At 41.4% G+C, this 107873-nt stretch overlaps 2 protein-coding genes across 2 annotated transcripts in view; both read right to left on the minus strand.

The window, feature by feature from the left end:
• GTF2A1 (general transcription factor IIA subunit 1) overlaps positions 1-11599 on the minus strand; it is a 23935-nt gene extending 12336 nt beyond the window's left edge. The window contains exons 1-4 of the mRNA XM_066188607.1: positions 11421-11599; positions 4070-4171; positions 2245-2449; positions 343-407 (exon numbers count right to left, since the gene is read on the minus strand). Coding sequence (XP_066044704.1) covers positions 343-407; positions 2245-2449; positions 4070-4171; positions 11421-11450 — 402 coding nt within the window. The 5' untranslated portion in view covers positions 11451-11599. The remainder of the gene's footprint in view (positions 1-342; positions 408-2244; positions 2450-4069; positions 4172-11420) is intronic.
• Positions 11600-26934: 15335 nt separating this feature from the next.
• Positions 26935-100730, minus strand: STON2 (stonin 2). The gene is made up of 7 exons (XM_066188606.1): positions 100662-100730; positions 83445-83642; positions 82776-83015; positions 75700-75897; positions 38927-40762; positions 32647-32849; positions 26935-31382 (listed from the first exon to the last, which is right to left on the minus strand). The coding sequence occupies exons 2-7, from the start codon at positions 83530-83532 to the stop codon at positions 31299-31301; spliced, it is 2649 nt and encodes an 882-aa protein (XP_066044703.1). The 5' UTR covers positions 83533-83642; positions 100662-100730; the 3' UTR covers positions 26935-31298.
• Positions 100731-107873: the final 7143 nt, after the last annotated feature.

Here is a 107873-nt window from a genome sequence, read left to right on the forward strand (position 1 = left end):
CTGTTTAACCACAAATGTAATACTGACAGTGTTCCATCTCACAACATGCTGCCTGAACATACCTAACTTTTTACTGCTGTTTACAGTGTTTGCACACAAGTTCCTGCAGCTACTGAAATGCAGGCATTTCAACTGTACATTGTATTACATATAAAAATTATCTTGTTTTCCTTAATAGTAAGAAGACTGAAGCAAAATCACTAAATATCACACTCTAATGCAACTTCATGTGATTTCTTAGTTTTAAGCATGTGCTGACTAATAGAAATTTGTATTTACCATTTAATCAAAACAATTTACATAATGACAGTGTAAGCCTGTATGAACTTCTCCTTCTCTTACCATGCCTGATGCATTCATATGTGGTATCAGCTTGGAATCTGGCACAATAACCTGCTGCTGAGGTGCTAAAAACAAAAAAATAGCATTTAATGAAAAATACACAATCTGCCCAAATAACATCCAAGCCAGAGTAACTTAAAAAGACTATCACCCAAATGTCAGCTGAGCTTCATCACAAAAACAGTATGTCCAAGTCTACAGAACAAACAAGTTGCCACTGCTATTATCAGTAACAGTAAACTTGAAACTGACACAGCAGTTTGAATTAATCAATCATTGACAAACTATTCTCTATCCAATCCTTAAAACAAATGACACTTAAGAATATTAGGAATAAGAGTTTCTGGAAAAGAGGGGTAGGAAGCCTCACAACCTGTACAGAGATCTGAGGGCATCTCCAACTTTCAGGGAAACAAGGATGGCAAAAGATTAAGGAAATCTCATGAATTTGTGCCAGGACCACGGAAAGGACAGCAGAAATCCCCATGTCAATCATCCTCCCTGGGACTGCACCAGGTCATGTGAGGAACTACTATACCATCTCCAACACGGAACAAGGAAGTCAAGTAATCCATAAAACTGTATCTCTGTGATGGAAGTGCTCTGATATCCTAATTTCATTTAGTCTCCATGCTGTCATTTAATCGTAAGCCACAACACTGGGCAACAATAAATCAGCTTTAAGCGTGTTACCATGGGAAGGATCTTGCCTACCATGGGAGCACAGGGAACAGCCTCCATGTTCCAGCGCAGGGAAGGCGGAGCCGCGGCTGCTCCACCAAGGGGCCGCCAGAGGGCGCGGTGAGCAGCCGCCCCCGCGGAGGCCCCGAGCCTCTGCAGACGCCGTGTTTATTTGAGAGGCTTTCATCTCGAAATTAATTTTATCCCAACACACAAAACTCATTTATGTCTAGCCAAAATAAAAAGTACTATAAGAAGAAAACAAGCAACCAACGCCCATCTTTCCCTGCCTGTCAAAAAAGTAGCCCAAACAAGCCACATTAAAAAAAAAAAAAAAAAACAACCAAAAAGACACCATGGAAAACTAGTCACATTAGTTCTATACTGTGTTGAATATATGGTGTGGTGGTTGGGTTTTGACTGGGTTTGGGGGGAGACAGTGAAGGGTATCAACTTGTATCTATCTTTTGTGCCTATGACAACATAGATTCTCTGATCCATGAAATCTGACAAGTAGACTGAAGTCTGTGACTACCACAGATAAATATTTTAAGTCACAAATTTAATACACTGAAAACTCAAGCCTTTAATAGGTGGAAGATATGTTTACTCAGCATATATGGAGTAAAATCCAGTAGTAGTTATCTTGGTTTTCAAATTAAATTATAACTGATGGAAAAAAATCCATTAAATTATTAATGAATACATAAGACAGTTATCACAAGAAACAATACTGTTATGCCTAGCTAAAATATACTTTGTACATCCACATCTACACAGTGAGCAATCTTTTAAGACTAAAAAAATACCTACATAGACTATTATACAAGTATTTTTTGTGCCCTAGCATTGAGTTATGCTAACCAATAATGGCTTTTTGAAATAATTTGCTCCTAATGACATTACTATCTTGTGACTAAACTGTCAACTGCCTATGTATATTGGCTGGTTTGAACTTAGAGCTGCTAATGGAATTTTGGAAGTTGTGTATTCTGAAAGCATGTTATAGAACCAAGAGAAGAATTCAGCTTTTTCAAAATCTCCTAAAGAACATGACTTAAATACCAAAACACTTTTCATCAGGACAACTTTCTTGACCCACTGAACAGAGGCCAAGTAGAAAGGCAGAAAATTAAGCATCCTGCCCTTCATTTAGAATATGCTAAGGAGCTGGACTAACTTCAGAGTGTTTTGCCGGAGTGTTTAGAGATCAAGTCTGACCTTGCTGAGATGCTGGAATAAGGACCTGCTGTGGCTGAGACTGCTGCTGCACAGTCTGCTGGGGCTGAGGTGTGTGATGGTGGTGGTGATGATGCTGCTGTTGCTGCTGCTGCTGTTGTTGTTGTTGCACCTGCAATAAAAGCTGCTGCTCTTCTGAATGGAAGCCATCTACAGCCTTAGACTGCATCAGCTTGTTCTCCCACAGCTAGTTTGGAAAAGGAAAGAAAAATATCTGTAACTTTTACTCTACAGGATTTGTAACAATATAATGACAATACTCCAAAACTGAGTTTCACTGTCTATTTTGTGCAAAAAGCCCAAAAAGCCTTCAGGCAGCTATAGACAAAAGGTAACTCCACAGAGTTAAGAAAAGGAATTAAGTACCCCTTGTCAGACCAAGATTAAACTTTAACATTCTTTCTTTCTTTCTTCCAAGCATGGAAAATTCACAACCACCTTAATAGAAGAATGAACTGAGATAAACTGGTAACTTTAAATAAGACTTCAAGTTTTCCATTTCCCTATATTCTTTCTTTCTTATCTCTTTAATCATAAAAATAATTCATTATTACAGCTTTCCTCAAGCCATTTCTTCTTGGAACTCCTCAAAGTTCCTTTAAGACTACTGCATCCTACAACAGAAGCTAACAGTATACCCAAGATAATGCCACTCTACAATCATTTACACAGTTTTCTACCACAATATCAAATTCAGCTCCTCCAGCCCCACGGTTCTTTACAACAGCTGACATGTCTCCAAAGGACAGACACAGATGCAAAAAAGCAGCTCTCGTACAAAGAGCAACACAAGTATTCTGTAATGCATTGAAGTCTACAAGACTACAGGCACCCAAGACTCATGACTTCAAAATCTGCTTAGGGCTCCCTTCCTCTTCAATACTTCCATTTTTCTTCTTGTCCCTTTCCTCATTAATTTTTTCTGACATCATTTGGAGAACACATCTCTGACACAAATACCAAAGCATTTTTTAATAGCACTCGCTGTCTTTCCACCAAGACAGGTCATGGGAAAGGTCTTCACCTGTTTTTGTCTAGTCAAATTCAAAATTTGTTTCCCACTCCATCCATTTTTTAATACTTCAAAAATATTGTAAATGTCGGACACCATGCCCACAGAAGAAGATGAGACAAAAAGTCACGTGCTTTCCCAGTTTTCTTTCTTTTTGCTGTGTTGTTTTGCCTTTGTTCCCCCCTGCTTTTTCCCTTCCCCTTTGAAGGGCTTTTTTTACTCCTGAAGAATTTGAAGAAAGCCATAGGAGACCCACTAGAGTTCTGGTTACTTTGGACCCTTGGTTCAAACCCACTCCGTGTAAAACAATTCTGAATCCCAGCTTCAGGCAAGTGTGATGCATACAGTGTGATTTATTACATACCAACCCCCCAAATGACAATACTTTTGCAAAGGACAAACCATACATGCAAAAATCTGACAGTGTATCCAACAACACAACTCTTCTTCAGAAAGACAAAACCATCAAGCAGTGCAGGCATTTTTTTTTTCCTGCAGAGAAACACTAAGAACTGTCTGTCTGTAAATTAAACATATTTTTCCCCTTTTTAGAGATGCAGTGTTTTGGGGATCAAAGTAACACTGCATTCAGAAGGCTGCAATCAGATTAGGGAAAATAACAGGGTGAGCAGATCTCTCTATGCAACAGTGCAATTCAAATGATATGGGGTTACAGATATGAAGACTACCATGCTTAATTAACTAAAAATTAGTATTTCTACTGTGAACAACTTTAGCCAGATTTGGAAACTAACTGCTGTACTGGTCTATTAAAAAACTTTAAGTTCAACTTACTGTTTTGAGTTCCATGAGAACTTGTTCATCCACTCCTTCATCCAGAAAAACTTCTCTGACATCATTAATGACATCTTCAATTACAGACCTGTACAATTTAGGCTTTAAAAAAAACCAGTAACTAGTCAGCACTGTTTTGAAAAAAAAAAAAAAAATAAAAATAAAAAATCTGTCACTTTAACATTAAAGTAAGATTTTCCCCCAGAAAAAAACTGCATTTCAGAATATACCATGTTTCCAAGTGATTGAAATATCCAGGAAGGAAGAACAGCTGAAACAAGGTGAAAAGGGAAGGGACGGCTCACGATATCCTGTGACATAACTACAGCACAAGAGCTACCAAGCCATGAAGAGTACAATTTAAAACAGAGAAAAGGAGATTGGTTTCCATTCAGTAAATTTGTTTTCTGCTTGCAAATGTAGATCCTAAACACGTAAAAATGCTTGAATGTGTGCAAAGTGCATTAAAGAATGTACAAAGTTCTAGAGTATATATTAAAGACAGGAAAAGAAACTTCTTAGTGCTTACTAGTTCAACAGGCACCAAGTAGGGCTCAGAATGATCTTGAGCTGAAAAATGTTGAAAGCTCAAAAAACTGGAAGGAATCACGTGAATGTCTGTTCTTCCTTATATATTTGTTTTCAGAAATGCCTTAAGACAGGATATTAAGCTAGACAGACTTCTGCTTTCAATCACCACTTATGCTTTTACATTTCAAATTTTTCACAGGGAAATACTAAGAATATGTTATTATTACACTGCTTTCACACCTAAACTAGCAAAGAAAGTGAATTGTCAGTTCACTTTAGGTTCCCCAAAGAGGTTCTGGAGGCTCCATTCCTGCAGACACTCAAAACCCATTTGGACATCAAACTGGGCTCTAGTTTGCCCTGCTTGTGCAAGGAGGTTGCAAGAAGACCTCTCGAGGTCCCTTCCAACATCAACCATTTTGTGAATTTTAAAATCAAGGTACAATTTAAAATAGAGAATGTAAACACTTAACATTATCAATTAAAGCACAAAATTTATTTTGTGAGAACCACATGAGAACTGTACTATGCACAGGCTGTACCATTTAAACAGTACAGCTAGGACCTCTCTTTCTATGTGTGAACCTCAATGGGATTTTGGCTAGGCTTAAATATCTGTGCTATCTAATTGCAAGGCAGCACTACAAGCTGTAAATTACGGTTGATCAGTCCTGCAGCCTGTGAACCACATATACTTCCCTGCCCAAGGCTGCTCCTTGGGCTGCAAGTACATCAATTTTCAACTATCAGAAAGTACCACAACTCTCTCTAAACTGCCATTCTCCTCCTCAGCCCCACTGCCTAACTGCCTTACACAATAACTCCCGAACGATGCCACACACATCGGATATGTTGTATATATGCAAAACAACCATCCTGTACCGGTGCAGTGGGTTTGGCACTCCAGGAAGGCTGTGGCTCCAACACACACACAGGAAATCCGCACCAAACACAAGCAGATAGTCCAGAGACGTGAGAGTGACACAAATTTACTTATTGATTGAAGCACTTACTTCATGCACAGACATTTTCTTAATGCATTCCAAAAGTGTTGAATTTGTTGCAGACATGCTAAAAATTGTATTTCACATGTTATGGATTTTTTATGCCTAAATTATGGAATAATGTAGGGAGACTAGCAGCCCATGATTTACTAATCCAGGGAAAATCTGAGTGGTCAATAAGCAAAAAAAAAAAAAAAAAAAAAACCAACCAAAAAAACCCCAAAACAAAACACAACAGCAACAAAAACCCAAAAAACAAACAAATAACAACAAAAAACACCAAAATAACCCCAACACAAAAATAAAACAAAACAAAACAAAAAACCCACCCCAAAAAACCAACAAAAAATCAAACCTGAATATCTTTTCTTTTAGATGGCTGGGGGAGGGGGGGAAGGAATATAAAACTTAAGAAAATGCAAGATTACAAGGGAATAAAAGAACGTATTTGAAACCTGGAAATAAGGGGTCTGATGGCTCTTTAGTTCAACCCCTGCCCCAGCTGTTCCCCCCCAAAAAGAAAAAAGCGCAAAAAATAACCAAATAAACAAAAAAAACCCGGACAAAACCCAACATACCACTGTTATTGACCACATTTTAGCTTTAAAACATGCTGCTGCAAATCACTTAGCTGAAGTGTTACCATTCATCCTTTTGTTACTTGTCTTTAAAAAAAAAAACAAAACCAAAAAGAAAAAAACCCAAAACACCAAAACCGCTAAAAATCCAAGTAACAGAGTAAGTTTGCCATGCTTGACCATTACATTTACAGCACCTATGTCCACAACTTTTCCAAAAGAAATAAAACGTACCACAGTGCATGCTCTCTTATCCAGGTTTGAAATACTTCATTAACTGAGCTTATAAACATTGAAACAGACTTTCAAAGCCAGACCTCTCTTGAGTGCTAGTATTTTAAATCTGTGTAGTAACTCAGAAATACCAAGCATCGATAACAGGATTATTTTTCCACTTAATTCATAACAGATGCAAAAAGACATTCTACTCAATAACATTAAGTCCTATTATTTCTATAATTAAACAAATTGCATGAAGCTTAAACAATTCAACTAGCACGGAAATACTACTTAACCTATTCCATAGACTGTTTCTTATTACATTAAAAGCATCTGTTCCTTAATGCCAAAACCACATTCTGCAAATAAACATGCTTAACCTCAAGCATGTAAGTTACTTTATTTAAGTCAGGAGAACTACCTGTATGCCTGAAATTACAATCAAAGTTCCTGCAGGATGGAGGGTGAATTTTCTCCTTTAATTCTCCTCTCCCTGCATTACCAATTAGGTCTACTTTTCTAATAAAACAGATTTTACACAAACAGCCTCTAATAATTTCCACCAGAAGCTACTTCCTCCTATCTCCACAGTCAAGTATTTTTGTTTATTCACAAAGCTAAATCTATAAAGCCCTATAAGAAAGACACCAACATTCAGGAACAACAAACTGACTCCACAGCCCAACAGTCTGCTTGGGAATTTCATTTTTTTTCCCCTAGGTAGATATGAGAAAAAACAAATTCACACAGACACTGGTTTCTAGTGTCCGGCATTATCTTAGCAAGACCTCAGAAAGGCAGGTTAAGAGCATGAATGTTCACTCCACCACTGCTGACAAAGGATCCTTCTGCATCACTTCCAACAGCCCAATCAAGCAGGTAATTCCCCCAGAACAGGACAGTCCTGCAGGGGTGGTGTAAGCTGAGTGCTGGGTGGGTTAACCAGCCCACCAGCAGTCTGTACATGTATGTATCCCCCCTGCATGAGCCTCACAGTGCACTGGATATCAAAATGGGTCAGAATTTTTAGACACTGTTCTAATCACGCAATAATATACATGACACACTCATGGCTCTGTGGTTAGGAGAAAAAGAGAGAACAGAACATTTGCATGCTTATAATGGAACAGTGCCTGTCTGATTTTACCTATCCACATTTATATAATACACAGCAATATCCTGTCCAGTTGAAATTCTCTTTTGTACACTCCTACTGAGCATCCAGCCCAGGTGGAACATCTCCCACACCGGGAGCAGCAATGCCTTTAAGAGACATTCACAGTGAAATTCTGAAGAGTATCACAAAATGCTCTTTTCCAACCCCAAGAGGCATATCCAGTAAAATTACAAAACAGTCTTTTAAGTTCCAGACTTTAAAAAAAAGCACACTGTACTGTTTTCAACACAGACAAAGTGTTAGTTTTATGCATTACTTATATGATGCTGAAGCTGTTTATATAAACCATCTAAGACTCTGGAGGTGAATGACAAAACAATTTGCATACACTGCTTACTCAAAAAATAAACACGGTAATACAATTACTGAATAAATCAAAAGATGGGACAGTAGGTGTGCTTTCCATTAAGTTTCTGCATTCAATCAGAGAAAGCAATGAGAACAAATGGAAACTTTAAAGATTGCTATTAAAAATAATTGTGCTTTCATCTGGTTCATATTAAAGTGTCTCCCTCATAAAGAGTACACTGCTGTAAATGTCAAGCTCTTTTAAGAGCAAAATACTCAAATCACTCTTCAATAAACACTATTCCGAGCACTTACTACAGATTAAAGACAACAATTAAAATTCCTGATTTATTAGATACAACCACAAACACATAGGAGAGATTTGGAATCTACTATTTCCCCCTCCAGGAACATAAGGGAATGATTATATTTTACTTTCTCTGTGCATCTTGAAAAGAAAACTCTTGAGTATGGTGTGACAAAGCTACACAGACGCTCCAAATCCAGGAGCAACCAGCAAGCTATTTTAAGAAATGCCACATGCCTTTGGGGGCTTACACTTCCTACATTTCTTCCGCTTCAAGGGTACAAAAACTGCAATCCTCTGTAATTATTATCATAACACTTGGGATTTCAGCAACTTGGGTTTCCAATAACCACTACGTTATGGAGAGACAGACCACAGCATGCTTTGTACATTTGACAACGGTTTGCTCCTGGTTGTTTCTGCAGCTCTCCCTGAAACATTGCTAACCTTCCTCCCAGGCATGCAGTCAGAGCCGTAAGCTGGCGACGTGGAGCCAGCAGAGCACACTGTAAAGGTAACTACTTCTAGTCAAAATTACAAAGATGTGCATTAAAAAATTAACATATATAATCTACATTGTAAGCATTACAATTTGAGCTTTTTTATGTTGTTGTGGACTTTCACAAGTCAGTTATCCTCAACACCTGTAAAATCTTATATATATATATATATATATATATATATAGCTGTTAACATTTAATGTTTGTCCTTTATTACAGAGAACAGATTTCTAGCAATTCAGATTTGATCAGATGCTGATGTGATGCCACTGACACATTAGGCTCCAGGTCCAGCTTCCTAAAGTCACGTGGTTACAGCATTGCAAAATGTTCCTACTCACCCTTGGCAACCCTTGGGTAAGCAACATATTTCTTGCTACTGAATGAGACCAAATTTGACAAAATTGTAAGATTTTATTACTTAGTTGAAAATTAACCTAAAGCATACCTATCTGAAGCAGGCACATTTTAAACTCGACTTTTACTATTCCAAACCTTTCAAAAGAACTTCCAGTACAGAGGTACAGTGAAAAAAACCCCAAGTCTTAGTAAATTGTTGAGTCAAAAATATTTACAAGTCCCATGGAGATTATTCAACATATGTTTTTTTTGCTATTCAGTACTACCTCGGTCAGGAAAGGGAAGCAAAACCTCCAATTTACTACGCAGAAATAAAACCTTTTCTTACAATAAAAACACAAATCAAGAAGTTTATAAACAGGACAACTAAGATTCAAAAGCCATCCAATATGCAACCTGCTGAGTAACTGCCCTCTGTGTAACAGCTGACTACTTCCCTAAAATTTTCTGGTATAAAAGCTGACAAAACACCAAATCAAAGATGTTTCCTTGCAACTGCACAAATCTAACTCACAAGTAGGTCTCTAACATTTCAGGTTAGGAAAAGAAAACTAAGACACTTTGCATTTTCTTTTGTATATTCTGTAGCATACCTAATACTGTAAAGAAAACTAGGCAGTGAAAATTCCAAAACCACTGCTCTTCCTGGACTGCGATAAAATATTTGCACACTTTAGGCACCAGAAACACACATAAATCATTGAGCAGCATCTGCAGGCTCATGACCCATGCATAAAACTGGAATATTAACTTCACTTTTGGGGAGAGAGCTGCAGTCAGACCTTGGCAAAGAGCCATAAAATAAATACCACAACTCTCCTTGATACACTGGGTAAGAACCGTTTAAATACTCCTTTCTTCATGCAGCAGAAAAGCTACTTTGAAGACTTTACAGGAGCACAGGAACGTGGGCGAGCTGTACGCCAAGGACAAAAAACCCCAAACCCTAAACAAACAAAAATCCCCACTGCAAAACCCCAAACCAAACAAGCAAAACAAATTTTAAAAAACTAAAAAAAACCCCAAAAAACCTAAAAAACGAAAAAAGAAAGGAAACGGTAAAACAGATTCAAAAGCAGGAGCAGATGAAAACCGTCTTTGTGCAACGCGTAGAAGCCAAGGAAAGCGCATTTACACGGGCTAGGAGACATCCTCGCCCCCGCAAAGCAGCCCCGCTCCGCAGCCCAGCGGCGACGGGGACGGCGGCGCGAAGGGAAGACAAACCGGTGGGCAAGGCCAGCCGGGATCCGAGGGACAAGCCGCTCGTCTCCCAGCCTCCGCCGCGGACGCATGCACCTCCCAGCCCGCGCTCCGCGGCTCGCTCCCTATTTAAAGGCTGATGTGGTGTTTAAATGGAGAGGCGGTGACGTGGGGCTGGAAAGCACCTTCCCATCCTAGCAGAGTCTATATTAGAGAGCGGCAATAGCGCTATATAAACAGGGCAGCCACAGGGAGGAGGAACACAAGGAGCAGGGAGGCAGAAAGGCAGGGGGAAGCCATGATGGATCTGAGAGCCACAAACAAGGGGGCCGAGCCCGCCGCCGGGACGCCGGGTTTGTCTCCTCCAGCGCTTCGGGGCGGGGGTCGCGGCCGGGGGCGCGTCGGGGAGCGGAGCGGCGGCCGGGGGGGCTCGGTGGCAGCGCAGGTCTGTGTGACTGCTTGTTGCAAACCTCTGTGAGTACAAGTGCAGCAGCGAGCCACCCGCCAAGGTGCAGAAAGCACGAGAAGGGAACGGGGGAGAGGTTTGGGGTTTTTTTTTCTTTTTTTTTTTTCTTTTTTTCATTTTCTCTTTTTAAAATAAATACTGCCTCGCTCGCCAGAGTTGAGGGCTTTCGCTCAGCTTAGCCGGTCCGGCCGGACTGGGAGAAGTGCTTTTCAACCATCGTCTCCTTCTTACAAAGCAACATAAAATGGCTCCAGCGGAGCCCAGGCGGGCTTCCCCGACACCGCAAAACCGAAACCTGGCTCGGGCGCCCCTTCCCCTCCTCTCGGGGCGGGCGTTAGCGCCCGCGCTCTTCCAGCTCTCGCCCCTTCCCCGGGCGCCTCCCGCCGGCGGCGGCGGCGCCCCCCGCCCGACGGCCCTTCCTTCCCTTCCCCGCCGGACCCCCGGCCTCCCCGCGGGGCCGCCCCCGGGCCGCCGCCCCGCGCCCCCACCGCTCCGCTCCCGCCGCCTCTCTCGCCCCGCCGCCGGGCGCCACAAGTTGGCTGCCGCCGCGGGGGCGAGGCTGCCCCGCGCCCCCCGCCGCCCCTGCCCGCCGAGGGGCCGGGACCGCCCGAGGCGGGCGGCGGGAGGGAAGGGAGTGCGGGGGAGGGGGCGGCGGGCCCCGCCGGCCACCTCCGCCCGCGCTGCCCCCGGGGCCCCCCTCGCCCCCCGACCCGGTCCTTACCACGGGGTTTGTGTTAGTCGAGCTCGCCATGTCCCGAGCCCCCCGGGACGCCCCCAACCGCGGGGGGGGGAGTCGCCCCTAAAACAATAAACCTGCCCGGCTGCGTCCCCCCAGCGCCCGCGCGTTCCGCCCCGGCTGACGGGCGGCCCCGCGGCCTGTGCCGGGCTCGCTCGCGGCCCCGGGGCTGCAGCCGCCGCGCTGCCGCCTCGCCCCTTTATATAGCGCGAGTCGAGCGCTGCGCGAGCGGCCGGCGAGCGGGGGACGCGGGCGGGGGGGTGCGAGGCACCGCGAGAGCTTCCGCGAGAGCGCGCCGGGCCCGGAGGCGTCACGTGGGGCGCCCCGCCCCCGCCGCCATGACATCTATCGAGGCGGAAGTGGCCGCGCGAGCCGGCGCGGCCGGGCCCTATCGAGGCGGAAGTGTCTCTGCCTCTCTCCGGGGCGCCGTCCCAGCTCGGCGTGTGGCGTCGCGAGGCTCGCGCGGCAGGACGTGGCGGCGGCCGGGTGTTCCGTGGTTGCGCGCGGGACGGAAAAACGGAATCGTTTGGTTTGGAAAAGACCTGTGAGACCATACAGTCCAGCCAATGACCGACACACCACCATGTCAGCTGGACATGAGCACTGAGTGTCACGTCCAGTTTTTCCTTGCACCCCTCCACGGATGTTGACACCACCACCTCTTTGGGCAGCCCATTCCAACGTCTCATCACCTTTTTATGTGGAGAAATCCACCCTGATGGCCAGCCTCAACCTCCCCTGTCCTCCCGTCCTATCGCTCATTGCCGGGCAGAAGGGGCCGACCCCCACCTGGATACGCACCTTCTTTCAAGTGGTTGTAGAGAGTAAAAGCCTGAGCCTCCTTTTCTCTGGTCTAAACAACCCTCCCTCAGCTGCTTCTCATCAGACTTGTTCTTCAGACTCTTCCCCAGCTTCACTCCCCTTCTCTGGACCAGATTTTGAGGCTCCGGCACCTTAATGTTGGCCCAGAACTGAACACAGGATTCAAGGTGCAGCCTCACCAGTGTCAAGTAGAGGGAGAAGATCACTGCCCTGGTCCTGCTGGCCACGCTATTGCTGATACAGGCCAAGATGCCATCAGTCTTCTTGGCCACCTGGGCACACTCACTCATGTTCAGCTGCTGTCGACCAGGGCTGGGCTGTGGGTGCCACACCAGGGCAGAACACTGGGATAAGGGCTGGCAGCCCTCACAGAGGAGGTTGCTCAGGCCCTGCTGTCCATGCCACTGGTCACAACTGGTGCCAGGCTCTGCAGAAATCAACACACCTCACCTCAGTCCCTAGAAGGTGCTCCAAGGCAATTAAAAACCGCAAGTAGTCACTACAAGGCAGAAATGACTCTTCCATGCCCACAGGAAAGGGGTTCTGAGCCCTGCTTGGCATTGTAAGCGCTGGTGCCTTCCCTCACAAGCAGTTGATTTAAAGGCTGCCCAGGCCTGAGTGCCACTGTTGTAGGTCATGTGCCACCACCTGAGCTGATAGCTGAGGCTAAAGCTGCCAGAAAGAGGGAGGCAGCACAACCTAAGAATTTACAGATGTCCTTCCTCAGGGTCACATCAAGGCCCACAGGCGCTTACTGATCTGCAGGGTTGCTGCTTTTAACAGTTCTTCACCGAGTCAGTGGCAGCAGGGTCTCCCATCTGTGCAAAAGGTTGTCAGAGCTCTGCCAGCTGGCTTAACTTCCATTTTTCCCTCTCTGTTGTCTTTTCTTCCATTCCCTCTTTATCAGCTTTCTCTATGGTAACCTATGAGAGGCATGTAATATGGGAAAATCTTCTCAACTCTGAATATTGTTCCATCAGTGTTAACCACTCCCACCTTAAGTTGTCCTTAGCACAACTTCTGAATCTCATCCCTTAGATCTCCACCAGTAACTCACCTGTGTGAAGTCTACTAAAGCATTAATGGAAAATAACATTGAATTCTGACTTGGCATACACAAGGCCTAGTAGGTTACATCTCTTCAACAACTGTGATGGTGTAAACTACATTTGTTATATAACCTTCAGTCTGAAATCCTCTCTGTTAAGTAGCCCTAGTAACAAGTTCAGGAACTCCTGTGTGGTATCGTTTGATGGGGAGGAGTTTGTTAGTGGGTATAGTGTGTATAGGATGCCTTCCCCTCTGGTTCCTCAAAATCTTTCATTTCTACAGTAACACACGCTACCTTCCCTGCTGGAGTGCAGACTTTGTTTAGGGACGTGACTGGTTGGTTCAGAGTGGGTCCACTAATTAAGTCAGTATTCACTGTGCACATTGCTGGAGCCCTGGCCAAAAAAATATAATAGTTTACAAAGTTGTACCATTCTCACCTGTCAAACCTCACCTTTTTGCTGGAGTTTTCCACCTGCATAGCACAGCCAACAGGACTGAAGAGGATCTGCCGACTCAGAAGCCATAATTCATGGGCTGATGAATGTATTACTGGGATTGATTGAGATGCTGGTGTTACTTGACATCTGATGCCTCTGATAGGAAGGTAGTAGTCTCCTGCAAAAAGTTTGTACTTCACTGTGAAACAAAACTGCTGAAATGATTGACATGTTACCAGGAAGGAATCTGGTTGCCATTCATACCCCTTTTTTTTTCAAAACAAGGCATTGCATGGCTACAGTTTGCTACCCTGGAATCCCCTCCCAGTTTTTCAGAATGGCTTACTGAACAGTTATAAAATTTAACGTGTAGGCATGTTAGCAGTACTACCCCAATCTGGTGTCATGCTCCCTTTCCATATTTCATCAGACTGCCTTCCCAGAAGGCAAGACCCATGTGCACAGCCCTCTCACAGTTTCTCTGGCACTAATATCTAGTTGTCACACAGCACTGTGAACCCCTGAGTACCTCTGAAGAATATTGCTGTGAACAAAATCAAGCCCTCATGAGAAATGCCCCATTGAGTCAGACTAATGATCCATTTAATTCATGGCAATTCAGCTGCTGCTTGGGGAGTCAGGCGAGTTGGCCATTTCCTGAAGTCTGTTCACCCTGGCTGCCTGCTGTATGGATGTTAGGGGTTTCTACTTCATTTAGCATTTTGTTAGACTGGAATAGTATACATGCTTCTGTATAGTGCAGAAGCAACACTGATAGTCTGGGGACCATCAGAAGGCACAATTACATAACAGCATTACTTTTATAGTTATCTGTATTTATCTGCTAACATTCTCCTTTGTTTGCTGGGCAAGCATGAATCTTCCTGAGTTTGTGTGTTACCTTGTCTTTCATCTTTCTCCCTGAGGTTTCCACCCCTGACAACTCAGGGTGGCTTCACCAGGTTTAGCAATAACATCAGCTGTACTGATGGGTGGGTGCTTCTATTTTAGCTATTGGGCTGTCTAGACTTGAGCCCCATAGTGAAGATGGACATTATATCATTATATCAAAGATGATGACATTTGGGTAAACTTTCTCCTTCCATGCAAAAATTGTGCCAAATATGGGATAAGTGTAGGGAAAAACCAATTTGTGCACAAGATCAAAAGCTGATCCTTGGTGTGTTAGAGAAGGAAATAATATAGAAAAGTTCCCACTTAGTCCTAGACACAAGCATATTTCTTTCTTCACCAAATGTTTGAGACAAAGACAAACCATCTTTTACAGCAAACATTTTGCACTCAGAGACACACAGTCTACATTCAGTACACTGGATGATTCCTGGCCTGTTCAGAAGCATCCCTTGCTTGTCCTCAGGAGGGCAAATTACTGACCACTGCAACAGGAGCTAAATTATTGCAAAGGGTCTAGGATATGGGGATATCTGTAGTTCATCTTCTTTGTAGTCCATCATGAAACTACTTCTTTTAGAACAGAGATTTCTGAACTTGCAAGTAGGAAGCTGCAGGGAGTGAGGAAGGAAGAAATCCATTTTCTTCAGTATGATTTTTGGGTTGACCACCCTTCCATTTTAAAATTCTTGGCAAGTACTAATGGGTTGTTCTACACAGCATGTCTTCAAGAAGACATTTGCAAAGGGATAACTGATGCATAAGTATTTGCTAATAGGGGAGGGATGGGGCACACTTGAATTTAGAAAGTCAGAGATGCAAAGTATCTGTGCTTGCTACAGAAAAACACCAGCTAGCAACTGAGCTGGAAGAAAGAACCACAAAATCTTGATGCTAAGTTCAAACACATTCAATGTAAGTTGTAATATCAATTTCTATTTTTCTCTGTTGTTTTTTTTTGGTTTGTTTGTTTGGGTTTTTTTTGGTTCATCTGAAAAAAAAAATCCGTAACTATTCTTCTGCCTTGAAGAGAGGTCATGAGTATGTCTGATCTCCTACACCTGGAGAAATCACTACCAGAGCAGTATCAGCATGCATTTTTTTCTTTGAAATAATTTCTGATCGTACAGTGAAGAATAGACTACTTGGAATGAGGTGTTGCTGACAACAGTGGTTTTTAATTTCCTAGTTCTTGAAACAAAACAAAACTTGTTTTGTTTATGACTTGTGATTATGTCTACTAGTTCCCCTTCCCTCTGAGGGGGGTGGTCAAGCTAGGAAAACAAAAATTGGTGTTAACTATATTACAGGATGATGGAATGATGCTCACCGTCAGCACACCTTCCAGAGTCGTCATCATTGTCTTGTCCACGTTACCAATCTGCTCTTGTACTGGTGAAGTCTCCTGCTTCAGGCATGAAGACAACATACAATTTTCACCCAGTGTATTTATTACACTCTTACCCTAAAAGCAAGCTAAGCTGTTGAACATTTCTCAGAAGGCTTTGGCAACACACTAGTATTTTTAGTCAAAAAGTAAACCTTCTCACCCAACCTCTATAATGGTGTGTTTCCAGAAGAATGAGATACGCATTTAAACTTCAAATTGCAAGAGCCTGTGCTATAGGATAAAACAGGAACATACACAGAACTAAGGCAGTCTAAAAAATGTTCTTAAGGGAAAATGCTTCTTGAAGTTTTGTTCACACATTGTGAGATTAGAGCTTATTTTCTCCTCCAGGTCTCTCTCAGTGCTTCCATTCACTGTACCAAAGAAAGAAGATAACATTAAATGAAATTTGAGAAATTTTGTTTGTTTGTGGGGTTTGTTCTTTTTGTTTCTTTGGGGTTTTTAAGTGTCCATACAGAGCTAAAACCAAAAATAAGTGGCCCAAGCTACAATCCAAAACGTTGGGCACAGGCAGAAGTTAAAAGCAGACACATCATAATGAAACTTTTTTGGTTGCAACAAGCCCTCAAGAGTCAGAAAGGAGGCTGACACATAACAAAACTTATGTGATGTGACTTTCAGATAGGGTTCAGGTATTGAATAAAAACTCCCTAATTAAATGGTATAAAATATATATGTATTATTTGACATTCTCCTAACAGCCTGCTCACCATGATTTAATAGCTGGAAGCCAAAACCAATAAACATCTCCCTCTTTCCTTCAGCAACAGGTTTTCCAAATAGGTATTTTTAGCAAGGCAGAAATGGAATGAAATAGCTCATATCGCCCTTATTGCAAGGCACCTCCATTCTAGTTGGATTACTCTCATATTTAGAATTTGAAGCACAGCTATATGCTTTACCAAAGCACAGTAACACCAGTTTTCAGGGTCTAGTATATGTACAATTCAACAGCCCTCCTCACAGCCCACAGAGAGCTAAACCTTCTCATCCTACAGCAGTGTATTTTGCATCTCATGATCTTGTAGAGGGCACAAAATGTTTCAGTGAAGTCTCATCTTTGAAGTGCTAGAGCAGGGAAGGCTTTCAAGGAAGCTGAAAAAAAGTCCCTAAAATTCTGAAGGTTAGTGCTTCTCTGAAAAGGTGTGAGGTAAAGGAGTGCCTCTGAGTCCTCTGAGTTACACATTAAGCTTTTATTTCATCATTAGATTTGTAGAGTCTCAGGCGTGCTCTGCTTTTACCAAGTACTTACTGAATCAAAGTAGGAAATACGAATAATTTTTTCTTTAATATAGGCTGTTTACTCTCAGAATACGTATAGTTTTTTGATAACAATTTATATATACCTCTTTCTCATTAGGGCTTGTCTAAACTGGAAAATAAAATTATGTGTTTAGTTATCCAGTCAGAGCCACATAGCTACCAACATTAGCAAACAATCTTCCCTGCCCCAAGCAAAATACCCAAGTTGCAGCTTCACAGAAGACTACATGAGCAGGTGACCAGCTGCTGTTCATTACTGTAGCTCCGTCTGTCTCCATCTGTTTTCAACACATCTCTCACCTCTTGAAAGACTGAAGAACAGCACCACAAAAGCCAGGGGACCAGAGATTTTTTTTTTTTCCAAAGCTGCCACTAACAACTACTCAACCCTCTCCTGCCAATGCCAAGATATCTTTTCTAGCAGACTCATATCTCCCTATCTGACTTACTGTCTTGGGTTATGAAAGCAAAAAAAATGTTTATTCTATTCCATCTGTTGAAACCCGGTTGGGGAGATTTTTTTTTTTCTTTATCTGTTTTAACTCCAGGAGGGAGGGGGCAGCTGCCTTTCTGATAACAAGCCAGCTGTTAAAACCGGGTGGGGCATTGTTTCTTATCTCTGTTCACCCTCCCATTCCCTCCGTGGGGATATCTTCTGTTAATGGGCCATTAAAGCTCAGCAATGACATGACCCATTACATCATCCCATTGTGAGATGCTCTACCCAGGGAGGAGGAGCCAAATGATTTCCATCTAGATAAAAAGGAGCCACAAGTGTCATCTGGTGTTCCCACGGGACTCCCAAAGGAAGACTGGACCTGTCTCTGGACCCTTTCTCTAAAGGACCATATCTGCTTCCAACAGGACCACATCTGTCACTCCAGGAGGGCTTACTTTTGGACTGTTTCCAACACCCTGACCAACAGGGTGTCAGGTTGTATTTCTGACTCTGTCAGAGTTTTCTAGGATTTTTTGTTTGTTTGTTCATTTGCTTATTCTTTTGTACTACAACATTTGTATTTTTAATATCCCTAGAAAAGAACTGCTATACCTATTCCCAAAATCTTTGCTTGACAGCCTTTTAATTGCAAATTTATAATAATTTGGAAAGTGGTGGGGGGGCCTTACATTCTCCATTCCAAGGGAGACTCCAATCTTCCCTGGCAGATACCTGTCTATCTAAATCAAGTCACTTATACACAAACTCCATGTCAGATTTTGCAAAACTATTCCTTTACTAGGACCACTGGTGCCTCCTCTGCTTAGGAAATTGACTTTCCTCGAGAATCATTACACATCTGTGCACCGTGGTCTTTGTAACAGCTGTTTCTAGTAAATGATCAGCTACAGCTGGAGGAGACAAGTACGTCTTTTCCAGGCTCTTGCCATATGCTACATTTATTTTACACCTTAGCAGAGGCTTTTGCCATCGTGGATTTTGGGGACCAGAGACTGTGGGGTTTTTTTCATGTTTCTGGTTGACAAAACTACACTTAGTTTGCAAAGGCAAAGCTTAATTGAGACACTGACTCAGTTTTTCTCACGACCCCCAAGTATTCAGTGATAATGAGGATTTCAGGCTTTTGTACTTCCTTCCCATACCACTGTGTGCTCGTTCTGTCTCTGTGCCACCACTCTCTGCTTTTGCCAGTTCCTTGCTGTGCCTGGTTTTGGTGGTTTGTTGTGTGGTTTTTTTTTTTTTTTTTTTTTTTTTTTTTTTTGGTTTGGTTTGGTTTGGTTTGGTTTGGTTTGGTTTGGTTTGGGTTTTTTTCCCCTTTCCTTTTTTTTTTCTTTTTTTCTTTTTTTTTTTCTTTTTTTTTTTTCCTCCTATGTTGGCTAATTTTTAACCTGGATCAGTTTCCTGATCTGGTTCATAGGGCAGCCCTACAAAAGACTTGTTAATGCAACTGAAAGAGCTGACAGGAGTAGAAATAAGTGACCAGAGGAGGAAATGCTTCAAAACAACATTGTTGCCAAATGCTTTGTCATGTAGAAAAGTCTCCAGGCTTCCTTTTATTGAAGAAGAATTGGCCATTACTAAAATGCACACCCCGCTTGCTGTAATCAAACTCTCATGCTTGTAGCAGGAAGATTACTGGTCTTAGAGCATAGACCACCCCTTCATTTTTCACATGTGTTCATGTTTGACATAATGCTGAAGTCTCCACAAACTGGATGATTCATAATTTGATTACAGAGTACCAATGCTTAAATAGCTAAAAAAAGTCCCTAAAATTCTGAAAGTTAGAGCTTCTCTGAAAGGGTGTGAGGTAAAGGAGTGCCTCTGAGTTACATATTCTGCATTAGTACCTTTTTGAAGTGCTTTTAAAGTAGTAATATTATTCACTCAGACTGTAACGGTTATGAATCACAGCTACTCAGCTGTAATGATGTTTCAGCAACAGCCAAAATATTGCTGACTCTGATCCGTGAAACCAAACAACAGAGAAGTCGGATTAAAAAAAAAAAAAAAGCCAGACTTAAAACACCAATTAGTCTCCTCATACGCAATGTCCTCCTTTACTGATCCAAAGCAGAGCTGTACATAACATGCTGATAAATGTTTTTACTGATTATTGTCATATATTCCAGCCAGCTGCTATGATGTGCAAAGGTCCACAGCAGAACTGAATTAACTTTAGCAAAGTTAATCCTGATATATATAAACATCAGAGGATGAAATATCCGTAGAGAAAAATTTGCAGAGTGACCTATATATTGTGCTGTTGGAAGCCTTACATACCTCAGGCTCCATGAGGTGACCAGAGATAGAGTACTTCACCTGGGGTACGCCAGAATACAAATACGCAGTGTGGAACTATGGCATGGTGCTGGTCTGTGTGAGTGATAACTCTGATTCCTTCGGGAGTGTGTGTGTGTTTGTGTAGCCTCAGCTTCCCTGGCACAGCTGGCAGAGTGGGAGACAGCACACAGGCTGCTGTCATCAAGCAGAGATGTGCTGTGATGTATTTCACTCTGGTTTTTCCCTCAGGCACATGTTCACGTCTGCTAAAAATGCTTTTGTGCAAGGCAGGTTTGTTCCACTTCAGATGCTCAGTGCCTCCCACTTAATACTTCTGGTCCTTTGTGCCCAGATGAGTGGCTTTGCAATCCACACCAGCTTCTGGGTTGCTGAGAATTTCATAGATTCAAGGGCAAGGAGTCTACAGCTTTCATGGAAAAACCAGAGGTGTGCCATACATTTTGCAGTCTGTTCAGAGGTGATCCTATGTCCCCTTTGGGACCCAGCATGAGAGGCATCAGACAGACAAGCAGAATGTTTTTTTTTTCCCCTTGATGAGTTCTAGGGTTGTTTTTCACAGGATTGGGTGGAATTTGCAGAAAACAACTCCAGTTCAGTTTTGGCTGAATTCAGTCTTCCCAGTGAGGAACAGTGAACATAAACTCAGCTGGAACCAACCCATGGCTTATGAGTAGTTAATGTGGAGTTCTCATTTTGAGGCAAATTATCTAACTGCAAAGCTGCACAAGTGTGAGACCTACTGGGCAGCTGGAGTCGCTGGCTTTAAGAGAAAGGAAAACAGCGGGAATGAGCCAGCCCTGTTCATCCTGTAGCAGAGCTATAGGACCCTAGGCATTTACTGTCATTCCTAACCTGTTTCCAGACCCATTGGACCCATTCCAGAGCTCCTCTCTGCTCCAGTCTTCATGGTAATTGATATATAACCTGGGAGTCTTTGACATAGCAAGATTTTGACAGCTGCAAGCATGTTAAAAAATGGGAAGCTGCACTTATAGACTGGAATTCACATTTTCCCTCAGCTGCTTCCTACTCCCTGCCTTGCTGCTTTGGACAAAAGGGAGTTTTTCCATCTTAAGCATCATCTTCCACTACTCATCTTCCTACATTTGCAATATGGTCTACTGACATCAGCCATGTCATTTCTCCCACTGAGACTCTGGGCAGATTAGTGGTCAGTGTGGCTGTGTCTCTGTTGAAAGAAATTATTTCTAGTGAGGTATCCCATCACATCTGCAATACATGCACTATTTTATGGTATGAGCTGAACACCTGCTGAGCAGAAAACAGAACTTCCAGTTTGTAGTTTTCAGACAGCTGCATTTTTGCTGGAGAGACTGACCCATGCTCTGACTCATCTGTTCAGGTGCAGACAGTGTTAAAATTACAGGGTGAGGATGCCATGTTGCCTTTATTGGATGTGGTCTGTCGGCACAAGGGATGATTTTTCCTGAGAAGTTCTCGCTGTCACTGCAGCCAGCCCCTGGTAGTCTGTACTTTGAGCTCATCTGGGCTCACCTCTCATGAATGTTTTCACTGGCCAGCTGTCAAGGAGGTGCTGATGGGTATCATCAAATGTGAAGCGAATGGGAGTACTTTCAAAGCCAAAGTGATAAAGTCCCTATCCACATCATCTGAACAGTTACGTAAATATATGCGGGGTCAAAGCAAGTCCCTTACCCTGCTGCCAAAGCCAGATGAAGTTGGGGATGAAGCTGGAGGATCAAAACAAGTGGTGTAGAACTAGAAAGATGCTTTGTTTTAGACCTGACAAAGCAAGATGACCAGCAGTAGTGTTTCAACTGTGCAGCTTATTCTCTTTCCATTACTGTAGACTTCTGCTGGAGATATTCATGTCCCTCCTGCCCACTTTCTTGCTATGGCTTTCAAGATAAAATTTACATCTCTTTCTCAATGGTGTGTCAGGCTATAAAGTGCTATAGTGATATCAGTGTAAATTGCAAAAGAATGAAGGGCACAGAACAGGCACACTCAAGATCAGTCACCTTGCAAATGCTGTAAGTCTGCTAAGGGCTTTGAAGGGAGATGTTCTCGGTTGGGGAAGCAATAGAGGAACATTAGATCTGCTTCAGCTGGGGCTCTACCATTCCAAGGCAGCCATTTAATGCCATCTTGGTTTTCCTGTCATCTTAGAGGTACAGTCCTTTATTTAACTCTTCAGATAGCTTGATTTCTTCATGTTTGGAAAGGACTCTGTAATATTTAAATGGAATGATATAGGAAAGAACAAACTGATATCCTAAAATATATAGGACATGGGTTTTTGCATGACTTGAAAATATCATGTCCCCTGGAGTATATCTTAGTAGTCCTAGGTGGAGCTCCTACATGTGGCTGACTTGAATCCAAACATTCAGACTCAATTACAAAACGTAACCAGCCTGAATTGCCACTGATTTTATCAAAAATGTTCAGTTGTTCCCACATGAATGTGAAAACGAATCTCTCTCTTACATAGATTAATAATAATAATAATAATAATAATAATAATAATAATAATAATAATAATAATAATAATTGTTGTTGTTGTTGTTGTTGTGTAGGAGAATCCAGACATAACGGGGCTTTTTTTTTTACTAAACTTAAGGAGGAGACATATCAGGAAGGCAACTATAAGAAACTCTGATCATGGCTGCACTGTGAATGTTTCTTTTCCAAGCTGAAAGTAAAAGAGGTAGCCACAAGAGGGAGGCAGAACTCCTATGGCAGTATAGAAACCCCAGCAGAAAACAAATCCGAGAAATACTTTCAAATTTTCCTTCTTTGAGATAAAACTGTCCAGTAGTCCTTGCATTGAGAACGATTGTTGGCTGTAACTCCTATGAACCTAGACTCAATGCATTGTAAATACTAAATGGTCAATGTAAGCTGAAAATCAGTAACTAATACATAATTTTCTTAAACCTAAAATTTAGGTAAGAAATTACTTCAGGAGAGATTGAAACTGATTGTCATGTCCTTTTTTAGATGGGAAAGAAAACTATTCCCATTATTTAAAGGCATACAGTTGTATTTGTGCCAGGCTCTAATACAGAAAGATCTTTTTTTTTTCTGGAAGAATACTTTTTGTAACTATTTGCTTCTTAGAAAATACATTGTAAGGATGTATTTAAACAGTTCCATTTCCATAGCAGCTCAGCAAACACATAAGGAACTAAGCTCAAATGGTACGATTATTTATCCTATTAAGTACCTTCACTGGGCAACAGGCCTTCTAGGTTCAGTGAGCTCAAAAGAGAAGGCAATTTGGATGGAGGGGAAGGGTAGATCTGATGTCTAATTCCTGCTCCAAGGACTATTTCCATAACATATTCAACAGAATTTCATAAACTGCAGTCAAGGATTGACAAACCCGGTTAGTACTGTAAACCCTCAAAGCCTTCAATCCTTCTTTTCAGTCTTTAATTAACCTCCACCTCTGTGCTGATCATCTAGGTAGCCTCAAACGAGGAGAAAGGGATCCCAAACCCCTTCAGTTCCCAGCAGTGCAGTGTTCTGACAAGTGCACAGCTTTACAGTACCCAATGCTCATTGTGAGCACAACAGCAGGTTGGAATCCTCAAGAGAGGCAGAGTAGGGGAATACCTGGCTTGAAAACCCAAGCTAGCCTTGGCTGTATAGAAATGAGGTAGTTTGGGTCACATACAAGAACAGTTGGTGTTTGCAGACATCTTTCATGCAAATTTATGAGAACTTCTGGGAATTTTGTACTTCCAGAATGAGGCAGCAGCTGCATGGGGGTTGATCAGACAGGATTAGTGGGCTTGGCTGCCCAGACTTGGACTGAGCCACAGTGGCTTACCTCGGGGTGTTGGGGAGTGGCTGTCTCTTTTAAGATTGTCCAAAAAATAAAAAGGTCAAACATTTTCTCAAATTGTTCTTTCCATCAATGCATATTTGTATATATCCTTGCATGCCTATACAACACACACAAATGTTTATTATAGACAATAGTTAAACATGATCCTATTAGAGCATTTTTTTTATTGGAGGTATTTGAAGTACTTTATGGATGTAAATTTAAATGTAATATGTGCATGACTGTGCAGACAGGTAAGGACTACTTAGGTGAACAGGCTAGTCAATGCCACTGAAAAATTGTCTGTTGTCCTTTTCTCAGCTAAACATGGAATCAGCTGAGGTAGTCAACTCTTACACCCAATTTTGAGATCCAACTGGTTTACAATGCGCCAATTTCTGCATGGAGTTCAATCCTGAAAACCAGTGAGACTTGTGATTCATTGAGGCTGCTTGGTGCAGCAGGTCGGTGGTCCAGGCAAGAACCTAGCAGTGACCACTAGAGAGCAACAGTCCCTTCACTTCTGAGAATCCAAGGAGTGTAAGCACACAGCTAAGTGCCTTGCTGTTCCAATCTGTGGTTCATTTCTCCAGGTAGGACCCATACCACGCACCCCAATTTACCAAGCCAAATGTCAGTCATCTCACAGTTTCATCATGCTGTGTCTGCTGGCCCTGAACAATTTGAGAGCTGATTTTGACAATGTGGTTCAGATCCAAATCTAATTGTATTTGTTCAAAAGCCTTCCAGTCTTTCATAATATTCATATTAATTTTTACAGTATTTGTTCCTTTGTTCCCAAGATCAGTATTTGTAGACTGGGACTCCCCAAATCACTTTTTTTTTTTGCATAGTTCCTGACTTGCCACAGGGCTTCATGAGGTATTAGCACACATTTTTCTCTGCTGAGATTGTAACTTCAGCATATCCCATTTTGCCACCAGCCCTCCCCTGGGTGTTCCCCTTGCATCATCACTTGCTGACAGCCACGGCAAAGGGTACCTGTAACAGTTTGGGCAAAAATAATGAAACCAACCTGCTGACTGCTGCAGTGAGAAACAAGGATTGGATAAAAGGGAGATGGGCACAGGGGATGCCATAGCAGCTGAATTCTTAATCTGAGTTGAAAACTGTCTGCAGTTTTGCTTTTCTTTTGGTTGACGTGAAGTCAGAACTCTGCTACTCTGCCTGCATCTGTGCACTGACACAAGGTTTTCCCACTTCATTCCCTTTCAATCTGAGTACTCTGTATTAGTAAAATTGCTGACCATGCCCTGACAAATTTGTTTGCTTCCACAGAGGAGCTGAGCTCTCCTTTTCAGTCCTACATCAGGAAAACCTTTACAAAAGAGGCTCCCAATTTAAGAAGTTACTTTCAGCTGTATGCAGCCTGTATTCAGCCTTTTCCTTCAGAAGCTCTTTAGGCTGAGCTGACTAAAGTTTATCTACAGCCCCTGGAGTAGTAACAACTGGGAGGCTGCAAAAGGCCCTCAACCAGGGAAGGACTAGTCTGCGCAGACCTCCTGAGCCCCAGCATGCGTCTGCCACTTGTTGAAGTACCCCAGTGCTACTGAAGGCAGTACTACAGTCACCCCTGTCCATTAGGCTTTGCTGTCCCATTATTCAGAGTTAAGAAAGACACCTTTCACAGCTAGTGTATAAAATACTATTCCAATTACTTTTTTATATACAGCAGTTGCTGTTAGGATTCTGATACTGTGAGTAAAAGGGCAGGAGTTTTTTCTGGGACTGGTGCACTTCATGTTTCAGACACATCTGCTGTGACCCACACCTGCACCTAAGCTGAAAAAGTGGGCTGCTCCTCCATCTTTTGCTTCATTTCCAGCTGACCTTCAGCACTCTTTGTCTTAAAACTTTACAACATATCTTGACTAGTCAGGGTGAGCAATCATGGCAACTAAGAGTACTGAAAGAAAACGTTTTTTTTCCTCTCCAAATTGTGCTATCTCATTCTAGTGATGTCTTTTGCTTGCGTACACGTTGCACTGCCACTCTGACTTCCCCATCTCTTATAGGGTGTTATTTTGGCTTATCTCTAAGGAATAGACTACTGCCAAGGAACTTTGAGCTCCTTGGTTTAGATTTTTTTTTCTCTTTCTTTTTAAAAACATTATGCATATTAGCAAGCTATCAGGGTTAATAAAATCCTACCTTCCCAATTTTATACGTTAATTTCCAAAAGTGACTGAGTATATGAATTGTAGCAAAAAACCTGTTAGTACTAGCAGCCCCTGAATCTTAACTTTTGTTTTTTTTTCCTGGCTGACTGATTTACTCTTAAATAACAAATATGAGGCATCATACCTTGTGTAGTTTCATTTTCTGATACTGGAAAATGGTTGACTTACTGTCAGTTTTACTGAGCTCAGAGCAATACTCTGAACAGCCCTCATGATGAGTATCTGATTTTATTTGGCCAAAAGAAGTGCTCAGCTCTTCAGTCTGATACAAGGAATGCTTTTGAGAAAAACAACAGACTGAAGTGAGTCTAACTGACTCTGAGAAAAGTGGAAATATGGATGAAATTATACATGGCTTACTGAACTCTGAAAGAACACAGAGAATCATAGCAGAGGACTCTACATACTTTAGACCTTATACTTGCTTTGCAAACAAATATTTCGATCACAGGAAGATACCACCTTTTCATGTACTCCTGGTTTTCGTGGTCAAAGAAGAGACCACTGAGCAGGGGCTTCAATCCTCAATTACTTTTTTTCAGGATGGATTTGTTCAAATGCTGGGCCATCTTCCTTATTATGTTAGTACTACTCCAAACTGTTATATGGCTCAAGCTATAGGCCTGCTCCATTTCCTTTGCAATCTATTGTTCAATCTGTATGATGAAATGAAGTAATCTCTTTTCTGTATGTAGTCCCATTACTTGTAATTGATGTTGTCCTTTATTCCATTCAAAATATTCCCTTTCCTCCTCTGAATTCAAGACCTCTGTTTTATCAGAACATACAGCACATACAACTTCAGTTTCACAGTGAAAATGTGGATATGCTGTTTCATCTTAACATTTATTTAAATTTCCACGTAGTTTCAACAAAACATGACATCCCGTTTCAACTGATGTAAAGAAAAATAATAAACCACTTCTATGAAGTTAGCCAGTGTATAGACTTATTTTACAAAATAAGAAGGTAGGAGCATGTTACAAAATAATAATTAAACCAAACAATGTCAACAGTGCAAAGAATGAATTGCAAGTAGGAAACAAAGAGAGAGGGAGGGAGGGTAGGACGGATGGGAGGATGGATGGCTGAAAGTGTGAGGGGTGACTGGCTGACTGAAAAGAACAGGAACATTAGGAACAGCTGTGCACGTTATCACACGAAATTTTTTATCTTGGACAATGCATGATTTAACTCTAGTGGCAGAAGAAGGTAACTACTTCATAAGTGATCTCTGTGTGCTGCAAATTCTTGTGCTGGTCAGTTCTAAGATTAATACAGCTATGCACACAAACTGCTAAGAGTCACTGAAAGAAATTTTTCACCATCTGGAACACAGGTGACCTACCAAGGACTTGATTAGTGCACTGAAGGGCCTAGGAAATTTCTGAGAATTTTATGCAAGCAAAAGAGCAAGCACCTCCAGGCTGAACTTTATACACCTTTTCCACTTGCTTTCATGCTCTTTTGCATGCAATTGCTGTCTGTCCCGGGAGGTGACTGTTCAAGAGGGAGTTTTAGCAGCTACTAAATAATGTAGACAGGCACTGGACATCCTATCAAGTAACTGTCAGCCAGCAACTCAGTAGAGAAGGAAAATAATTTCTGCAGTGTTTGTAATGATACTGCTATATGTGACTTCTTCATAGGATGACTAAATTTAAATCTAAATAAAAGAAAGAATGAAAATAACATCAGTCAGTTTTAGTATTTCTCAGCTGAACTCACCCATTTTCCTTTTCTAGCAGAGTGTCCATAGTTAATAAATGTAAGAGACATTAACTAAAATAAGCTCAGCTGCCTGGAGATATTGTTCATCTTTACCCCTTGTGATTAAAGACACTTTATGTTTCTGGGCAAAATTCCATACAGTATCTCAAGTCTTACCACAGTACAAATATTAAAACCATACTGAGAAATAGAAAGGGGACTGAAAGTGAGAATCGCTTCAGGGAGTAAACGTCTGCTTACCTTGAAGGCACATTTCCTGCATGGAGTCTTTGAGTACTACAAAGCTTTCAAATATACCAAAGGACAGTGATTGCATCTTCCTCGAAAGAAGGAGTAATCTGAAACTAGTCAGAGAGATTTCTCTGCATGATTAAAAAAAATCATCCCCGCTACAGGCACTGCTTGTATCTAAATATTTTCTGCTACTTTCAAACTCACAAACTTCTCAGATCTTTTCCCTTCACTCCAATCCACGGTCTGTTTAAATTACTACTATACTCACATGGGTGAAGAGTATATGTACATAAAGTACGTATTTAACAGTGCGTAACACTGAAAAATTGGAACTATTTAAACAATAAAAATCAGTGGAGACCTCAGTAAGGACAGTTAGGATCCCAGTGTTCAAATTCTCAATGCTCCTAATGGTGCTGGACTGAAAAAAGAATTGAGACACCTGGTGACACCAACAATAGAGTTTCTAAAGATGTTGGTTATTAGCACTCTTTTGAAAAATCAAACCACTTACTCCAGTCCTTAGGAAAGAGGATCTTTTGAAACTCTGACTGAGGTTTTCATCCTAAACTCTTGAAATTTCAGTGGCAGGTACATCTAAAACCACTCTCCAGAGATGAGAATGGATTAAAATAGCTTTCATATAAACCAAAACACTTTTCCAGTTTTGCCTGCATAAATTCATGATGACTAGAAGAAATACTTCTGTGTACAACTACACTAGAAAGATGAGAGTTAGGTTTTATCATTCATTATGAATTATAAAAAAAGAAATCAGTGATGAAGTGGTGAGGAAATTAAGTAAGTCCATAAAGTTCCAATATGTTTATCTTTCAGCTACCGGAACACAGACTGTTCCGTGGCACAAGTATGATAGAGGCTGAAGAGTTTAACAATCCATCAGCAAAGGAAAATCGTATTCCTTTTATTTTCTCCCCTCTTAAGGTGTACAGCATAACTTTGCTAACTTGTATTACATATTTGTGTTTCCATGAGCTGAGCATAAATAGGCAAAAAACATCAGACACTGAGCCTGCAGGTCAGAATAGAAAATCTCCGTTTCTTTCACAAAACATTCTCATATTTCCTTAGTAACATCTCAGCACTGCTTCAGCTTGGTTTTGATTTCCTGATGGTGGGATTTCAGAAACTGTACATTAGGAGCTGCAGTGAAAAGCAAGAAGACCACCCAGAAATTCTTCGACTGCTTTTGAACAGGAGTGAATTTTGTAGAGGAGTTGCCATGCAATTCATCACAGCCAACCTGTGCCAGAACTGAGAATCAGTCACAAATTCAGCCCCGTGTTCTCAGATATTTCACAACCTATACAAGTTATCATTAATAATATCAGAAATTTTAATCCATTGATTTAAAAATTCTTTATAAAAGTTAATAGTATTCTTCCATTTACAGAGAGATGTTGCAAATGCTTAGTATTAACTGGTGTGCTCCAAGGAGCATCCTGGGCCCAGAAAGGCTACCTGCAATGGAGTATTACAAGCTTGTTAGTGAATCCTAGAAGGACTGAGACTTTACATATTTGAAACTGGTGTACCTGTGTACGTATGTGTCACTAGGGTTATGCAAGCTTGAAATGTAGGTGCATATAAAAAAGGCATTTTTAAGTTCCCTACAATTTATTTTAAATTCTACCACTACCAGTTAAAGACTCAATGAAATTAATTTCATTATTTATTTGGGATTTTAACATTGTAGTAATTTTTATAGGAGTCACAGTGAAAGTGGTAAATCAAGAATGTATTTTTTTATATTAAATGTAAAATGAAATAAATTTATAAAAAAACTTTCATTTTAAATCATTGTTTTTAAATTACATTGCCAAAGTTTTCCAAATGTGTATTTTATAGTCAGTAGTAACCTTTCAAAAGATAAATGATTTAATAAATTACTTTACATTTAACATTACGAGACAAAATATTACACAAGCTACAGAAACAACTAAAAATGGGTACTTTTAACACTGTTTTCTCTGAAAATATGTGTAAATGACAGATTTATGTCTTCTGCATTTTTATTTAGAAAAAGGTTTTAAGACTTCCTATTACTTCCAGTTAAGTGGGGATAAAAAACATCTTCGTGATAGAAGCTTGTTAATTTTTGGAAGGAGATTTTGGGGCCCAGTTAATGGGAGTATTATAAAGATACAAGTTACTGATAAGGTAGGTTCAAGATAGAACATGAAAATAATATTTTGCTGGACAGACTTCCAAGGATTTTCAGGAAAACAAACAACATTTTCTGTTAAAGTAATTGTGTTCTGACATTTTCAATAACCACCCATTTTACCCATCCAAGAAAACGTACAAAAACCCCCGAAACCCAAAACTAAACCCCCATGTTCTTCCCTTAAATACCTTTCTAGGCAGGAATGATCTAATCTCAGCAAAGTCCCTCTGGTATCTCCACTATTGTAACACACATTCCCTACTGCTAGCAGCCACGACCATGTTCAGTCAAGATACCAGAACGGCTCAGACTACAAAGTAAAAATTTTAAGAAATTGCAGAGGCTTTCTTGTGCAAACCCCATGAAAATGTGCACAGTGACATGCTGTCATTTGAGGGATGAGACAGGAAGGGCTGAACAGAGGAACAGCTCTGTGATCAGCTGTCCTGTCTCTAGTTCATCTACTTAAACACACAGACCATTCTCTTTGTTTAAGATGCAGAGTGTGTTGATTCTCCAGAGTGATGCTCAGGGTTTTCACTCTGTGGACCATTTCAGAAAAGAGATTTTATATAATTTTTCACTTGATCCTCCCTGAATTTTATTTGGCAGTTCAGAAGGAAGCAATTCAGTCAATGGCCAAAACAAAAGGCATTGAAACAAAATGTTTAATGTGGGAGGGCAAGAGTGTGAGATAAAGGCTGTTTTCTGGTGTGGCTGCGATGGTTGCCCGACCATATTTGAGTGCAGAACCTAAATGGTGAAAAGGCAGAAAAGGCAGGCTTGACTGTACAACTGTACTTTATACCATTCTAGCAAAAGCACATGGATCGCCTCCAAACAAACTACTGACCACATTCTTCTCAAAGTATGGATCATCACAAAGAAAAAAAAACTATACTCTTCAAAGCATTATTTTAAAAGTAGCAGTCCCGAATTTTTTTTTTAAAAATACCCAACCCTTGCAAGTCCTTTCTTCCAGGTCTGTTAATTTGACCACCCCTCCTGGGGCTTGCAGACTGCTCTTCCTTTACTGTGTAGCACATTCATTGACATTTGCAGTATTTTCTCCCTTCAGATCTTCATTCAAGCTTTTTTTCTGCTCTATTTCGACCTGGTAGAAGAAAAAGAGGAAGAAAATTTGTAATGAGGAAGGAAAACAAAAAATTCACACATCTTCCTCAGTGGTGGTTCTTGTGCTCAGGTGAAGAAACTCTTGGTGAACTGAAAAGGTTGTGAGGAAAAATAGACTGAAGATCAGGGGAAATCGGATTTTATTTTGTAAGGATTTTCAGTCTAATCTAAGCAGTTCTACAATTTAGCAGTGTCATGAAATGATTTCCAGAAGAGATAATGTCATGCAGAGAACTCACATGATTTTATATTCATTACTATTCCCAGTTGTACTCTGAATACAAACCCAGAACCAAATCTGCAGATGATAGGTGGCCTCCTACATGACAGCACAAAACCAGCCTTAATTATAAATTCTGCAAAGACTGATTTATAAAGCAAAGAGGTTTTTTAAATGATCTCGAGTTTGAAGGGACCTATAAGGATTGTCAAATCCAACTCCCTACTTCTTGAAGCGGTGTCTAACACTACCCCAAATATCAGCACACTCCCTGCTGTCCTCAGGCTCAGAGGTGCTTTGGCCTACAGATACAAATTTGTATTGGAACAGGGCCAAGGGGATCTATCTTTGGGTTCTAGATTTCCACATCTCTGAAAACTCAGGAATAATCCAATGTTTTAATTCTTAAAAAGGATACTTAGGAAGATCAAATACCATCTCCAGGGAATTTAAGAAACTACTACGAATATAATTACAATTACCAGTAAAAATATTTGCAATGAGTCTTTTCAGAACCTCTTACCACTGCTCTCAAAAAAGGCAAGGTAGCATGCCAATTTCTCTGCAGCTAAAACGCAAATTTACTGAGATATTTTGACAGATATATACATAGTGCACTTTCCTATCTGCTCCTCTCCTTAGGGCACGCAGAAGGAAGAAATATTTAAGTGGAGAAACAACGTGATTCTTTTGTCTGCAGTAGGACTCCCACGGTAGCACACCTACTATGAAGAGCAGCAAAACTCCCTGTTCAAGCTCTTCATATCAGCTAATCCCCAGGAGCTGGCTTTGTGCATGCTCTTCCATAGGCAACTGCCAGCAAATTTATTCCATCTTTGCTGAGGGATAATCCACTGCTTATTTGCCATGAATCAATAGCTGCATATGGGTAGCTACTGCACACAGCCTGGCATGTGCCAAATTCCCACCTCTTTTGTCCACGGTACTTTATTTGTCTGCCCACACTTTTCAAGACAATGAAGCATGCAAAGTGACCATGGTGATCAGCTCTGCTCTGTTTCACCTTGTAACTGTAGTGTGCTGAATAGTTGACCCACTTCCTCACATCGGTCTTGTCCTCGACAGAGATGGACCGAACAGTGGCTTTGGACGCAGAAGTGGTGGGCATGTCAAATTCCACTTCTACATAGCGGACAAAACTGGAAGGCACTTCCCGATCAGAGCCAAGCTCTAGGTGACAGAAAAAGCAGTGAGGATGGCCAGAAGCTGGAAAAAAGAGAGTGAACAATCATGAGAGTTGTGTCAGATGAATCAAAACACAATGCCTAGGAGAAAGCAGCATCACAAAGCTGCAGGAAACTGAGAACCTCCCTAGGTTAACTAGTTCATAGCAAGAGTCTTACCTGCTTCAATGCAGTTCAAGTTACCAAAGGAATGAAACAAAATACAAAGAGGATTGCTAATCATTCTAGTTTGCTTTTACTGGGTGAAAATATAAGAAGTAAATCAAGCACAGTAGGGTAAAGGTATTTGTCATCTTTTGATTCCCTCAGAGTTTGTCACATTCTAAGTACATTGTGGCACATCCTTCTGAAATGTTATGAAATTATAGTAAGGAAAGGAGAAATTTGGAAATATTTGATGTTTATTTGAAATTGTTATCCATCTTTTTAGCAGAAGAAAACGTACTGGACAAGGTTAAATAACTTTCCAGTGTTAAAAAAGCAAATTCGTGTAAAGCTTCAGAATAACCATTTATTCCTCACTTGAACCCATGACAAGGTGGCTAGTCATTAAGGATGGCAAGGAGAGGAGGTGAAGTTTAGCTCTGTCATATGTAAATGACCCTTGTTATTTTTTTCTTTGTTTTTCTGGATAGCAGTGATGTTTAAAAATTAAAGTAGGGACTTCCAGTCAAACTACGTTGGCTTTTTCTCTGACTGCTGCCAACTCCTTAAACTCTTGAGCAAGTAACTTAATGTCTCTGCCTCAGTTTCTCTATTTGCAAAATGAGGATGAAAGCCTTCACAGCTACACAGGGCTTTCTGATTGGAAGGATCCTATTATCAATGTATGTGTAAATGAATGTATAAGTAAATGAATGGAATCATTGCCTGCCTTTATTATAGGCTTTAGGATTCCTGAATACTCATTCAGTGGGAAAGTTCTTCTCCATACAGGTCAGCAAGGTCTACAGCACAGAGACAAGGAAGGAGGAATGCAGGCAGAGTAAAGAGAACTGGGTGGGGAAAGCCCAGAAGCTCCCACTGGGAAAAGCAGGGATACACCTGCTTAGCCCAAAGTCAGCCTTGTTAAACTGAAGCCTGAAAAGCAAGATGTGGGATTTTGAAACATGACTTGTCCCAATAGGACAAAATTAGGCAGTCTTTAGAGGGCTTAGGAATTGCTACATCCCACTTGACCTCTGAAACAGAGCTGGGAAAAAATTCTACTCGGTGTAAGTCTGGGTAAGAATTTCACCTAGAGTCAGACTCATATTTCAAAACAGTCTAGCCAAAGTTCCCTCACTGCTGGAGCTAATGTGTGTGCAGCTAATCCAGTGAGAGGCTGTGCAGTTCAGCAGAGACCAGGGATATGCAGTACCACAGCTGGAGCCAAGATATGAATGAATGGGTGCAGTATCAAGCAGAAACAGAAGCTCAAATTTTGCAAGCATTAAAATACGTCTGCTTTTCATCAGGATTAATTATCCCAAGCAGAGTACTGACTCATTTGCACTGGTTCTAGAGCAAGCCAGGATCTCTGCTCGACAGCCCTTCCTGGCTTTCCATACATGAACAAGCTTTTTCTGGATCAAAAACTCTGGTGCACAGCAGACCTTCCTGGTGGGGGCCCACCACAGGGAGCAGCAGCCCCAGGAGCTCTCAGGGAGATCACTGTGCCCTCCAGCACTGCAGTGCTTCTGCTTCTGGCCACTTCTTGAGCTTGGCTGTGGTGGGCACAGCTGTGGTGGCAGTGCAACTCAGCATCTGCCATGGGGCCCCTGGGTGACACAGCACTGCTCTCTGGTACTGCATTATGAAGATGCCTAAAACTGGCTCCAAAACTCTGTGATCAGCACTCAGTATTGGCAACCAACCCCCAGTCTCAGACTCCCCATCCATTCATATCACTTTCCTCACACTGTATCACTTTTAGTAGACTCCTCATTGTAATCCTTACTCATCTGCTTTGATATGCTTTTCCTCTCTAGTTTGCTGTGGGTTGCTCCCTCCTTCAGACTGGAGCACACCAGCAGCCCAGGAAGAGTGGCTCAGTGCTCTGGTGCAGGCCACATCCACAGCTGCAGAACGTTCAGCTTGTGTTGTGACACTCTTGTGCTGCCATGTGCTCAGCTGCTTTTGGGGCAGGTATGTGTGAAGGTATCACTAGGAAGTGTTTAACTGGGCTTGAGCACACTGCATGCCAGGTGCTTTGGAGAGCTGAGCTTTTAAACTCTTCATAATTTCAACTGGACACTTGGTAACAACCCTCCCCCCCATCCCCCCCAAAAAATTATGTAAATTATTAATTTAAACCAGCTCAGTGTGGTAGATAACAAGGTGAACAGATTAAGAAAGCAACTCCTCCACTGAAGCTATTGCAAAATTACCAAGCCCAGCAGTATTCATTACTGTCCTGGGCATGAAGCTCATGAGACACCACCTCTAGATTGTTCAACAGGCTCATTCAGAGCTCTTTCTCTAATGGACAGGTACCCTTCTTAGTAAAATCAGCAGGAATCAACACACTGCTTTTGTTTTGCACCTCTTGTTTCCTTGAGCTATTACCAGTTTGTTCTGATAATCAAGGATCTGATAATTCATATGCATGCAAGTGTAACTGTGACTGGGGAGAATCTGTTCCAAATGACTCAGGACACTCCAAATGTCCCAACATGTTTGGATTTAAAGATATAATTTACTTCAGAAAGCATTCCAGGCAGCATGCCTGGGATCTACAGCCAAACTAGAGAAAAGTTCCAATCCAGATCCAAGGCTCTGCATAGATGTTACATCCCTGCTTCACAGAAAGAGCATTTTCCCACGATCAATGTCTATTTGGATGCTTCCCTAGTATTCTACTGGTGGATTAAAAAAAGAAAAGAACATGTGAAGCCCAGCCAGCAGCAACTGGAATAGTAAACAGCCTGCAAATAGGCGTTCTTCATCAACTCTTTTGTTCATACAAATTTTAAATATGATACAGGCAATGAAGTTTACTAAGCTGTAAAACTGGACAAATATTTGCTATTTGGATTCCAGTTGTGTGCTCAGTAGAATCTAGTCCATATTTTTTCCTTAGGTGAAGTCATAGTCAGAGTATGCACTGTCCCTCATCTGTCATATGTTTTTCAATGTTCAGTCATAAGCAGATAATTTGGCCACAAAATAATACGGACAGTGCTGATAACACTGTCTCCTAGACTTAGAGTGCAGAGGGCCCCATCCCATTAGAAAGCACAGAAAGAAAAAAGAAAAAAATTAGGTAAGAGTGCAAAGCTGCTGAAATAATTTTTAACAATCTGAGTTCTTAGGATGCTACAACCTGCATACAAGCAGTGAGCTTCAGTAGGGACACACTCTCCTGTGGATGGCAGGGCTGGGGGTCATGCCCCTCACCTCTACACAGAGACTGCACCAGTCCACATTCAGGGAATGGAGTGAAGCACAGGAGGTCCAGCTGGCTATCTGCAGACCTCTGGAGTTCTGGGATTGTGTTTGCAAGGGACTATGTGTCAGAGCACACACTGTGGATGAACAAAAAGTCCCAAATTGTCTACCCACATGTGTACTCCTGTGAGCACGTCTGGCAGACAGGCACATGTGCTGGAGCACCCATGAAATGCATGTGTCCCAGGTGGTGTGGACGTGTTGTGTGGCCTCTCGTGGAGTTGGAGCTGCAGGCTGTGGTCACCTGCAGCACTTCCCTCAGCTCCAATGTGATGCCATTACTTTTCTCCTGCTCTGGAGTTCCAGGCATCACAGGAGTTCATTAGCAGGCCAGATAATTACAGAAGACCAAGAGTGGTCTTAAGGTGAGTTACCGGTATCACAGTAAGAGAGCATAAAGTGTGAGTCAGTGGAGTAGTTTTATGTTTAGTGCTTGAGAACTGCATCATTTATAATGACTTTGCAAATACATGAAGTTGGGTAATTATAAGACTTGTGGATACGGCTGGATACAGCCAAACATGCACAAGGCTGGCAGTTAGATCCCACATGAGTATCACTTGGACAAAAGCGTATGTTGTCCATCAGGCAAATCTAAGGAGGAGTGGGAATGAATGCTTCTGAGTACCACTTATATACCTCTTTGTTTGCCATATACTTTGAGAAAGGAAAACCATGGGATGAAGTTCCACCAATAAACAGAAATAGTCCCTGAAGGGCAAGGTCAGATTTAAACTACATTTGGCCTGCCCTGTCATCACTTTGGGATTCCCTCCCTCTCACATACCTCATGTGTCTTGGCCAAGACAGTGCTTCCAAGGCTCTTCCTTTCCCTGAAATTACATCTGATCTGACCGGAGGGGTGAGGACACTCTTCCTCTCAGGATGTAAACAAATACCAACTGCCCTGCGTTTTGCATGATGACACTGATGGATAGATGCTCTGTGGCAGGGGTCCAACAGCAGCAACAAATCTGTAATGTATTTCCTTCCCCCTGTCACAGTGTATACACAATAAAGAGTCACAATGGGAAAGAAGGAAACAAGAGGCACAGATCAATATCTCCCTCAGAGTAGCAACAGGTAAGGCAGCATCACCTTGCAGGAGGCAGTAGAGAGAAGCTTTGCCTCTTCTCCTGGTTTGCTACTGGCATGTTTTGTGATTGTGTAAAAGTCTGAGGGCTTTCGTTTCCTCAGCTGTGATGCCTATATGGTACACTGAGATCTTTGGAGAGAAGATGCCACAGAAGGCCCAATTTCACAGCATCTCATTCCCAGAGCTTGTGCAGATGGCATATTGAGATTTTCTTCACAAGCATGTTATTGCTCATAAACAGCCTGGGGTTAATTTTTCATTGCTACATTTCTCTTAAGTTCCCAAGCTCTGTCTTCTTACAGCTCAGTCTACGGGAAACCTGGAGCCTTCCCTTCTGGTCAGTGATATCCCTCTGAATTTGTAACTGGTGGTGTAAACTTGTGTCCTTGGGCTGAAACGTGAACCAAAAGATTAGGACACTTGGATGACTGTTTTGCTGACACTGTAACTCAAACTCAGGAAAAACATATAGACAGTGCCAAATCTGGTAGCACAATGAACTTTCCTTCAGGGAACACTGAATATAGAAACCCTCCCAGTCAGCCAGATGCATTACTACAGCTTTAATACCGAAAAGTCCATCTCATTTGCAAAAAGCTATTCCAGATCAGAGAGGTCAAGAAGTAGAATTCACGACAAATAAAAATAAACTTGAGTTGTCAGCTTTATTGTGCACCATGGGTGACAGGCAGCAAATAAAATGCCTGGCAGAAATGGCCAAAGGGAGCAGTAGCTTGCCTACATTATTTTAATGTTTAATTACGACCATGTTACTAGAAATACAAAGACCTGGGATAGAAATACCAAGTGGGTTTCACGTAAGTATTCTCTCTTCAGGTTTAAGCTGTAATTCCCTGTCTGCACTGATTACAGAAACATAGCCACAAAATGGCGTTTGGAAATTTCTGTTGGTTTTTTTTTTTTTTAATGGTTGAGCAATGTCTTCTGTTCTCTTACAATCACCATTTCAGATAATTCAGGGGCATTAACTGTGGCATAAGCATTGCAATATAGGGCACTGGACCAGTACACTTGGCAATGCATGGAAAAGATATCACATTTGCTGGAGGTACAGCAATTTATCTGATCCTGTCATTCAGTCCCATAGCACAGAATCTTGCTTTTGCAAGTTATGTGAAAAAGTGGTGCTTACAATAACAGTCCTGAGCACACAGATGTTTGATGCCTAGGTTTCATAATCAGACAATCACAGAACCATTTATTGGAAAATATCTTTAAAATCATCAAGTCCAACCACTAACCTAGCATGAATCTAGTCTACTACTAAACCATTTCCCTAAGTACTACCTCTTTTAAATACCTCCAAGCTAAAACAGAACACATATTTTTGCATCCAGAAAACCTAAAACTGGTTTTATCATTAGCTATATTTGTAGTATACGTAAAACTATTACTATGAAGGGTCAGACAAATACTTCATGCAACCAACTTATGCTCTTTGGTATACTACAGAGGATGATATATCTATCACCATTTAAACTCAGTATTTCCTATCTTTCAAAATATATTACTCATTTTAGTCTATTCCTGCAGAGATGGTATGTGCCACTCACCTGAGTTTTTGTCAGGCAGTCGGTTTATCCTCCATACGATGGAATTAAAGGCATGCTCATATTTGGCAGTTCCCAAAGTTACTCTCATTACTGGCTCAGAACCAGACAGACTGGTTGATCCAAAAGTGGCTCCCTTGTTCACCTTGGCTTTCAAAGATTTCTCCCCCAGGACACTCTCCCTGCGGAAGTTCTTCACCCACTCACGCGGCACGGGGTAGCGGATCATCACGTTCTCACACGGGACCTGAGTTAAAGGGTCATGATTGGAGGAGAACCCCGTGGACATCATCAGCCAGCTCTGCACCTCCACCTCAGCACCATTGATACTGGCAGCTGTCCTCAGAGTAAAAGGCAAAGTTTTCTCAGCAAAGACAGTCCTGAATCTCATCAGTTCAAACCGACATGCATCCAAGGGGTTGAACAGGATAATACGGGAGTTATTAAACATATCCTCATCCACACATGAATGGAACCGGCAGCTGTATAATTTAATCCACTTAGTGGTAGTAGTGGGCATAATATCCTGCCTTGCAACTATTTCATTCCCTTTGATCAGGATATCATTAAGGCCCAGCCTGCACTCTGCCAGGCCAGAAAGGAAGCTGAGAACATAGATATGAGTCAGCACACTGTGCTGGAGAATCACACTATCTCCCTTGGCCAAGATGCCATGAAACTCATCCCTGACATCCACAGTGATTTCTTCTTCTTGATAATTCAGTCCCACTGTGCTCAGATCTGTTGATGAAGCTGGCAAGTTCATCAGTGTGTCTTGCACAGCAGTGATGAAGCTAAGGAAGTCTTCATAATCTGTAGTCCCAAGCTTGATAATTTGCTCTCTCTCTGCAGTGTGTGCAATGGCTGGCTTAGGCTGATATTTCTTCTTCTCCTTGTACGTTGTGCGATCCAACCGCACGCTGTGTATCCTTCCATTCTCATCATAGTTCTGCAGTTTGCGCTCTGAAATCTCATGATTGATTTCAAGTTTGAGTTCCCGAAAAGGCTTCTCTAGTCCCTTCTCATAAAAAAGCTGTATATATCCACTGTCCGTCAGCTTGACATATATTGGTCCCCAGTGCCTGGATGACATAATGTTCTTCTTCTCAGGGATCCTCAGCATCATTGGCCATCCATCCTTAGGCTGAGCTGGTGCCAGGTTAGATACATCTGCATCCAGATCATATGGCATCATGGGGTCATCATCAGGCAAGGTAGGACTGCTCACACAATCTGGGTCTCCAATCTGGAGCTGTTTGAGCTGCTCTACAGCATCTGTATGGGTTACAGTTTTGTTTGCCTCATGGAAACTGATGGTATCAGGCTCTTGATGGAGAAAAATGAGAGAGTCTCTTTGGCTTTTGCCTGGAGCACTGGAGACAGAAGAGCTTTTGGAACGCCTCTCTCGCTCCTCAAAGAATGAGCTGAATGGATTGATGGGTGAAGGTTGGACATCTCGAAGAGATTCATCCAGAAAGGGATTAGTAGCACTCCATGGTGGTGTTTCAACAGAAGGCAACTTGGTTAAAGAGGAGAGATCTAGTTTTTGAATTTTGGAGAGGTCTCCCAATGTGCTTTTAGGACGTTCTCTTTTCTTTAAGGATGTAGTGAAATTAAAGTTAACATCTGGAGCTTGTGTTTCTGCAAGCGGGGTATCTGTTTTCAAGGGAGAAAGGCTCTGTGGTGAAAAACTGACTTCATTGTCATCAAAAGTCACCCAGCTGGGAAAGCGAACTGTGGTTGGGGTAGATGAATGGCCATTCATGGAGGTGTTGTTCAGCTGCCAGTTGACAGCCTCCATATCTATCTCTTCATCTTCCTGGAGAGACGAGGAATTGTCTTTAAAAAAAGAGGGGAGGGGAGGAAATTTCAGCTAATTATTCTGAAGTTACCTAGTTCTCTCCTCAAAAAAACCCCAGTCTGCACACTCAAGGAAGGCCTATTCATATGTTGGGCAAGAATAAGATTGTCAAAAGACTTGGCTAAAATGCTGAGGAGTCAGACAGGAATTAATTAAGAGATACGCAGTTGAATATAGAGAAGGAATCCAGAAAGAAATATTAAAGGAATGACAGTAATGATTGTACTGATCTCATCCCAACATAATGTCTTAAAGAAGAAACCACATATCACGGTGATTTTTTAAAACTTCCCCCTCTAAACTTTCAGGATGCATTTCTTCTCTACAGTTATCTTTTGTTATTTGCCTAGAATGTTCCCTCACTCTTGTTATCATTTTCTTCCCTCTTCCAACCCCATACCTTTTGCTCTAGAGGATAATCCAGTAGGAAGAGCAATGAGCATTGAGGAAGAGCTCCAATCTGTCCCCACGTACTTGTCTGTGTATTTGCCGTTACCACAAAAGCACGTGGGTTATGGTTACAGCACTGTAAAAGGTGCCTAGGTGTGATTTTTCCCCAGGATGTGTTCAGTAAAGAGACTCTTTGTTGTACCCATTGTGCAAGAGTTTGACAGTCTTTGGATGTCTCTGAAACATCTCTTGGAGAAGCTGTGATCTAGAGATACATATTAGGATAAGGAAAAACGTGGTTTGCACTTGTGTTGTGGAAGCTGTCCTCATCCTCTCTCATGACAGGGCACCTTTGACTGCTATTTTCCTAGTCTCAGGCTCTGCCAAGACACTTTGTAGAAAACTGTGCGCTATTTCAGTCCCAGCTCTTCCCAGGATTGCTGCAGTGGTAATAAGGTATTTTCCAAAATGAGCACTAATGCTCAGTGTTGAGAAATTTAATGTCTTCCCATTTTCTTCCTTACTGAGTGCTGCACTCTGAATGAATCAGAGTGCTCCTAAAAATGAGCAGCCAGCATGAAATTATACTCTTTAGCTGCACCATGTTTGCTCTACATGATACAGTGCTGCTGGCATTTGTGCTTTTTGCTTCTCCCAGACAGCCCACATTTTACACAAGTCACTGTTCTTCAGTACAAGCGATAAGTAAATGTAAAATGAAGCACTGTGGTACAACTGTGCACCTGTGATTTGAACATAATTTACAACAACAACAACAACAAACCATTTTAAGTCATTATTTAAATTGCCATCAGTTCCCAAAGAAGATGAGCTTGATTTTCATTCTGCCTCAACCATAACAGAAAATTTGAATTTTAATTTCAGCTACCATTTAAAAAATGAAATAGGGAATATTCATGCTAGCCAGAGTGCTGCCACGAGCTCATTATACTGTCTTGGCTAACTTGATATTCTGGCCCTCTCATTCTCATTGGCATACTCAGCAATATGTAAGTTTGCCCAACCTTCTGATCTAAGGACAAAATACATCAACCAAGTTTTAAGGGTTATTACAGTTGAGAATTATATATGAAGGTAAATGATACCAATTTATTTTTCAAGCCACAGTAATAAAAAACAATAGCAAGAACAGATAGCTTTTACAGACTACCCATACATTGCAAAGTGTATATGAACAGAAGTGCCTTTGTCTCAGTTTCTCAGATTTTCTTCTCTACCCTGTCATCTCACTCCCAGCTTTGCAAAGTGCCTGTCTGTAGCTCCTGCTACTGGTCACGCCACACGGTGCAATGGTGGATTCTTCATCTGCTAAGTATTGCCACAAGGCTACAAACATATTTGGGGGTGGGGGAACAGCAACCCAACTGACTATTATCCACAATCACACCCTGAGTGAAAAAGTAATAAAGAATGCAGGAAGAATAATCTGACATTGTTCTAAAACTCAGTCCACACCAATATGCTGTCTATGCTGTCTCATGTCTTTCCAGGACTTTGGTCATCCAGCATGTATCACCTAGAAGCAAAGGTTTTATGATATTTCCAGGAAAACACTGCCTGTTTCTTTTAGGACTTCTAAAATTCCAGCGTTTATAAGATCTGGGTTGCTTAAGAGCAGACCATCTCTTCTCTGCCTGCAATTACAACTTCCTTTTGATGAGGAAAGAAAGCTTTGGTTCTCTTTAATGTATCATCTTTTTATTTTTCTTTTTGGCTAAACCACAACTACTTTGGCCAAAACCATCAGGCAGTATCATGTTACTTGTGCCTGGGGGAAAGGCAGCCATCCAACTGCTAAAGGACATTGATACTGCAAAGTGTTTGTCATCAAAACTGTGCCATGGAAGTAGGAAGATGATCTGAGGGTATTAAGAACCTTTCAAAAAAGAAAGGGAGAGAACAACTTTCAGAAAGGGACCTGAGCAAATACCTGAATTTTCAAATTTCTGAATACTCATCCATTTTGCCTATTGAGAGAAATTAGCCCAGGGCTTCATGGCATGACTGCTCCTGTTACATGAATATATTAATTTACATATAATTCAGATAGCTCTTTGAACTTTAGTCTGTAATAAAGGCATACCCTTAACATGTCACACCTTCCAAAGGGGTCCTGACTTCCCTGATGTAGTCTACACCAGTCCCTCAGACAAAGCAAGCACTGCTAAGATTTCTGTTGGCATTGCTGGATCTCTTCTAGGACTCTACATACAGTTCACCAGACACTGGTATACAGACTTGGTCTTTAAAGATCAGCAAGGTCATGAGGATGCCAGCAACAAAACCTGTGGTGTCTGTACAAGCAATCATAGAAAAGCAGAAAATGCAGATAGACAGAATCTGGAAGAAATCAAGGACCAGACTGCTGTGCAGTTATGTCTCTGTGACAAAGGTCATACTACCACACAGTTTCCATGACATTCATATCTGGTCATTTTCTTGCTTTTCTGTATCCATGTCAATACTACTGTGACTGTGCACATTTTTTTGGGGCAGTCTGTCATGTTTCTGATCTTACCAAGAGAGATGGTGTAATGTAAAATGCATTTAAAGTGAGTGGGTCATCACTTAGAAGTGATATAACCGGACTCCTATTTCCAGCCTTGACAACAACCTCATATGTGGCTCTGGGAAAACATCACCATCACATCACATCACATCACAGCTTCTGGTTCTCTTCCCACTCTTTTCTAATTTCTGACTATAACAGTGTTACATGTGGAACACTGCTCCTCTGTACCTCAGTATCCAGCACATTTCTAGGATTCACAAAGAACACAGTGTAAGTGGGTAAATTCCACAGAAGTGGATATAAACCTACAAACTGATTCAATTAATAGTTCTGTTGCATCTATGCACTTGAAAAGACTTTCAAGTTTAGTACAAGATATGAAGCCAGGCCTGTTTTTGTCAGCTTTCCTTTTATCACAGCTCTGTTAATGGTAGAAGGTCAAACCTATTACTGCTGCAGACAGCAGTATAAACATACAGTAGAAAAGTGCAGGGAAACCAGTTACAAGAGTATATAGCTCAAAGCAAAGAAGACTTCTTGTCAACAGGAGGGTACTACCTGCTTATTCTGCATGGAAGAAATCCCTGTGAGGACAGCAGTTATTTCATCTAGATGCTTCCTAGGTACCTTTGCTATCAATTAGTGTGTAGCAACATGAAGAAATGCCCCCACAACCTGGTAAAACAGATTTTGGAGACAGAAGAAGAGGCATCCACCTTGCCTCAAGAAGATTACAGAGGGCAGTCGGAAAATCCCAAACCTCTTGGCCACCAACACTCAACAGGTTGCAAGATAGATTAGAAAGCATTCCTCAGACTTTTGAGAGTCTCTGCAAATTCCGGCATGTAGAAGAAGTGACTGCTCACACAGGCCATGCCCTCTACTCTTGCTACTGAAAGCATCACTTGCAAAAATTTAACAGCAATTTAGTTCTCCAACATGCTGAACTGTTAGCACAAAAGTTAGGTTTTATGGCACAGCTAAGAGACATTTCAAAATCACCACAGACTAAACAAGCAGCAGGAGAAGGTGCAAGATGAAAGACATCACAGATCTGATCTCTGTGGTTTCCTCTTATTCATTCTCCTCCCACTTGCCTGACTTCTCAGGTCATGTTGAATGGATTCATCCTTAGGTAACTTTTCAATTCATAACACTCTGCCAAATCACAGCATCTCTTTGAACACATTTGTCTAAATTTAGGCCACGTAAATCTGACCTGCATAAACCTAGTGTAGTTGCATCCCAAATCCATACTACAGTAGTACTGCATAGACTGTTCCCAGCAGTGGCTTAGTGACTACTTAAATACAATGACTATTGCTTGGTTAACTATTGCAAATTCTTAAGTCCTAAAAGAAGTTAAATTGTCAAAAGAAGTTAAATCATCTGAAGCTACAAAGAAGTTATATAACGGAGCTTCCAGATCTATTTAAAACACAATGAATTTCATCTAGGTTCAATTAATTCATCCCCATGAGTCTCTATAAGAACTGCTATATTTCATTTTAAATCTAAGCCATCATGCAGATACTAAACTGAAGATGAAATACAAGAAAATGATTACTCAGCCTTCACAGCTGGGTTGCAGCAGCCCTCATACTGCAAGAAAAGTGATGAAAAGGACAGTCCTCTATGTACTATCTTAAAAGACCCTAGAAGTTTTTGCTGACTTTTTCCATTTATGTTTTGACTTTTTCTAACAATTATCTCTCTTACACAGAAGTCTGTGCTTATGGGAAGGAAGGACTACTGTAGTTCAGGCATTTGTGCTTACAGTGCTTCATTGCCTGGAATTATTTGCCTTGTCTCTCTTCCACTCACACCACCTTGATGCTTGGAGAAGGAAAAGGGCACCTTCCCAACAAATGAGACTGAACTAACCATTCCGACACTGGCTTCACACTACTAGAAGACTGGTAGTTGCAGCTGTAAGTCTCATTGCACTATGCTATGGAAGCTATCAATCATTTTCCTCTTCTCCATTTATCGTTATTCAACTGGGCAACTAATTAATTCAGTCAGAGCCCTTTTACTCTTCCTTGAATAAAGAAAATGTTCAAGATAACAAAATTAGTTTGCAATGTAGAACTTTCTTGTGTGATTTAATTTAAAAATACTCAATGTTTTCATTGTGTTATGTTTATTGAGTAGTTAAAACTCTGGTTCATAAAAAAAAATCCACACCCCCAGCATGTCAGATACGGTATGGAATAACTGAAGAAGTATTTCAGCAATTCATAGTCTGTGTACAGTGAACTCTCCTTTCTCTTGTACAGATCTTGGCTACAGCCACAGTTTTCTAAAAGTTTCTTATGTGCTCTGCAGTCTGTACTATGCAGTGCCCTAAGAAATCAGAACATATCTGGCTAGTCTTAAGACAAAACCAAGCATCTGTAACACACGGTGCACAAAACTGATAAATTAGATTTGTGCAGAAGATATCCATATTCATAAAATGTTCTTTCCAGATCTACTGCTTAGTTTTCAGTCTGTAAACACTTAGAAGTTAGTGTACTAATACTCCAAAAGAATTACAGCCAAGAACAAGCACACAGCCTATCCAAAAATCACCAGAACATTGGAACAAAGAGAGATAGATAGCTTTGAAGTATAAGTGCCTGTGTCTCTTCATATCAATTTATCATTTGAACAGTAGACTCCAAATTAGATAGAGTTCATGCAGGTAATGCACAAGGTTGCCGGTGTCTTGAATAAACTGTTACCATCTTTACATCAGGCAGGAATTAGGTATTAGAGGCAGTTACTTTTAAAAGTTATAAAATTCTCCTAGTCATAGCTGGAAAACATTTCATACTTCAAGTAAAAGCATTGTTTATCACTTAAACAAACCTTGTTTTGTTGGGTTTTTTTTAGTAAAGATGGCTACTCTAAAAAAAAATTGAAGTAAATACTTTTTGTTCTCTTTACAAAGAGAACAAAAAGTACTCACTTTATACTAAAGAGAGAACTAAAGTACTCACTCCTTACAAAAGAGTGGAGTTCTTCTCTTGTGCAACACAATGGTAGTGACTGGGTCCCAGAACTATTACAGAAAAAGAGGCAGTTTGATTTAGCCTATTTGAGAGGCACAAATCATGGGAAAGCTCCTGAAGATCAGTTCATGTGTTTCTATTAGCCGGCCAGAAGGTGGTACATTAACACTGATATAACTGGAAAAAGTGTTTAAGATTTTTACAAGATTTAGACAAGACTATGCCTGTTCAAAGAATTCACATGCTACATGTGACATAACACTGTTTGTTTATAATTAGAGCCAAGTTGTGAACAGATCTCACGTAAGTGGTGGAGAAAAGATTAAAACCTCCTTCTTCCACCTGAGAACTTGTTTCTATTAAACAAGTAGGTATATTCATAAAGTAAATGTCTTAGCAAGCAAGCATACCTACATGATTCATTACAAAGCACCTTCGTTTCTACCCCTGAAGACATGGCACAGATATGACTGACATATTTTTACCACTATGTCATCTAACCGTGTTCTCAGCAAGGTGTGCTCAGCCCAGAGGTTACCAAGACAGTGACTACACCCTAGACTTAGTCATTGTTACTGCCACGGGAATACTTACACTCCCAGTTTGGGTAGGCACGACAAAGCCCATGTGTGAAGGAACAGAGCAGAGCTGGGAAACACCAAGCTGAACCTGTTTCAGCAGAGAGATCAATAAGAGAATGAGAGATTCTCTGCAGAAGAATGAATCACACTACTTCATCTTTCATCCAAAAGGAGAACAAGGAGCAAATGAGAAGAACAAGAAGAGATGCACAACATTTTTCAAAAGCGGTTCCTTTAAAGGTACTTTGGTAAAGATACATTGAGACAGTTTTCCTCAATGTACTTTGGACTTTGCTCCTCCCCACAGATGTCTGCCTCCCTCTCTGATTTTAATCCACAGTACATACAACATATCCTTCAATAGTGGAACTGCTACTGAGATGAGACTATTGATCTCATGAAGAAATGAGAGTGAATAAGAAAAGAGAAATGTGTCTGCAAGCCCAGGATGCTTCATGAAGTTGGTATTTGGCAAGCAGAATAAATCTGTAGCCAGCCCTGTAAATGGAAAGACAATCCCTATTCATCTTGGAAGAACTGATGACCATCCATTGAACAAGCTCTATTTTGCAAAAGGCAATCACATAAATCTCTTATACACAGACAATATGTTACTCCATTATGCCATAACTTTTCAAGCAATATATGATGGACAAGTAACAAAATACAGAGGTTTGCAGACCTTGTTCGTTTTGTCTAGAGTACTTGAGGTAATACCACATGGAACAAGTGGATACTTGCAGTTCCAGACTGCAGGTAGAAATGTAGGCAGCACTGGATCCACTCAAAATCTGGGATCCTACTGACCAGCATAACCTTTCACAGCAAAGCAACACACTATGGTCTCATGCATTGAGTTATGGATTCAAATGGCTGCTGCAGTACTGCAAAGGCGTAGGGTCTGGCCCTGCTTAATAAATGTGAGAAATGTTCCCATAGCCGTAGGAAAATCCAAGGCAGGAGACCATCATGTGTGTTAAGGGGCTGAAACACTCGGGGTTTACTATTGCCAGTCCCTCAGTTCAGAAACTGTACTGATAGTGACCACAAACAGTAACATCAGCTGATGACAATTTGGTAGTCAGGGCAAAATAACTGGTTCTCTGATTCCTAGGTGGGCAGTTCATGCATGGCTGAAGTGTCACCCCAGCTATCTGCTCAGTCTTGAGCTGATTCTTTAGCAAGAAAAGACAAGTCAGTACACAGGGATGTTGAATAAGCCCATACCAGTGTTCAATCCATTGCTTACAAAAAAAACCACTGTGCATCATTTAGAAAGAGACAGGATAGTTCACATCTTCAAAATGCACTACTGCAAACACTTCTGGCTCCTCACAACATTTAAAAATAGTAGCACTAACTTCCTCATTCCTGTGCCCAAGGCATTTCCCAGGATCAAGTTTTATATCGTATCAAGTCAGCAGCTCACATCCTGTCTGCCAGATATGTCTGCATATCTCAGCTCATGCGGTCAAGAGGTAATCTCATATTTATACACTCACTACCTTTACCCTGAGCAATACCAAAATGATTTACAAGTTACGACACTGCTGATATTTAAAACAAACCCAAAGACCCATTTAGAAATTTCTAGTGTAAGATTCTGTGGAAACTTCAATTTCAGATATGTATTTTAATAATTTAGTTACCTGGTGAACTGTGAAAACAAGTATGTTTCATAGACAACACAGCTGATACATAGCTATAAATTATGGAAGATAGCAGCGCTCAACTTTTGCCTAATGCTAATACTTTTCACCCCTGTAGCTTATTATGCAAACATTTTCTGTTTAAAACGCAGAGAAGACCATGTAACTGCATGAGAGTAGCCAGTTTGGCCTGTTCTTCTTGACTCAAAGCATATGTGAGCTCCAGGCTACGGGGAAGTTTTATGAGCTAACAGGTGAGGTGCTCAATACAAAGGTGAGAAGAGCTGTAACAAAGCCATGTGTATCTGAATTTGGTTTTTTTTAATTTTTGGAGGGATTTTTGACACAAAACACAAAGCACTGAAGGTAACTGGCTGAAAATAGTGTGCGAAAACAGAAAGGACAGCCTGATCTACATGCAATGCCTGACCCACACAGATATCACTGAAGATACACCTGCCAGCTCAATACCCACACCCTCAATAAAAATATTAATTAAAGGTGCCTGAGAAGCAGGATGATGCAAAGGATATGACACAGGAATGGGCTGCAAAAGTCTTAGGTGCTAATCTGAACCATGTGACCGTCTAAATGACCTTCAGCTAGCAATTTATGGCCTCTGCTCCACAAGTTTTCTCTCTGTAGCAAAGCAAAAACACTGTTGTAATGGGAAGTGCTAATGGTTGTTGTCATGTGTGTTTGATAAATAGGCTATCATAAGTGATGTGAAAGCTTGTGGGTTTTCTAGGAACCATACAGGATAAAGGGAATAAGCAAGGAAGCTCCTGCAGGGAATAAATCAATTATAGAGAGTAAAAGCTGTGGCCCTTGGCTGAGCAAGACTTATGTGTCAAGGTAGTTCTTTGTGCACTGGCCATTGCAAGCAAGTGTATCTGGATGAAAATGAAGAGATAGGTGGAGAAACTGGAGTAAACAGCTAAGGTTCAATGCCTACATACCAGACTGGCTGTGAACTGCAAGGAGAAATGCAGGGCTTTTGCTTCTTCTTGTTTGTTCCTCCCATAGGCTGAGAAACAGGATACTGTCCACACTATTTAGAGGCAAGAAGATTTCACCAAAAAATACTGGAGGCAAGTGAAAAAGGCTTACCAAGACCTTGGAAAGCAAATCCATCCAGGAACAGATCATGAAATGAGCTTCTTACAGTCAGATAGGCACCACTTTATTTGGTTATTGTTCTGTTACTGTCTTCAAAATTCATGTTGGGCTGTTGCTAAGGTGGTTGCAGGGTTGAGTCAGGATGCTGCATTGCCGGTTTTCACCTCCTGAGGTCTTTAAAGATGTGTTTTGGATGTATGTTGAGCACAACAATTTAGAGAGACAGAATATAATAGGAAGAAATACTCTCACTACTGGTAACCTAACTCCAGCCTCCTTTACAGTGATCTCAGTTTTTGCCCATCCAGAAAAAAGTGATGCTACAGGGGTTGTCTTGGAGAGTGTAATGAAAAGCACAGCTGCACCATCAGAGTTCATGCCTGCCCTGCCAGTCTGATGAGCACAACCGTACCATCAACAGCTTCAGACAACTTTGGAAAATAACAGAGTTATAACAGACTCAGCTCACCCATTGCATACGTATAACTAAAGGACTCCCAAAGAGGGTGAAGACAGAAAACTTGTCAGCTTGCTCATCCAAATAAGTTTTAATTAATTGTCCTGCTATACAGCCCTCTGTCCAAGTCTGAGAGTCGTGTTATCATCCTGTATTGTTATCAGCATGTCATCTCCAACCTCAAGGCAGCTGTTGACCAGCCTGGGAGGCTGCTATGACAGACTGGCTCGTTTTACGATATATTGCTGTGATTGATGAGGCCATTCTCCCTTTTCCACACTCATCTGCTCCAGGCCTGAAACTCCCTTAGCACAACCAGTCCAGGCTCCCACCATAAAACCCCAGCTGTTGCGCAGCTATTCACAATTGCAGGAAATCAACAGAACCAAATATTGGGCTGTTGCCTATCTTATGTCATTTGGAGTTTTGTTTTTCCTTTTTGTATGTATGTGTGTAGCTGCCACAGTACACAGGATTATTCAGGGTCACTCCACAGAAGCAGCCAAACAGAAATGATCCAACAAGCAATTTCTTCCTCCCTCCACTGGACCATGTTGGTATGATTACAGTGAATGGAAAGGCATGGGACTCTGCTAAGTGTAAAAGTTTGGGCAAAAGTGACCCACAGGAGAAGAATGGAAACATGTAATTCATCATGTTATCACAGCACTGTGGTGAAAAGTGAAGAAGAAACCTATACTTCAGTCCTCTGTGCTGCTTTTAACTTCCCACTGTTCCATCTTTAACAGGCATTTTCAATCCAAGCTATGATGCTGGCTGGAGGCAAAACACAGAGTATACAAGGTCCAAATTTCTGTACGGTAGTCCTGAATAACTTCTCAGACAACTGATCTATGATTTGTAAGTTTTAGCAACCCTAATCACCACCTAGTCTTAGCTGCGTGTCCTGTTTCATCCCCAAATGGTGCTCACCATTCCTTTGTTGGGAATGCAGAGAGAGGAGGAACAGGGAATCCTGAAAATTTCTGTCCTGAGGCACAAGAAGCAGGAATCAGGCAGGGTACTAGGGCTGGAGAGGGTGGAGCTCTGATAGTGTCAGGACAATTCCTGTACAAAATACACCACAGAAAGCTAAGTGTAAATAGACTTCTGCATTCTGGAAATGTGGAAGGGAGAGCCACAGATTTGGCTAACAGATCTCTTCAGGGTACAGGACAAGATTAGGGAGGGAAAAAAACGGTATGGAGAGTGTGATAGGAAGCCTTATTGCCTCTATCACCAAACTGCATAGTTGGTTTGGTGGCGGCGCCAGAGAGACAAGAGCTGAGCACAGAATGTGACCAATGTGAAGGAAAACAACAGGGCCCCCACAGCTGCTGTGCCCTGTAAACAAAGCTCAGCTTTCTGAAGGGCCATGTGAGATTTTGCAGGAGTCCTGAAAGAACTGAGGCCTGCCCAAAAGAAACAACAGAGATTAGAGAAATGAGGAACATGGGATAATAAAATGAGGACTTTACTGAGCTTAAACAAAAGGTATTCAGATTATAAAATATATATTTCAAAGTATTCCTACAAAAAGATCAAATGAACATTCAAGAAATAAATGGGCAACACTTAATGCCTAATCAAAATACCTGAAAGCAGTATCTTACATAGTGGCACTGACTGGTGGAGGAAATTTGACAGGAGTTACCTAAGAAGAACAACATTGCTATGGTCAAGAATGACTGCTCAGTTCATGGGTGAGCATTCTATTCTAACATTTCAAGAACTGATCATGTCCTAGGAAAGGAGATTTCTTTTCTTCATGAGATAGTGCTGAAAAATTCCTTCCGTATGTTATGAAAATGGGGATGGGAGAATTTTTTTTTTTTGTCCATTGGTCTGTTTGGATAAAGGACTTATGTAAAATGTCAGAAATAGCTGTCAGATGAGAAAGTACCAGCACTGCACTTCCACTAGGTTAACAAGCCTAGAAGAAATATGTAAACTCATTTAGGAATGTAATGTATGCTGATCTTGTGCACTGCATCTCTTCAGTTTGCAGATTTGTACCACTCATCTAGGTCACATCAAGGTCAAATGACAGAAACAAAAAGGCCACTCATGTGGACAAGGATGGGCACCCTATGTAAAGGTCTGAATTTAACTTCTCGCATGGAATGGCATTTCTTGTAGGCTTTGTTCAGAAACACACATATAGGCACTTGAAGTCATGAAGGAGAATTCTGCCTTCCCACTGGCTTCAGGAAAGCATGTTTCTGCTTGAGACAAGAAAAGAGAATGTACTGGGAGTGTGTTTATTTGAACCAGAATTTTAATGCTCTAGAAATGCTGACAGAGTTTGCAAGATTAAATCCTGTATTTACTAACTCAGCAGTATCCTCCCCCATAAATTTCTCCATCATTACCACACCACAACATAAGGAGGAAACTCTAGAAAACAAGGTATCTATTGACACTTGGCAAATCTGTACTTGAGTTCTCTGAGCTGGATCTAAACAAAACTGTTTCTTGGGTTAAAATCTGATGATTTTGGATATGAAAACTGGTTCACCCATAAAGCAAATTGAAACCCAGATCTCTCATTGCATGATCTGAACAGTTGTCAATTGGCAGCAGCTTGACTGTGCAGGGATAAAAACCATGCCACAGTCCTGTGGGCAAGCCAGTCTCCTTGTGAAAAGGTTCAGGATGCATCAGGAAGCAATTACCAAATCCCAGCAAAAGCTAGTTAAGACCCCTTTCCTTCTTCACCAACTATCCCTTAGGAGAAGCCAAAATTATTTTTCTCCTCTCTCCCCTACAGTTAAAACATAAATTAGGGGATTTTCCCCCCCTTTAAACTTTTAGCCCTGTTCAGTCTCTTTGTGCCGAGCCTTTTGTCTTCGGGAAGAGGCTGTTTCGCTGGAAGCCGATGGAAAGACAACTGTCCGGCAGACAATGGAGCTGTCTGCAGAGCAGGCGCTTCGGAGCGGAGAGCGGGATGGCCGAGCCAGAGGCATTCCCGGCCTGTTGCCATAGCAGCGGGGTGAGCGGGCTGCCCTCCCCGCCGGCCTGCCCCTCCCCGGCCGCCGGCCCCGCGGGGAGCCCGGGGCTGGGTGGCCCTGAGGAGGCGGGCAGGGCAGCGCCGGGGCTGAGCGGCCCTGAGGAGGAGGGCAGGGCAGCGCCGGGGCTGAGCGGGGAGCCCGGGGCTGGGTGTCCGTGCGGGGCCCCGGGGAGGGCAGGGCAGGGCAGCGCCGGGGCCGAGCGGGGAGCCCGGGGCTGGGTGTCCGTGCGGGGCCCCGGGGAGGGCAGCGCAGGGCAGCGCCGGGGCTGAGCGGGGAGCCCGGGGCTGGGTGTCCGTGCGGGGCCCCGGGGAGGGCAGGGCAGGGCAGCGCCGGGGCCGAGCGGCGCTCACCGCGGGCCGGCCTTCGCGACAGGCTCCTCCGCGGGACCGGCTTGTACGGACAAGCCTGGGCGCTAATTACAGAATTTGAACCAGATCAAAAGTAACATGCACCGAACACGTTAAAAAGCACTGAGTGCCTGGAACTGGCATCCTTCAGGGTCCACCAGAAATAGTTGGGAAAACACGGGAGGTCCCCAGCTACAGTCATTTCACAAGAAGCTCTGGCTAAGCAAGGATGTTGAGGGGATGGTTTGCAATTTTAACATAAGGCAAGAACTAATTCTACGTATTTTATCTCTTTCTCCAGCACAGCAGACTACAGCGAGAACCATTAGAAAGTCATTCAATGGAAGTGGCAACGCTTTCCCAACACGAAGAATAAATATAGATAGCACTGGTAGCACTATCCTCTGAAAACACAGGGTAGAGTTTAAGAGAAGGGCAGCTACTGGAATACTATATGCTTTCCCCAGCTTTTGGCTCTCAGCATTGAGTCTCTGTATGTACATGCAGCTTTAGAGTACGCAGATTTTTATAATCCGCTCCTGAGTCTCACTGTCCAAACTGGTAAGTTCTGGTTGCTTTTGTGATAGGCAAGACCTTTTTCTCAATAATCTTTGATGGAAGAAAAAAAAAGAAAAACTACCTATTGTTATCTTCTTATTTCCCTTCTTACCTTATTTCGTTTCTTATTCACTGTAATGCTTGGGTACAGAAATTGAGGAAACAACGTCAAGCAGACAAAGCAATTCCCTTTTCAGCCAAGACCAGCTATACTTTTGATTTGGCTGGAAGAACAAGGATCCTGCCTGCAGCAGCTGTCCACTCCAGCAATTTGTAAACTCTAAGTTTTATGTAAGTACACCAAAGTCTGAGTGTTTCTTCGCTGTCTTTTTGACCTGCAAAGCAGGCTGAAAATCTCTTGAGAACAGGAGGTCTCATGAGAGTATACGAACTTCAGGTCAGGACAGAGCCTCCTGGATCAGCATTCCTGACAACATTTCAGTGATTCTCTGTTGGTCCCAGCTGGAACCTGTACATGCTGAGGCAGCTGCAAAACAGACAATAAGCTCAACTGAACAGCTTCCAGCTTTGGTAGAGCTCTGGAGTTCAGCTTAAAGATGGGAAGAAAGTTCAGGTTGGTTCTTTTCATTTACATTACTTCATTCATTTCCTAACAAGAGACCACCTGGAAAGGGGATATTGCCCTGTCTGCCCATAGATGGCCAGATGCCAAGCAGATTGCACTACTGAGTGATTATATTCCACAGATGTCTGCACTTGCACGATGCAGCAGATAAAAGATATGTAAAGCAGAACTCCTATATCCTGCGAGCAGCAATTTTGCTGAAGTGGCAAAAGGGAGCCTTTCTTGCTACACTGAGCCAGTAGGAGACACTTTTAGATGGAAATAATTTTGTACACCTCATTTAATGTGGACAGTAAAGGTGTTTCACCATAAATGGTATGTTCAGTAGTTTGTACTTAGGGATAATGTGCATGGATTTCCCACAGGTAAGGAGGGTCAGAGGGAACTAGGCAACATTATGGGATGAATGGCACCTTTGGAAGCAGTGATTCTGGAGAAGATTGGATGATTGTCACCTCTGATGAGATCTTGAGACTAAAAGAATTAATATAATAGGATTTAGGAAGAAACAAACATGAAGGGGATGGGAAATAATTTCACTTGTCTATGTAGTATGGTTTGATTCCTAGTGGAACCTGATCTTTTGTCTAGAATTCAGGAACAGAGAAAAACTGAGAACTGTTCAGAAAAGATTTACAACAATATAAAGGGATAAAAACTCTACCACACATCAAGAGACAAAAGCTCAGCCTATTTAATTGGCTCTATGGGAGATTCAGGAACAATCAAGCTGTAAGCACCTACACAGAAAATTATAAAAGAAAAATTGCTGTGATCTACTAAGTGGTATGTGGTAGTTGATAGGCAACATGGAGAAACTGAGATTAAAAACCATGCAGAGGCAATTAACCACTGAACGGATTTACAAAAAACCGTGCTCAGTGAAGTCACAGGAGTGCTTTAGGCAGGTGAGATTATTCTAGTTCTCACAGGAACTAAGTCAGGGATGTGCTATGGTTTGTGATATGCAGAAGCTCCAGCTACATGATCACTTTAAAGCTTTTTGACCTTTTAATCTGCATGGGAAAAAAATATAGCAATGGTAATTTAAGCACCTCCATCACGCTCCCCTGTTGCGTGATGAATTTCAAAACAGCTGAATGAATTTTAGTGCTGCTCCCTCATAAAAAAATATTAATAAAACTAAATTAGATGTGGAGAGTTGATGTCAAACTGAGCATCTTGGAACTAGCTGTAAGAAATGAAAAATTCAAGTTACAAAGAAAGCCAGACTGATATTCAGGAGACCAAATAAAAACAAATCTGTGGGATGACCTCACACAACCTACTCTCGAAGAACCTGGACATACATAATACTGCAGTACTAAATGATGTTGAAAACAACAGGAAATAAAATGTTTTGCATGAGATTATCCTTTCTTATAGAGCACAACTTAGCTGAAATTTGCTTTTTTGCACTTCAAAACACAGCTCTTGATGTACACTGTTGTGTAAATCCAGCTGCGTATTCCTGCATACGTGAGGGCAATGCATTGCTTGTGCTTTCAACAAATACCGAGGCACTGAAATCCCCTAACAATGCAGCCTTGACGAATCTGAATTGCTCACTCACCCACTGAAATTCTATACAGAACAGCTCAGAGCTGTTAATCTCACAGCAAAATCTGCTTCCAAACCTTCCCTTTCCTGAGCATCTCAGTGGGCACAGACAGACTTCCATTATAATTTCAGCAATATTTAAAGAAAATTAATATAGCTCTTTTCGTATGTTTCATTTTATATTCTACTACAAAGAAACAGCCGACTTTTCCTCCGTCTGATCAGAAGAGAAATAACGTCCCACGAAAGTTCATGAACCAACCCAGCCTCCTCCCCCACATCCTGCTCGGCTCTACAACACGGTGCGCTGGTGCCTTCGTACCAGAGCACTGGGAGCTATGAATAAGGCACAGGAGGAAATCAAACGCCGATTTAGCTGCATACATAAACCGTACAATTATCTTTTTAATCACTTGTTCTCAGGGGATAAAACGTCAACTCTGTGCCTCATTCTACCACTAGCGCTCACAGCACCAAACTCCGCCTGTAAATAAAACTTTCCCAAGTCAATAACATCGTGTTGGAGGTTCCCTTTGACTCCATGGGCTGGAGATGTTCCCCCCAGTCTCCTCTCTCTGGAGTATCGCCATCCCTCCGCCTGCCCAGGCGCGCACCGGCCCCACTGCTGCAGTACCTTGCTTCTAAAAGAAGTTCATGCGCTGCTGCTCCTCCTCCTCTTCCCGCCGAAGCACAAAAACTAACCCGAGGCGGCCGAGATGAGGGGGTGGGTGCTCTCCCGGCTGCACTCGGCCGGGGGTCAGGTCCCTCCCGCGGGGCTGGCTGGCCGCGGCCGTGCCCGCGCTGCCGCGGCTGCGGGCCGGGGGAGGAAGGCGCCCGGCCCGCCCGAGCTCAGCGCGGCTCCCGCGCCGGCCCGCCCGCTAGGCAGGGCGGGGAGGTGGGGAATGTGCAGGTTGGGGGCAGGTCGGGCACACCCACTAACGCAGGAGGTGAGAGACGGACAGACAGGCAGGGAGCAGCCGGCGAAAAGGGGGGCGGAACTTCATGTTAAACTCCGCCGAACAAAACCGCCGAAGTTTTGGGTTTTCTTCCTCCAGTAAAAAGATGCTTTCCCCCCCCCCCCCCCCCCCCCCGAAACTAAACCAAACTGCCAAGCATTTCAACTGATCACCTTGCAGAAATGCAGCAGGCTGCTCCCCGTGTCAGCAGCGGGACTACTGTGTCCCGTTAACTCCTCCGTCACCAAGCGGCTTTAGGACTGGGATTTCCTTTTGTCCTCTCAGGTGAACTGTTTTGGATTTACTCCAGGCTGGGTAAATATAGAGATAACTTCTAAATGCAAAGCACGTACCACATTTTAAAGAACTCAGTCAGCCAGTCATTTCTAATCTCCTTGGAAACATTTTCCTATGTTTTTCAATCATGGACACGAGTCTCTCTCAAAATTGGAGGGTGGTTTTTGATCATTGGAAGGATGTGAGATTCCAGCGCAGTCTTACAGATGGAAAATGAAGGGAATAAACCACCTGTTTTTAAACACCTAGCAGGACAAATTTATGACATCAATGACAAGATATGCCCATTTGTGATAGCAGGAATTAGACTTAATGATCCCGGAAGTTCTTGCCATAAAAGGAAGGAGAAGGAGACCCAACCTACATACCAAACAGCCAGGTCCACCAACACAGAGTGCTCCACCTGCCAAATACTCTTCTAGGTAGTCCCAAATGTCCTGGTTAACCTGTATTTTTTTTTTCTTTCCTTGCCCTTACCTCTGCCCCAAGCAGTTCAGGTGTAAGACTGAAAACCACAGGAACAAACTATCAGTGCCCCTGAGAAACAGCTAACATCCTTTTACTCCTCTGTGACATTCCTTGGGTTATTCAGGTTTTTCTGATTTCCCCTTATTGATTACCATGTAGAAAAAAAAATACATGGGATATTTTGACACACTGAGGAAAACAGGTTGTTTGAAGGCAACATTATCTGGATAATTGGGAAGTAATGCCAAAAAGTACCTGGCGTACAGACAAATTACTGATTTGCCATTCACCCATTAAATTATATCAGTATAGAATTAATTTTAAATACATGAAATTAACCACAGAAGGTAAATGGCTTTATGATTTGAACAGTGGAGTGTGGAGGCATGCAGAACCAAAAACAGAAGGCCAAGCTATGACTTCTGGGTATTGGTACAATGGTGATTGTGAATTAAATGATTGTTGGGGAAGATGAATCAGGGAGACCTTATAAATATGATTAGCAAAAGATTCTGAAAATATGAAACCTATAATAGAAATGGAAGCTTACTTTGAGTTGTAGGATACCGAGTCTTAGTTACTATATAACCTGAAAACAATAGCCTAGCTAGCTGAAGAAGAATCCCTTTTGATGGAATGATACCCTTCTGCTAGCTAAGGAACCAAAGGTCAATGTAGCAAAACAGAAAAGTCTAAAGAGTAGTTTTTAGAGTTTAAAATATAACATAGTATGGTAATGTAATAGTTCTTATAGGCTATATGTAGATTCTATAGGATTTTGTGTCTTGTATTGGTTGGTCACTGTAAATTAGAATATTCATCACAAAAAGAGATATAATGCATTGTAACAAGGACCTCGCGCTCTATTCCCTGCTCTCTTACCTCTTCCCCCTGCTCTCTGACCCCCGCCACCTTGCTCCCTTGCTCCATTCTCTCTTATCTTTTACCCCCTTGTTCTTTCTCCCTCTCTCTCCGGGACTTTCCTTCAGCCGAGGCTGGTGGCTGAAGGCAAGGCCCTTTTTACCCACGACCCACACAATAAAACCACGTATTCTAGAATATCACAGGTCAGCAGAATTCCTTCTCCCTGCCGTCCGTGGATGATCCTACACATGATGAAAGGGAGCGAGGGTAGGTGATGGGATGAATGTGATCAGGGACTGCAGGGACAACTGTGTGAGTCTTTCCTGTGGGAAAGGTGCTGAACAGCATGCAACAAAGCTGGTGCCTGCCAGCCTGCAGAAGAGACATGACTGCCTTACTAGAGGGGTACGTGTGTGTTGATAGGCAAGGAGTCAGAATCAGTGGTTAGATGCCTTTCCTCAGAAAAAAACCCCCAAACAATTAATAAATTAGGAATGGCCACATGCTGTCTTTACTTGTGCCAACTTATCTGTCGAGGCCTTTGCCAGTGTGAGTCTATACTACTCAACTGAAATTAAACAATAATGGAAGAACCAGAACATTTGTTTTGCAATCCGCCCAGGTCTGCCAACCGTGAAGCTGTCCCTTATGCAACACCGTCATGCCTCACTTCCCTCCCACACCTTGTTGTAACAACTTCATGTGGCAGACAAGGCATTCTCTGTCAGTGTAAGAGAAAGCTTCTTTCACAGAGGCTAAAGATTCCCAGGCTTATAGCAAATCGAGGCTAAAGCAGAACGAGATGGAGAAATTAGCCCAAGGACAATCTGCTTGAACAAAAACTTTTAAAGGTGTGGGCTTAAACAAACATGCTGGCTGGAAAAGATGAAAACTCAGACCTGCTCTTGTGACTTTCCAGATGAACAGTGTTCCTTTCCTCATTTTATTCTTTCCTCAGCCAAGGGAAAACACTGTGTAGATAGTTTTGTTTGCTGTTCTGTCTGTTGCCTCGATCTTTCTGTGTGGAACAGTAAGATGAGTAGGGAGATGAAGTCATCTTTCCTTAGACTCCCTCTTTTGTTTCTTGTTCCCAATTAGGGTCCATAATTAATCTGGCCATCACAACAGAGCACTGCATGGGGTGCTGGGATGTCATAGCCATACTGAAACAAGCTTCTTTCTCAGGAAACAGGTTTTTTCCACATAAGGTGGTAGTCCCTTGACCTTTTGTCTAATACAAAAAAACTTCTAAAATGTGCACATTCTTTAACTCAAATTAGGAACAGAATCAGATTTGTGGGGAAAGAAATATAATCTGCTTTCCAAAAAATACACGCACTATAGAGCTGTTATTATCTCTAAGCAGAATGTGTCAAAAACTGTCAACAGCTTTGTGAAAAACGTAAAGGATAAATTCACTCCAAAATGCCTGTTAAGCTGGTAATTCAGCCTCTGCTTGGCTGCAGGAAACCTAAGTTCAACTCTGTTTTTCTTTACACAAGAGCTCAACTTGAACTTCACATCTCTCATCCTAGAGAAGGATCCTACCCACCCTGCTATTGCCAGTTTGGGTCCAGTCTGTCAAAACCCCACCTTGGACCTTGATGAAAACTCAGTCAAAATCCAGTGTGGCCACAGTACCTTTCCAACAACCCCTACAGAAAAACTAAATCCAGCTGATAAATATTGTGTGTCTAGTTCAGCACTTCTAAGATTGTCCTTTGGATGTTTGACACCTCTCTGGCAGATAGTGTTGCAGATAACTAACCAATAGAGGTTTTACTGCTAGGACCTGTTGGGAAGCCTAATGGATCTCATTGCAGAGCAAATCTCTGAGGGGTCTCTAAATTCTCCCAGCTACCCCTGAGAAGGTGCAATTTTCATCACACCTCACATTCATATTTCTTTTATTCCTATTCATCCCTACAAAATACGAAAGCTGTATGAAAGTCTGTTTCAGCTCTGCTTCCTGAGGCATTTGAGCATAGGTAACAGAGAAGGACTTGCTCTTGAGCAGTACCTTGTCACTGCTGGCCTGTATTCAACCTGCAGCAGTTGAGGAAGAGGGAAGGAACAAAGCCCAGGCTGAACACAATCCTTGGTCAGCAGCATTTGGCTTGTGTTTATCATTTATCTTGCAACCACTGAATTCTGAACAGTTGCTATCCCAGGATCCTTTTCTTGGGAGGAAAAGATGGCAAAATTAAAGCTCAGTAGTCCAGAATGGGTTTCTGTAGTATCATCCTAGCAGGACAAGATGGTTTAGGCCACGATATAATCAAAGAAAAAAACACCACATAGAGAATGAAAGGCATCAATACACATTAGGAGAAAAGATTAACTGAAAGCCAGATATTCCTCAGCTATATAACACATGGCATAATCCAGGCACTAGTCAGAGCTAATAGAACTTCTCATGACTGAAAATATGAATAGCCAAACCCACTGATAGCTGGGAAATCTACGAAATATAGTCTCTGAGGAGTTTCTGCTTGTTACATAAATCCACATGCCTGAAGCAGCATTTTGCCAATAAGCACTTAAGGTCTGTGAGAAGAAAAATGTGTGGAGAAGTTCACAGGTCACAGACCACTGTCCAGCTGGTCCAGTTCTCATGCTGAGAACTCTGAGATGCCTCCTTCAACCCTAAGGGTGTCCTAATCATGCCGGCCGTTTAAATCCATTCGAAACGGATCCTTTCAGATGCACCTCCTATCACAAGTGACCAAGCCCTTCTTGGCCTCCGAGCTGTAGGCAGGAGCTCTGTGCCCCAAGACAAGGTTGATTCAGAAGTGCCTGAGAATGCTACTTTCCTCACATCCTGGTTGGATTCCAACTGACAGAAAACATTTCTCCTGCTGCTGCAAAGCAATCTTTGCTGTGGTTGAGGAGTCCAGGATCTGTGTGCATAGAGAGGGATGGAGCGGGTAAGGAAGCCAGGGGAGAACACAGGACGCTATTAAGACCCGTATGATTGAAGAGCCACTTGGTTAGGTTGGTCTGATGTTCACCCATCCCTTCCAACAAAAAAAAACACAACTGAGATTTTTGTTTGAAGTCTTGCAAGAATTTACAAATGAGAGTATACATACATGCACACCCCCACATATATCTAGAAATACAGATAATTATATACATAGACACACAAAAAGAGAGAGTACCCTGGCTCACCTGCTGCATGCTTCCGCTGCCTTGTGACTTTCGGGCACATAACAGAGAAAGGGTTCAACCAGTGAATCACTTGAGGAATGCTCAGAGTGACTTACCTCAAGACCAGTAGTTACAGCAAGGGACAACTGTGACTCTACCTTGGCCGAAGGGATGTGCTGCAGAGCTACTAATTGTGTTCAGAACGTGAGAAGCCAAACAAAGGCTTTTCACATCTGAGGCATCACGGTTGATTTGTCCAGGTCATGGTCTGAATGGCTGATGGAGACAAATTCTCCAGCCCAGCAACATGCAGTTTAATGAAGACTTGTTCAGTCAGCCTTATTAGCAAGGAATTTTGCAGTGTCTAAGGAGGAGGGGATGATATGCTTTCAATAGGACACAAAGGGTGCTAATTTCTAATCTCTGCTCCATTCTTTAAAATTCATAGCCAAATTATAAAGTATGAGAAGCTGAGGGGAAAAAAACCCATGCAGCTGATAAAGGCAGCCTTTGTATTCAAATTTCTGTGAGAGAAAACACAGAGCAGAAAATTATGTTGGAGGATCTTCACTGTTCCCACCATCTTACCTCATCACAGGAATTAAAAATTACTTTATCCTTACAGCGCTCAACAGTCCTGCCATTCATCACAGAAGATAGAGATAGCACAAAACATGCCATGGCCATAGTTCATTGCCTTAGGGAGTCTAGCAGCTATTCTTTAACAGAAGTTGTATTTTCATTTTTACCACTGGTTCACTGTTTTGTACAAGTGTTGACTTGAAAATTACTTTAAAGTAAACTGTACTGGCAGATGCAGCATACAACTTGGAGACTATTACTGTATATTCACCATAGTGTTTTCCTCTTTTTAAACATCTTCCCTTTTTGTTGCACATAGTCAACATAGTCAGTGGAAACTGACTTTATTAAACACATTGCAAAGCCAGCTCCACTTATATGAAAAAATACAAAATGTTGCATTTGCCAAACAGAACTGTGAGTGAAGGCTTTTGAAACAAAAAAAATACAGAAATATATAGGGAGAGTTCTTATATAGAGAGAACTTATATATAAGTTCTTAAACTTTTCAGGAAAGATAGTGAGGAATATTTACCTCCTGATGATTACTAGGCAATTAGATTTAAAATAGCACAAGAACATATTTTACACTTTCATTTCAGGTAGGTGTCAGGCTCAGAGTGACTCTAGCAATTTGGCTGTATTATATGTCTCTTTAGATTATTGCATGGGGACTCCAGGTGGTTATGAAGTTAAGCATAGAGACCACTTGCCTCCAAAAGTTGTTCATCAACTTGAGTTGTATTTTCCCAGTTTATGCTAATTTGAGTGAAGACTTCTATACTCAAAACACTACTCACAGTGTTTGAGCATAGAAAATAAAGTTTTGGGGTTTTTTTTCAGGGGTGGGAGAATGATTTAATGAAGTTAGAAAAATGAAAATACCCACAAAATTTTCATCCATAGATTTGAGTTTTAAAGATAATACACTTTTTTAATGCAATGGTAGAAATCCAGGTATAAGAATCAAACTCATACAGCACCCTACAAAATCGAAAATGTCTAGGGAAATATTGCAGCTTCAGAATCCTGTAAGATGCAGAAATTATTGCCACTGATGAAATTTAAATGACACTGCAGGGCACTCCAGTAAAGCATTAGCTACTGCTAGAATTGGTATGTATTTTCTCAAAGATTACCACTACTTCACAACAGTGCTACTTCAATTATCCAGTCAACAAAGAGAAATTTAAGTTCTGAAGCAGATTATGAAGAAATTCTTCTGCATGCAGAAGTGCCTTCTGCCAAGTAAAGGGGAATGACAGTACCTTTACTCATTTTTCCTTCCCTGCCAGAAGGGAATGCAGGATGCAGCAGGTCACCCACTACAAACAAGGTGATGCCACTGATATCAAACCTTTTAAGCATTTGAGTAATTTTAAATTGGAAAGGAATAGAAGTAGAGCAGCACCCAGAAGAGAAAAAATGGGCAGGAAGAGAGAAAACCCTATGGTGAAAAAAGGGAAAAGGGACTGTGTGGGTTAAAGACCATTTCTTAGACCACTGGCAGTTGGGAGGCTCAGGAGCCGCCTTCAAACTTTTCTGTAAAGCAGGAGATGGGCTGGAGCATGAGGATTAAAGCTGTTCACTAAGAAATAATTCAAATGTGGAAAAGTATAGCCTAGTCATCCATCCTTCTATTTTTCCCCCTTACTTCTTCCCTGGAGAAAGATATCAAGAGGCACATAAGGTGGGTTTCCAGGTCTAGCAGGAGAAGCCTCCTGGGTCCTGATCCCTTGCTATTTGACTTGAGAATGATCCAGGAATTATCAGGTTAATCTCAAGTGCCTTTGCTCATTGAAGAGTGACTCTTCTCCCTACCATCTGTTGAGGGATGGGTTGATTTCTACTGACCTGGTTTTTCCTTTCATCCAGAAGACAAGGAGATACTGGCTCTGGCAAAACCCTTCTTCTTTCACACCTGTTTGTTCCATTAGTTCAGGTTTGGGTTGTTCAGACACGTGAGACAAACTGGTTTTGTTCTGTGGATGGAGCTGGACTGTCAATCTCAGCAGAGCGCAGCTCACCCTTTTGCCCCAGCAGTCCCTCACCCTCTGGCAGACCTGAATCAGCTTGGGGACAGAGGACAGGGCTGAAGCCTCAGTCACCACTTTTTAACATCCGAGTCTCTTGGCAACTGAATCACCTGGTGAAAGCAGATCACACTCAAAACACCTCTGCATTTCCCTAACTCCCTTGCCCTTCCAATAGCCCCCCATTACCAGCAGCATCACTGTTATGAGAACCCTCATGTCCATTACCTCTGACTGCTCTGTTATTGAGATGCCATCTGTTGTTGATGCCTTATCTACTGGAGCACTGACCTCTCTTAGCTAAGCTGCCTTGACCTTTATGGGAGATCAGCTCATCTGATGCTGTCCATCTCCGGACACATACGTGACTAATCAGGAAATCAAGTGCTCTTCATGATGTTTGAATTGCATTGTGACACTTAGGCTGGTCCCCGCAAGCCTGGGCCAGAGAACAGCCAAAGGAGCTGAAGCTGAGTCCTATAATTTCGAACCAAGCAGAGATCAAAAGCATACCTGCAGTTTGATCACATCGTGGGGAAGCTCTCATAACACTTGTTTTATCTAAAGAATTTGCATTGGCATTGATTTTAGCAGAGATATATGGTCTTTTAGAAGAGATGTATGGTCTTAGCAGAGCCCTGAATATATACCCACGTTGTTAATCCATGTCACTGTGTCTTCGCTGCCTTTGCAACCATGCTAAATCAAGGAAAACTGCTCATGCATAACACAATCTGTATTTATCTTAAGGCCAGGTTTACCCTGAAAGCCTGAGGTCTACCATCAGCAAGGACAGATCTGTGTGTGCAACAATTAGCACACAGCTCTGCTGAAACCTCTTCAGCTAAGCATGTTTTCAAATACAGCCTTTAAAGCAGTGCAATTTGGTGGCTTTACCAAGAAAAGCATAATCTACTCACTGAGACGAAGATGCAAGATGAAGACTGTGTAGTCCAATTACAGCATTTGCTGAAGAGACCCACCAACACTCAAAGAAGGGGAACAATGCACATGCAACTGCGTCAACAGAGTGAAATGCCTTTGTGTCTCTTCCTCCTTGGAGACGAAAAACTCAAAAGATTTGCAGGGAATCCTGCAGGTCTCCCAGGATACACCATAGTTTGCACTAATAATGTGTTGCTGGAGGCAACCAAGCCTGAACAAACAAATCAGTCTGGGGGAGGAGGAGCAGTGGGTTCATGAAAACAAAACCTCCAGGAAAGCCCCCCCCCCTACTTCTTTTATGTAAACTTTCCCATCCCGATCCTAATTCTGGCAGGCTGGTGAAGGGCCTGCTGCAGAGGAGGTGCAGTGAATTGCCCTGGGCCAACCTCGTGTCCCACTTGTGGAGCCAAGTGCCCGTGCTGGCGGCAGTGCTGCGCAGGAAGCGATGGGGCTGGCGCTGCGGCTGCGTGACAAAAGCACTCACACCCTGCAATTGTCTGCTCTGCCGGGTGCACCATGTGCCTCTCTGTACGCTCTGTGCTGCCATGTACTCCCTTTTCCCCCAGTCCCTTCTGAAGGCTAATGCCTACCACCAAGCATACAAATGCATGTGTAGCAGAGGCAGGGCATAGCAAGCACGTATAGACAACCGGTTTGAATATACTCCAAGGGTACTTGCCTGATGCACTGGCACAAAAGGAAATAAGATCCTGGGATGTATCAAGGAGACAATTCCTGAAGATGGGAAAACTAATATTTTGATATCAGGCTGTGCTGAGACCTCAGTCTTGCACTGTTTTGATCACCACACACCTGAAAGATTAATTCAAACAGCAACGTGAGCTGAGAAAAGCTTTCCAGGATGAGGAGGAGAATGGAGAACCAGAATATTAAACAGCTTGTCTCATTTGGTTTAGCAAATGGACACAGAGAGGGAGATAATTACCCTGTATAAATATATTAAAGCACTTACACTGGAGAGGGCAAAAAGCTATTTGAAAGACAATATTGGCACAGGAACACATGGATAGGAAATGTTCATGAATACATTTACATCAGGGCCTTGGAAATAGATAGATTCCATTCCTATGATCTTAAGTGAATCATGTTTAAAAGCTCTCTGAAATCTCTACATGTGAAAATATAGCAGCTTCAATAAACCACTGACTAAAGTCTCCACTTAAATGGAATAATTTCTACAAAGCCTGTAATGGGCTTGAGAACACAGAGCTACAGGACATATGTTGGCAGGATCTCTAATCTCCTTTTAGACACTAAATAAAATGGCTAGATTTGGAGAGGAGCACAGTGAGCTGAAGCTGTTTGAAAATTTTGTTAACTGTAACAAGAATAGCTGGGACATGAGAATCTTGGAAACAGTTTTAGGTGTAAAACCCAGATCTGGACTTCTTCACAAAAAGTACTGAGCACTCTTAATAGTTTTAAAAAATTGAGTCCTAAGTGATTAGTTCAAATCAGTGTCCATGAAATATACCCACAAGGGTACTGACAAGTACTGACTGGCATCCATGTGACAAAACCCAGAATCACAATTCTTATTCTTGCTAATCAAGATCAGATTGATGAAATAGCATGAAGTCTCCTCTTCCTCTCATGTAATACACACAGTCAGAATGCAAATACCAGTTTATCCGGGCAGAGGATTTTGATCTCATCTGTAAAACACGAGGGCAATGAAGACCAAATTGCTACTAATAACAGATGAACATAGTTATTAAGATTCATGTCATTTCTGTGCTCCAGTATTATATGGTTTGATCAAGGCTAGATGAGGTAAAAACCAGAGATATTGAAGTAAAGAGATAAATCAACAATCTCCCTAGAGTACTGTCGTTTAACTCTGCTCATTTCTGCCTCGAAAGAACAGAAAGTGTTACATTTTTCCCTTAACACCGGGGCTGAATAAAAGAAAAAAGGAGGCAAAAGTCCTGATAAAAATGGACATTTATCACAAGTTTCTAAGTGGGTACAAGAAAATAAGTTGTCAACATAGAAGCTGAAATTTTTGCTTAAATTATTCTGTTCACTATTCATTTTTTTGACAAATCTGCTTTCCATTTTATCCCACACTGTTTTTCGAGAAGATGACTCTATAACTGATCCCCTATAGGTGTTCATGATCACTTTTCCAGTTCCTGTGATGTGTAGTCCAGTGATCCCCTGAGCCTTTCTTAGGTTTCGGATGATATCACAGCAAGAGAGAAACAAGCAAATCCATACATTTGGGTATTGTGAAATTTCTCATTCTTACTTGCTCTCTGCTGCTGCCAGCTTTTTCACTGGCTTTTTTACTCTGCCAGCTCCACTCAGCTCCTTCATAATCAGACAGGAAATTCCACACAGAACTGGGATCTCTAATCAAGAGCACATGCAATGATTTACAATTCCTGTTGGTACTACTGCTGAAGCCTTGCTTGCTTCTCTGCCATGTAGACTCAAGGGTGGAAAACGCCAGTTCTCAGGTGGGTGACTCCTCTCTGCGGTGAATCCCACTGTGATTCAGGAGCTGTGTTCCTTGGGGTGCAGCCAGTGCTGTAGGGCACTGGCTGTGGTGCTGAGCAGCACAAAGCTGGGACAGTGCTTCTCCAGAGCTACTCTATGGCTACAATGTCATTCCTGCCTCCTGCCAGCAGTACAGCAGCATGCTGCCAGGAACAGAATGCCACAGGTGAGATGATGTTGCTGAAGACTGCCACTGATGTTTCCACTTTGAAAGAGCTGGATGGGGGGAGATATCTTGGTGTTCTTCTCTCCCAGCAGCTTTAAGCTTGGAAGCCACTTAGCATCCTGCAGAATTAGTCTAAGTAAACCAAGCTGTTCCTCTGTGAACACAGCAATCACAGAGAGCTGCTGCACTTAAACATTCCATCTCCAATTAAGCTTTACACTGAAATGTCCTGTCCAGCTGCAAAACCTTCTGCTGAACTCCTCAGGCTTATCATATCAGCACATGGCTTTCTGCATTAGAGACCAACTAGGGCCAACGTAAACACAGTGGCTGAGGAATCACAGCCTTACAAACAGAAATAAAGGGCTTTGTACCACCTAGTCTGCCTCACTGGCCTGAGACAAACTACAAAGCATCTAATCACATCTATTTTCTCAGGATATTGCCCACAGAAAGGCAGATCAGAAGGTCAGTCCTGTGACTCGCCCTGAGCTTCTCTCTGCTGTCCTTTCAGCTGATCTGACTATGTAAAAACATTGGGGAATAGGTGTGAAAAGCGTGAACTTCATCAAGAATACCATGTAGGCTCAGCATTTAGCTCTTCTATAATAAAGATAGCCCTGATACAAATCCACAGTTACTGTACCTTGCACTTCCAAAGAACCATAAGAAGAAAACTCAGCACCTGAACTAGGAGATGCTCATTTAGCTGTTTGCAGGGCCAATGACATGGACGAGACCAGAACTGATTCTACGCTAGCAAGCAGACAAGAAAACACTCAATAAACAGCAAAGTTATTTCATATATATATATACATACATATACATATATATATAGATAGATATAAAGTTTTTAATTATAACTTTTCCAAGCAATAATTTCATTCTTAGAATGTGGAGGAGCAGGGAAGGCCCAATTAATTCACAGGGGTAAGCACCATAAGACTCAGCCTAATAGGCATTAGGAGGAGCAGACACTTCTGAGCTTTCTTCTAACTCCTTTCTTACTGTAAGAGCAATGTTAAATTCTGTCCTCCTACACCCTGATATTTCTCATCATTCCTGAAGAAAAAGCAAGAATCTGATAGTCCTACAGCAGCATCAACCACTCTTCTTTGCGAGGCAAAGTAACAGAGAAGATAAATAATCAGTGTTAGCAGACTACACTTAGCCCCACAAGAGCTGACAGAGCTGAGCTCAGTGACATCTCATCTTGCTTTAAGTGTTATCACTAGGACAGTCGTTTTTAAAGATGAAGTTTTGAAGGGATGGAAACGGCTGATCAGGGACTAACTTTGCTGCAGCTGATGTTAATTAGAAAGATATTATGTAAATATTTGCTCAGGATATGGTAGTATTATAGAATAGCTTGGGTTGGAAGCAACCTTAAAAATCATCTTGTTTCACCCACCCTGCCATGAGCAGGGACACCTTTCCACGAGACCAGCTTGCTCCAAGCCCCATCCAGCCTGGCCCTAAACACTTCCAGGGATGGGGCATCCACAGTTTCTCTAGGCAATCTCTTCCAGGGCCTCACCATCCTCACAGCAAAGAATTTCTTCCATATTGCCAGCTCATGTTGAGCTTTTCATTCAGCAACACCCTCATGTCTTTTTCCTCAGGGCTGTTCTCAATGCATTCTCTGCACAGCCTGCAGTTGTTCTGTATATTTCAGACTGAAAGGTTTGGTGCAGAAATGACTGGGTGAGGTTCTTTGGCCTGGGACATGCAGGAGGCCAGACTGGACAATAATAATGACATCACAGTCCTCCCTTCTGGCCTTAAAGCCAATGAGTCAGATGACTGCACAGCAACATTATTTTGTAATTCTCTCTACTGAAAGAAATATTTGTTTATTGTTGTACCTGACCTTTTCTCATTCTAACACTTCCCCTTCCTCCTGGCAGATTTTCTGTGCCTTCCTTCCTGCCACAAGGAGGGACTGAGGCAGTGACTCTAGTCCACTGATTTTACCTGCAGCCTTCATCAAAGAGCAAGACTGTCAGTCTATATGGCAAAAGCTATTTCTACTTCACCCAGGTCTAGCTTGCACAACCGAGCTGCAGGCTTCCCCACTGCAAAACAGGGATGAGGATTGAACACTACTGCAGAGGTCATTGGGACACTGAGGCCAGGAAGCCTTGAAGATGAGCTAATTCCCAGTACACAGGTCTACCTTGGGATCACAACACTTCTACTGCTATGAATTATCTAGACCTAGCTTCCCAGATCTGTCCCACTAATTCATTACTCTTCAAGAAGCTAAAACTGCATGAGACAAAGCTGGAATGACAACTAGGATATGAAACTCCTGAAATGCTAGTTGGTATTGACATGAAAAATAAAAAACATGCCTCTGGTGCTGAATCTAGCCCTTATAGGTTGGAGTTGTTTAAGAGCATATTTTAGGTGCTATTTGTTCATGGTTCTCTGGAATCCCCTCCTCCTTGAAGCAGGGCTTGGATATTCCTCTCTGCAGCCTCTCCAGCTGGCTTTGGCAGGCTCTCGTGTACAAGTTTTTCATGTGTCTGGGACAGGGACACCAGGAAAAGCTGGTTAATAGTTACACAGCATAACTGAAATGCATTTCTGGATGGAAGGTAGTAATCATCAGCATATATTTTCCCCCTTGCCATGGTAATTAACATGGAATAATTTCAGAGGTTGTAGCCTGTTGATGGCATTCAGTGCAACCACTGAATAATCTTGTATCTTATAACCAGCTATCCAGTTATCTTATAACCAGCTATATAATATTGTCCAAAGCTGCTTGTTTGAAATTCACAAAACACCATTCTTGCAGTCATCATATTGGGATTCAGTATCTAGCTGGCTATAGTTACAGAAGAAATGTAACAGAACTACTCCAGAAAACTATTAGGAAAAGGTTTGAAAAGTTACTACTTGCCCTCTACCACCTTCAAGAGATAGCCGGAGCTGAGCTTGTCAGAATTGCCATTTCCAAGTTTTGGAACAGAAGCACCAGAACCTCGTTAAACAATGTGTTTTACTTTGAAAATAACAACATTCTCAGAATTAATTCCTTGTGCTATTTATGAACTGTCTGGATTTTGAGAAATTAGGGGTCACATGTGCAACATTCTATCTCCAAACATGCAGATGTTCTCAGAAAATAATAACATAGCAATTTCCTCAGTAACCCAGTAGTCCCAGAGATACAAGAAAGTGCCAAAGAGAACAACTGGTCAATAAATTGAACTGTTAACATCAAACATGGCATAGCCACAGCTTTGCTAAGATACAAATCACAATAGAAACAACACAACTAGCAACAGTGCACCTAAAATTGCTGTGAGGAAACTTATGCCTACACACAGACATACACACACACACACACACACAGAGCTTTATTATATAATACAGAGAGGTTCTATTATATATTCTATTAAGTTTATAATAGAATATAGTTTATGAGCTATGAAAAAATATATATCATCTTTATTATATACATACTGACCATATAATTATTTATATTTTGTATACAATATAATTTCAATTTATATGAATAAAAGTATTGTAAAGAAGAATGGTGACATGCAGAAATCTAAATCAAGCTGTGAGGTATTTGGGCACAACCCTAGAACAGATCCATAACCACAGTTACAAGAAGGCCTCTCCTTTGCTCCTCTGTCTTGCAGATATTTGGCCGTTTTTGAAAGCCGAGACAGGCATCTGCTACAGATGGAACAAATACTTGTATTGTATCAGTAACAGAGATGTCCTGTGTTACTTATCTTTCAGAGCACAGCACAAAGGCCAAAAGTTCCCACTTCTTTTCACGCTCATTGATCCAAGCTGTGCGACATGGCAAGGCATGGTAAGAACTCTGAGGCAAGGGGCACTTCACCAGCACCAAACACAGCTTCACATACACTGTGAAACCCCAGCTGTTGCAAAGTGCTCGCTGTTATAACCGCATAAACATGCCCACATTAAATGGACAGTCTGCCATCACCTGACCCGCATTTATTGGCTAGCTGCTTCAGGCTAAAGAATCCCTTGTGCTGACAAAGATGAGGATAATATAAAAGGCTTCTTGGTGCCAGAGTTCAAACTAGCATAGGCAATGAAGTGCAGCATCTTTTAGTTGCACTTTGATAAAAAAGCAAATCTTTTTCAGGTCTGCTCATGCAACATTTACCTTCACTACTGTGAACACTGCTGCCTTTACAAGACATCAGTCTGCTTATCCCAACTCCATCAGTTGGGAGGTTTTCTGCAGTCCCCTGTAGCAAGGGTAAACTTTCAGGTTGCATCATTCAAGTCTCTCTAATCTTCCTTAGATTTCTTCCTAGGCCATATCTTGCATAAACACATGCATTACATGAGCTCAAGCCCATAGGTTTTACACTCAAATTTTGATTCAGTTGTGAGAAAGTTAATTTCCAGCCAATTTTACCTGCTTAGAGCCTACCAGCCTTGGACACCAAGATGCACATTTTTATGGCTGGGACTTGTCTCTGTGTAAGCCTGCAGTAAGACCTACCTCAGGCTTTAATCTGCTCCCACACAAAACCCTGTGCCCTGAACTACCACAGGCAGTTAGTGTTTAAGCATTTTGCACACAGGATAAATTCAAGATAAGTGGTGAAATTATGGAACAGAGTATCCTTTCATCCTGTTCAGGCAATAAAAATTCACCATGGCTAAAATAGTTATTTTACGTAGCATCTGACCACAGAGTAGAATTTTTCATGCTTTTCTCATCACTAGGTTTTTCTCATTTGAAACGGTATTAAACCCAGACTGTTTTATAGACCTGATTCTTTACCATCACTAAGTAGACCAAACATTAACTTATTATTTTCATTGGGCTTTCAGCAGTGAAATTAGTCTGACTTCTTTTTCCCTCCAGCAAGTTTGACCTTGGAGTCAACATCCTGGCTAGCAGTCAAGGTGACTTCATCATCACACTGAGCATGGAGATTCCTCTCTTTGCCTTCGTGGCAAAATACATGCCATTTCATTGTCTTGATGGAGCCTTCAAACTTCACTACAGACTGAGGCAGCCAGTCCTTTGAGGGGAGAAATGCAAAACAAATGCTTGAATCAAGTCAGGCTTAAAGAACTGAATTTCTGGGGAAGGGCAGAGAGGATGGAGAGAAAAAAATGTTCTTACATTTTTTGTCCACTTATGCACTGTTATGGTGGGATGATGGTGGACTGAGCAACAGGAAAGCATCCAGAACTGCAAAGCAATTCCATGGCCACTAGCTCCTCAGCTTCCCCACTTCCAGAAACCTTCCTGATGCCAGCAGCCACCTTGGGGAGTGGACTGTGAGGCATCCCAGGAACAGAACAAACAGATTCACTTTGTTCATGCTGCCCTTTTGCAAACTCTACACCTTCTGACAGGAAGACTCTGTGTATTTCACACTTCAAGTTCCAGTACCACTAAGGTACTGGAAGTGTATGTTAGGTTTTATGGATCTTACGTTTATGATTAGTGTAGCTTATGTTTTAACTAATAGCACAGCCTTGCTTATATTACCTCCTTTTTCACTTGTAAAAATTTTTAGGTGACTGGAGCGAGTTTTTCTACTCGTCTTGCTAATAAATACATCAACTTGTGACTGACTGAGGAAGACATAGTAAGAAAGTTGCTCACAAAGCTTTTACTGAAGAATGAGGTTCACTTTGGGTCATATACAGGATATAATACCATATGTGTGAGAGCAGTCATATACAGCAGTGCTTTTGTCTTTGACTTGCCTATAAGATGTGAAGTTATATCCAGACTGGGCATCCCTCATTGCCTTTGCTGAGATGAAGACAGCCCCAGTGACAGCAGCCTATAGCTACAAAATAGCAATATCCAGCACATACTTCAGCTTGCCTATTCTACCTTTCTACCAAAAAGTGGTTTCCAAACTCAGAGGTACAGAGAAGCAGAGTATTCAAAAAAAAAAAAAGGCCAGACAGATTTATGATAACTTCATTATTTGAAAAAAGAAACAGCTCCGCTTATCCAAAGTAACTACTACTTCTCCACAAATCCTTTGTCTAAAGTACTGAACCAGTACCTACCATGCTGCTGTTTATAAACCTGCCTAGAAGTCTAACCCAGCTTCACTGAACCACCAAATAATGCTCTTTGCAGGTGATGTATCCATATGTTTCTTATGGAAGGGACATATGACCACAGTGAGGCTTAGGAAGCCCATTCTCACAAAATAGATCTCATTTCCCACATGTATTTACTTTCACCACCTGAGAGAAAACACATTAAATATCTCTCAGGTGTGAGCTATCAGGACACCAGGGAATCAATTTTCCTCACCAAACTGGGAGCCACTGACCTTCCTCAGCTTAGCTTAAACAGCTTCCAACATAGTGCAGATGCTTCCTCCTGGAGCTGTGTATTTTTTTCTGTGTCCTGACATGTCAGCTTTTTTATGCACTGTGAAACTCACCTTTGTCATTCAGGAGTTTCCATTCTCCATGACATGACTGGCATCACTCTGCTTTATTTCTCCTGCTTCAGATTACCCAGAGTACAACTGAGGAGCAAAGAGCTACAATGCCACGTAGCACATTTTTCCACAATCAGGATTGTGTCTGAATAGAGCCCTACAAGGTCAAATATAAGATCCTGAAATGATTAAAATCTGCTACTGAACCATCTTATGTCATGTCTTACACTGTCTTTGCATTTAGTGTTCAGTAACAGTGCAAACCACTATGCAAAGAATGCCTCCAGCAAACTCGATCTGTGTCTTGGCACTCACTGAAACAGAGAGGAGCAATCAGAACTGGGCCTGCCCCAGCTCAATACACTGTTGAGAAAATTTCTGCATGGAAATCCAGTAAAGACATCCAGCCTCTCCCACAACATACTAGTTCCTAGATCAGCTAAAGCTGATGTGGCATGTGAAAATCAGAAATGTTCCAAGTCTACCAACAGGTACATAGCTGCATTTGGCTGTAACTTCAGGAGCTTGCACGGCAGTGCTGTGTAAAATCCAAGTGTGATTCTTTTGGAACTAGAGTAGAACAAAATGTTAGTCTGCCTAATCCTTGAGTTTGTTCTGCTTTGGATCCATTCCCTGTGGCTCAATTCTGAACAGTATGTTTGAGAAGCATCAAAAAGACTGAGATGGAAGCTTGAAGGCTTCCCTCTTACCAGCTGAATCTGCTGCAGATGTTCTACCACTGGTCAAGTCCTCCGTATTAAGTGACTGCAGATCAGTGTAGGAGGGAGCAATGCTTGGGCTGCTGGTGTCCTCTGAGTTGGTTGTCCAGCTGCTCTCTGAGGCACGGGCTTGCCTCTCAGAAGAGTTGGAAGAGGGGGAGGTCCAGTTGGGTGCTTTTGACACAGACACTGGTTGCAGAAAACAGGTATTGGTTAGAGACATGCAGGGCAATCTACCCGAAGATCACAACTATTCCAAAGACATGCTGGATCAGTGTACTGGGGCTCTGAAAATACAAATTCCAACATCCACAGCAACACAGTTATTTTAGAACAAGTGCAGAGCTAGTGCCTGGCACTGTTACCCTCCAGCACTACTCAGCTGTCTGCCTTAGATTCCGTACTGCAGGCAGCCATATGCTTTCCTGTTGCTCAAGCATTGGAGAAGCTGTGACTTTTCAGAACAAGATTTCATGTTTCTGACACTGTTGACAAGACCTGAATATATTTGTTGACAAGACCTGAATATGTTTGTTGTGCAACACAGTGGAGTTTCTACAGCACCACAGATTTTTTTTAAGTGGTTTTATTATTTTTAATGAAGCATTCCCTATCTGTGACACCCACTCAAATGCAGTCATCATCTCAGGAATGCTCTGCATGGAGGGGGAGTATAAAAATAACCTGAAATGGGCCTATTGATATGCACTAGGAATGGCTTTTGTTTCTGAACATGCAGAATGTAGAGTCCAAATCTGAATATACTACATAACATTTCTGCTCAGTGTAGAGCAAAACCCCTGCTCTACTCATTTGCCAGACTTGCATGTCAAACAGTTCAGTCCTGCCTATCCATCGCCCAAAGTTTAGAACACAATCACACACATCCACTGCTATGAGTTTGTATTGTGTACCCTTTGTATTGCATATTCTTTGCCCACAACATCACTTGAATGCCAGGAACAATGGGTGACTTTAGTGAGGAAATAATACTAATAAAAAGGAAAGTTATGGTTCAAAAGTCTTCCTGAACTAAGGAAAAGTCTATGGGTAGAGACTAGTTCTAATTTAATATCCGCTTAATAACTGTTTTCTAAATTAGTACATCTTTATTTAGCTGTTAAACCAACAAAGATCTTGATGTTCCCCAAATCTCACAGTTACTGAACTACTACTGACATGGAGAGTCTCTTCTCAGTATGTAATAAACAAACAACCCTTACTAGGTGACATTATACTTTGGAAAAAATGACAAATTAATGTTAAAGAAAATTTCTCTGTCTCCATCCAAGTGATGTGATAGGACACTTCCCCATTATAGAAACCTTGTTGTGTGCATAGACAGAATATCCAAAGAGAGCTCTCTGCCTTGCCTCTTGAGAAGTATGAATTTATTTTGTATGTCTGCACTGACAGCCTCAGGTAAGCAGACAGTGGAATTTTTATGTGTACAGCTGTGAGCCTACTGACACTGAGTGACTTCTGAGTAGAGTCATCCCTGAGGACAAGGAGGTGCAAGTCAGATCTGTCTCCTTAGTGCACAGGTTGACAGCTCTGGTGTCAGACACACAACCAAAGCCCACGCTTCCTCCCTCCAGTAACTGCACACTGTGTTGTGCTCGTGCCTGCAGAGAAAGGCTCTCAGTCCTTTTGTTAAACATGGTATGAGGCAGGTCAAAAGCTACCCTTAAAACTTCAGCTGAAATTGCTCTGACAGACAGAGTACTTTATTTGGACATAGGAGACAAACTGAAAAGCTGAGCTCTGTACGTGGATCACTAACAGAAGCCAAGGTGTTTTTTTTGGTTTTTTTTTGGAGTGTGCTTTATATCCTAGAAACTGTGGAATTATTTTATAGAAAAAAACATCTTAGATTTCCAGTATTTTTTCAAGTCAGTCACAGCAATATGAAAAAACAGGCTAATCTAGAAACATGTAAGATATAATAACTCAAATACTGCCAACTATTTTTCTGCTTTCCAAACTCAATGTTTATCTAAGAAGGCAACTGACTGGACTAGTGTTGCCAAACATTTCTATATAAGGGCAAATGAATTTTATTCCAGGTAAGTTGGGCCATCTTGAAAGAACAGAACTGTTTGCTTTTTTCCTAAGAAGAACCTTGTACTTTGGAAAACCAAAACCACAGGCAGCTTCTTCTGCAACAGATGTTCTTTAAATTCTTACTACAGTCAACTTCGACCTGTGACTGTTCTAGGTTCCCCAACACCAATTATTAAAAGAAGCAAAAGTGCATTTTCACCTGTGCTGAGCCAAAAGACCATCTAGCAATCTCAAAAAGCAAGACAAGCAAAAGTAAACATCTACACATGTTTAAGACCTCTCTTCAGATGCTTCTGCTGCTGCTCTTCAGATTTCTGGAAGTGCTGCAGCCAGATTCCTAAATGAGGCAGGGCTCTTTTTCTGAAATTTTGAATTCAGTCTCTAATGCCAATAGCTAGAGAGTCACAGCCTTTCTGCTGTAGGAATTTCTCAGAAATCTGTTAATGTTGAAAGACCAGTGCCAGAACTATCCCTAAAATGCAAATTCTGTAGCATGCATTGGATACTGAAAATCAACTCATTGTTTCCCAAGTTTCCTTTAACATGCATTTTACTTTTCTTGACATGTTTATTCTTAAAACAATGGATTGGCTTTTAATATGCAGATTTATCTTGAAGCCTTCATTCCTCTTTGGTGTTTTGAGAACCTGTTCCTTGATCCCTACACTGTATTACAATAAACCATGTTAGCATAATTTCCTTTCTTGTTACATAGGACTTCAGAGTTTTCTGATTTTAGCATAGCATCACAGTTTCTAGTGACAGGTGTAGCTTCCAGCTGCTGATCTTGTGTTGCAAATATTGCCTGCTTTCAGAGAGAGCAGCACAAAGTAGTTAAACTCAGATATGCTGCTGGATAGCCTCTCAAGGGACATGGTAAGAGTCCAAGTAATTCGAGTCATTTAAAACCAGACAAAAGCTCTTGGGAAGAAGTGGGAGTGGCTGAATAGGATGGATGATGTAACAGATCTTGCCTTATTCTAATTATGGTGACTAAGAATACCTCATTGAATTGAAGAGTGCAGCTAACACTGACAGAATATGAGACTGTGAGCTGGATGCCCATTGTGTAACAAATGCAAATGTTTTGTCACCTGCTGGCTGTGATCATTTACAGATTGTGAAGAATTTGTGATAGCAACATTTGTGTCAGCCTAAAAATCTCATTTTTCGCTTTGGCAGTAACAGTTTGACTAGGCTGATAATAATCATAACAAAAATCAAAAACCTTCTTCTTTTCCCAGCAAAAGGAGAACAGAGAAGGGGACACGCCAATACATAATTTCTATGACTAAAGATTTCTATGGCCTCACTCAAGAGTTTTTGCTTCTTGAGGAGAAATCCACATAATTTGGGAGCTGTCAGTTAACTATACATAAACTCCAAATGCAGAAATATTTTGAAAGAAACATTTTGCTTAGCATTTACTCTGCCTGAACCTGGTAGAAGGAAGGGTTTACAAGAACATCCTAAATAAAGATAGTTTTCACTGTGAGGCCTACTATGGGTGCTTTCATAAACCTGTAAAATCTGCACCTCTGATTTTGACCTTTCTTTTCATCTTCCAAATTCTTTGTTTGCTCAGCCCTGTTTCTTGCCATCAATCCCCCGACCTCTACTCCCCCAATAATGTCTTCGCTTTTCCCTGAACAAAAAGGGTCCAGCATTAGCCTTGGTTTTCTTTAAAATGTACTTCCTATAGGACAGCCACTACATTCTAGCTGTCTTTAAATTGCTATTTTTTAGACTCTGAGTACTTTGGGACAAATATTTTCTTTTGGGGGAACCTGTGCCAAAATACTGTAGCCCTAATGTCAGAGCAAGACAGAATCTCTCTCTCCTAGGAGCCATCCTCTTTGCTCTCATGGCACTCTGGAAATCCCACTTTGCAAGCCCTTTTCAAAACGTGTTTCCAGACAGCCTGGCCATCAGCCCGGGCAATTATCTAGTCAGCTGAGCAGCTGCTCAAGCACAGACAGACAGATAGACGATTTCCTAACAGCGCTGGAGCCCTGACAGGAACGCGACCCGGGCTGCTGAGCCTCCAGGACGTTGCTCTTCACAGCTGCCTGTACAGGAAACAGATTTCAGATGTGTCCATCCTCCTCACACCAGTCCTTCTGTTTGCACTTGGCCTTCATACTCTTCCCTCCCCCCCCGGTCTGGGTATTTGCTATTGTTCTTATGCAGAATGTTTGCTACTGGAAATGAATAATTGCTGTCACCACGGGCTTTCCACTGAGGGTGTCAGCGTACACATCTCCAGCTTTGCTGTCGCCCACAGAAAAAAAAATCATGAGCTGCACAATAACGGAGAACAACTAGGCTGAAGTTTATCCCATCTCTTGCTGTCAAATGTCCCTCAAAGTAAAGGGCCAGAAACAGAACTGTTATTTCTGCTTCCCTTTAGAGGCTGTCAGCTGCACTGATCTGGTCATTTATCATACAGGGCCCAGAAAAGGAGTGGGATCAGCTCATAAGGAAGGATTTTAAAATATCCTTAAGAAACGCCTCCTTAGGGTTCCTATATAGTTCATAGAACAAAAGCTTCCCATGCAAGAATTACATGGAGTACATCCTGGTCTGTTAGTGGAACCACCCTCCTTCATGAATCTCAGTCAGATGCCAAAGTTAGTGTGTAAATATCCCCCCTCAGTGACATGGATCACACAGGACAAGCCTCTACAGGACGCAAATGAGTGTCCTCTTTAAAACTGCAATGCTTTTGGAAAGTCTACTCTGCTCTCCTCATCTGGATATCCTAGACCTCTGCCTACAGACTAGTGTCCCCTGTGACTGAAAACACACACCAACAGGCAGTGCTTTGGCTAAGCACATACCTTAAAGACTGGGCCACATCCCTCTAAGGGTAGAACATCAAGTAATATACCACAGAATTAGTTTTATGGAAGTCTTTTTCCTATGATTAGCTTTATTAAGGTTGAGCAAAGATTTTTATTTTTCATTTAAGAAGGTGCATTTACGAGTTTTTCAGTTAACAAAGATATAAAAACATTAAGAAGGAAATACCAAGTCAGAGCAACCAAGAGCCCCGTTTGAAAAGTGTGCGGCTGTCATGAGTAAGCATAAGGATCACATAGCCATGAAGCTAGGAGAGAGGTGGAGCACCTCAGTTTTACATATTTACACTTCATGGGTGCTCTTCCTTCTCTCCATATCACAAGGATAAATAAGTATTTACAACTAAGAACCAACAAATAAGTATAAAGAAGGTCAGAGAAATCTCTTTTAGCTGGAAGATTCCCCTGCTTTTGCACAAAGGTCTAACCACACTGTCTCAAAAGGACTAGTCTGTAGCACCCATCAAAAGAGCAGATGGAAAACCAGATGGAGTTTACCCAAAACCCAATCTAAAGTTGACAATACAAGTTTCTGACAGAAGTATTATTCATGTTATAGGGAATATTCGACGGACTCAGTGAGCAGAGGAAAGCTATAACTCTTTGTCAAGGGTTTTGTAAAGAACATGTTATTCTGTTTCATCTGGGTGGAGCAGAATTGCTTATCTTTGCCCAAATGGGTCAATGTCGCTTATCAGATGGTGGAGTGCAACATATCCCTCTTCATTGTTTCACTACTCCCATGGGAATATCTTCTGCTAATGGACCATTAAGAGCTCATCAATGACATTACACATTACACTGCACTATTGTAAGATGCCCCACACAGGGAGGAGGAGCCAAACCATCTTAACCTAGATTAAAAGGAGCCACAGTGCCACTAGGCATCCAGTTTTCCACCAGATCCCTGGAGGAAGACCAGACCCATCTCACCATTACTGGACCCTTTTTTCTTTAACGGGAACATCTCTAATCCAAGAGAACCACATCTGCGACTCCAGGACAGCTTACTTTGGACTGCTTCCAACACCCTGACCAACAGGGTGTCCGGTTGTATTTCTGACTCTGTCAGGGTTTTCTAGGATTTCTTGTTTGTTTGTTTGCTTGCTTACTCTTCTGTACTACAACATCTGTATTTTTATATCCCTAGTAAAGAACTGCTATACCTATTCCCCAAATCTTTGCCTGACACCCTTTTAACTGAAAATTTATAATAATTTGGAAAAGGGGGGAGGGGCTTACATTTTAAGGGAGACTCCAACCCTCCCTAGCAGATGCCTGTCTATCTAAACCACAACACTCTTTAAACTGCTTTAATAAATACCAGACATAAGGTGGAATTAAGAAGAGAGAATGTCAATTTAAATATGAAAAAGTAATTTCTTGGGCAATTACTCCACAACCTCCTGCAAGGAAGGATGGAAGTCTGTTCATGCAGAAACCTAGAAGCTTTTCAGTTACCATAAGCTAGAAGCCACATCAGTTACCATAAGCTGGTAAGGCAAGCCAGAGGATTTTTATGCATGTTTAAAGTATGTCAGAAAGAACCACTATATTTGAAGAAAAGTGCATGCAGTGCTGGAATTAAGGTACACTTCTGTTGTCTTTTTAATTCTCCAGCTGCTAAATTGTAGCATCAAAAGACAGCAGAAAGTACAGATGAGCACTTGACACACTAGTTGTTGGTATCAATGAACTGCTGGCAAAAAACATAGGGGAACTGTGATCAGGTAAAGACTATGATCACTATTCTTTCAGTTCCAGATTACAGAGGCAAATATGGCTCAGACATTTTCAATGGCCGTTCACACCTCTGTGTAAGAAATATCACTACTGAAAATACCTTTATGCTCTTTCCCCATGAATGCATTTTGGCAATCTCCAAGACTTAGTCAAGACACAGGTGGAGTTAATCACAAAAGGTTTTCATTTTCTTTACAAGCAGAAAATTTTTCTGGTTAAATCCAGAAGGATAGTGTGAGCCCTTTTAAAAACTCTGATAACATTAATTTTGTTAAAATACAACAGAAACTACTCAAAGTTGAACCTCTGAGAAGCCAAAGAGCAAGGCAAAAATCCTGTATGCTCTCATTGTACTTTGTTGTCTTGTTGGAACAGACTTTTTCACTGCTTTTGCCTCACCTGTTTGTGGGTGGGTTGATGAAGCACTGGTCCATGGTGCATCTTCAAACTGAACCCAAGCACTGATGGATGATGACAGATCATGGTTATTAAGCACAGCAGAATCCACCTTAGGTTGCTCAGCTGCCTCTTCCAGCTCTGTGCAGAAAAGGTCTTGAAATCCTCCATTTGCATTGTGGTTCTCTTCGGAGGATGTGTCTGAGGAATTAAAACATTTCACTGGAGGAGCCTCAGTGCTACCTAAAATAGAAACAACACAGATTTACAGGAATGACCATTATTTCACTGGTTTTTATTGAAACATCGACAATTTGCCATTAAATGTAGGAAATTTTCCTTCACCTAATGCAGTTTTTGGATTAACACCGGGCAGTCTTGCACTTGATTATAATAGGTGAGATTTTCTCCATGGTTGGTTGGATACTGTCTTGAATTTTGAAGGACAGATCCAAAACCTGTAGTAGATCCACATTACATCACGAGGAGAGTAATTTGCCTTTTTGGCCCAAATTTTTTTCTATTACTTAGGGGCAGCAGGAGATAATTCAATCTCTGCACAAACTGCTTCCACGTAGAAGGCAAGTTCTCCCATGCTAGATATATGACAGTAGTTGGTCTAAACCAAACAAAGGAAGTCTCACCAGTTTCAAAGAAAACCAGAGAGCTTACCTCGTGGGTGAACAGGCAGGAGCAGCTCATCAGTGAAGGACACCCACTCAGACTGGTGGGAGGCAATGACACTTGTCAGAGATGTCATATTCGCAGCAGGTCACTCATCTTCACTTGGGGATCATGAGCAGGAGGAAGCAGAATGGGAGAGAGACAGTGAAGATGACCCAATAGAGGGAAACACCTCCTTTTTAACTGCTGTTAAGACAAGAAAGAAATAGATTATGTCTTTTAGAAAATCAAATAGGAGAAACTAGTGTCACCACTTTTTCTAATATAGAATGTTAAAAGCAATTTATGTACTACAGTCACAGTACTGTCAAAGCACAACCACCTTTGAGACAGGAATGTCACCTGTGTCCAGAGGAGGGTTACACTTGAGCAGCTCCTTCATATAAAGCAACTGAGGGTCTTGAAACATCTTCATGTTAAAACAGTCTATCACCAAAACCAATATTTTAGTCCTTACTCAAGAAGCCGTGACTCTCATAATCCCAGGAAGAGCAGATGAGGAGATTCTCCCAGGTTTAGCAAATTTTGATTATGATGTAACCAAATCTCCACTCCAAGCTGTCAACATGTCTTTGCCCACCTTGCTGCTTACAATGTCTAATCCCTCTCCAGAGCAGGCAATAAATTGCATGTTTCATTATCGATAACATTTATGCAGCTACTTCTGGAATGAGGATGAGTGGCCAATGACTCTTATCATGGTCTGGGTGTAGAGAGCTGCCCTCTCATCCAGCTGCACTTTCCACTCTGCTTCTTGACTGGAACTTCACATTTTAACTTTAAAAACCATCTCAGACCTTGTCCAGAGTTAAGCATGTTTTTGCTGTAGCTCAGCAAATGTTTTCACAGATGTGGAAACTGAATTTAGTAGGCACTCCAATGGCATGCATCCCACACAGATCTGTGAACCTGCTAGATGGAATGGAGCACTGGAAAGTGCTCTGGTTGTTAGCTAGTAACTGGGACAGTCAGGTCCAGGCAGAGAAATTCTCTCTGACAAGTACCCATGACCACCTCAGTTTTGCAAACCACTTCAAAACTCTCAGAAGACTCTTCCTAGGGAAATATGCTAATTCTGTCCCCAATTATCTCAAGCATTGAAGCTCTTGTTGCCATGGTACTGAAGTACTTGAAAATACTGAAACTCAGACCTGACTATTTGAAAGAGCTTTAAGCAGCATTTCTTGGCCTCCTGTCTCTCATCTAACTAAAGGGTTTTTCAGGGTGAAACTCCATGTTAGTGTACAAGAACAGATACTTCACTGAGACTTCTCTTTGCCCTATATTAACAAAATCTGTGCCTAAAAATCAGACATATTTAAATGCATTCAATCCTTAAGTATTTCTGAAGGAGACAGATCATCAAATAGCTTCCAATATTATTATTCTCCTCAGGGCCGCAAAGTCTTTTGCCTCCTGAAGGCAGATCAGCAATCAAGAAAGAACTGAAAACTTCAAAAGTTTGGAAGTCACAAACCTGCCTGACAACTAGAGAGAATTTGTGTGCAGTGTCTAAAGATGAATCTTTTTGAGCAGAATAGAACGTACAATTTTCTACAAACATGTAAAAGGATTCCTAGAGATAATCCTTATGGCAATCTGCCATAAGACTGATCCTCTTGCCACAGACTTTGCAGAGCCTATGGCTCCTGACCAGTCACCCTGCAGAATTTTCCCTTGTTACACAACCAATTCCCTGCTGCAGGAGTAACAGTGGCGCTTGTGCCCTTTTTCCCCCACAGCCATGGCAGGAGCCCTGTCTCCATGCAGTGTGGGCAGATCACTGCCTGCCTTGAACAACATCTATTTTGGGTGCTGTTAATAGAAACTACAAAGCTAAACATAGCAGCAAGCTGAAAAAAAAAATTTTAGATGTTTAGGGTCATTTGGATGCTGTAAGAGGGAAGGAGAGGATAACATTGGCATCTTGTTTTCCTCATGTGATAAATTAAGCTGTTTGTTTTGGGCTTGTTTAAATATCTGTAACTAAGTTTTCTTTTCCCAGACAACTGGATACTGACCTGCCCTTTCTCCTGGAAAAGTCCTGACAGAAGCATGAAATGGCAGGAAATGAACAAAGAAAACAATTCAGCCTGCCCTTGATGCACAGAGACTGCAGTAGAGCTCATTATTTCATTAATTTTTTCCCTTTTAATTTCAAGAAGAAGAAAGATATGAAAGGAGGCAAGAAAATGGACTGTTTCAGCAGTACACATACGTGAGAGAATTATACCATTATTTTAAGTTGGATTTCCTTTAGTACTCTACTGCCCCGTGACAAACAGAATTTTTAAAATCCACTTAGTACCAGACAGCAAAACTAGCACTTTAAAATGGATAGTGAGCACTATAAGCCCGGAAAAGCACCAGAATACTGTGCATTGAGGGTTATACAACTTCCCATGACTGGAATTTTCGAGAGACTTCTCAGTTTGGTAAATAAAAGAGATTATGTTGACTTATTAGGGTTATCACGCCCTTTAAACAAGCAGCCTGAAAGAGAGGAAAGACAGTCTGAGTAGCTAATAACTTCAAAGATATTCAGAATAGAGGCATTTTGAGGATGCATATGTTAGGTTAAAAAAAAAAAAAGAAGAAAAAAAATATAATTTTTGCATTCTTTCAACATTCACAAAAAAGCCTCAATCCCACTCCTTGACCTAAATGCCTGTACAGAATTACGAATCACATACAGCTAACACCTGTGCAGACTATGTGGAAAAAAACACTTCATCCTCAAATCAATTTTCACCTCTCGTTCACTCACGAAAATCATCCTTCAAGAAAGACCTAAGCCAATCCCACTGTGAACCAGTGAGTCCCAGCCAGAGCAACAGCAATGCCACTGTGCATTCAGTTACCACAACGATGCTGCAGTCTGCAAAACTACTACAGAGGCACATCTCTCCAGAAGAACCATTAGAACTGAGGGTAAACCTGAATTCTCTCTGTAACAAAGGAGTCAGCACCACTGCTCAAACACTGCAGCGAGTACTCTGCAAGTGAATTTCAGAGGTTTTTCTTCCTGTTCTTCAAACTTCTCAAACATCTCTGGCTATTTGTAGAGGAATGAATTTTGGAGCCTACTAGGACTAAGAACAAATGGATCCTTTAAACTCCAAGTGAGTTACAGTTAAAGCAAAAGTTTATGCTGCACAGCCCAAACAAGAGCAGATGGAAACACATTTCTTGGAACAAGATATCATATTACCAGGCCAGACCAGCATTATTTCTCTCTACATGAACAGGATTGTTTAGATTGTTACTTCTGGATTTGTGTTATTATGTGTACTAAACTTTTGGTGCTGAACTGGTTTAAAAAAATGTAAGCTAATTTTTAAGATTTTTGGTAAAAAGTTGGGAATCAGAAATTTGTTTGTTTATTTCCCACTATTACACGGTAAATATAAGGTAAAGAAGATGTTATACCTACTCACCCCAGTGATCCTTACCATCAATTTCAAGGCAGTGGCTTGATCATAAGGCAAAAAAAGCCTCTAAGAAGCTGAAATTTCTGCTTCAGGTGTCCCTTTTTCACATTGCAATTTCCCAGTGGTGCATGTAAATGAGTGACAAGTAGGTGACAGTTATTTCCAGTTCTCCAGAACGTAGAGATCATAGAGCTGGAACAACACTCCTTGTCTCTCTAGTCCTCCCAGTGTTTTGATAAAACACATTATACAAGCCCTTTTTAAAACTGACGAACGTTCATTCTAAAATGACAAAACTGCTTTTATAACTAGAAACCTCTCATTTCAAAACTACGTAAATTCACAGCCTACAGCCATTCCTTCTTGTGACGTGACTACCCATCTGTCCTTATGTACAACTCCACTCTAGCAAAAGATGAAAAGGAGTATCATTGTCCTTCTCCCTTAATCTTGATAAAGCAAAAACATGTATTTGAGAAAGACACACATAATTATCCTGTGCCAGAAGTCTGACACCCAGCACCTCATACTTTAGGTGGGACCTTTCCGTACTATGTGAGAACAAACACCAATAGCAGTAATGTTGATATGAAGAAATGTTTGTGACACTATTGAGGTTTAGAAGTATCAGAAGTATCTGCAGTGGATTTCAGAAGTATCTGTAATTGCATGGTGTTTTTGTAAACATATCATTCAAAGTATTTAATTATTCGTGCTTGGACAGCAAACTCAGTTTCTCAGTAGATTTCAACTCTGCTTAGAAGAAACAGATTAGCACAGTTAATAATTTTAAGCACTTAAGGGTCATTTCTCCAACTGCTTCAAGTTACATTCATATGATGCAGGCTGCAGTCAGCTTTCTGGTCACTACCCACAGTTACGAGGTTATTGTTATACGGGAACACAGGAGAAAAAAAATCAGAATAAAAATACTGAGAACAAAATTCAGTTGTTTGCTTTCTTGTTTTCCAAATATAATATGAATAGCAAGTTTGTGCTAAGTGCATAGACTCTATTGCCTTACATGGCAACACTATTGAAAAAAAATCCTGTAATCCATATAGTGATTCTATTTTTCTTGCTTATACATTCCCTTACAATCCCAGGAACTGAAACATTAACTGGTTACAGTGGTTTGCATTTGGTTGTGTAGGAGACCACTGTGGGAAAACAACTAGACAAGCTGTTAAATTCCACATAGAAGAGAAAAGAAACTAAGCCAAAGGGACAGTAAGAAAAGGAAAGTCTCTGACCAGGGCTTTTCTTGTAACAAACAAACCACTCCCACCAGGAAAGCCTCAAGGAAAAATAAGTAATTTTATCTTGACCATGTGTTTGGCAAACCTGTACAGATGAAACTATTCTAGTAGCATGAACTGAGGAATGATTGCTGCCTTGGGCAAATTTCCAAGTGAGAGAGAACTCATGGCTCTTCCTCTCGGCTTGGCCTGTAAATAAACACTGACCATCAGCACATCATGATCTGAATAACAAACAAACTCCAAATTGGAACTCTGCTCTTGTACATCAAAACCAAGTCCCAAGTTACCTCAAGGTGCAACAGCATAAACAAAACACAGTGCCAAACAACAGGAAAAAACCAAAACAATGAACCTGAGAAACCCAATGAAATAAAGGAAGTGGATTTGGGTATCATTCTTACTGAAAAAAATAATTTTACCAACCTCTGCCTAAAAGCCTGAAGCAAGATTGCCTTATTAATGACCTAGATGATGACAAGAAAAAAAGTTATATTTGGTTGATTATTGTATTTGTAATGTTGACAATATTTTCTTAACGTATACAGCTCTGCCAGCTTGTAAATTGCCCCGAGAAAGTCTCTGGTGATTACAGCTCTGGTTTAGATCTTAGGCCAGTTTTACTTACTCTGATACATGCTTTTATATGAGCTCCATGACTTCAAATGTAGCTTAAGAAGCTCAGTCACTACCTGGTGCACATAACACAAAAGCTCTCAATATGAAAGGAAGAATTAGGGCCCAAAGGGAGACAAATGGACATGCCTTATGAAACTCCTGCAGCCCCTCTGGGAGAAAGGATGGCTTTTCCTATTATGGATTACACCTACGTGAATGGTAGTAAGAGCCTTGACAGTGCTGTGTCTGCAGAGCCAGAGCAAATCCACCTGTGCCATCACAAAGTAGGTCATTAGTGCTGTCTTCTGGTGATTTTAGACAGAGATGGAGTGAGGTACTGAAGGTGACTAGAGCCATCTGGCACACTGAATGACAGAAAAGCAGACTGGGGGTCTGCCTGAGCCCAGGACCCAGTGCAGCCACACTAATGACCATTCCCAATTACTCCAACAGATACAAAGTGATCTGCCTAAATCCACACTGCAAGCCCACGGCAGAAGCGGTGTTAAAGCTGAGGTGACCTGGAATGACCTTATTTTCTCTAGCACAACCAGCACACATAAAACCATATGCCACAAACACACATCCCAGCTTTCCTGGAAGCTCACAGTTCAGTGACAGCAAGAGAGGAGAGTCTGTACAGGATGCACTGGTAAGAAAGTCATGAACATCTCCCTCAGGAATATTTGCGTCAAGGCTAATATCTGGAAGGTCAACAGCTGCTGTTTGCTCTGCACCAAAATTTATCTGCCACAGAAGCTCCTCTGTTTTCCACAGAGAGAGAGAAGACACCTAAAATGCTCTCCTGCAGCAATACCAGCATATTTAGGCAGTTCAGAAGGCAATAATATTTCTCCTGTCAAGGCTATGCCTCAGAAATACTTCATGGATCCTGGATGGTTTATAATGAGAGACAGAGATTCAAAGTCTGATGCTGGGCAAAAACTGTACAACCTCCTCTATTCCTTGTACTCCTAAAAACTTGAGAAATGTAGAAAGACAGTGCAGAAGACCAGCAGTGCAAAACAAAATAGGATTATTTATTTATATTTTTACTATTAGAAGTAATATACAAGGGAGGACGTGAGACAAAATGTTGACAGTGATAGTTCACATCACCAGTCACACTGGGAAAATAGAAGTTCTGCATCTGAGGACCTTTAGTTTAGGTCACTCTGGGTACATGATTCATTCAAAGCGTAACTGAAGCTATGCAACTGCATGGGAACTTGAAGGACAACTTCCCAAACTGGCAACCTTTCAACTCAAACTAGAATCTGAGGCAACAATCAGTCAAATGCTTCTCTTACCATACAGAGCAACAGTGCAATCAAACTAGACTGGGACAAGATCACAGAAAAGAGGCATTTGCATCTCTAAAACCTGGCAGGGTTTTTTTGGTTTGGTTGTTTTGTTTTTTTTTTTTTTTTCCAGTCAGTATTGTACAAACAGGAGAAAAAATAGAAGGAAAAACCCCACTAATTTAAGGTTTTTCTTCCCAAAGACTAGAATAGTTCAGATCAGATTTTACTTTGTTCAGCAAAATTCTGTGGGTAATCATAGTAGGCAACAGGAAATCTACATGCAGTAAGGGAGGAGAGGTTGCTAACATCCCCCCAGGATAGAGTGGGTAGAGGGTCCTTACTACTCTTCCTTGTTTTCTCAAGGCCTCCACAGGGCAGAAGTCCAAAGCAGCACCCAGATTCCAGACTTCAACAGCTCCCCATTACACATGTCACAGATTCTTCTCTGCTTCAGGATGGTGAATTTGCAGTAGGCACAACTATTGCACAACCATAAAATTGATGCTCAAATCCCCAGTATGTGGAGAGAACTGTGTTTAAGAATTGATTTCTTCTTTCAAACCTCAAAAAGTGAGTCATACAAGGAATGTGCATTTCAAAAGAAAATTCCCACTGAGTGAGCTGGTTTGCACATCTGATATTGATGCTTTCATATATTCTCACTTAAATTCTGCACAGACAAGCTAGCCACATGTATTCCATTTACCAAACCCCCCAAAAGCTCCTGTACTTTATTTGCTGTTGGGATAACTATCAAAGTGTTTTTTGAAGTTATCTCACTAACACAGAAAGCACAATGTTCTACAATTAATCGCTGTAGAACCAACTATGCCATCACAGCCTGACATCACTGAAGACAGCCATCAAGAAGTGAACACAGATCATAAAACCCTATTTACATGTCCTTCTGTACTGGGACTAATGACAAAAGAAAGAGGGAAAGGAGTAAGTGATCATAAGTTTACTGGACTATCATGCTGGATGATAAACATGCTTTTAGAAAACACACAACCTGGCTTGTATGAAATGCCATTCTGTTCTGACAGATATTAGCTTTCCAGCACTGCTTATATGCATTGCAACAAATTACTGCATTTCAAGTATTTGCTGTACAACTCAAAAACTGATTCTGCTTCCATCAGTAAAAGGAAAGCCAGCAGGATTCTTCCTGTGCCTCAAGTTTCACCTGCACAAATGAAATCAGGGCTTTATTTTCTCATTACAAATAGGTTAAGCGCTAGAAGATAGGTAAAAACACCTTCACTGAAGATGGTGACAATTATTTGCCATCAATCAGTATCAGTTAAACTCTCATTTTGACTAAGACAGCTGGGGGAAAAGGCAAAAAGAAACCCCAAACAAACAAACAAACAAACAAACAAAAACAACCCTCCAAGAATGAAAGAAGTCAAGCCCTCAAACACTAGCCACATTCAAGACAAGGGAGGAACTGAATTCTCTCGAGAGATGCTTCACTGGAGGCTGCATGCCTACAGAGAGGATGGGCATTGATCTATCTGAGCTGTGAGTATGCACAGAACAGAAGAACAGATTCAGAGTGAGAGAAAAACACAGAATCCAACTGTGAAAGCATCAGGAAGACAAGGACTATTGAGGAAATGATGCAGCCCTGAATGAAAGCAAAGAAGTTTTCTTGTGCTGAATGTTGGCTCAAAAGGGTGATTAGGAACACTGAGTGAGAAAGTCATCTTCTGTTCAACCCTCCTCTGTATTTCCATATAGCTAACAACTATTCACATATAAATAATTTCTCTATAATTGTATTTTTATGTGACACCTTTTATAATTTCTAATCCGTATCAGCAGCACCCTTCCAATGAAAAGTGTTTAAAAAGGGATTTTTGTTACAAAGGAGATCCTTCTCTATTGTTGTAGATAAAGGTAACATTAAAATGTGAAGTTGTCTCAAGGAAAGCCCGCTTGATTATTTAAAGCCTGACAAAAACAACACTCCAAAAAAGGTATCGCAGGGAACAAGCTTGCCCTAGCAGAAAATTCTTTCAATGATCCAACCGGTCTTTCCTCATTTCCAGTGTCTGAAGAGTCAAATGCAACTTAATGTGATGCCAGGACACTGCAGTCCTTCAGGGCAACCCACAAATACCATATTTGTTGTCACTCTCTATTTTAGACAGCCTAAATATAGGCCCATTAGACATGATGGTTCTATTCCTTTAGCATGGCTACTCCTGTTTCAAGTGAATGAAAAACAGCTCTAGAAAAAAAGACAAAAAAAAAATTATGCAAAGATGAATTTAAAGGTACCCAGTATTTTATACACTATTACCAAAAACATATCTGAAGTAGAAACAAAGTTCCTGACAAGTCAAGTTCATATATAGTACAAAAGAGTATGTTTGCAATGGTACTGCCTAATGCATTTGTGTCTAACTGTATTTGTTTAGTTGCCAAAACATAAGAATGCAGAGTATACTAGCATGATGTAGAACAGAGGGTATGAGAAAAACTTTCACTTTTTGTTGTTTGGTTTTGGTTTTATTGAGGTTTTGGGTTGTTTTGTTCTTACTAACACACACTAATAAGTGGTAGTCTATGGTAGTACCCCCATGACAGTGCCTGTGAGACAGCAGGCAACCTTGCGCATTCCAAAAGAGGAATCCAAGATATGTGGCCACCTATCTCAGTGAGATCCTTTAGGTGATGCAGAGGTACATGGTGTGAGTGGTGCAGGCCCCTCTTGCACATGGGCGCAGCAAATCACTTGTACTTTATTACACTCAGTATTTTGCTGAGGAAGCTACAACAGGGAAAAGATGCAAGTCTGATACCAACTGCAGGAAGAAGGACTGGTTGCACTTCATGCTAGAGGGCATCAAATAATTAATACCAATGTTACTGCATGGCTTCCATCATCTTTCAATCTTTTAATCTGACACAAATGCCCAGTAACAAAGCACGCAGAGTATTAAAAAATGTGTAGTATTATACACCAAAATTCATACTTACCAGCTCCCACAGAGTGGGACAATGGCTAATCACTCAGTGGCAGGGGCATTACTGTCAAAGTAAACTGTCAAAACTGGAATAGCAGGGAGCACTGCATGCATATTGTGTGCATGATAGAGCTGTGGAGACACCCTGGGGAAGGTCCCTGGAGGCAAACCATTTGCTGGGGAAGCTTCTGCAGTGGCACCCTCTTGTATGCCTGGCTTGAGCCAGTGGGACACAAGAGCTGGAGCTGCATGTACATGCACAGGCTACACAGAACCAAAACTCAACAAACCACTATTTATAGGTGCATGGAAAAAAAAATCTCCAGTTTTCACACAGGCATAGTAATGTGATTCAATCCTTCAAAATTCCATGTTTTGAGGAAATATAGTAATTTAGTTGGATACAACAGATTAATACTCAGGAAAAAAGAAGGAAGAGAAAGGAAAAAGCAGATAAATGTACAGCAAGACATATCCCCGCTCTTTCCTTCTAAAAAACCTAATGCTTCAGTTTCAAATAGCTGAGATTTATTTTATCATTTAATCAGAATCATAAAATGCTAAAGCTTGAAAGGGACCTTCAAGATCATCTAGTTCCAACCCCGTGTCATGGGTAGGCACACCTTATTCAACCCAGCCCGGGACACTGCCACAACTTCCCTAAGCAACCTGTTCAGCATCCTCGCAGTAAAGAATTTCAACCTAATGTGTAACCTAATTTTTCCCTATTTCAAATCTGTACCCACTGCTCCTTGTCTTATCAGTACAGTTCCTAATGAAGAGGAAATCATGTAAAGTTTAACTGCAGCAGGTGACCAGCCATTCTATACAGCTAGAACTGTGCTCTCCTTCTGCATTATGCATGTAGAAGCTTACAGAGTAAGATGAGAGTCACATGGTAAGAGAAGTGAAGTCATGAACATATTCCAGCTCTCAGCTGGGCTTGGGTAATGCAGTATCCCAAATTTTTAGACAAGAATTTAATTCATGTTACATTCCTGACTGCTGTCAGATATTGCATAACTTTATGGTTAATGCATGACCTCTTGTGTGTTATGCAAGTGCTTTAGTAGAGCAACCGTGTAAAAAAACCCACAAAAACACAAGATCAAAAACTACCCAAGAAACCCCAAGAGTCCCTTTTCATCCAAGCCACCACAAGTTTAAGACAGGTTCATTGTTGCCTTGGAAACTCTAGAGTGTAGTCAGGAAAACAAAGAAAAAAGAACTTTTTGACGACTTCACTCACTTTATTGGACAAAACAATATAAAGGACTGTGAATGGATGCTGGGCACTCAGGTCATACCAGCAGGTCCTTTCTTCATTAAAAGGTTTGGAATCTGAATATCCTGCCTGTGCAACCCCTCCTAGGTAACAGTCCCAGCAGTGCAGTGTGTTTGACAGCTCTCTGAAGCTGCTCTGGAAATGGAAGCAATGCAGCCAGTTTACCCCACCTCCCACCCAGCCTTAGGCAGCCAAAAGTGACCATGGTTATTCTGTTCCTCAGCCCATAGTAAGCCGCAGCAGCACAGCGTTATGACATGTGGAAATAGCAGGTCATGGCAATCCTAATGCAGTGTTACTGCTCTCTTGGCAGCTCTGGGGAGGCAGAATCCAGCTAAGCTTTGGCAAAGGCTGCCATATCCAGTGGACAAGTTTTGGCAGTGGCATGCAGACAAGTAGATTTTAAAATATTTGAGCTATTTACTTCCTCTTTCATAAAGGCACAGACTCACAAAGGCACAGGGACACTGTTACCAAGAGTCACTGTGTCAGAGTTGTAAATTTGACACACAATTCACACAGACACAAAAGCATGTTAAAAATTACTGAAAATTAGCAGAATTAGAAGAATTTTTTTTTTTTTTTAAAAAAAGACAAACTTCCTGAAAAGAAAGTATTATCTCTCGAGAGTCAGTGCCTATTTCAGTGTCACTGAAGAGCTAATGTAGCTCTTTGGAGCTGCAGCTCCCAGAGGTCTGTGGCTACCCTCAATCAGCCTCAGCTCCAAGCACATTCATATCAATGGCCTGGAGTGGATATAGGGAGAATCTGCAAACTTTTCTAGGAAAAAAACCAGAGCTGAATGCTGGTGTCAAGGTCTGAGCCCACATGTAGTGGGGTAAACTAATAAAGCTGCCTCCACTCGGAGAGACTGGATGATTAAATTGCAGAGGTCAGAGATGTGTTATTTAGGAGAGGAAAGCCCAGATCTGCCAAATCTATTCCATCTCAGTTTTATCCTCTGCAGTGACACTTGAGATTCTGGCTGTGAATGGCCCCAAAGTAATCCATGCACCTATCAAATGAGATCTCATTCCTCATGCCAAACTCATGTACTGGATAACTCAGGATAAATTTGGGAGCATGCACCTGATGTTTCCACCACATACAATTTTAATATATAGAATATAAGCTTTAGTCAGGTAAATACTTGAACTGTGGTGATCTTGAAACAACCTAGCAAGGAACGGAGAGAAAGGAGCATTTTTTTGGCAAGTTTCTGTCATTAGGAACAGCTGGCAACTAAACAGCAACTAATCATTAAACTTCATAGGCCAAATTCTTCCTTACAGCTATTCAATTGAAACTGCTCTATTAGAAAATAAACAGGCCTTGTGCTGTGGAGCTTGACCAGCTCCAGTTTCAGTTTTGTAGCTAGTAATACTTTTTTCTCTTCAAAAATGCTTAGTAGAGGTTTTTTTCATGCATTTCCATCACCCACACAACCACAAAACCACCATGAAGTTCTGCAAAATAGTACCTTCTGTTCACCAGAGGCCCCTGATTCAGATAGCAAAATTGCTGTATTGTATAGCCACCCCCTATTTCAAACGTAAATTGAAGATAATTCTTTAATTTCATTTCACAGCTGGCAAACCCAAGAGCCCACAGAGAGAAGTGGTTTCTATATTCATGTCTACAAATGCCAACTAAAACTTGGCCTAAAAGAGCATAATGAATGAAGAAACAGCTCAGCAAAAAGACATTCTTTTTCTCTAGTTCACAAGGCAGGTCTGCTGCCCTTGGACCAGGCGCTCCACTTTGAATCTCAGATCTGGAGCACACTGTCTGCTCTTTGAATATCAGCATAGTTCTGAACTACTGGAGCACCTCTGTAGGATTCTGAAGCACACTGGTCAGTTCTGCCCTCTGTTTCAAGCTGAAGGAGTTGTGCTGAGATATTTAGTTCAGTTACCTTAAAAAAGCAAGATGAGTCACACCTCCTTAACCCCAGACACCCAGTCAGACATCTGAGATAGTCACCTTATGTTCTGTTTGCAGTTTACAGAAGGAACAGGACACCTCCAGAGGGTCCTTTGCCTGATCTATTTCCAAATGAAGTGAATCCCCCTCCAAGAAGAGTATGGTAACTAAGACTTGCACATCTTTTTCACATCTAAGGTGTAAACTTCAAGGAAGTCTTACGCATATTTCTAGGCATTTCACTGCAGCTGACTGACAAACCCATATATATTCCCACTGAGAAATATTTTCCATATTATAAGAAATACTTCCTGTCAAAAAACTACCAATTGAAGGATTTTTGGGATTGATGAGAGCAAAAGCTCTTTAATTTTATGGTTTCCCTTCAGAAACTGTATCTCTATAGAACTGGTGTATAAGAAAGCTATACATTCCAGTGAGCTACTTCTTTTAGGATTATTTCCTATTAAAAAAGCACTATTTGTTTCTATGTTTATCTAAGGGACACACTGTCCTAGCATTGATGTCTGCTATTAACTCTTTTAGCATTGTTCTATGATGTTTATTTTTCTCTTGTATTTTTTTTCTGTCAATATATAATAATGATTATGCTAAATTTAAAAATGGGTTGTCAAGTTGGTCAAGAGACTCTATCCTAAGTTTATGGCAGTAAACAGCAAAAAACTTTACCAGTAGGAGCAGAGTGGTAGAGTGAAATACTAAGCATCAAGGGCACAACTTTCACACTACCTTTTTTTTGGCTTTTACTTACAATTATCTCCAAAATGTTCCCATAGACTGAATTTGCATTAGCACTTGGAGTACATTAAATGAGCTCCTTCTTCTGCTCAGTTTTATGCCAAACAGAATCAGTTTATGTGCTCTGAGATGCAAGCTGAACTGCAGACAGGCAGGTGATCAGGACATTCATTTTAAAAATGCATTCCTGTTCTAAATAATGTGCTCATGTATTTACATCCACAGATTTTTTCAGAAAAGATAATAAATCTGGAACACTCATGTGTGTTCCCTAGTCTTGCCACAGGACTGCGTCTTTTCAACTTTTTCAATCAAATTCTGAACTTTTACCCCCCCTTTCAGTTTTGAAAAAAATAGGACATTCCACACCATTCATCTTATTTGAACATTCAGAAGACAGTGAAAATTGATGGCAGAAGTCAATAGCGGATACATGATCCCTTCCTGGGAAGCAGTTTTACCCACACAGACACTTGTAGATAGATTTTTGACCCTGTTTAAGGTCCTGGTAAACATTTCACCACCTACAAGGTGCAAAGATTTAATCCCTGAAGTTTCCAGACATACAAGCTGAGTTGTAAGGCTTCTAATTTCCTAGGACTCAAATTCTTGTGGTCATAATAACAGCTATAGTCTTGAAGACAACACATGCTCATACCCGACACGAACAAAGACAGGCATTCCTTCCATGAGGTTAACCACTTGCGAAATTATTACATCCATTAGCAGAATTCACAATCATGTAAGAAAACATCCATCATGAGAGACTCCAAAGAAATGTACTAAGACATCTGAGGACAAAATAATCTAGTTTTACAGTTGAGTACTTTATCTTTTTTTTTTTTTTTTTTTTGTAATGTAATGCAACTAATGGTTCAGACAAATTAGCTAAAAATTGCCTTTTGAAAGTTGTCCTTTCCTAGCCGACCAGCAGAGTAAGTTTCAGTGATTGTCTTAGATAAACACAACTTTTAGACGGCAAACATTATGTTAGAAGACTGCCACCACCACATGAATCCTTATAGCTCCATAGCTTAGTTCCTAATGATCTTTTTGGTTTTCCAGCTTCCAAAGAGCAAGCTCATGGAGTTGCTGAGATGGCCTTTAACAGGACTTCAACAATTCAAAATTGATTGTATTAGTTTACTGCACAAAGCCTCCGTGCAATACCTGGGTTAAAAGCTGCATGAAGAAAGGGTACTACTAGGAGCCAAATGTCAGAGCAGGAGAATCCACAAACCATGCATGAGCTTACACCTGATGCCACCTTGGAAACTGTCTCACTGACTGGAAAAGTCACTGCTTCAGGGGCAACAGAAGCCTTGCAGAACAGAACATCTTGAGAGGTTTGTAACACACTTAGATATCACTTCTCATCTTCACTTGCTGATGCCAGACTTGAGACAGCTGAAAATTACAGACTCTATAAACATGATGTATTGAGCCCACTCACAATATGGTTTTAACCCACACACAGTCTGGGTTTCTCAACCAGGGAATTGTACCAGCTGCTAGTTCTTAATAAGGCAGCTGGCAAGGCAGCACAAACAAGCACTTTACATGGGCAGCTGGCTACTACTGAGATGTAGCTGTTACCTTTTTACCTTGCATCCCTTGGACTGTAATCTGAATCAACCACACAAAGTATTAATTAAGCCACTGATGTAGTGAGGGATGCAAGGAACTCAAGTTAAGGAAGCTCTACAGTTAAAGACCTAGGTATGCTATTCTGTTCTTAATGATAATGAAGGATACAAATTATAAGAGCATACAACTAGTCAGAACCGAGATACACTGCATCACGTGAGAGAAAAAAACAAATCTGATCCTTTTCTCTTACTGGAAAGTTTAATGGTCATGCTCCTGATGATACTGATATTTTAAAAAATAATTTAAAAGCCCAAACTATAAAAACACAGGGATCACTGAAGTTGCCAGCTGTATTCCCACGTATAAGGAAACCTGTATGTTAGATCTGCTAGGGAGTTACTGCTACTCACTTTGTACTTTAAAGCATCATAGGAATATAATGAAAAGCCATTAATAATACACAGAAAAAGTCAAAGATTTATCTGAAAAAAAAAAAAGCATGATATAACAAAGTACTTCATAGCAAACACTGCTTTAAATCATAATCAATCAAAACTGAAAATTCTTGGAGAAGAGACAACCTAGCCATTAGGAAACTAAGTATTTAGGGAAGTCTGATGTGTTGCATAATCCTGCATAATGCATCTCATAGAGATGTGGGAAACTGTTCTTTAAGCTTTTTGGTGATAACACAAACTTTATTAAAATAAACCTGTTTATCTAGACAATATTAAGGCAAAGTCCAGATCTCACTTGTCTGTGTAATGCAAGGCATGTTTCCATCACTTTGGCAGAGAAAAGAAAAAACAAAATCAGAGACACATGCCAGAATTAGCAAACACAATCATTTTCCAAGCAACCTGTTGTTTGAAATTTACTTGCCCAAACTAGTAAGTTTGCAGAATCCACATTTCACAGAAGACAAGAATGATTCATATCTGATTCACAAGTAAAAGAAATACCAATGTTTACCAAATTTTTGCCTTGACAATACTGAAAGTGCCCTCAAACCAATACTGCAATACTACCCTAAGGATATTTCCCAGCAAAAGGCACAACTAAAGTATGAGAAGACATGAGCTGCAAAGCATTACCCGATCTAGTCAAGCAGTCAAGAATTTTTTAAACTTTTGTGTCTCTGGAAATCTGAAGTCTCAAACAGATTAAGCCATGGGAAAGAAAAAAATCAAAAAAAATTGAGGCTGATTACAACCAATCCACAAAGCAATTAACAAAAATCAATAGAGAAAAGTGGAGATGCAGCACAGAAAGAATATTTAAGACCTGAACTAAAAAAATGAGCAGAGAAAAGGCCGTCTGATGCTATACCAACACAAAAATCTACTTTGCATGGAAATATGTAATTCGAGCATTTTAAACCTACAATTTACACAGCGTATTCAAACGCAGAACAGAAAGATGAGCGAGCGATTTTAGTTTGCCTTGCAATATACGAACCGCAGAAAAACGTTTCAAAAGCAGCACAGCTCAGCGGACCCAAGCAAGAACAAAATCCAAACCACGAGTAATTACACAGAGCAGCGGAGGGGTAGGTGGATACGAGCAGCTTTCCCCGTGCTGCTGCTAATGAGCGTTAACCCTTCGGCAGCCGGGGAGCACCGACCCGCGCTGCGGGCACAGCCGCACACCCCGCGGGCTGCCGGGCTGCCCGGCACCAACGCCCTCCGCCGAGAGCGGCCTTGGCTGAGGCTGCGGGCACCCAGGGGAACGGCTCCGCGCTCCGTGCAGATGGTCGCGGCTGGGAGCGGTGCCCCGACCCCGGCCGGGGAAAGGGCTGGAGCGCGGAGGGGAACCTCGGCTGCGTCAGGGCGCGCCGCCGAGGGCGGCCCCGCTCCGCAAGCACCGAGGGGCAGGCGGCGACCCCGGCTCCGGCAGCGGGGCCACCTGCCTTCGCTTTAGGGTTCCTCGGCTCCAGTTTCGGATGCCCTCCGCCCGCGCCAGCCCCGAGCCGCGGCCCCGCTCCCCGGCGCTCGGCAGGCAGAGCACGGGGCACAGCCCCCGCTCCCCGCGGGCCGCAGCCGCCCGGCCCCGCGCACCTACCGGCGGGCGCGCTGCTCCGCGGACGCTGCGGCCGCACTCCCGGCGCGACCGGCGGCGCCTCCGGCCCGGCCCGGCCCGCCCGCGCCGCCGCCATTGGGCGCTCCCGGCGGCGGCCGCGCCGCATTGGCCGGGCCCGGCCCGCCCCCAGCACGGAGCCGGCCCCTGTCCCGCGGATCGCCGCGCAGGGCCCGGCCCCGCGCACAGGTGGCGACGCCGGGGCGCCTGGTGCCGCGCTCCCGGCATTGGTCACTTCCAAGTTTCTCAGGGCCCGCTTCTCGACACGAGTCAAAGGCAACGGACTTCGCCGTCTCCGCTCACCCACGGGCAAAAATAAATAGCAATGTGCAAATAACGATCGATAATGCCAACAAAATATCCTTCTGCTCGGGCTTATTCAACCCTATTTATATGGTTTTATTTTTATATGCTTAAATACAACGCTTTTTATTTGCAACTGGTGAGTTCGTGTACACACTTTGAACACCGATTAATGGGCACCTCACATCTTTTGTTGGACCGTGATGAATTTTGCGGATTACGGATTAGGCAGGTATAAGAAAGTTAATACAACGTCTATGAACCAAATTGTGTTTAAGCTGTTAAACTGTAAGAGTATTACAAACCTAATAATATAAACTGTATGGTAATATTAATCTTATTTCTGCCTTTAAATAGGTCAGAGAGCAATTTGCGTATGGAAATGTCTTTATTGAGGAATTAACTTCTAACCTCAGTACAATTCCGAGACTCAGCTGAAAGGAAGCTTATGCAAAATGAACATGTGCATCATTAGCCCAAACGTGAGCACAGATGTGTACATTTACATCCATTAGCAGATTCAGAGAATGACTCTGGAGAGCTGAGGGAGTAGCAAATCAACAAAGAGCTTCCTAGACAATTGAACCTTGCAAGCTGAGACATGTTAATGACCTTAACATTCGCAATAAACACTATAATAACAGCCTTAATTAGTAATGGGGACTGACTGTAAAAAGAAAAAAAGAAAAAGACAGTTCAGTTTTATTCTTCTCTGGGTGAATTCAGAGTTCTAAAAACTGCAAAACCACTGGGAAAATTTCAAATGCAAAGTGCAAGATAACCAGGTAATTATAATTGATGTTACACTCAGCCGCTTCGCGTGTCTGGTTCGCCCGATTGTTTTGGAGGGGGTCCTGGTGCAGAGCGGTGGGGGGACACACATTACAGAGAACACTGGAACCGGAGCGCAAAGCCCCCGCGGCACAAGCCGGGGACATCGCGTGTCCCAAAGCACCGACACGAGTGCCAGCTAGAGGTGGCTGGGAGAAAATAGCACTCAACTCGCACATTCCCAAACTTTCAGATCCTGTCTTATCCAGCAGTAGACGACGTTGAATGCCCAGACGAAGCAAGTCACCTGGAAAATGTTTAGTTGAATAATCCGCCCATGGGCCCAAATGGGTTTAGGCTGGGTGTCAGACTCATTTACACGTGTGCAGGGGAAATTCATCAAGGACATGGATAGTTGCATTCAGGTACAACTGGTGTTTTTTGTTTCTTCTCAGGATTGTTTTATGAGTCAAAAGAACTACAGATTAGTTTTCCGATTGTTTCCCTTTATCTTCCCCATCTTTAATAAATCCAGGATCCAGAATAATATTACTGACCTCTGATGTACTGTCTTGTGAAAGATCCTGGCTAGAAAGAGACTTGAAGGCCATCAGTCTTTCCTTGGTTTGATCAAGTCTTGAACACCATTTCGTCTTTTGCTTTTTCCTCTTCTATGTCTTCGGAATAAAATTAAAAGCTATTACAGAGTAACTTTTCACAACAGTATTTGAACTTAAAGTCACAAAGACATTTACAAATGCTGTCACAAACAATCCAACAGTGGCAGTGGTTGCTGTATCTTGCATTGCTAAAGCACAAAGCATGGAATGTCGTCAATCAGGTTGTAATTAGGACTTAGCACCAGAAATATATTTTCCATCTTTGCTTTCTTTTCACTCCAGAGCATATTTACTGATATCCTTTAGATGGTTTAAGGGCTGAAAGAGGTTTAAGGGATGTTTCCTCATTTAAGAAATCGTTTAAGGAAAAAAGGCTTGCATGTAATACATTAGGCTTTTTAGCACTTTTTCCTCTTTTATGCAGATTATCAGGCTTAAATCTGCTCTAGCACCAATTACTTTTTCTGATATTAGGTAAATTGAAGTTCCTGTATTAAGCATCCTTTTAAAAAGGAGGAGGGGGAGAGAGGTGGGGGGAGAGCAAAAAAGTGTTTTACAAGATTTGATTCTCTTACACTTTTTATTCCATCCAAGTTATGACATCATTACCACAACATCACACAATTCTGTTTAGTACTATTATTCTGTTTGGACTTGCAAGAAATTTTTGCTTTATATTTCTGAAGTTCTTTTACTAGTGAGACCTGTAATGGAAGGAGTAGGAAGTAACATACCTGATACAGGTTCTAATATTTTCTTGAGTCTTCTCAGAATCAAAACCACAGAAAACACTTTTGGTCAGCCCTGCAGCAGTCAGGCAGTTGAACTTAATGGTCATTATAGCTCCTTTCTACTGAAACACACTATTACATTAGAGAGTCAAACCCTAAATTATTCTATTTAAATAAGCATATTCAATTTCTGGTTGAACATTGCTGTTCCTACAATAGAAAGAAGTTAGAATATGCTTGAGGATTTATCCCCAACAAAGTAAGGACATAGTAGGAAAAAAAAAAAACCAAAAAAACCACCACCAAAACCAAGCCCCCCCCCCCCAAAAACAAACAAAAAACCACCCAAAAACCAGAAAACAAAACCAAAAAACCAAACTAAACCAAACCACAACAACAAAAAACAACCAAACACCCCCTCAAAAAAAAAAAAAAAAAACCAAAACAAAAACCAAACTCAAAAAAGCCACCAAACCAAAACCCCATACTCCAGAGTCTGATTTGTCTACTTCAAATACTTTTGAAGAACAAAGATTATATTCTTCCATTTTCTAGAATATGATAACATTAACCATACAAATATAGCATTCTATTCTTGATATTCTGACTGATGTTGAAGATGCATTTATGACATGACTCCACAGGGTTAGAGCATGTGAAGTTCTCTAACTATAAACACACGTACTGAGTGTTTACTACTGATTGCTAGAATGATCCAAAATCTAATTTATTTTGAATGTACACATCAGCTGACTTTTTGTTCTTTGAACTTGAAAGGTAACTTGGGTTTTTATTGTTAATATTTCATTATAAAGATATTAATAATTCATCATATCCTGGAAAATGATGCTATTTTATTTCAATACAAAACCATGATTCTCATGCAAGCTTAACTGCAAATTTAATTAAATTTGTCAGTTAACAGAATTCAATATATTCCATCACATTGAATGAGGCGGTGTGACTTAACCCTTAGTGGTGTGCCAACAGAAGCTCAATTCAGAAGTGTATGGAAGCACTTCAAGATTACCTACCTGGACCTGCTTCCACAATTAAGTCTGTACTTCACATATTTCTTTATGTTATATCACAAAGTAGTTTCACAGGAGTGCTACTTTTCAGCCAGTGCGCTGACATCGACACACAGAGCAGTAAGAGAAAATAAATGTGTAGTGCCAAAAGACTGTTTGCTTAGTTCCCTTACCTCGGACCATGTGCACACACCTGAGTGGTCTTTGCTCCAGCTGCCACAGCCCAGCCTGGAAGATCACATACTTGAGGAGAGATTTGTTTAACTGCACATCTCAGTAACGGCAAGATTAGTGTAAAACAAATATTGCTGGGACAAATGCACTATTTCCAGCATGGCAGCCCATCACCTTCACAGACAGTATTTTCCCCACAGAAGGACAATTCTCAATGAACAGACACCTTTGTTTGGCCATCTAACAGCACACCAAATTACCAGTACCTGCAGAGCTTGTTCTGCCTGCAATCTGAGCAACTGAAGAGTTTGTAGAATAGCAGTATCAGGAGTGTAATGGCTAGTGGGGAAATTTGGAAGCATCAAATGCTTAATATAGGCATAGAGCTAAAGTCTTATCAAACATACTAATTTTATGTAATTTGAAAGCTTTCTTTTCTGTAACTGCAAGAAAGGCTTTATGATTTGGCATTCAGAAATCCCAAGAAGACAGTGGAAATGAATATTTTATTTGCTGTGTTCAAATAAGAAATAGTATTTTAAAATGACAGAGAATACTGTTTGTTCTGGCACCATTCACAGTGGCAAATGGGATTAATGAGACACTAGATCTGCAATCTTAAAGGGGATTTATTTGTAGTTTACTTTTCTATTAATTTTCAGTATTTACCATAGAATTTTTCAGTTTTCAGCCGAAGGATTATTCGCAAACTGTTTACTCTAAACATGAGAGCTGTGTTTTATGATGCTGAACTAGTATCACCAGAAACATTTACAAGCATTTCATATCAATCTATCTTTTGGAACTGAACTAAGAATGACATGTAGTGAAGAGTAAACTCTTTGGGGCTTGTAAACCCAAACATAATAATTAGGCCAATTTTTTGCAATTACATGTACAAAAAACCTGAAGTATTTTTTGTGTCTCTATGGAGCTGTTCACTGAACAGGCAAGATAGAGTAGGTAAACAGTTAATATACAATGTTCAGTTTGTTAGTTGAGAGACTACATCAATGAAGAAATCCTTCTTTCTTGCTCTGTTTGGAGAAGTTCCTACCTACTTGTACCCTTCGCCTTCCAAAAAAATCGGACTCCTAGTAGGGAGCTCAGTAAGGCTGTTAGTTTAGCAAAGAGGCAGGAAAAGCCAACACAGCTGCGTGCAGTGAGATCACCACATTTATCTCACTGGGTCTGAATTCTCTTACTAGAGTCACCTCCCTTCTGTGCAATGTTTCCCAGATTTCAACAACCAAGTCAAACACAATCATTTGTAAAAAATATGAAATCCTTTACTTCTCCAATTACAGCTGAACATTAACATAACATTGGATTTCACAAGAAAATGTATACATATTTTGGTGTTGCTATTCTTCCTAATGGACTGTCCAGTCCTATAATCAATGTGATGAAAACTAGAGATGAAACTAAATACAACCCAAAGAGAATTAACTCAAGTCCTCCGGATCTCACAGCCCCAGTAATGAAGGTAACAAAATCACTTTGGAAAACTAACATGTAGATTGATTGTTAGGCCTTCAGCCTTTGAATTCAAAGCTGGCTGATTGTTCAAATAATATCTTTTTTTATATAATGCAAAGTTATAACCCTTAAACTGGAACATTCCACATATTTCTTCAGTAATTTTAACATCAGCTATAATAATGACTTTAAAGTCTATGAAGTGTGTTTGACTTTATCACATATTCCTACATACTAGCAATGCAAATTAGCTTTTCCTTTGAAATTGCTGTTGACTAGATCTGGGAAACTTTCCAAATAGTAGCAGTAATAATAACAATAAATTATTTAGAAGTGCCAAAAATGCCATTTATAGAATTTCAGTATATAGCAAAATCTGGAGCCTAACAAACATTAAAGTAAAATTGGACAGAAACAAATAATGTAAAATCTTTTTAGTTACAGTTTTCACGCTATTTGAATACCTTAAATAATGCACCAGATGATCTCAGTGAAAAATGATTTATAAAAAATTTCTTCATCACCTTTTGCTAAACACTTTCACTTATTTTTGTGGGAAAGATTTTGTACTCTAAGAAAATATGGATTTAACGTTGCAAAATAAGCCACTCTCCTGGAAAATGTGCACATAATATTCCAAACAACATTGGAAGACAGTCTGGCACATTTTAGAATGATTTATATACTACAAAAGCTTTAATAGTCATGGGAAGGTAATTATTTACCAGGTCTTACCAGAACCTACAGAGATACTTAATTTTGAACTTTTGCTCCACAAATATGAGAGAAAGAAGAGTACTGAATTATTTAATTTTGTTAAGTTTCAAAAAGCTTTGAAGCTCATGCAACCAAGGAATTTTGTCTATGTATGTGTGTATACACACACACCCACTCACAGATATACACACGCATTCTCCCAAGATATGACAGTGACTCCAAGTGTGGAAGTTACTCCATTTCCAATCTTTGAGACCACAAGTATTTAACAACTCCAAGTTGCCATTATTGTCCAACACCCTCTTGTGGCTACAAACACACACCCCAGGTACATTTCCACCCCCTCCCCAGCAGTTAATTAGAAGCAATAAAAAAGTTGGTATGAATCTTGTACAGAGATGGAGCCACATTCGTAACAGATGGGAACTGGAACATCTAATTTTACAGCACAGCCTGTGTTTAGGAGGAAGAATGAAGAAAAACAAGCATATAAAAAAATAAGGAAACACAGAGAATTATTGACAGCAGAATTGAGGAGCTGTAATTTCAGTATTTTGCAACACAAAAACCTGATATTCTTCAAAGCTGTTTTCAAAAATCTGCAATTGCAACCCAAGTTACGTAGAAAGCTCAAAAAGTTGCATACTGAAGAAATAAAAATGTGAGCGGCCCATCTCTGTGGAAGCTAAATGACACCTCTCTCTCTTACTACCTGAAGTGAGACTACAATGGTACACCATCTGCACTTACTTTTCTTTCTGAAAATAAAATTTAAGACTATGTTACAGTTTTCCTTCTCTGGATACATGGTACACTGCCCTCCCTCATCCTTGGCTTTAGAAGAAGTTGGTTATGGTTGTCTGAAGATTTTTGACAGTAAGTAGGCCATAGTGACTTTTTTCCTCAATTATTCTTTATAAAAAAAGGAATTGAAGTCATGATTCAAAAAATCCATTAAGATCATAACAATTTAGACAAGAGGAAGAACATTTTGTCATTATACCAAATAACACATTCTAACAAAACAGGTCTTATAGGTTTAGAAACTATATTCTCTAATAATATTTTAATTGGTTTTAGTCTCAAGACTAAAATATAGAGAATACAGCAATATAAAAACCAAAACCAAACAAAATATACTAGTTTTCAATGAACATTATCTTGGAGTTTTTTTAAACAAACAAGCAACAGAAATCCCCAACACTCACCCACACCTCATCATATATTTACCTGGCACTCAATTCCCTCCACAGAACTACATTGACTACAGGTTACAAATAAAGTAAAGTATCTATCCTTGACCCTCAACTGAGTATGTCAGCAATCACATCTCAAACAATGGACTTTTTGGAAGGTGGGGGACCTCACTAA

This window comes from Chamaea fasciata, unplaced genomic scaffold (assembly GCF_029207755.1).
Source record: "Chamaea fasciata isolate MVZ Bird 193981 ecotype frontalis unplaced genomic scaffold, bChaFas1.0.hap1 SCAF_7, whole genome shotgun sequence".
Taxonomy (NCBI): domain Eukaryota; kingdom Metazoa; phylum Chordata; class Aves; order Passeriformes; family Sylviidae; genus Chamaea; species Chamaea fasciata.

Coding starts and splice junctions, on each gene's coding strand:
- STON2 (XM_066188606.1), bottom strand. CDS start 83,532: ATGACATCTCTGACAAGTGTCATTGCCTCCCACCAGTCTGAGTGGGTG. Junction 32,850..38,926: donor ACTGCCTGACAAAAACTCAG/GTGAGTGGCACA, acceptor TCTTTTTTCCAG/CTTCTGGCCATCCTCACTGC. Junction 31,383..32,646: donor CAGCACACTACAGTTACAAG/GTGAAACAGAGC, acceptor TTCTTCTACCAG/GTCGAAATAGAGCAGAAAAA.